The 121,896-nt window shown below is 42.1% G+C and overlaps 1 protein-coding gene across 7 annotated transcripts; it reads left to right on the top strand.

Annotated features, from left to right (window-relative positions):
- The first annotated feature begins 8,640 nt into the window (after nucleotides 1-8,640).
- Nucleotides 8,641-99,883, top strand: KLF7 (KLF transcription factor 7). 7 transcript variants are annotated; one of them, XM_078071240.1, is made up of 5 exons: nucleotides 8,641-8,712; nucleotides 10,183-10,422; nucleotides 51,870-52,503; nucleotides 86,162-86,285; nucleotides 93,603-99,883. In XM_078071240.1, exons 2-5 carry the CDS (start codon nucleotides 10,321-10,323, stop codon nucleotides 93,652-93,654), a joined length of 912 nt encoding a protein of 303 aa, XP_077927366.1. In that variant the 5' UTR covers nucleotides 8,641-8,712; nucleotides 10,183-10,320; the 3' UTR covers nucleotides 93,655-99,883. The 7 variants fall into 7 exon arrangements, 6 of the variants coding, with proteins under 6 accessions (XP_077927366.1, XP_077927370.1, XP_077927367.1 ...); XR_013447332.1 differs by lacking the exon at nucleotides 8,641-8,712 and having other exon boundaries at nucleotides 9,857-10,422; nucleotides 93,603-94,077; nucleotides 95,807-99,883; XM_078071244.1 differs by lacking the exon at nucleotides 8,641-8,712 and having other exon boundaries at nucleotides 9,857-10,422; nucleotides 51,870-52,298.
- The last annotated feature ends 22,013 nt before the right edge of the window (nucleotides 99,884-121,896 follow it).

Genomic DNA, 121,896 nt, shown 5'->3' with positions numbered 1-121,896 from the left:
TAAAACCATGCTGATTTGGGGGCTTATCTCTTTGGCTTCCTTTCTTTTCAGGATTTAGGCTTGGTGAGTTCTTGCTCCATTGTTACTTCTCCAATACCTTCATCATGTAATTTTTGCTCCAATCTAGTTGCTCTTGGAGGTTGGGGGGGGTGGGGGTTGGCGTTTATCTAATACCAGCTAGTACACATTTGCTGGAAGCCATACCACTCAATGGTATTTTTCAAGCTCTTTCTAATATACAGCCAGGGCTGGGAATATTGAGCTTAAGAGTGCTCTGGCCAGAAGCAATGTTGAATCTCACTTTCATTTAGATTTTAGCCTAGTGATTCTTTATTTTTTTAAATTTTTAAAATTTTTTATTGCTATGTTAATCACCATACATTACATCATTAGTTTTTGATGTAGTGTTCCATGATTCATTGTTTGTGCATAACACCCAGTGCTCCATGCAGAACGTGCCCTCTTTAATACCCATCACCAGGCTAACCCATCCTCCCACCCCTCTCCCCTCTAGAACCCTCAGTTTGTTTTTCAGAGTCCATCGTCTCTCATGGTTCGTCTCCCGCTCTGATTTCCCCCCCTTCATTCTTCCCCTCCTACTATCTTCTTCTTCTTTTTTTTTTTTCTTAACATGTATTGCCTTATTTGTTTCAGAGGTACAGATGTGATTCAACAGTCTTGCACAATTCACAGCACTCACCATAGCACATACCCTCCCCAGTGTCTATCACCCAGCCACCCCATCCCTCCCACCCCACCCCCCACTCCAGCAACCCTCAGTTTGTTTCCTGAGATTAAGAATTCCTCATATCAGTGAGGTCATATGATACATGTCTTTCTCTGATTGACTTATTTCGCTCAGCATAACACCCTCCAGTTCCATCCACGTCGTTGCAAATGGCAAGATCTCATTCCTTTTGATTGCTGCATAATATTCCATTGTATATATATACCACATCTTCTTTATCCATCCTAATGATTCTTTATTATCTTGTCAGCTCATCAGTGCTTATGTCCTAGAATTTTGGTTATCTTTATGTAGAGGAAGTCTGTCCCAATAATCTAGTCTGCCATATTACCCATATTATTTTTATTTATATCTCTCTTCATTTAACATGTCAGTTCTAGAAGGGTAAGAATCATATCTCATTCATCCTTAGAGACCCAGCCCCCAGCACAGTGTTTGACAGAACAGGTGCTCAATAATTGTTGAGTAAATGAAATTATATGGCTTTAAATAAGACTACCTGGGCATTTTAGTGGAGTCACCAGAATTGAAAAATATGAAGCTCAGTTTTACCAGCTTATACACCAAATAGTTTACTTCACGGAGGTGAGACGCTGTGCTCTAGGGGTATGGGTTCACATGAGGCAAATTTACAAGGAAATAATTTATAAGTAAAAACATAGCTTGATCAGTGTTTAATAGCAGACACAACTGGAATGATAATGGATCCTTATTATGTTTCTTCTTCCCTCTTCCTTTAGTACTTTACTTCTGCCTTTTAGTTAATGCTAATAGTTTTCTGTATTATCATTCTCATGTTTCATTGTCTTTATTCATACTTCCGCTCTGAAAATAGAAACATAATAAAGTATGTAGATAAATAAAAATAGACACTACATGTTTACAAAAGGCAATCTCGTATAAGTAAGTCCACTCAGAAGACCAAATTACAGGTCAGAAGGTCACTATGGTAAAAACAAAACAGAAAGAGGAAATTCAGGGTTGCCAAATACTTACTTTCAAGTCGCTAACATAGATCTCTTTCTATTCTGTCTAGGTGATCTTTAAAGGCCATTTAGCATCAGGACATTCTTTATTCCAGGTTAGTGTGGAAGAAACTGAAATTTAACAAATTCTTGTTCTCCAGCTTTCCTTTGTTAAAGTTGTTACTAGTTCCCAGAAAAGTCTGTTATTACATCACTTTGTGAAATGTTACAATATTCAAGATTACAGTCTCTCTTAAATGTAATGAATGTAATAGCCACTGTTCCCTGATAGTACCTTATTTTAAAAAATATATTATCTCTGGGGCACCTGGGTGGCTCAGTTGGTTGAGCGTCTGACTCTTGGTTTCAGCTCAGGTCATGATCTCAGGGTTGTGGGATTGAGCCCTGTGTTGGGCTCTGCTCTCAGCATGGAGTTTGCTTGTCCTTCTCCCTCTGCTCTTCCCTCACCCCTCGTGTGCTCTCTCTCTCTCTCTGTCTCTTAAATAAATAAATACATCTTAAAAATATATATATATGTATATATATATATATATATATATACACACTATCTCCAAATCACTCTGTGAAGTGGGTTCTTTGACAATGTCTCTCATGTACTTCATGTAGATGTTGGTAATTTTAATTACAGACACTTTTTTGCTAAGTGCCTTAGATCTTCTATTTTCCTTTAACCACATTTGACATCATTTGAGGTAATGCTATTTCCTCCTATTTGGGCTAACCTAACAGAAGCCAGGACAAATAATACAATGTCCAAACAATACTGGAGAAAGAGTAATATTATTTTTAAATTTTACTAAAAACATTTATGTGATCTCTTTTAAGTTGGGCTTTAAAAAGTTTATGTGTACTATAACAGATACTAGATTCTCTGTAGGGTGATCAGACAAATATTCCCTGGAAATGTCTCATCTCAAAAGGGCACCAATGTACATGAACATGTGGAAAGGACAAATACACTCAGGATCAGTTTAACACAGACAAACTTCACCACTCAAGAATCGATATTGCAGAACAGCAAAGGACAGATTAATGTGTGGCACGAAGAGAGCTGGGTAGAATTTCACATTTGGACACGTTGGGTGGAGGGAGTGAACCTCTCAGACTTACATTGCCTTCATCGGTGGGATTGCCCCACCTTCCCCAGTAATGATCAAAAACTGAAGCAAAGCAGAAGAGCATGTCATATATGGGACCCAGCCTGGGAGAGGCCAAGATGAAATGACTCCTTGTAAAACATGACCACATTTGCTTAGAACGGTCTGTGAGTCTTGCAGAACAGTAGGGAGAGCTGAGAGTTGGCAGAGGGATGTGAAGCTGTGGGGGACACTGAAGCAAACCCCCCAACCCCCCATTTAGATCACCTAAATGGAAGGCCAGGCATTCGCCTTTCTCACTCCTGAGAAGAGCAGTAACCAGTATTAAACACTGTGACTCAGTGGACTCTTCTAACCATTCAAATGAGCAACCAGTCAGCAAAAAAACTGCTGCTGCTGACATTATTAATCTTCCCAACTACCCAGATCTATCATACACATAAAAACTCATCATTGGGCACTTGTGGAATAGGTATCTCTCACTTAAAGGAATGGTCACTGTCAGCAAAGTTTGTGGCACAGAGACTTTCTACCAAATCTATCCTATTTTCCCATTGATTTCCATTACAAAATTTGAGATGCATTCTGCTGTTAAATCCCATTAAGTGTGTACCAGACCCTTTGGAAATGGCATGTTTAAAAAAAAATGATAATATTCTGATAAAACATTGACAGTGATATATAATATATTAATAGCAAAGCTGGGCTAATTCAACATGTCCCAACAACAAAAAAGTACTCAAGATGAAATATCACACAATTCTACAAACTGTGCCTCACATGCTGTAAAGGGTAATAATCCCTAAAACATTAGCAACTTAATTTCTCACTAGCTTCACAACTGTCTTGGCATTTCTATCATTACATAGCCAAAGGAATTCTTTTTATTATTTAAAAATCTTTTCTCATCTTCTGCTGGCCTCTTTCCCAAAATCTTTGTCCAGAACCCCCTGAGTACCTTGTGAAGCTATTCTTAGATGAGGAAAATGAGCTAGGGTCGGTCACAGTGGTTTATCCCAGTACCTGCTGGGATTTCCCCATCATCGGAGCAATTGGGCATCTCCTGGAAGGAATGTTGCAGAAGGAAGCAGTGGGTCTGTGAAGGTTGGACTAGATATTTCCAATGCCTTTTCAAACTTCTGAGATATAATACTACTAACGTTGGTAATGTGTCTTTGTTTATACTTCTGTTTTCAATGTATGCACTCTGCATAATGTTAAATGACCAAATGTTTTGCATAATATATATGAATGAATGTTTTGCATAATATATGTTGAATAGCTGAAATTGATTTTGTTCTTCATTAGAGGATACTGACACTTTTTTTTAATAAAGATTTTATTTATTTATTTGACAGAGAGAGAGAGAGACAGTGAGAGAGGGGACACAAGCAGGGTGAGTGGGAGAGGGAGAAGCAGCCTTCCCTTTGAGCAGGGAGCCTGATATGGGGCTCAGTCCCAGGACCCTGGGATCATGACCTGAGCCAAAGGCAGACACTTAATGACTGAGCTACCCAGGCGCCCCGGATATTGACACTTCTAAGTGCTGGTAGCTCAAGCTGGGAAAGTGATTACAGATATTAATCTCCATAGGAATTATGTACTATAGGTCATAATAACATTAAATGTCCAATTCTAAACTCTGGGCAGGACATTCTTGACAGTAAACTTTTAAAGAAATTTTTGATTTCCTTACCTTTATCACTACGATAAGTCAATTTTTGTTAAGCAATGGACCACTTGAGTCAGAGCAACATGCCCACCACCAGCAATGCATCTTAGGTCCCCTCTTTACCCTGTTGGTATGACCCAATACGATGAAGAATTCAACATTCAGGGTTGGCTTTAACATTTCATTAAAAACAAACATTTTGTTTTTATTAAGCTATAATATACCTAAAGAATTCTGAAAAGCCAACACCAAGATTGGCATGTTTTCTGGAGATCAGTAAACTACCTGCCAAGAGTTTTTGGTTAATTCATTAAGACAAAGATCTCTTTCTCTTTCTTCCTTCCTTCCTTAGTTCCTTCCTTAGTTCCTTCCTTCCTTCCTTCTTTCCTTCCTTCCTTTTTCTCTTTTCTTTTCTTTTTTCTTTTCTTTTCTTTCTTTCTTTCCATCATGTCCAGAAACCTCAACATGTCAGAGTCTCCATATTGAACACATCCAGGGAGCCAGACCGATGCTAACTGTACTCACAAAAAATACAATTATAACTAAAATGTCTTTGTATTGACAAAACAACCAAAATTGTCACAATGAGCACCAGGCTCCTGTGGTGGTAGCCAGTACATTCTTTCCCTGCAGGCAGAACAAGTGGGAAACCAAATTATGAGCAGAAAGTGAGTACAGAATGAAAACAAAAGGAGATGTCTATCCTCGAGGAATATTTTATCCAGGACATGAGAGGCCTGATGAAGGTGCCTTTTTTTTTTTTTCAAGCATGAAACAACTCTCTGGTTATATGTACATACATATGTACATCATTCATTGAATGACACATATGGCCACATACTTTTTCTTCCAGATTCAAATTGTGTCTCTCAGTCTTGTTTACTAACCTCCACCTCTCTGACATGCTTGTTTTCTGTGATATCATCAAAGCATGCTCCCTAAGTTCACACTTCTTTCACTGTAGTGAGATTGTGAAGGGAAGCAAAAGTCATAAGTAGATGAAAATATTTATTAATGATATGACCACTTACAAATTAGTTACCGTTCAAACATCTTTTAAACATTAGACTCCCCTCCTCCACTCCCCATGGTGGTAAACATTTATAATCCAATGCAAATAAATTCAGTTCTATTGCAAAGTGAAATTGCAAATCTTGCAAAAGGTGTAAGGTTTCATGGTATCAATGAGAGTGAAGTTGGTAAAGCAACTGGCAAATGAGGGTCTATAGAGTTAAACAAACAAGTGAAAGTAAAATCAACAGGGATGAGGACTATATTGATGCTTCAGAAGAAGAGAAGAAAATACTTTGAAAATTAAAAAAACAAATGAGACCCCTGGGAAAACTGATGAAGCCCTCAAACATTTTTACCAAACAACCCTCTTTTTGATTATGGCATAAAAGTCAAATATGAAATAGAGCATGTTGTAAGGTGCTTCACATTTGTTAAAAAAAAAAAGCCAACAATAATCTTCTTAGTTTATTGTTTATTCATTCCATAATTAGCACACAGGTGGACTTACAACATAAATTTTGTTCCATAAAAGATAGACTAAATGTATTTTAATAACATTTTTATTTTCAAATAAAGTCCACTTTTCACCAATTGCTCTGAAATTTAGTCCCTGTTTTAAATAGATTTATTTTAAGGAGGCTTTAACAGTGCTAATCACACAGTGCTAATCAGGACTTCCTGTACTAATGAATCAGACTTTTCTAGTAGAAACAATCTGATGTCTTGGTTGTATCTATTTACATATTACATTTTTACTATGTTGTTCATAAAATAGTTCCATTTCTTAGTTTTGCCGGGGGAGGAGGTGTTAGCATTATTTACTCTTAGGTATTTCCTATGGGATAACTTCCAAAGGGTGATATTATTAAAAGTAATATTAGTGTCTTATAAGGTAACATATGCAGAGGACACAGACTTTGGAGTCATCTTGGATTCAGACTTATATTTGAATCTGCTTCTGCCACTTAACAGACTTACGGTAATGGGCAAATTGTGTGCCCTCTCTGAACTTTGATACCTTCATCTGTGAAAATGGAGCAATGATCACTCCGTCACAAGATTGTGGTGAAGACCAGATGAGAACATGTACAAAATGCCAGGTACAGAGAAGGCATTCAATATGTGGTACTTAAAGCCATGCTGTTTATTTTTGGTTTGTCTAACTGCCAAATTTCCCTTGTGATCTTAATTTGTTGATTATTTTGTACATTCAGATTCTTTGCATGTGTTTTGCAATGAGAACCTGGGGTCTTTCGGCTATAAAAAGTAGCTAAATATGACTGATATTGAAAATGTGACTTTAGGAGTGCCTCATTGCATAAATCTCTTAGAAAGAATTCTAAAATATTCTATAAAGCTTTGAAAAATGTCAAAATGAGGTCTTCAGGATTTATATTGTAAGATTTTGGTTGAGTTCTTCTTTAAGTTGGATGAATGACATTTACATGGAGAAAAACCTCAAAGGAAGCCCCCCTTTTCCACACCCAAGCATTTTTATAAACAAATCTTGACTTAAAACAAGAAACTTAAAGGCTTTCCCCACACAGAGATCCCCATGCAAAGCACAGTCTTGAAAGTCACATGCTTCTGGATTTGAACCCCTGCTCAGCTGCATCCTAGTTGTGTGACCTTGACCAACTTAATATTTCTAAGCCTGGGTATTCTCATCCATAAAGCTGGAGGTAACAAAAGTACCTATCTCAGGTTGTCATGAGGGTGAAACGAGACATTGAGTATAAAAAACGTTTATGTGCCCACACAGCCTGGCACACTGGAAGTGTTTAACTAGTTAACTATTATCTGTAAAATCTTCAAACTTACAAGTTAACAAGAATGTCATATTTTGTTCAAAAATGGTAATGGTGTAACACAAAAAACAGAAATTAAGTTCACTTGAGTTCAAACATCAAATTATATGCTTTGGCTTTGCCTTGCCTTCTGCCTCTTGAGTTCCCTGTTTAAGTTCCTTTCCTTTCCTATTCACTCAAGAACTTGTTTTCTACACCAGGGCTTTTCAATGGTCTCTTCCCCATCCCCCCCTTCTCTCCTCCCCCCACACAATAGGAACATTACATTTGTAATACTTATTACAAATTGGCAAAGGGCTTCTACCTCTCCTCTTTCTCTAAGACTCTGGTATGTCCCCCCGTGGGTCTGATTAGCTCAGATATATTATTTAGTTTACTTAGCTAAAACCAGGAGATAATGATGGCTAACATTTAGTCCCTACCTAATAGACCCATATACAATGCTAGGTGAGTTACAAATGTTACTTTGATTCTTCATAACAACCAGGCAAGGCAGATACCACTCTTTATATTTCTGAGATGGATAATTAGAGGGTCTGAGCCAATAAGCTCAAAGTCACATGGCGAGTAAGCATCAGCACCAATGACCATAAGGATCAAGTTAATGCATTAATTGGGATATGATGGTTCTAAGTGGTTTTCTACTTCTGGGAAAGGCCCATCTGGCCTTTCAAAGAGAGGCCTTCTCATACTGGTGCTAACACATATGTGTGCTAGCATGATATCACCTTGTTCATGTATGACGTTTAACCTTTTTATACCATTTATCCCCTAGCACCACAAATGCGCTTACATAATATTAAACGCACTAACATCTTTGCACATCCCATGCACATAAACTCCAGCAAATATGCCAGTTAGATTCCTACAATGGATGCTGTAGATCTGACCATCAGAATTCCAGACATCACAAAGTAAATAAACTAGACTTTCCTCAAACCCAGTAATTCCTTCTTAATTTCCCCTGGCAAGTACTGATTTCGAATTGTGCTCGTTCTATAAGGCAGAATTTTGCAAATATTATGATATGGAATCCCACATACTCAGAAGGAGGGAAAGCTGAGAAGGGCGATTAAGGTCGATGTGTTTCTTTCATTACGGGTAGAATTAAGTTTCTCATCTGAGTAAGTACCGAATTCTGCAGTCATTCCAAAAATGTAAGCTCAGCTCACAGAGCATTTTGGGGAAACTTGAATGACACTAACCACATAAGGTCAAGCACACAACTGGTCGACCCTAAAAAGGAAGAAAAAAAAAAGTGCGTTGTGCAAGGTTTTCATCTAAGAGATAAGAGTATCTGTCTATGTATTTCTCTATGCCAGCTCCAGAGTCCGATCCGGTTCCGCCCCTCACCACCGCAGCTCGGCAGCCACTTGGGGAGCCTCAGGTTTGAGCCCCCCTCCCTCCCCAATAAGCTGCCGGCTTCTGCCTGCGCCCCGCGTCTACCCGGGCGCCTTCCGTTCTCTCCGACTCGCACTCCAGCGAAACGTCCCTTTTCGAAACTCTAACTGGGAGACCGCCTCCCGGCGCGGCCGCCCGCGCGGGGTCCCAGCGCAGGGCTGGCGGGTGGTGGCGCGCACCCGGGCGCTGGCGGGGCGGGGACTGCGCGCCGCGCGCGTTGGGGGGGGGGGCGCAGGTCGCTCTCTCGGCGCCGCTCCCCTTTGTTCGGTTCCATTGTGTGCCACTTCCTCCTCGGGCGCTTCTTCCTGCGCCCTGGCAGCCTGTGGGCATTTTGTGAAGGGGCTTTTGGTGACTTTTTCTTTTTTTTCTCGGTTTATTTGTTAGTAAGTGAGGCCCTCCTTTGCCCGCCTCTCCCTCCCGGCTCTCCACCCCCGGGCCCCGGAGCGAGGCAGAGTGGGAAGTGTCAGTGCCTCCTCCCCCACCCCCGACGGCGGCTCCGCCGGGCTCCCGCCCCGCTCCTCCTCCAGGAGGCATCCTAACCCCGCAGTCTGGACTTTCACCTCCAGACCGGCCGCGTCCCCGCCAGGACGGCGACACGCGACCCCGCCCCTCCGAGGGACGCAAGCTCCGGGCGCCCGGGCCTCCACCAGGCATCGGAGCGAGGGTCGGAGGCCGGCGCTCGGCCCAAGCCCGGCCGCCTCGGCGTCCCAGGAGCCGGCGTGAGTGTCGCCGCGGCCCTCCCCGTCCCTCGCGCTCGCGCTCGCGCTCCCCGGCCGCCGCGCAGCCGCCTCAGCCCCCTTATATAGCCCTCTAAAAATAGCTCGCCTCGCGCCGCCTTGTAAGGCAGCAGGGAGATCCGCAGTCTGCCAATCCGCGCTCGCCGCCAGAGCCAAGCCCCGCCCCGGACCCCGCTCCGCGCTCCCCATTGGTCCTCAGTGACTTCATGAGCCCCCTGTTTACCTTACATGGTCACACGCGGCCTAATGGACGCCCTCCTCCGAGATCCCACGGCTGCGCGGAGAGCCGGGCGGAGGGGGGAGTTTGGGGAGGGGGAAGAGCAGGAGGAGGAGAAAAGGAGGGGGGGAGAGACTACAAACTAGCAAGGATGGGGTGGGGGGTGGGGAGGGAAGGGAAGGGGGGGAGAGAAGCGATCGCGAGAAAAAAAAAAAATGCAACCTCCCAAAATAAAGAGCAAAGATTGCATTAGGAGCGAACAGCGCTGCAGAAATAGATGGCAGCTTCGTGTCAGTGAGTTTGCATCCCCCTTCCTGATCCACGAGCTGGAGTGATTAGAGCCCTGGAAGGGAATTGTTACTCCCGTGGAGAAGTCCCCTTTTCCTGGCAGCCGTCTGCACTTGTACATGCTGGATGCCTCTCTCCATCCACCCCACTCACTCTCTCCTCTCTCACCTCCTCTCTTCCTCTCTCCTGCATTGATTTTTTTTTTCCTTTTTAGTTGACTGAAACAAAACAAAACAAAAGGGCCACTGGATGTCTGCCTTCTTGGGGGGTGAGCCAGACAGACTGACAAACAAACAGACCCAACTGTGTTCGGGGGAGGGTTTCTCCTCCCGTTTTGCCCGGCAGCAGCAGCATGGACGTGTTGGCTAGTTATAGTATATTCCAGGAGCTACAACTTGTCCACGACACCGGCTACTTCTCAGCTTTGCCATCCCTGGAGGAGACCTGGCAGCAGGTGAATGATTTAAATTACTTGTGTAAATCGTGTGGTGGCGGCGGAGACGCAGGGGCTGCGTTGGTGTGGGCTTGGGGTTGAATTTTTTGTTTGTTTGTTTTATCCCCCCCCCCTTTTTTTTGGCTGTTTGTTGTTTAAAATGTTTTCGGAAACAGTCATCTGCGCTTACCTCTCCACCCACCCTCTAACCCCTTAGTGTGCTGAGCTGAGCAGCCGGTCTGAGCTGCCTGCGTTTCAGTCACCAACACACATCCTTGCGCACACGTTGTCGGGCTCACTGTCCCCAGCACAGACCTGCGTAACTTCTGGGGTTCGGGGGAACCGGGTGGGAAGGTGGTTTGGGGCTTTATGAGCTACTGATGACAGGATACTGCGTCCCTACATGCCTGAGCTCTACCTACTTGGTACGTTAAATCAGGTTTAGTTCTTTCAACTGGTGCTGAAGACCGTCAGATGGGGGTCAGGAGGTAGGAGTGTTTTCCCAGTAATTAGCGCGTGACAATAAAAGATAGAAACTTGATTTTGAGATGAGAAGGTGGGCAGAAGGGAGAGGAGCCCAGTGACAAAAGATACTCAAGGATATCTAGGAGGAGGAAGGGAAGATATATCTATCTAACGCTGACCATGCATTGTAGATTTCCCCAGCGCAATGCCTCTATATGTGTCCTTGTTTCTCTTTTTTGTTTGGGGTCCCTCCCTGGTTAGAAGGCACACAGCCTCTGACAAAGGGTGGTGTGTGCGTCCATGCCTCTGACTTTGTCTTAGAGGACTAGTTAAGAAACTCCTCTGATGCTGAAGGGCACTGATGCCAAGTTGGCTAGGCGTCCCACTGAGGGCAAAGTGGGTCTGGTGACAAGTTCACTGGGCTTTATGAAGTCGAATAAAGAAAGTGCTGGTCAGTGGAAAGTGCTAGATCTGCTGCGGAAACAGTCATTTTCTCAGCAAGGATTAGGAACTGCTGAAGGGACACACCGCAGGAAAGATGGTGGGTGGGGGGCAGGGGGGTATGGGTATTCTTTAAAAATACTCCAGTGTGCACCATGGAACGTCCAAGAAGACAGTCTGGATTTGCACATCGGAAGTGTGAACTCGCACAGTCCGTCTTGAAGAAACCAGCCTGCCCTTGGGGAGGACTGCGAGAGGCTTGGTGTGTGGCTGCTCATGTAACTTCGCTCAGTGACAGCAGCTTGTTAAGGCTAATGAACGGCTGAATTTCTTCTGCCAGGATCCAAAGCGGGATTTGCCAGCTTGAGGCTGGGATGTAACAGTTGCTGCTTTAGCGAGTGAGGTTTGGCTTTGGGTATAGGGAGCAGAGTGGCAAAGCTGATCCTCTGACTGTACCTTTGTTACTAGTTGCTCTTCTCCCCTGATTAGAGGCGGTGAGTTTTCCTCCTGGTGCTGGCCTCTGCTGTCTGTGTGGCCACCATCCGTTGCTGCCCAAGGATGCTGGCAGAGACCCTCGACTTTGTCTCTGAGTGCACACACAGTTCACGCGTTCTTAGTGCAAGGCATTTCTTCAGTGCATCCTTTCCCCATCCCTAATGAGACTGTCTCATGAAGGGTCTCACTAGATCTTTTCCTCCTTTTATTTCACATGCTAATGAAGCCAAAATGTTGCTAGAATTTCATTTTCTGAAATAGCTTTCATTTCACATTGTCAGCCCACTGGTGTCAAACTGGTTGCGTATTAACAACTGTCTAGACAGGTTAGGGTAGGGAATCTGTTGATTTAGTCAGCCTGCCCAAGGCAGCCCTTGTTTGTGACTAACTGTTAAGCAGTGTTGGAGGGAAGAAAGTTGGCTTTATTTGTTACAGCGTTCCCTCCTGATGAATCACACAACTTTGTTTTGGTTCAAGTTTTCACAGTAGTAAAGCCTGCTTTTGGGGAAGGCCTCTCCAGAGGAAACCTGCTTTTCTAGATCTGGTTAGACCATCCAGGAGAGAGTCTGGATCTGTAAAGAAACATCACTGGTTTGATAATTAGGGATGTATTAGATCTATTGTTTCCTCCGAAGCCTCCTGTGCTTTTCCTTTCCCCTCCTCCTCTCTACTTGCCTCCATCAAGGAACCTCTAGCTTAGTTTCTATCTGCAGGCCAAGGAATCTCAGCCCCCACTTCCCCACACCTCCCTCCTTACTTCTTGCCTTCACCCTCCCCAACTGGCAACTACTCTTACCTTAAAACCCTTTGCCAAGCTATTTGAGAGGCATGCTCACAGTCACACTGAAACATAAGTTGTGGGGAAGCACTCCTAAATAAGACATCACTCCAAGGAGCTTTCTGCTCCGGGCTCTGTAGTCACAACCGCGCTCTTGAAAGGTGACTGAGACTCTAAGTTCAAGCTGATGACAAAACCTCCAACCTCCATCTCTTCCTTCCTCCCTCTCCCGCTCCCCCCCCCCCCCCCCCCCCCCCGCTTCTGAGTGTAAGGAGGGGGGATGGTTACATGCAACAGACAGGACCAAGTCAACCATCAGATGGTGAAATTTTGAGACTCCTTTGCTCAAAATGGCTTAAGAAGATTGCTACAAAGAACCCCCAGACAGGAGGAAGTTTCCTGATGCTCTGGGGTAATCAGATTTTAGAGGTCAGATGAGGAGCAATTATTAGATGTTCTCTGAAAGTGAACAGTGTACCTGGCCTTGAGGAGATGAGCAAAATACAGAGATTCCAATAATCTGATTTGGTTTGTAGAGAAAGAGTGGCTTGGTTGATAAACCCAAGAACATCTGTGCATTTGAAAATTAAGGATGGACTCTTTGGGGATTTTATTTTAAACTGTGGCCTGGGGTAATTGTCCTGCGTAACAGTCAGTGAGCTTGGGATGGTCCTCCTGTCACGGGGGTCGTCATTTTGACATTGGGCTTTCAGGCAGTGACGTCTTTCGCAACATACAGCTCCAACTCTGAAAACCATTGCCGATGTAATTTTAAAATCCAGATGGACATCTTACATTAACAGCTCTCCATTCCTGGGCTCTGACTGCATACTTAAGCACTTGGCCCAAGTAACATCATCTCTGCCTGTCATATAACTGTAAATTACACTGTGCTTATGTGGTCTATTATTTTATGGAATTCAGCTGACGCACAACTCTTAAGGCTACCAGCCTTAAGTTCTTCGGAACTTGCAGGAAATTTTCCAAGAGCTGTCTGAGCAAAAGTAGGAAAAAGTCAAACGTAGGACAAAAGCCGGAGTAGTTTATAGGGTGCCACTTGATGATGGATAAAGGGAAACACATTCATGAGTTTTGTTGCCAGTAGAAATTGTGATTTTTCTGGACCCACTGCTGACTTGGAAAATAAAAAGAATTTGATATGATACCCTTGGTTATTTTTCTCCAAGAAGCTACAAATTCTTAGAATTTGGATAGATTTTGTATACCTAGTCTGCTCTTTTCACGAGTGCAGGTCAAGTAATGAAGTTCTGAGTCTTACTTGCACGCAGCTTTGCTGCATGCCATTGAGGAGCATGGCATGGTTACTTGAAAACTCTTACGGAATTATGCTTGTTGTTAATGCTGATTCATAATTGGCAGATGGGGTCAGTTTCAGGCCTCCTTTTTGCTCAGAGAAAATTTTCCACTGCTACTGGAAACAAATAAATAAATCATAGAACATTCCTCCCTCCTCCCCCATTCCCCCATTGTTTTAAACTAATGGCATACTTGGCTACTGTACGAACTAAAGTGTCCCCATAACACTGCAATTTCATCTTGGTTTCAGGCACCCTGGAACGCTTTTTACAAGGCCTTTGATATGAGGCATCTCTAGGGGACAACCTACAAAAATGGTTGCCTTCCAAGAACAGCCTCATGATACAAGGGATGGGATTTGTTCTGTGAGCTACATCGCTTCTTCCTCTTTCTGGTGATCTTGCCTTTGCCCTGCCTTCTATAGGCCTGAGCAGCCAGGTGCTGTCTCAGCCAGAAAGACAAAGCAAACTGTAGGGTCCCTGCATCTGCAGGTTTGCCTCTGTCCCCAATTTGCAGAAAACCTTGTCATGAATTAGAATTTCTTGGCAACAGCACCACCCAGGGAAATTTGTAGACACAAAGGAGCCTTGCTAACCACACTGAAAGGATAAAATAGCTGGCTTTTTTTTTTTGTATGTTATTTGTGTGCTCTTCAGTTACCATAAATCTTTTTTTTTATTTGAAACAATGACTTGGTAGATGGAAAAAAAAAAAAAAAAAGAGAGAACTGTCCCGTTATTCAGATTTTCTATATGAGGATGCAATCACTAAATAAATGTAGCTTTACAAATGAGAGCACATGTGAGTGCAATCAATCACACACTTAGCCTTTCTTTAATAGACTCGTTTCCATGTTCTTTTTAATAGATACATCTTTTTGTAGATTTAGGGGCTCACAAACATTATCATTCCGTCTACCTGTTTGCAGTTCGGTATTTTAAAGTGAGTGAATGTTACTCTGCAGATATTTTTACTACATCTGTCTTTCATGGGGGGATAAAGGAAGTGGTGACTTCTTTGTTCTCCATGAAACTCCCACCCCCCCACTCCCTACCCTGAGGAGAATGTGATGTTGGGGTCCAATCCATTTAAAGGGCAGAGCAGAAGATGCACTGTGACAGCCTCACCCTGAAATGATTTATGTTATGGGTATGTCAGAGACCTTCAGTGCTCCGATGTGGGCTCTTCCTCTCTTCCAGCCCATTCTAAATATAAATACCAGTGGGGGCTATTTGCCTCTCCGCTTAAATGGGAAGAGTTTAGAGAGGGTCCTAATGGGGCTTTTAGTAGCCGCTCTTATAAATCTTCAGATTCTTCTCCCTTCAGAGGATTCCTGATTTTAACTTTTTGAGTACAAGAAGGCATTGCAGTCTTCTTGAATCACTCCATGCCCATTGAGCAAAGAAGGATACGATTTACTCTGGCCAGCCCCCACTGGCTCGTGTTGATGGAAAAGCTGATGCCCCCTATCTCTGCAGTTTGTAGTAGTGTGCAAGGGTTTTTTTTTTTTTTTTCTTTTCCTCCCCTATGCTGGACCCTGTGACTGGCCAGTGCAGAGAACGTCTCTGTGATTCTGGTTCACTCAGTATATCAGTGAGCATGTATGTTGGAATTGGGATTTGCTGAAAGTTTAGGACAGCTCCCCAATTTAACCTGAGTGGTGCCAGAAGAGTGAGGGGCAGAGAGTTAGTCTCTCTACAAATAAATCCCTTTGTTTTCCTGAATCATCTGAATGCTTACTTAGCATAAACAAGTAGAAATGTTTTAATCCAAACTGCTGAATCTTCCCAAATACAGTGATTAGGAAGTTCTACAACTACTAATGGTTTAAAGTCATTGGAACAGTTTACAGGGTCTCATCTGTAATGTTACATGTAACCTGGGCAAGCTCAGAGACACTCCTCCACCCCGTTCCGTTGTGTGCTCACCCTAGAGCATCCACCTGAAAAACCAGCCTTTTTCGATGTAGTGTAAGAGTTCCCAAAGTGCACGAAGCGTTGCCACTACCAGCACATGCTTTTACCTAAAAATGGTCATGATCTTGATTGTCTTTATCTGCAGCTGCTGATGTGGAGAATGATTTCTACTGCCTTGAGTCCTTTCTGTTTTCCTCACTTGGCATTTTGGTGTGACAGAGAACTTGCTAAGTGTCCTGCTAAGTGTATTGTGTCCATTTCTCCCTCCATTAGAGCGGCTTCTAGCAGCCCTCGCCACCACACGTGTGGCCGATTGATATTACAGCCAAGGGTCAGCAGCAGCCTTGGCATATGGACCTAGTGTCAGCCTGCTTAAGGCGTGAGTGACTTTTGATCTCATAGTGGTACCATACGTGATTGGGCTGGTGGGGGCCGTCGGTCACACCTTGTGAGATTTCCTTTGTTTATGTTGAAATATGGAAAGTACTTCACAGTAAATCCTTCATTCCTTAATTGTGGTTATGTGCAAAAATACTCTATGGGTGATGCAGGTGTAGATTCTGCCCTGGAAGCTTGACTCCAGTACGGGAGAGGAAGCACGTTCAAAATTAAGTGATACAGAATCAGAACATAATTGCCAAGAAAAGAAATTTTAAGTCCTGTGAGTTTTTGAACACTTACCTGTGCCTGTCTGTATTTACCCACTTGGCCACAACCTTGTTTATAAAACTTGCTTGAGATTTACTAAGTCCTGTTGCTCTTTTAGCTGATGGCATGTTGGGGCTGGTGGCCCTTTTAGGGCAGATGAATATACAGTGTGAATACACATGTCCGTAATGGCCAGGAAACAGCATCCATGTCATTCGGAAATGATTAGAAGTAATTAGAATAATGAATGTAGAGCCACATGCGATATCTATTTCTGAATATGGGTTTATGGACATTTCCTGAGGGTCATATTGAAAGTCAGGCCCCAGGCCTTGTACTAAACCTAAGAACATAGAATCTCGGAATTTCAAATCCTGAAAAGGATCTTGGTTTCTTCAGTTCTAAAACACTAGTGTTGGTCCAAGTGGTTGTTAAAGCAGATGAGACGTTGAACCTTCCAAGGTCATATAGCTGTTGTTAACACTGATGGTCCTTCCAGGACTCAGGACCCTTTTTGGATGCCCACATCAGTTTGCTTGCTGTTGGTTACACTCCTCTGAGTATACTTTGAGTCACTTCTCATTCTTACCTCCTCTCTCTTTCCCTCCCTCCCCTTAAAGGGAACAAGAAAATCCCCTTTTTTACTTAGAACACTACTAGTACATGGGATCTTGGAATTGTCTGGGGCTTAAACCAAGCTATTGAATATCTTGGTAAAGGCTTATGAGTATGATTGAATCCATTTCCCACTTTTATAATAATGTGTGGTAACCTGGAAAATGTACACTGTCCTGAAAAGAAAAAAACAAACAAAAGACCCCAATTACAACTTTAGTTTTATTTTAAAAAGATCTGTCACTTCAGTGATAACAGGTGGAGTGGGAGTAAGGAGGATACATGATGTATACGGTAGGGGGTTGGGATGGACAATATAACTGGGGATGAAGTGGGCCTAAGTCCACAGTGTACCTCCTAAGGAAGGGAAATGTGGGGTGCTCTTCACCCCTTTACCTGGTTATTTTTTGCCCGTCTCTACCCAATCTTGGGGAGCTACGATGGTGAGAATTCTCTGTGGGAACTCATCTCACTGATCTGTTTCATCTCTGCAATCTTAGAAACTGCAGTTTCCTCTCCAAGTGGAGACTTCTTTATTTCCTCAGAGCTGTAACCTACATCTCCAACTGCAGATATTTTCCTGACTTTCAGGCCCCCAAAGTGGGGATGGATTGAAAACATGGGACTGACGATAAAGGCTTTGGGATTGGCCCATGATCACCTCAGCTGACTGTGTCCCAAAGCTTGAACTCCGCAACGTCTTTCCTCTTTTCTTGGCTGCCTGGTTTCTTTTATTGAGATGACCTTTCTTCTTGTGATCTATGTTTGAAGCTCTAGTCATCTTTGGCTCCTCTCTTCCCTTGCATCCAATCAGGTGCAAATCCCACTGATTTGGGCCCTATACTACTTCACCGTGGCCTTCACCTTCCTGTTCCCTCTGCCATTCCCCAGGGCAGCCCCTGGCACCGCCCCTGGACTGACTTTCTACCTCCATCACCATGTTTTCAAGCCCTCGATGTCTCCCTGTTGCACATAGAATGAGGCCAAACTTCTGAGTCAGGATGTTCTAGGATGTTCCGCTCGGCCTGGGTAATTGTCACATTTCCCCCTTTTATGTGCAGTAAGTGCCATCCAAACTGGATCACTGTGTTTTTCCTGCTTTGGTCTTTATTTCTGTCATTTCCTTCAGCTTTTTCCTTCTTCCTCCATCTTCTTCTCTGATTCTGTTTGTCCAAATTCTACCCATCCTTTAACTTTCAGATGGTTGCCACATCTTCCAGGAAACTCCTTTCCTTTCTCTTGGCTGATAGTAATTGCTACTATTTCTACACTCTTGTGTAGAACTTTTTAATTTTTCATGATGCTTTTTAGTTTTGTAGTAGAGCTTCTCTTTCTTTCCTCTTTCTTTCATTCCTTCTTTCTTTCTTTCTTTCTTTCTTTCTTCTTTCTTTATTTTTCTCTCTCTCTCCCTCCCTTCCTCCTTCCTTCCTTCCTTCCTTCCTTTTTCTTGTCTTTTTTTCCTGTTGACTTGTTTTTCCAGTCAGGTTGTTTGATGTAGAGCAGAGTTGATGCTTTGGTTATAATTTTGATAATCCATACATTTTAGTACGTAACCCTTCAGGTTCGTAGAGAGTCTTGCACACAGTAGGCATTCAGTTGCTATGTAGGGATTATGATATGATGGTGAGTTAAGATTTGGCTAAGTCTGCAGCAATGGTTTTCAAGCATGGCTGCACCCAGACCAATCAAATCAGTATCCCTTTGGGTGGAATCCAGGCATCAGTGTTTCTTAAAGCTCCCAGGTGATTCCAATATGCAGCCAAGGCTTTGAGCCATGAAGCTATGGAGAGTTAATATCAGATATATCAGCATTGCAGATGCCTGCTGCTTATATGGAAATACCTGCTTTCTAGTGTGACTTGGAGTCTAAGTGTAACAGAGGTTTAGCATAAAGCAGGACGGTGCTGGTGGATGTACTTCCTCCAGCTCAGTGGTTAATAGCGATGGCCCAAGCGTTGTTTCATCCTTCTTGTTTTGCTTTCCCTCGCCTTAAAGTGTCAAATGCAGTCCCATTTGGCTCACATTCCTGTGACCCACTAGAGGTTTGCTTAACCTGGTCAAATTCCGTTTCTGGTACCTTTGTGGTGTTGGGCATTCAACTGCAGCCATGCCATGCTTCAAATAATTCATTCTCGGCAGGCCCTCGACCAGGATTTTCCACTTACCTCAGCCTCCTCTGTGGTTTTAAAGGGATGGATGCATGCATGAACATCTGTTGGGTGATGCCAGGTAGGCATTAGGTAGCAGCTCTCCATATTTCTTACTGACCTCACTGTTTGGAAGTAGACTCTGTTTATAAAGGATTTCAAAGGACCCATGTTTCTCGTAAGAGGAGCAAAAATAAACTGTGGAAGAATTGCCATTGAGGACATTCAGGCAAGGAGGCTGCCTCCTTGTCCGTAGAAGGCTTAGCTCTTGTGGTAATGACCGTGGCATGCAGCGATCTTCACAAAGAAGCCTTAGACATGCCTCGATTTCACACTGTGATGTTTGCAAAAATGTATGTACTGTAGCTACATCCTTTTATCTATAAACTGTCTTTGATGGGGGTATGGTTGGCAAGAAAGAACATCATGAGAAGAGCTCAGAGCTGAGGGTTGAAGGATGCCTTTTGGAAAGCTCAACCCAGCTGTGAAAACGGCAATTAGCTGTGGAGCAGTTGCTGCGCAAGGGAGTGCCTGCCTGCTCCTGACCCTGCTCGCAGGCTCACCTTCCGGAGCTCAGTTAGCAGTAATTCAATGGAGCGGTCATAGTGCTGGCTCTTATTTTTGGAGAGGCGGCAAATTTTGTCAGCGTACAAAGGAATGGAAATAGATTCTCCCTACCCCATACCTTTTGAGCTTTCGGTGTTTGTTCAGATGGCCACTATAGACCCTGTTCATAGAGCCCTGCCTCTGGTGGGAGAAGGGGTCTGCTGCGAGGCGACCCTATGGGGGGCTGATTCTCCTGTGAGCCACCCGACGCGCTGCTAAACGGCAAACTGAGTCACTGGCTTCACTTCTGTGTTCTAAGATTGTGCAGCCCTTACCTGTGCATTTGCCTCTCTACATCAAGGTTCTTGTTTTGTTTTGTTTTTTTTAGTATGGACCAAGAGATCATTTCCTCCATGATGGGGATTTTCCTGTTTGCTTGGGAGAGTCTAACAAGCATCTGTATTAAGCGTTCGTTCAGAAGGGCTCCAGGTGTCTTGCTCATGGTCTCTTGTCATTAGCACATTCTTTCTGTAACTAAGGAGCAGGCAGATATTACAGAATTTCCCATTCGGAGGTGAGAAAATTGAAGCAGAGGAAGATTAAGCAAGTTGTCTTTTCGTAGCTGCAAAGGAAATGAGTTGCAAGACCAGTGTTCATGGAACACACTTTCCTCTTCCCTCTTTCCACTTGATGACTCTTCCTGTCATCATCATAAGCATTATAATAATATCTAATATATATCAAATATGCCCTGAAGATGATTTCATTTGAATTCCTTATACGCAACATTTTATTTAATCCTCCCAACCCTGTGAGATACAGATTCTGCATTTCTCCATTTTACAGATGGAGACATTGAGGTTGGAGGTATTAAATGGCTCGCCTAAAGTCACACAACTTGGAAGTGGTTGAGCCAAGATCCAAACGCAGGCAGTCTGCCCAACACTCTGAAATTTTAACACTTATACTGATGCTTGGTGAGATAGGAGACACCAGGGCAGAAGCTAAAGGTCATGGCCTGGCAACCAATGGACCTGTATGGATTTGAACAGTTCCCTGGTCTGTCTTCTTCCTGGGACTTGGTTTTCTCATCTATAAAAGGACTGGACTATGCTATATCTCCTTCAGGCCACAGTGTTTGGTGTTAGTCAAATTACATGGAGGTTTTGGAATAAGGCAGAGCTGAGACCTTGAGACAGTATCTCTGGGCCTCATTCTATCATCTGTGGAATGGAGTTAGTAATGCTTACATAAGGGCAGGCATGTTGGCTCTCTGGCCCAATGTCTGGCATTTAGCATCCACTTAACAAATGCTCATTTCTTCTCCATTTTCAACTATTTTTCCTCTCCTCAGTGCAAAGTGGCACAATGCTCTTTTTCTAAATGGTATCACTGATCTAAGACAAGGTGAACGATGGAAAGCAGGGCAAGAGAGAGGTCTGGGCATTGGGCATGGTATTCTTTTATCCATTCCACAGGGGAAGCTCTTATGAAGTCACTTGTACTTAGACCTGGGGAAAGACTAGCAATACCCATTGTCCCCCGAAACTGGGCCTATGTGACATGTTGGAATTTGGCTGGCCTGTTCATACACATTTCCAACCCATTCCCCTTTCTTTCTCTCCAGTCTTACTTATGACTTACTTCTCTTAAGTTTTTCCAGCATGTGGTTATTTTTTTTTAAGAGCCAGAATTAAGCATATATAACATAATACAGTGCTGGTTACTACACCTGCCATTTCTGCCTTACCTGATGCCTGAGCTTACAGCAGCTTATGAGAGTGAATCAGGTTTTATGAGATCTATAAATATCTCAGATAGGATTTTTATTTCATTTTCCTCCTTCAAATAAGACATAATGGAAGCACTCACATACACAAGGAATATTCTTTCTGTGATAAAGTAGGGCGTTTTTGAATTGGCCTCTGAAAAGCAATAATTTGATGTGGTTGTTCGTGTTGGGAGTTTTATGGGGGAGGGGGGAGAATCATGCATATGCTGCTATAAAACTCAAAGATTATTTCCTCGTATTGAAGGTTTAGCCCAGCACCTATAGAGAGATTTATTTCAGAGATGCCAGCCCTGTGCACAGACTGCATTCCCTCCTTCTGAGGAGTGTATGTATTTGTGATTTCTTTGATACATAGAAACCAGGGAAGGAGGGTCCCATTGGCTGGCAGGAGGGGGGCTCCTGGAAAGAACATTTCCAGTTCTTTGTCTAGCCTGCTTCCAGCTATCCCAAGGGAGAATGTCCTCATCCTTCTCCCCACTTCATAGATTTCCTGGGAAGTCTTCACACCACTTAACATATCAATGAGATCTTTTTCCTGGAATTTCATTTAAAAAGAAGGTCCTAAACTTACTCAATTTTTTTTAACCATACATGAACCAATACCAGGAATGAAAAGGAATTTTCTTATCTTGCTCTTGAGAAGTATCTAGAAGGAAACTTGAACATGTAACTTTAAAAAATGTATTTTAAAAAAACAAGCTGTAAGGGTTCTAAGTACCCCACTTTTTCTGCCTGGAAAATGGAAGACAGGAGCTCCATTTGCCATATCTAATCCAGGGCCATTGTGACAAATTTAACTACAAATTTAACTATCTGACTTTCTGATTACTTAAGTGTTTTTTGTTTTGTTTTGTTTTTTGTACAACTTCTCTCTACATACATATTCCCCAGTTCTCAATAACTTTGTGTTTAACTAGATGGTAATTTGTTCTCATGTGAACTTAGTATATCTGAACCAAAGACATGCAGAGGATTTTTGCTTTAATATCATTTAATTTTTCTTCTATTTAACATCATCTCAGTGTGTAACATAATCCTACCATTTTGGCTCTGCCACATATGCCCACTATTTTGTCCTTATCATCAAATGATGTGATCTCTTTCCTTCTGGCTAGAGCTTACCTTAGGGTAGAACTAGGAAGAGTTAGATTATCAGGGACACAAACAGGAAACTCCTAGGCTGAACTGGCTTGAAGAGGTGTTTTATTTGGCCAGCATACATATTTCAATTTTCTTTTTAATTTGAATGTGAGGCAGATTATATACTCATCAATTAACCTTGTCCCCATTATTTCTACCTAACTTCATTTCTGATCTCTGACTTGGTGAGCATATATTTGGATTTGTGAGCCCTAGATTGGCGGCTCTCTGAGGCACCTTCCCCTCCAAAATGCTATGATTTGGGAACAGCCTTTATTTCTCCACCCCAGTCTCAAGCTGGATTGCTTTATACTCTCACCCAGAATTCATTTTCATTGTGTCTTAGATTTCTCTGCCTTGTTGAATGTCTTTGTTTGGGATTCTGTTTTATAGAGCAGCTTCCAAATTGCATCTGAATTTCTCCTAGTCATCCAGGTTCTGTTGTAGATCTTTGAAATCTGGGATGGAAAAGACCATCTGGTTTACCCCTCTCCCCGCCTGGGCTGAGCAGTTGCTCCAGAGCATGTTCATTCCTTATTGGTATTTGCAACATTTTCCAATTTGGAAACTGAGTTTCCTGAGCTTGTAGCCTCTTCTTGGTCTAAGTGAGAGCAAAATGGGACAATACCAAACAAAAAGTATTTTTTGGTCAGATAGCACTCATTACCAAATGGCTGCTATTGTCAGGGCTTCTTTTGTCACTCCTGGAGACCCAACTGGTCAGTGGTGGGAAAAACTCCTTTTTGAGGAAGAAAAACACGTAACAAGCTTCTTAGTCTGACATAGAGGTATGTTGTACAGAATCCCATTAATTGCTTTAACTGCTTTTTTTTTGTTGAGGTGGATTTTGTATGCTTGTTTCACGGAGGAAGTGATGCTTTTTGTATGAAGAAATCCAGGGCATTATAATAAAGTACTTTCCTGAGAATCAAGTAATTTGCTTTCTTCCTACCCCTGGCATGCAAATACTGCCAGCAAGGCACTTGGCCTTCATTTTCTAATGCTTTCAGGATGCTGTTCTACATTAGAGGTATTTAAAAAAATTTATTATTTTATATTGGCTCCCTTAGATTACTAAGTATATCACTTAGGTTGACCAGATGGTGAATTTCAGGGTCGTTCTTTTCCTGTTTAAAAAAGCCATTTCTTTGAAATACTTGATGCGGAGGGTTCCTCCTTCTTTTCTCCAATCTCCAATTCCTTTTCCCTTTTTTTTCTTTTTAAAAACTTGAGTGCTAAATAAAGGTCCGGGGTCATTATCTTGTTAACATACATATTAATTACTTTTTAAACTAATACCCATTTTACTGTATGAATTAGCTTACCATTAAAGTATTTCTGAAAAAATATTTCAAGGAAGGAAGGAAGAAAAAGAAAATAAATGAAAAGAGAAGAAAAGAAAAACAGACATGTGGACTTAAAATGTCCTTGCACAGTTTTCCTATGAAAGAGAAGCAGAATGCAAAAAAACCTTTTCTTCCTACCCAAGATGTGTCTGCCTACTTTTTCCTCCTGCTTTTGCTTCCATGCTCTCTTCTTTAAGCTCCCTCTTCGTAGAGACTAGAATTTTACAAATATTAGAATTTGAAGATCATGGGACACCTCATTACAATCCCTCTTCCCCCTCCTCAATTTGCAAGTAACCTGCCTGAGCCTTAGAGATCATTATTTCGGTCCAAGCCAGTATTGGACCTTTAAGAATTGTGAGCCCCTTTTCAATAGTTTAAAAACATTCTCATGTTAAAAAAAAAAAAAAAACATTCTCATGTTAATGCAATGCATGGTGCAGTATGGTTCAAGGCAATGCCTCTCAAAGGGTGGGCTGCACTTCTTAAGCTTCAAGAGCACGGTGTTAAATAACAACAAATTACCATGGGAGGCAATATTTTTCCCCTTTCAGATTTTTTTTTTCAATCCTTGTGACTATCTCAAGGAGAAAGACTCAGCTTTGTGATAGTATGTCTTTAACACCAAAGGCTTGATAATCTTTCCTTCTTTTCTTCCTCCTTCTCCATCTTCTCTTTTTGCTTTTTTGCTTTCTCACTTTCTCTCTCCCTTCCTCCTTCTCTTCCTTCTCCTCTTCCTCCTCCTCCTCCTCCTCCTTCTTCCTCCTCTTTCATCTTCCTCTTCTTCTCATAAAGAGAGAACAGATCTCAGACCCAGAGCTTCTGGCAGGCAAACATCCAGCTAAAAGTTAATAATATCATTTTGGTTTGTTGTCTTTAATTTTACAGTTATCTTTTATGGATAGACATTTACAGGAAAAGTATTTTAAGATATATGCAACCTTAATATATAATATCTTAGTGAGACAATTAAAAAAGAAAATGATAGGGAAATGATTGTACAGATGAAATGTTGACTTGGTAAAAATGCATAGAGGTGGAATGAAAATTAAGTTTGAGAAATACTGGTGTGGTAGAAAATTCAAGGGATTTGGAGTCAGAAAACCTGGAATTTTGTCCTGACTTTGTAAGTATAAACCAGGGCAAATTGCTAAACTGCATTTTCCCATCTGCAATGTGGGGATTATAATAATAGGATTGTTATAATCAAATGATATATGGATGTGAAAGTGACTTGTAAACTGTCACATGCTATACAATGGTATTGTTTTCTATTCTGTGGTAGGGAAGGCTTTTATCTCAAGCCTTAAACTAGCACTTCTTGTTGGCTTTCTTCCTCTTTATGATTTCTGTTCAGTTTTCTGAGCAGAAATATAGTAGCTTTTTATTTGTTCAAATAGGGCTATTACTTGTGACATACAGCACTTGGAGAAACTTTTCCTACTGGTTGTCTGAAAGTGGGGACATTCCTTGTGTGTGTGTGTTAGCTTTTACATAAATTTTGAAAAAGTAAATTTAGTTTATAGTCTATGGCATGCCCAAACTTCTGGATAAAGATAACATATTTGGCTTAATTTTTTAAGATACATTTTTAAAAATTAAAGTATTTTACCATGCATGAGACAGTTGTGTGCCTATGTATGTGTGTGTGTGTGTTAGTACCCAAGCATGAAGGAAGTTTGGGGTTTGTGTAGAAGTAAGAATTCTGGGGACAGTTTGCTTCTGAAAGTGGAAGTCTGCGTGGCTAAAATGACTCATTAACAATGTACTGTCACATGTTATTAGATGATAAGAAGATGGGGACTTACCTGGGTAGGAAGTCCTAGACTTACCATGACCTCTTAGCTTGACTTCCAGGGAAACCCAGCTTATGTCACATAGGGATTGGCATGACAGAGCACCACATGTGCTCTCTGGAATATGAACTCTTATCCCAGCCTAGGGCAACCCTAGTAGGAGGTAACTACAGATAAGAAGGGAGGTTGATTTCTCTGATGAGGACCACACCGACTCCACTAAGGATGCTGAGATCTCCATGCTACTTAAGACAGGCGCCGTATTGATGAGGACTTGGAAGCCAGAGTGTCAGGTCCAAAGGTCTGCTTGCATACTGCCTCACCTGGAGTGCTGGTGGAAATGTGGGCACATCTGGATCTCTGTCTGTGAGGGACCACCAGAGTTTAGTCCATCTCTCTTTTGGGGTGGAGTGGCTCTGTCTTTCTATATCCACTAGAAGTAGAAGTTTGCACCTGGGATGGCCCTGGGGAACAGCCTGTGTGGTGGCTTGGCATGGGCCTCTCTTGCTGTGCCTGCTGGGTAAGATCGCAGACACAGTTCTCCCCTCACAGTAGGTAGAGTGGGGTGAGGTCCCTGAAGCTCACAGCTTCCAGTTTGCTCTAGCTCCAGACCTTCAGGGAAAAGTGGAGATGAAGAGGGATAGGAATGTCAGCCTTTCAACCCACTTCTATAGGGATTTGTCAGGACATCCCTTTGGCTCAACCTGCCACGTGAGAAATTTGTTTCTGGGGTCAGGAATGTGACAAAACACTTGAGTATGCAGCTGGATTTTTGCCATCAGTGTGATTTGCAGGGAAGTGTGGCCATAAAATGCTTGAGGTCATGAATTGGACGGACTCCCCATCTGGAGAGCCATACCTTTCTCTGCAAAATTAAATATTTATGTACTTTTAAGGTTTAGTTTTGATTTTTTAAAAGAGTGTAGAAACACACTTAACTATTAAGAAAAAAAGAACATAAAATGCTTTGGATCTAGTGGTAACATTTTTTTTTTTTTTTTTTTTTTTTTTAAAGATTTTATTTATTTATTTGAGAGAGAGAGAATGAGAGAGAGCACATGAGAGCGGGGAGGGTCAGAGGGAGAAGCAGACTCCCTGCCGAGCAGGGAGCCCGATGCGGGACTCGATCCAAGGACTCCAGGATCATGACCTGAGCCGAAGGCAGTCGCTTAACCAACTGAGCCACCCAGGCGCCCCATAGTGGTAACATTTTCAAGTTCATAACAAATAGCTTTATTGGAAAACAGTGTTTTGTTCTTTAAAGAAAATCAAACCAGTCCTAAGACATTTCAAGAGCCAACTGATCTGCAGCCCTGGCCGAGGACACGGTGCAGGCAGCAGGGGCCAGGGGCTGAGGTTGGCCTTCAGCACATTATGTTATCAGAGAGCTTGGTCATTGTCACTTGCTCCTCCTCCTCCCGATTTAGGGTCCCTCTGCTGTGGCTTTCTCCATCAAGCACTGACTTCTTTTCCCTTTTTAAAAACACTTTTTATTTTGAAATAATTATAGACTCAACAGCGAGTTGCAAAAATAATACAGAGTCCCATTCACCTTCCACCCAGCTTCCCCCAGTGGCGACATGTTATTATATAGTTATCCAATGATGGCTTGATTCCTTCTGAGGCACCTGCTCTGAGGGAACAGGGTGGGGTGTGGGAGGAGGAAACACCTAGAAAAGGGGAGGGGAGGGAGCTCTGGGTGGGGGTAGAGTGGCAAGCTAGAAGGAATCCAGGCCTCCCCCACCCCAGCCTCTTTGCAACTGGGGTCTCTTGGCTATTAAAATGAAAAGCCAATTATCTTCTGTGTAAAAGAGAAAAAAGAGAATAAAAATGTCTATTATACATGCTGATATGCTTAGCATTTCAAATAAAAGGATATATATAAGTACTTGTTGACAGTTTGGAGGAGAAGGAGGAGAGGGTGCTGGGGGGTGAGGAAAGGGAAATTTTTACTTTTTATACCCTTTCTGTTCCATTTAAGTGTTTTTGCTTTCACATATGTTCATTACTTTCAGTTTTTTTTAAGAGCAATCCAGGTGATGGAATAATAGGCCACTTATGTTTTCCTCATTATATGGGTTTTTTTTTAAGTCTTATATGTTAGTTTAGAAATTACCAAGCTTCTTGGGAGGATCAATAATTTGGACTGTTAACAATTGTATATAATTATAGTACAATCGCTGTTCTTTTAGTGCAGACAGTAAATGAAGCCCGCTTCTCCCCTCCCTAACCTATTTGAAAAAATAGATACAAGAACCAGAGAGGTAAAGGTTAAATATCAGGTTTATCATTGATAAAACTGGCTTTAGACTCAGTTGGGAAGGGCCATTTCATTCTGGCTTCCCAGTATTTACCCTATCCCCACCTCCTGCTAGCTTAGGGGCGGCCACATCCAGGAAAGTATATGATCCACCAAACAGCAGTTCACCAGGATTCCCCAGGCCTACCTGTCCCCAAGGTGCTTCTCACATGGCAGGGGATAGAGTCAAGCCCTCCAGGGAGGAGTCAGGGTGAAGAGAGATGAGTGAACACAGCACTGTTTTTCCTTTCTTTTCTCTTTTTTCTTTTCTTTGCCTTTCTTTGCTTTTCCTTTTCCTTTTCCCCTCCCTTCCCTTTCCTTTCTTTTCCTTCCCTTCCTTTTCTTTTCTTTTCCTTTCCTTTTGTTTTCTTTTCCTTTCCTTTTCTTTTCTTTCCTTTCCTTTCCTATTCTTTTCTTTTCTTTTTCCTTCCATTATCACCAATTACTTTCTTTCCTGAGCAGGAGTGAATAAAGGAAATAAAAGGAATTTGGAAGTTTTGCTTCCAGAATATTCTGGGAGATATTTATTTCTGGGGGCCCTCAGGGAAACAAAGTACAAGGGAAAGGCTTCCCTCTACCCAGAATGTAGTCTGATGAAGAGGGAGCAGCATGCCTCCAGAGGAGGGGAGGAAGGAGCCCCACAAAACAAGGGGGAGGGCTCAGGGTGCAGGAAAGAAGACAGGAGGCATCAGGGATGGTTTTACATTGGTCTGTGACTCAGGGGAAGGGGTCAAGGGTTCCCTATCCTTGGCTCTGGTACTTAAGGAACCCCTGCCAGAGAGAGACTGGGAGTGGTCAGGGAAGGGGAGTGACCCGAGGTGTGTTTGGTTCTAGAGGGTTTTAAATTCTACCAACCTCACCTGTAAGTAAAAATGGGAAGAATTTGAGGACTATAGACCAGCAGCCTTAATGGAAGAGTGGTATAGGTGGAGAGAATAGAACAGAAGAATCCCCATCTCTAAAACACTCTGACTATGGGGACTACGTTGTCCTTTACCTGTCCACCTGTCCACCTACCTCTTCTTGGCTACTTCACATCAGAACAGAACTCACTCCTAGTCCCTGAAGTCAACTGGCCTTGCTGATCAGAGTATGTCATCCATCAATAAGGGATGAAGACATTAGGATAATCATACTGGTACATAATAAACTATTGAGATTATTGAGAAGGAAGTAGAGAGTGCTTAATTTTGTAGCTGTGCTTCATTTCTCTTTGATTTTTTGGAGGGGGGAGGGTTTTCTTTCTTTAGGAGTTTCTTAGTGGTGCCTTGTTTATGAATAGTTGTTAGTTGCTCATCTTATGAGAGGAAGTAAAGTCAAGAACAACCCTTGTCGCCATCTTGATTGTAAAAATTCCCATTTTTACTTATAGGTGAGATTGGTGGAATTTAAAACCCACTAGAACCAAACACACCTCGGGTACTCCCCTTCCCTCATCACTCTCCTGGTTCTCTTTAATTCATACATTCAATTCCTCCCTCTCTTTCTCCTTCCCTTCCTTTTCTCTGAGGGCTTTCTATATGCTAAGCACTGAGCTAGGTGCTGAGGATGCAGTAGTGACCCAGGTAGACATTGTCCCTGCTCTTGTGGAGTTTAGAGTCTAGCAGTGGATCCAGAAGATAAATACACCCAGAAGTATGCATCGTGACGGGGATATAAAGAAAAGAACAGGATGCCAAGAGAGAATATTTCCTTAGTGATTTTCCTAGTCACATCTGAAATAGTCAAGGAATTTTCCTGTTCATCTCACAGCTATTTTCCCCCCAAATGTTCTCAAAATGTTTTCCTGGAAGTTTACAGTTACCACTCAAAAGGAATCTAAAATGGAACAGACATTTGGGGTTGACAAAACTTAGAACCTTTAGATACTTTTATTTCATTTACTACTAGTCTCTTGGGTTTGTAACTTCCCTGCTATGTTTGTGGCTGGAGTTTTAGTCTTGCTAAGTAAAGAAGTCATCACATTCCATATTCTATAGATATTGTTGGCATTGAGTAAATGTATTACTTGTTAAAGATTTTGTTTGTAACCTTAACTTCTTTTCTAATATATTTATGTTATTCCTTACACAGAAAAGAAAATGAGGGAAGGAAAGGAAAGGAAGTTAAGAGTCTTTACGTGTCACAAAGCAAATCATGGCAGGCAAGAGATTTTGACTATGCGTGTCAGTGGAGGCCTTTATGATATCTTACTGCACGTCATTGTAATGAAGTCTGTATATGTATACCCAGGAGGTGGTTTATGGTCATCAGTTGGTGCCAGTTTTTAAAAATATAGATATGATGAGCATTTCTTTCCTTAAGTTCTGCCCCAGGAGTGATTGGCAAGTTGCCATTGTCACCTGTTGAGTGATATGAATAGTATCAACAAATGTATCAAGCTGTATTTGTCTGATTTTGGCTTGGTATGTGGTTAAAGGGAAAAAACCTTTCTGACAAGTGTGATACTTCTTTAACAGCAAATGGATTGAATTGATGTAGGTATGATTTGCAACAGGGGATGCTTAATCTACTATCTAGAATTGGAGAAGCTGAAGACAATAATGACTTTACAAAGATAAGACATTTGCTTGATCTTCATGATTGGAGGAAGGACTTTGGGATGAAGATGTATCTGAAAATTTAGTTTACTTTTAATGTCTGCCAGTTTGCAGCCTTGCAATGCGTGTTACTGTCACTGTTGAGGGATGGTGGCAGGATAAAGGAGAGACCAAGGCAGATATCATATGAAGGGAAAGATGAAAGGAACCCCTCCCTGGTCATTGGGTGTGCACAAGATTTGTTGGTGATGCTGACTTGGTGCTAGAGGCAGTGGGATTGGGTCATTTGACCTGTGAGTGGGCAGTGGTGACCCAGTTGGGTGGGAGTCCTGAGCAAATCAGAGGGGACACAAGGATAGAGTTGGTGACTTCATTTCCATTCAGGTATAACAATAGCTCTGTATTTTCTTTTGGTGGAAACACTTTAACATGTTTATTTTGGTACTTATAGGTAACCCAGGAAAACTGAGTGAAAAATTAGCAACAATAGGATGGTTTAAAATTCAAGACTGCAGATGAAAGACTGTCACATCTGAAGGATGTATTTACAATTTTGTCTTAGGTTAGCCCCCTGGCATGACCTTTTGGAAGTCTATACCATACAGAAACTCTTTGCCATGCAGACCTTGCTCCGTCCAGCTGTACTTTCTTTCACTCTAACTCCTCGACCAAGGGCAACATTTCTATGGGAGGCTGTCAACACCATGTTCATCTGTTGAGCTTACATGGCAGCTGCCTCCCCAGAGTTAAGACTTTAATGAAGCATCCTTTCCTTTGGAGCCAGCCTGCTTCTCCCTGTCTTCTCTCTCCACCCAGGCAGAGAGCAAAGCCTTCTCTTATGATATTGCAAAGTTAATAATGCTGCTCTATTGATTTTGTAAGCCTCTCAGTCCCTGGGGAATGTGTGGGGGATGGGCCCAGCACTCACAGCGTGCTTCCTCCAACTCTTTTTCCAGCCCTGGAGCTTTTGTTTTGAATCTGGAAGCTTCCAACCAGTGCTGGATTTCCAAAGGTCAAATGTGCCTGCACATTTTGTACTTAATGAGTTAGCTCTGCCCTGAAGCCCTTACTGAACTCACCAGTGTTCAACCTGAGCAGTAGGAGAAGTAGCTTCAGAACCAGATCCAGTTGCTGACACTCCACCCTTGAAAAGTGCCTCAAGGAGCCACGGAGGGTTATTGGCCAGGAGAATGTGGTCATAAATGCATGTCTACAGGAATGGGTGAGGTTTCCTCTTTGCTTAGAAAGCCAGAAAAACATCAACAGAGAGAGGCTACAAAGGAGAAAAACATATCCAGGCACTGAACCTTTGGTCCCCTCACTGCCAAAACATTTGATGGTTTTTAATGAGGGAATTTTACCTTTTTTTTTTTTTTTAAAGAGGGGGAGATATGTTTTTAAATCATCTCCTTTCTTCCTTTGTTCTTTCTTCTCTTCCACATTTTCTTGTCCTCTTCTGTTGCTTTAAACCTGGTGTGCACAGATCAACTGATCTCTGAGGAACTGATGTTTCATTTATTTGATGATGAGAAGTTCTTAACTCGTTGTTGATCTTTTTGCCTTGGCTACCAGGATACTCAGGGCTGAATTTAAATCTGTGCTTGATTCAGTAGCTTTTTTTTTTAAGCTAAGATTTGTTTGGGGTGGGCGTAATATTTATTTGTCTTCTTTTGTTCTCATTTTAAGGAGTGTTATATGTGTGCTTTAAATTAGGAATATAAATCTGAAAAGGAAAATGCCTGAGATGATTGTTTAGAACATTTAGGTTCAGGAATATTATTTGGCAACATTGATATGACCACTGGGCCTCACTGTTGTCTTTTGAGCTCTTAATCTTTCCCTGAACTATTGCTGAGCATCTAGAGAAACAGCCGCTGCTGTTCGTAAGTATAAAGGCTGAGGCCAGAGCCAATGGGGGTGGAGGGGGAGGGGGAAGATCCTGAGGCCAGAGCGTTATCAGCCAGAAATATTTAGCATTTTCTAGGCCCTGGAGATGCATTTCTTGCTGCCCTATCACATGTACCCCATGCATCAGAACCCCTAGACTGCTCATCCTTTTCCAAATACACAGGGGTGCTTTTATGTGTCTGCACTATTGTTCATGTCATATGCACTTTCTAGAATGCCATTGCTCCCTTTCTCTACTTGACAAAAGCTCACTCATTTTGCAAGGTCTAGCTCAAATGTGATTTCTTCGCATGGCCTTCACTGACCTCTCTAGGAGAGTGAATTGTTCCTTCTTTATGTTGCCATAACATTTTGTTCACTTTATTTATTAGTCACACATATACCTTGTTATCTTTAATTGTGTGCATTTCTATCCCTCTTTCCCTACTATTCCGTGGGCACCTTGTAGACAGATATTGAACCCTAGGAATTCCCTGAAGTCTCTAGCAAAGCATCTGGTATAAAGTAGAAGCTCAGTAAATAATTGTTAAATTAATTTAAAAGAGATACAAGATAGAGTAGTACCCCTTGAAAGGCCAGCAAAGTTCAAGTGGGTGTAACCTGCTTATCCTAGAAGAGTTTTTTCTCCCTGGTCATTATCCTATTGGACAATCTACCTGTCTGATTCAGTCACTCCAGAGAAGAGCATGCAGTGAGAGATAATAGTGGCTCTTAATTAAGATTTAAAAAAAATCATTTAAGAAGTATTTGAGCAGCTGATTATGCCAAACATTGTGCTTTAGCCCAAGGGAAGTTTAAAACTTGGTGCCAGACCTCTAGGCTCTTGGAGATTTGTCATAGTTCTTACTGTCTCCTGCATGACATTTCATGGTGCCGCCTCTGCAGATTTCCATTCTTGTGACAAGATTCTTGTCTCTAGGCTGAGTGGTGCTGGGCAAGAGTAGCTGAGCAGAAGACTACTGAAAGCTGGGTTTCTCCTTAAATAAGGGATTGCATGGAAAACTGTGGGAAGTGTTCATCATAGTGCCCACCAGTCCCTACAGTCATATTCCTTGACTATTTTACTAATGGATGTGATCCTCTGGGTCCCTATAGGTATTTGAGTTTGTGAATCCTGACCTAGATTTATCAGGAAGGGCATTGTTAACTTCTGGAGTAAAGCATCTGTAGAAACAACACTTTTCTACTTCAGCACCTCAAGGACAACCATGTGGCCTTGTATCATGGGACCTTATCTAGGAGACTGGGCAGAAACTGCAGTCCAGAGTCTGAAATTGAGATACTTGAGACATGGCATTCCAATGGACAGAGAGATCAGAGTAGTATATCCCGTCTTCCTCATGCCTTGCTTCCCTTAGGCAAGCAAGATTTGATCATGAGAAGCCAAAGACCAAAGAGGAGCTGTCTTGAGGAAGGCCAAAGCTAATTACAGAGGACGAGCTGGTAAAAGTCCTCTTGACTTTGGTCTATATCGTCTCCATGACACTGCATTGCTTTTGACCTTATATATCTATAAAAAATCCCGAAGTTGAAGGATTTTGATATCCAATATTGATTAGCTATGGAATCCCAATATAAAACTAATTAACCTTACCCAATATAAAACTAATTAACCTTATTTTTTAACAAAGATGGTCTTCTACCACCACACATTTCTGAATCACAATAATGTTCTTCACCCACTGACCATCTTCTTTTCTGGTTTGTTGCTACCAGATGATTATAAACAAAACCACTTTAAAATTAATGTTTAGATTTCATGTAAGGAACAGGGCCAAGTGTCAGTTTTGCCCTTGAGCTGATCTGCTGCCCAAAGTTTGATGGATTCCCTTGGTTAGAGGTGTGTAACCTGATAAGAGCTATTGGCATCCAGGATTTTTACACAGGAATGAGATGCTTGCTGTTCATCTCTTTTCCATTGCTGCTATTTTTTCCCCTCTTCTTCTTGCTGCTTCTATTCCTTCCATGTCTTTATAAAGCTGCATTTTCTATTTGACTCTTGAACAAAAGAGAAGAGTGATTGATAATACTGGTGTTGAAAATGGGCCAAGAATCACTATTCTGAAGGGCACTGGGTGGGACAAATGTTGAATCTGGTTTACCTAAATTTGTATTTTTATATTTATTACAATTAGGAAATTTTTTTTTTTTAATGTTGGATAGCAGGTTCAAATTCCCCTTTAAAAAATGTATGACTTCTAGTTTTCATTTATTTGACATTATCCAATAAACAAATAAAATTAGGTCCTCAGTAAACAATTATGATGTTTTCTCAATTCGGATCTCAAAAAAAATGAGACTAGTTTCATTTCTTTCTTTCTCAACAATGACACTTGATATGGACAGGTTGGAATGACTGAAATCCTATTTACTTTTAACAATCCAAGCAAGATATGAAGCAGTCAGAGAAACCTCAGGAATCTCTTAATAAAGGGTGGTGTCAAAACCAAGTCTCTTCTTCCAGTCTCACTGGGAGAAATTACACAGAGATATGTAGTTGAAAAGATTGTGATAAAGTGTTGTGTTTCCAGTTTGGGAAGATCCTGAACTTTTGTCAGGAATCCTAGTCCTTCAAGGTTACTGAGGGATGATAGTTTGTCGAATTTCTAGAATGTTTTGAGGTCCTGGTAGAAGATTTAGAGTTGGACCAGAAAAAGCCAAAAAGTAGCTAAGAAACTTCTGGCTCTGTTTCTGGCCTTATTGATAATATGGCTACAGAACTGTGGAAAACCCCGTTTTCTTTACTAGGTTGGGCTCCCCATAAATAGGATGAGGATTTGAATCCTTGCTGCCTGGATGGTCTCACAGGGGGACTCTGAGGTTACATGATCAATGTTGATAAGCATTTTCAGAAGCTGTTCATATAGGAATTCTCTGTAAAATATATATATATATCATTTCATGTGGATTGGATTGGAAAAGTCCCTGTTTCATCTGGCTGCTGTAGTTATGACTCTGTTCCTGATTCTGTCAGCCTGTTTTCTAGAGAAAATGGAAGGTTTCTATAGATCTCTGATTCAGTGGATCGTGGGTTGAGAGCTCACTGTGTTTTTAAGAACAGCACAGATAAAGCACCCCTACCTTATCGAAAGCGATCCTTTCATTCACATAGTTGTTTGCACATCCTGAGAGTGTGGATGTCATTTTCATTTTCTTTTTCCAAAAAGCACATTCAAGAACTCAAGTTATTGAAGATCCAGCCAAATATGACCAAATTTCAGGGCAATCGCAGATAGAGAAGCAACATCAAAATATCTTCTTAATTAAGGCAGTGGCTCTGCTGGGGCCCACATTCCAGGATTCTCAGTAGAAAAAACATGTTTTCTTTATAGGGGAGTTTTATTAGCAGCAATGTTCCGGTATGTGGTTCAGGTTAATTAATGATGTAGTCACACTGGTGTCTTGCCATGCGTTTTATTCCAGCAAGTAGGGTACTAGGAAATTGTATTGGCATAGCCTGTCATGCCAAAAAGGACTCCTTAATTTGGACCATCTCAGTGTTTAGAATATGTTTCGGTGAGTTCTGTCAACAAGGTAGTTTAAGAATTCTTAATGTGGGTACTGCCTTGACTGAGAATTCATTTACCATAATCTATTAAGTAGCAAGTCCATTGGTTTCAATGAATATATGCTGTCCAAAAATATTTTGTTGGCTGGGATGATTGAGACCTCAAAGACACAGACCACCCACAAGCTCTGGGTAGAGTTGACCCACATTGTGTAAGGAGATTTGTACCAAAAACTACCTTTTCCCCATGAGAGTTTTTATTAATTTTGAATCACAGTGGTGTTTTAAAACTTAATTTATGTTGTGCATATGTAAGAACCTTCCTTAGAGGTTGAAACAACAAAGCAACCGGATTGGAAATTAGATTTTCCCCCTTATGCTGCTAATGTAGTTCTTGTTCCTTTGGGATTTCCCCTTTGCATGGGCTGATGATTTCTTTGAAACTGTATGGAAATTGGTTCAGACAGGAACAAAGGGGAGAGGGGATGGCAGTGATGATTCAAATTAGTGTCTCTTCTTCAATGAGGATCTGGTGTGCCTGAAAGTGCGTGTCATCCGATATCAGCTGAGCCACCTGAGGTTAAGCGAGGGACCCGAGCTACTGGAATCCAAACTTCAGGGCCCCAGCACTTGATTCTTCCCTGTCAAGTGGGTTGAATTGTTAATTTGAAATCTGCAGCATCGTAATATGGCTCCAAAATGGGCCAAGCACAATTTTACTTTTCTTTCCATGATAGAAAACCTTCTCTTCATTTCCCCCTCATCTTTGTCCAGCCAGCATGTGAAAGATTCCTATTGCCTAACATAATGAATAAGAAAGGGAACAGCTTTGTGGCTCTGGGAACAACGATAGGTTTAGAGAAAGGCATTCGGAAATACATGAAAAAGAATCTACATTTCATTGTCAGTGACACACGCGTGCGCGCACACACACAAACCCTGTACAGCTATATTCAACATTTTCACCTTTAGCTCTTGCCTAGTTCAAACGCCATACCCTCTTAATTGGATTTTGGCTCACTTCCAGGTTCAGTGAGGGCTCTGTATCTGTGAAATAATGATCCTGAAATAAATAGCACCTCTCAGTAGAGCTATCTTTTTATGTAAAATTCTTAAAGGGAATGGAGAGGAATGAAATCCTTCTGTGTTTAGGAATTTATGGGAAAGTCACCAGAATGAGCCCAAATAGGAATTTCTGGGGACCTCACCTATGTAAGTGGCATGTGGCACTATTTAGGGTGACAGAAAACACAAGTTCTTGATGACTGCTAGATTTGAATGAACTTCTTCATTTAAGGACTGATGATAGTAAGGATGCCAACGTTGGGGACAAAACTGATGTGACCCTCATGAGCTTTGGAGACCAGTGGCCAGAGGTCCTTTTAGGTGATAGAAATGGGAATACATGATATAAAGTGGATTGAGCCTCTACTTTTAATCTATTCCCTCAAGGCACCAGTTAATAAGCACCTAGTGTGGAGGCCAGGTGAGAGGTGGGTTTTGTTCATCCGAGCGAGAGCAACACTCGTAGCACACGATGCAACCCAGACTACTGGGAAGAAATGTCCTTTTGGCATCTGTTTGAAATAGGCAGATTTAAGGACCCAAGACTGACCTCTTTGTCTTGAGAGGAGGCTCCATTTTACTCCTGTTTGATGAATGCACATCAGCGAGTGCCTTCTCAGTGCTAAAAGTTGAACTGAGGAGGGGAAATGATGATGAAGCCTTAGTCCTAATAAAGTAGACATTTAGGGTAGATTTAGGGTAGACCAGCTAGTCTTCCCTGGAATTCCAAGATTGATTAATGGCTTTGTTGGTTCATTTGTTCATTCATTTAGCTGGTATGTTTTGGGTGTCTTTTCCAGGTATTGTATTAGATTCACTGATACATGAGACTAAGTCTCTACTCTCTTGGAACTTCCATCCCAATAGAGAAAGGTAGACAGTAGACATGCAGATAATTTGGATCTTTCCAGGACTTGGTAAATACTAAAAAGCAAATAAAACAAGGTAGTATGATGGAGAACAAATGGGATGTTTGGGCTACTTTATCTAGGCAGATCAAGAAAGGACACCGAATAGGTGACAATTAAGCCCAAACATAATAGATTTAAAAGGAAGCAGGTATGCAGTGACCTGGGGAGTCTGCATCTGGGGTATAAGAACAGTGGCACTGCAGCTCTGAGAAAGGTATGAGCCTGGTGTGTTTGTGTGAATGGAGAGGGGTCAGAGATGAGGAGAACAAGGTCAGATCCTGTAGGAGCCGATGTGCCACGGCAAGGAAGTATGCGTGATGGCAGGCCACAGAAGGATTGTCAGCAAGTAGTTTGAGCTGGAAGGGGTCTGTGAGAGTATGGTTCACTCACTTTGCGGAGAAGGAAGTGAACGCCCTGTTCGGGTTCAGTAGTTCAGTTAGTGGGGAGGGTAGAGACAGTGTGGGCAAAGTGGGGATGGAACCTGATTCCTAGGTCAGGTTCTTTTCATCAATAAAGAATGAGAGTTGAAAATCGCATCTTATCTACTTGTCTTTATTGCTTCTCTTCCTGGTGTTTTCTGGAGGTTAGAGGAGAAAAAAAGGAAGTAGCAGAAGAGAGGGAGACACTCTCTTAGGTGAGGAAATGGTTCTTACTTCCTACCCAGGTACATATTCCCAGGGTTGCCTTATAGCCTTTTATGAACCTAAATGTGCCTCTCAGTTGAGAATACTGGATGTATCCCAGACAGTAAACATTTAAAGATTTCTTTTCTCAAATGAAAAACACTGAGGAGACAAGTAAATATCACCTTTAGCTAGATCTTAAAATACTGATGTATCCTACAAGAAATGTTGGTAGTAAATGCATACACATTGTTTCTGATGTTCTTTGTTCTAAGAAGGAAGAATTTTTGGCTTTCATCTTACTCTTGTACTCCTGCCTGCCCAGGATTATGATCACTATTGACTTTTGACTGGCTTGTTTGGAAGTTGCTCCATTCATTCATTCATTCATTCATTCGATAAATGCTTGAGACAGGCCGTGATTCAGGGTCTAGTCCATGTGTCTGAGGAGCCTCCATTCTAGTGAAGTTTATGTTTAGATGCTGGTGAGGCTGATACCATGGGGAACCAGAGAATTGTTTCCACAGTGTCCTGGCCAAGGACCACCTTCTTCTAGAGTCTCCAACCTTCTTCCTCTCACCACGCGACTGGGCAGCAGAGCCACGCATTCGTTCCTTTGAGCCTGTGCTGAGTGAGTCATTCTCACATTTGGTCTCTACTCTTCCACTGTGATTTCACAGCAGCATAGAACTCCAGACTAGTAGGTTCCTTAGAAGTCCAGCCCATTCGCCTGGGAGAAGAGAAAACTGAACCCTCAGTGAGGCATGTCATCCAGCCAGAGTCCCCTGTTATATGCAATAGGTTTATTTTACTTTGGTAATTATTTGGTATTTTTTATTTTCCCTTTCTATGTCATTGTTACATTTGATTATATTTACTGTCTTCTTGAAAGTGCAGTGAAATAACACTAGCTAGGTAACAGCCACAACAGACATAGTGTGGGTTTCAGGTGCTGTTATAAGCACTTGACATATATCAAGTGATGGGACTCTCACACACTCCTGTATGGCAGGTGAGGAAACTGAGGCACGGAGGGCTTAAGTAACGTGCCCAACAGCGATGCAAGCTAGTAAGTAGTGTCACCTAATTCTGGACCCAAGCAGTCTGGCTCCAGGGCCAACACTCTTAACCCCCTGTCTTCTGCCTCTCTGTGTGCACAGGACGCTCTGTTTCCTTACCTGGGGTGAGCATCACAGTGGCACCTACACAGTCACCTTAAATATTTTGGGAAGTTGATTCTAAGTACCTCAAATTAAATAAATGTACAACCATCCATGACAGGAAAAGTGGTTTAGGGCTTGGTTTCATTATATTTTTGGCAGCCATTTTACACAGTCTGGGGAGTAGAGCAAATACCCCTCCTAGTGCTCCCACATCATCTTTACCATTCCACGGTGGAAGTTCCTGAAAACTCTCTTGGATTTGAAAATATCCTCCATGATCACCAGCCACTGAATTGCATCTGCCACAAGGACCCCCATGGGATTTGAACCTGTTGTTTTGGGGAAATTCACACTTGCAGTGTGTGTGTGTGTGTGAGAGAGAGAAAGAGTATGTGTGAAAGAGTGTGTGTGGGAGAGTACACGCACACGCACGTCTGTACATTGTCCATGTGTGCAACTGTGCTTTGGGGTAAAAGAAGCAGTCATATATATATTTTTATGGGGGATGGGGGTTAGGGGGAAAGTATATTTAATTAATCCAACTGAGAAGAAGGATATAGCAATGTTCCAGAAGGGAGTCAATGAAATGAGTTTTGCTTTAAAAAAAAACCTCCCAGTAGCCTGAGTCAGCCTGTGCGAGTGATTTGGGAGAGGCAGGGGAGATGATGTAATGGGTTCGGCATGTTCCCATCTTGGCCACTCAGTGCAAAGGGGCCCGGGGAGTTTGGGGAGGGTGTGTGCATATGTGTGCAAAGTTAACGGAGCGGGTGGGGGTTGAGTAAGAGTGGGTTGTAAAACAGGATTAATAACCCCTTGTCAGACCTTTCCCTGTTACTGTGTTTTTCAGTAATTTTGGTTTGAATGAAGGCTCTCTAGCCAATTAATGTTTATTTGTTTCCTTTGGCAAGACCCGTTGGGGGAAGGGATGAGATTGTGAGTTTAAAATTTTTGTTTTGTTTTTGCGTTTTGGAAGAAGAGGCAAGTAATGTGAGTTTGGGTTTTCAATGAAGGCTCCCCTACCCCCCCCCCCCTTAAGAGGCAGGAGGCAAGACATGACCAGCTGGTGCCTTGAACTGACACAGGTGCAGAGGCTGTGGGGGGTGGGAGCCAAGAATAATTACAGGTTTCTGAAGCATCAGGCCCTGCCTGACACAAGCGCTCATCGAGAAAACTGCTCTTTATGGAAAATTAATGGTGAAGCTGAAAAACTGTCAGGGCCATTGTTGTTCCTGGGAAGCCATCACTTCTCAGAGGGGAGGCCTTCTCCCAAGGCCTTGGGCTCTCAGGATTTGCGGGGATAGCGGGCCTCCCTTCCCGAGCAAGGACTGGTTGGCACTCTCATGTATGATGATGGGTTTTTCCTTTAGGAGCGCCTCTTCTGTATTTTTCTTTCTCAAACCTCATTGGCAGCCCACATCTAGGGCTTTGCTCCAGTGTAGGATGATTTTTTCATTGATTCTTAAGGCATGAATTTCATTTCGTCCATGGAAGCGTAATGACCAAAGCAGGGGCATCTCATGAAACTTATTTTCAAGCTATAAAGTAAAAAATGGGGTTTCCTCCAGTGTGTGTCAAACCAAGTAGAGGCTCGGTGTGATAGCAGACCAAAGCATCTCACGTAATCCAGCTGTACAGGGGCAGTGGTGTCTTTTGACCACTCACAAGTTTGAATTTAGTTCTAGTCCAGTGGCCAAGTAATAGCGAGCTTAAGAAGAGCTGATGGAGGGTAGGTGCAGCAATTGTGGGTAGAGGCCAGTGTGACAGACTTGGAATTGGTATGCTGTAACAGGTAACATCTGGAGAAACAACCCTTAACCAAGGTAGGAAGCCATCTCAGGGCACGGGCCATCCTGTCCCTGTAGGACACTTAATTTTGAGGATCACAGATATTCTGAAGGAGGAAATGCTTTTCCAAGTTGTTGGAGGTGTGGGGCACCCCAATGCCTTCCTTCAAAGAGCGTGAGACGTGGGACCCAGCTCTGCGAGGGTTCCATGACTGTAGAACTCACCTTAACATTTAATTTGGATTGGGGTTGTTTTGGGGATTTCTTTTATGCGCTGCAAGTAAGGAACCCTTGGAAGATGAAAGAGGTATATGAGGCTGATTATTTCAAAGACAGCACCCACTCCCAGGCCTTTCATCTTCTCTCCTTCCTCCCCTCCACCGCCTCCCCAAGGAAAAATATAAAAACAAATATTTTCTTTGAATGTTAAAAATAGTTCAGAGAGGAGAGATGCTGAAGAGGTTTTGGTAGAAATTTCCCAACTTTCATGTTTGTTTAGAATTCAGTTAATTTGCACAGCATTGTCTCTCAGAATTTACAAAGTACGAGAGGGAAATATTTAATTTGGCTTCATCTCCAGCAACCAGTTGATGTGAGAAACAGAGGGAAGGAATGCGATCTGACGTCGTTTACAGTCCCGTGGTTATTTTGTGGAGTTCAGCAGTCCTGGCAGTGATGTGTAATGCTGTTGCACCTCTGGGGTGTGCTATTGATGTGGGTTTGGGGTGGTTTTTTTTTTTTTTAGTCTGATAGCTAAAACATGTAGGAAGAGGTTCTCACTTATCTTATATAATTACGTACCTGTATTTTCTAGACAAATTCTCTCCTAATCTTCCACCCTAATATTTCTTGGCAATGAAAGCCAAGAACAAGTGAGTATTTGTTTAAAAGGAATCATTTTTTGAGTCTTACACAATTGATTCTTGTCACTGGCTCTACACAGTCTCTGCCATGAGTTAGTATTATATTCTTCTCCTCAAACCCACTTTGAAATGTTGAAACCCAGGAAGGTGGGTAATAAAGTTCAACTATTTGGTATCTGAGGTTCTCCCATGGGCTTAACTGAACTTATTAATCATAACCTTGGTGCTTCTTACCTCTCCTCTCATTCCTGAGAAAAATGGCACCAGAACTCTCTGACCGTGCTGTCTGCTTCCTTTCCCATCTTTCAACTCTGACCTAATTTTAAAAGAGTAGAAATGTGTCAGAGCCATTGCATCATATCATCTTTAAAGGGAAAAAAAAATCCCCAAATTCCCATAAATACCAATCTTTGCAATCCTACAGAGTTGGTTTCAGGAGTCAGAGAAATAAAGATTTTGCTAAAAAGTGTGTGATACACATATCTAATAAGGAGTTAGAAAAAAATTGAGTATTTTAGATCATTTTTAAAAGGAAGCTCAGATTTCCCTACTATCAGTAGTTTGTTTTGTGTCATTTTGTATTTCCATTCTGGGATGTATGTGAAGATTTCAAAGTACAAAAAAATTATTAAGCTTTGGGCCAATCCCAGGAGAAAAGTAAGGGATTCATCTCCCTGTTTCTGTACTTCATGCTCTTTGGGGACGGTGGCACCATGGTTAATAGCATGTGACAAAACCAACCACACATAATAAGTGTCAGGAAGGAGCTCCCATGGGCAGCCAAGAGCAGTCACCTGCGTGTGCAGTCACCTGGGTGAGCATCCTTTCTGAGAACTAGAGTTCACCCCTTCCTTGCTAGAAGCATCATCATCATCACCATCATAGCCGTCATCTTTGTTGTCATCATCATCTTTATTAGGTCTAGGTCTGATCTCAGAAGAACATGACTGTGCAAGTTTCTATAATGTGGACAACTGTATTTCCTTTTATTTTTGCATTTATATTCTTTCCCCAATTTGCTTTATATCTTTACCATTTTAACTCTTGGATCTTTTAGGTGAATGAAATAGGTAGAATGATTGGGATTATGGGTAGCTGGCTAAAGGGACCACAGATGACTGATAATTGATTATAAACATAGGTAGTAGTAGGTGGCATTTTATTTCATTGACTCTGTATTATTCCAGAAAAAAAATCAATCACAAAATGCAGTTTCTTTTCTCTTTATTGTTTTTGATTCACAAACTTGAGTATTCGTGGATCTAAAGACGCCAAGTAATTCATCATAATGACACAGTAATGAGTGATGGCAAAAATATTGGACCAATGGCTTTGTCTTATGTTCAAATTAAAAGACACAGAAATGAAAACAAGAACTTTTTATGTTCTAAACACTTGGTTTATAAAGGGATGGCATCGTGGAGACTGGACTAGAGTGTGCCCAACTGAACGTGGATGTAGTTATGATGGTGGTTATGGATGGGGGTTGTGAAGCAATTGTAGCTCATTCTTTCGGAAAGTTCTAACTCTTGAAACTTTACACCACTTTAAACACTGAGGTATCTTTGCCATCTGAGATAATAGAGGTAGAAGTTTTGTCCTAAAAGATTATTTTTATTGTTTGAGTACCCATGTGGCATAAGGAATATGATCATTGCTTTTAAGGAGATTGTAATTTTTAAAAATTAATTTATTATATTTTTTCTTCTTATTGAGAAATAATTAGCATATATCACTGTGTAAGTTTAAGGCATACAGCATGATGGTTTGACTTACATATATTGTGAAATGATTACCACAATAGGTTCACCCAACATCCATCTTCTCATATAGATAAAATAAAAAGAAAGAAAAAAAAAGGAAAGAAAGTCCTTATGATGAGAATCTTTAGGATGTACTCTCTTAACAACTTTTCTATTATCACACAGCAGTGTTAGCTGTAGTCATCATGTTGTACATTACATCCCTAGTTCTTATGTATCTTATAACTGGAAGTTTGTACCTTTTAACCACCTTTTCCAATATCCCCTCCCTGCACCCCCTCCCCCACCTCTGGTAACAAGTTTGATCACTTTTTCTATGAGTTTTGTTTTTGTTTTTGTTTGTTTTTATATTCCACATATAAGTGAGATCATACAGTATATTTCTTCCTCTGACTTATTTCACTAAGCATAATTCTTTCATGGTCCACCCATGTTGTCACAAATGGTAGGATTTCCTTGTTTTTTAATGGCTAAATAATATTCCATTGTATATATATTCTACAACTTCTTTATCCATTCATCCAGTAATGGATACTTAGGTTGTTTCCATATCTCAGCTATTGTAAATAATGCTGCTATGAACATGGGGGTGCAGATATCTTTTTGACTTAGTGTTTTTGTTTCCTTTGGATATATTCCCAGAAATGGAATTGTTGGATCATATGGTAGTTCTATTTTTAATTTTTTGAGGCTCCTCCATACTGTTTTTTTATAGTGGCTGTACCAATTTACAATCCACCAACAGTGCACAAGGGTTCCCTTTTCTCTGCATCCATGCCAGCATTTGTTATCTCTTGTCTTTTTGATGATGGCCATTCTAGAAGGAAACATAGGAATAAAACTCCTTGACATGGGTCTTGGTAGTGATTTTTTTGGATAGGACACCTAAAGCAGAAACAACAAAATTAAAAATAAACAACTGGGACTACATCAAACTAAAAAGCAAGAGAAACCATCAACAAAGTGAAGAGAAAACTGGCGGAGTGGGGAAAATATATTTGCAAACCATGTATCTGATAAGGAGTTAATACCCCAGATACATAAAGAACTTCTATAACTCAATAGCAAGGAAACAAATGACCCAGTTAAAAAATGGGCAAAGGACCTGAATAGGTGAACAGGTACATGAAAAGATGCTCAACATCACTAGTCACTAGGAAAATGCAACTAAAACCACAAGGAGATTATAATCTTAATAAACCAGGCATACCACCAATCTATGGATTCATAGATTCATTTTGGAGATACTGTTTAATTGTCCAGGATTGAGGAGGTGTGTCTTTCAACACTTAGCAGTCAGTATATTTTCTTAACTCCATTTTTTTTCTAGACCAAGCTTCCTGAAGCAGATAGACTTTATGTTGAACTCTGAATGAAACAATGATTAGTGGGAGGGAAGATGAAAGATTATGTGAAGCATACGAACACAAGGAAAAGTAAAGAGCAGAAAAATGGGTAAAGGAAACCCTTAGGGGAGGGTTGTGGGGGAAATGGCAAAAGTGACTAGAGATGTTTGCAGTCCTGAATGGCAAATTTCATCTAATTTATGAAGAGAGAAGGACAGGTTTAATGAAAACCGTTTGGTAACCTTGGCATCATCATGCCCATATATGGCCAAATTTCTTACGTATTTCTTGATCCCATGAAAGTAACTACCTCTTGTCAACATTGGGGAGATTTGGGTGATCTTAATTTGTGCTACAAGACTTGGGTTATCCTGTTCTCTGTCAGTTTCTGCCTCTGGAGCCTGTCACAGCAGTAGTAGGCATGGCAGTAATAGGTTTGAGTTTTTTTCTTTTTTAACTAGGTCTTGGATTGTCACTTTTATTTTTTAAATTTTTTTTATTTTTTTAGAAAGATTTTATTTATTTGTCAGAGAGGGAGACAGAGAGAGCACAAGAAGGGAGAGCAGCAGGCAGAGGGAGAAGCAGGCTCCCTGCTGAGCAAGGAGCCAAATGTGGGACTCGATCCCAGGACTCTGGGATCATGACCTGAGCCAAAGGCAAACGCTTAACCAACTGAGCCACCCAGGCATCCCAGATTATCACCTTTAATAAGAATGTTTCAACAAGTAATATGAACAAAATGGAGAGAGTATTAAAAAAGATTGCAGGATGATCATTTCAAAACCAATTTCAGGTGATATTTCTTAGGTAACTAGGAGAAGAAGCCACACTTTTCAAAGTTGAAATGTTGAAGAGTCTTCACAAAGCTCATTTGTACCCCATAAATAGTAAGAAAATCACTTTGCACTTGGGCACATTTCCTTCCCATTGCTAACTGTAATGGATTTATGAGGGGGTGGAGGTTGATCCAGTGGCTCGTCTTAAATTGTATTGTTAGGTCAGGTTGAGGGAAGCCTCATATGTCCAAGGTGAAGTATTGGCAAGGCATAATTTATGTAATTAAATTGACATCTGTGGACTCTGAGTTGGAGTTTGCTGGCTAGAGTGTCATTGGGACAGAGTAAATCTCTGGTTCTGGTAGATAAACAAATATTTGAACTTTATATGCAAATCTACAATCTGGAGACACTCCTAGTTTGCTAATGGTTTTTCTTCTTCTCTCTCTCTCTCTTAAAATTATTTGGACTTACAGAAAAGTTGCAAAAATTGTAGATAGAGTTCCTGTATACACTTTGCCCAGTTTCCCCTAACATTACGTGACCATAGTACAATGATCAGAACCAGGAAATTAATATTGATACAGTGCCATTAACTAATCTGTACACTTTATTTGAATTAAATTATTTTTCCCATCAATGTCTTTTTTCTCTTCAAAATCCATTGCATTTAATTATCATATCTCCTTAGTCTCTTCCGATGTGGGACAGCTTCTCAGTCTCCTTTGTTCTTCCTGATCTTGATATATTTTTAAAAGATTTATTTATTTTTAGAGAGAGAGAGAGTGCACAAGTAGAGGGGCAGAGGGAGAAGGAGAGAGAATCTCAAGCAGACTCCACACTGAGCATGGAGCCCAACGCAGGGCTCGATCGCATGACCCTGAGATCACGACTTGAGCTGAAACCAAGAGTGAGATGCTTAATTGACTGCACCACCCAGGCACCCCCATGATCTTGATATTTTTAAAGAACACTAGCCAGTTATTTTGTAGAATGGCTCTCCATTTGGATTGTTCTGGTGTTTTCTCATGATTACATTGAGGTTATGTATTTTGGGCAGGATTGGTGTAGAATAATTTTGTGCCCTTTTCAGCCTTCATACCAGGGTACATGATATTAGTATGTCTTATTATGGGTACTGCTAACTTTGATCATATATTTAAAGTGGTGCATGCTAGGCTTCACCACTATAAAATTATTGTTTTTGTCTTTGTAGTTAACTAATATCTTATTGAGAGGGATACTTTGAGACTAGGCAAATATCTTGTTTTTCATTATACTTTCATGTACTAATTTTAGCATCCACTGGTGATTCTTGTCAATGTCATTATTACTTTTTTGTTTGCCTAATGGTGATTTTCTATTTCCATCATCCCTTCTATGCTTATTAATTATAATTTTACTGTAAGGAGAAGCTAATCTTCTCCATTTGTTTATTGATTCAACTATTTATTTATATCACTATGGATTTATAGATATTAATTTTATTCCATGTATTAAAATCCATCATCACTATTCATTTCTGTTGCTCATATTATCCAGATTTGGTCATTAAAAGCTCCTTCAAATTGCCCGTGAGGTTTTTTTGACATAGCTCTATCACTTTATGAACACTTCTTACCTTCTAGTACCACAAGATATTCTAGACTCATCTTTTATTTTCTTTGCCCCAGACTTTGAATCAACTATTTCTCCAAGGTGCCTTGGTTTCCCTTTATTGGATAATGATATTTAGAAACCACGATCTATATACTAGGTGTGCTCAGTGCTATTGGGGTGTCTTTCTTGTAGACTCTCCCTAAAGACAGATCTAGGAAATATATGTATACTCATAGACACATATACACATTTATTTCTATATATACTTCTCTGTGTGTATGTATTAATATCTATGAGTAAATACCTCAAATTTTAATTAAACATCATAGGCATTTCTTAAGGGAGTCCTTGTAATCATTAAAGAAAAACATTGGAGATAAGCTTTCTCTTTGGCTTAGAAATAATCTAACATTAAAATTCTCTTCATTCTTGACATTTTAATTGCCAGCACTCCTGATGAGTTTCTGATTCACAAAATCTCTCCTCTAAGTAGAATACTACAAGAAGTGGATTTCTCAAGACAAAAACCATTCCAAAATGATTTCGTAGGGCTATCCAGCGCATCCTGATGGGTACTCATGCCTCTCTAATTCTCAGATGGAATAAGAATGCCCTGTATTAGGGTTGCAAGTGGTAGCTGCTCTTAAGTGGTCCAGCATTTTAGTAAATGTGTCTCTATCTTTAGATCATTAGTCTGACCTGTGTGCTCCTGGGATTTAAACTAGGGCATACTGGGTAGGTTATTTTTTAACCTTCCCAGAAAAGTATATAAATGTGTTTAGAATCTCTCTGTTTCCCAGAACTCTGAATATGAAGAGACCTGAGCTTCCTAACAATCACAACAATTTCTCAGTGGCTTTCAAATCTTTGAGCTAGAAAGTATATAAGAAGACATGACATACAAAAACTCTGTCAAAAGACAGCGGTGACTAGGTTTGAAATAATCTTTGCGTGTGAGGCAGGGAACTGCCTCAAGGACAACTTATAACCTATGATTCAGCTGTTTTTTATCTGAAACATATCCGTGTTTCAAAGATCTGGTTCTGCCCTTTGGGCCAAAGCTAAAGAAGGATTATAGTTGTGTTCCAGAAGACATGTATTAGTGGTCATTTCTAAGATTGCTAGCCTCAGCATCATCCAGGATAAGGGGTCAGGAAATGGCTTTTGTGGAATGGAGGAGTTAAAATAATCAAAGTAGTAGTATAAAGTTGATTTTGTCTTTGTTTGATAGACATTATGTACCTGGTGGGTGCCAGGCACTGTGCTTGGTAGGTGAGAGTTTTAGAAGGGAAGGGGAGCTTTAAGGGAGGTTTTAGGAGTAGGATCTCATAATTCAGAAGTGAAGTGACTGGAGCTAAGCCTGAGGGTTTCAATATCGGAGAGAAGTAAATGACAATTTCTAGCAATGAGATGGAAAAAGGAAAGGGAAAATTTTTGAGACAAGGAATTCAGAAAGGGGCAACTGAGGATAATGTAAATTTCTGACCTGAGAAGGTGGTAGTGTTGGTTTCAAACATAAAATGGTGGGAAGCTACTCAGCCAGAGCTATTATTTAATCAATACATAAAATAGAATCAAAACTGACTTTCCCAATAAGCTTCCCTTGATGAATGCCTTCATATTATAGAGTGTAGACTTCATTTTCCGCTCATCCCCTAAGAACTTATCAACACACTTTATTGTATGTTATTTGGTATCACTTTGCTTTGTAAATTCATGTCATTTTTAGCTTGTAATTATTTATTCTGCACCTACATCACATGGATCTATTAATATCTTCTTCCAACACACAGAAAACCTTGCACCTTGCTGTGAACACAGTAGTTGAACAAAAACATGTGATATGAATGTTGAATGAAGATTAGAATAATTCATTAGTTTATGCTATTAAAAGTCAAAAGTGAAACCAAAAGTTGATTCATAGTTAAAAATCTGGTTTTCTTATTCATGAGTGTAGAGTTTTACCATAAGGCTGATTAAAAATCAATCTTCTGGTAGCTAGACTTACTGTGGTGATCCTTTTGCAGTGTATACAAATATGGAATCATGTTGTATGCCTGAAATGAATATAATGTTGTATGTCAATTATACCTCAATAAAAATAATAACAAAAAATAAACAGAAGACACAAGACAAATAAATATATAACCAGTGGGAGAATATAAATAATTTAAAGATTTTGAAGGTCCAGGTATATAAGGTGGTGTTGAATACTTTGGCAAATAGGAAAGAAAACTTTGCAGGTAGCGTTTGAGTTATTCAGAGAGCAGGAGTAGAGTGAGACAAGCAAGGTAGGAGGAGTTGGGCCCTTGGTATCATAAGGATACAGATGGGGTTTGGCAGCCATGAAGGGCAGGCTGGCCGAGAATACCAAAGGCAGTGACCGTTGGTGGATTCTGATAGAGAGGTTAAGTGCTAACCCTGGTAGGCAGCTAGAACCTTGTCAAAATAGTGAGCATGGAATGGCTATCACATGCAGTCTAAGAAAAACAGGTAAAATGCTGACATATGAACATGTTAGAGAAGCACAATGTACATAAAATCTAGACAAACATCTCTGAAACTCCATGGTTCTATGATTCTGTATCTGGGAAAATGTAAACCCCATCGACAGTGCATCTCCTAATAGAGAAATTTATGGGAGAATAAATGGGATAAGAAAGAGAAACAAAAACAATCTTTTGAAATGTCACCAAACTAAAATCCTTAACAGATACAACACAATGAGGTATATCATTAAAATATATTCTTAACAGAATAAAAGCCTAGGATCCAAACATTGGTTGAAATGAAAAATGCTCTACTAGGGAGGCAGTGAATTAGGAGCTAGTCTCATCTTAAATTTGCCATCAGTGTTTCTTTGTTGAAGCCCAGAAGCCAGAGCAAATTGAGCTGATGGTGCAAGTTAGCACCATGGTTTTACACAAGATTCTGGAAAAGTAGGATTCTTAAGTGAGGAAAGCTTTTTGAGTATAAACTTAAATATCCACTTTTGCCATAAGAGTGTTTCCAACATGTTACAAAGAGCACCATGGATGAAGATGTGTTGCAGCTCTGAACTTTTCCATTCTTTTTCTCTATTTCTTTACCAGGTGAAAGCTTTATGTTGAAATATATTGGGTCCTATCTTTAGCAAGTCAAATAGCTGTGTTTGAACTTATTTTTATCACACAGAGATGCTAAACCATTGTAATCAGACTTATGCCCCTTGCCACAAAATAGGTAGCAATTGTATTTTGAATAACTTGCTGTAAACAAGGGGAGTTTTGTCTTGTATATCAAAGGTTTTGTGAGAGGCATTCTTCAGAACAGTATCCATTCCCGCTGGTTAGGGAATCCAAGGCAGGGCTTGCTGTTGGCTGATTGTGGCTGAGGTCACCTCGTAGTTGGCGGGCATGGTTTGTTCTTCCGAGCAAGTCAGAAAATTGACTGATTTTTGCAACTTGCTCAAGTCTATTTGAAAAATGAAATCGGACTATGGGAAGTCTTGTTTTGGTATGAAAACTTTGTCTGATTCTATTTACTTCTTGCTTACATGGGAACTCCTAGCAATGCTTGGAGCATCTCACCTGCTGACTTGGATTGTGGGGCAGGAGACCATTTTAATGTGGAATGTTCTCTGGGATCTTAATGGTGTGAGATAGCCCTTCTGGGCCTCTAGTTTCACTTCATTAAACTTGCATGATGTGACCCTTATGAGCCCTTCAGAAGTATTCAGGGACTAAATAACAGGGTCAGACCTTTCACCAAGAGAATTTCAGATTCTAGCCACAAAACCATTCCGTGTGTCTCTTCCTGCTCTGCCTGTCGACATGTGGACTCATGGTGTTCTTTGCCTCTGATGGCTGTTTCTCTCCCTCCCTCCTTCCCCTCTGCAGACATGCCTTGAATTGGAACGCTACCTACAGACGGAGCCTAGGAGGATCTCGGAGACCTTCGGTGAGGACTTGGACTGTTTCCTCCATGCTTCTCCTCCCCCGTGCATTGAGGAGAGCTTCCGGCGCTTGGACCCGCTGCTGCTCCCTGTGGAAGCCACCATCTGCGAGAAGAGCTCGGCAGTGGACATTCTTCTCTCTCGGGACAAGTTGCTATCTGAGACCTGCCTCAGCCTCCAGCCAACCAGCTCTTCTCTAGACAGCTACACAGCCGTCAACCAGGCCCAGCTCAACGCAGTGACCTCATTAACGCCCCCATCGTCCCCTGAGCTCAGCCGCCATCTGGTCAAAACCTCACAGACTCTCTCAGCCGTGGATGGCACGGTGACGTTGAAACTGGTGGCCAAGAAGGCTGCACTCGGCTCGGTCAAGGTGGGAGGGGTGGCCACGGCAGCGGCGGCCGTGGCGGCAGCTGGGACAGTTAAGAGCGGACAGAGCGACAGTGAGCAAGGAGGGGTGGGGGCCGAAGCATGCCCCGAAAACAAGAAGAGGGTTCACCGCTGTCAGTTTAACGGGTGCCGGAAAGTTTATACAAAAAGCTCCCACCTAAAGGCCCACCAGAGGACTCACACAGGTAGTGGTACAAGTTGGCCGCACGTGGTTTCTTCTTCTTCTCCTTCCTCCCTTAGGCTCGCGGTGGGAAGGGCTCCCGTGTCCCCAGGAGTGGCATCGTGCTGACTCGGAGGTGGCAGCCAGACGGGAGGGCCGGGGCGGGGCAGCAGAGTGCCGCACGTGTGACCTTGAGCTCTGCGGATGTCCTCGGCACAGGCCGTGGGCTTGTCTCTCGCTGGCTGTGCGATCCTTTCGGAGGCAAGGCCAACCACAGGCTAGAATCACACAGTTCCAAGGAGGTCTGAATGGGGCTCTGGTAGTGTGACTCACAGCCGTACACTGTACACGCGCTTGTCACCTCCCTGACACTTTTCATTGTTTTACGAGTGTAGCTCTGCGGTTTTGAGCAACACTGGAATCCGAGGAGGCACATTTGAAAGAACTCACAGTTAAACAAGGTAGTCGGGGTGTCCCTATTCACTCTTTTCCCAGCATCCCTGATTTTTCATCAAAGTCACCAACAGCAGGAGGGTTTCAGAGTTCATTAGATGTGATCATTCTATAATTAATTGGCATCTCCTCTTTTGCATTGTTCTCTGGCGCGTGCTTTATGGAGAGATGGCAGAATTGCTTTTTAATGAGCTTGTTACTGAGAAGTTGCTAAAGTGATTACATTGCTATGTGTGTGGGAAGGGCGAGTGGTAACCGATGGGGACTGTATATTTTACTCAAGACTTCTGTGGTGATTCCCAGGAATCATATTGATCTTTGGAGCAATGGGATTATTTGGAAGAGTGGCGTTTATAGAGAAAAGAGTGAGATTGGCATTTTCCTTGAAACTGGTCTTTGTTCTGTGCTTTGAGGTACAAGCTTAGGGCTGGTGTTTCTTCTTGGTGTTAGCATCCTAGGAGCAATTACTGTCATTGGTGGTTTTTAAATGAGTCCTGGCTATGTCGCCTGAACGGTTTTGCATACTGCTTGCACAGTACAGCTGAATTAGGGAAAACTCTGAAAGTATAAGCAGCAGAGTAGGAGTGCAGTCCGGGAGAAATGGGTGATTGGATTTGAGCCAGGAGAAGTGGCTGGTGGGAGTTGGTTTTGGTCTTGAGGCTCATCTTCCTGGTGCTCTGTGGTGAGTTTCTGTCTGGGCTAACCAAGGAAGTGTGCAGTGCAAAACTCATTGGCTGGAAAATCAGAACAACCCGGGTTCTGGTTCTAACTCTGCCACTGACTAGCTCTGTGACCTTGAGAGTGTCCCTTTACCTTACTGGGCCTCATTTTCCATATCCGTCAAACAGACTGACTTAAGGTCCCTTTCAGCTCTAATGCTCTGTGGTGTGGGAGCATGAAATACTTTGTGCGATACAGAAGCACTTTCCTAAATAAGATGCGTAATATGTGTCTAGACAAAATCACCATTTTGAACCTCAGAGTCAGTCCCATGCATGGGAGGACGAGAACACACTGCTTTCCTGCTACACAGGACTTAGGCAGGTACTCCAGTTCTGCACTTAACTTCCTATGTAGCTCTTGCTTGGTTCATGGGAAGGTCTCCTAACATGACTTTTGAACCCTGTGGCTCAAGTGCAGAGTCCCAGTGAGGGTTTCCCAAGAGTCTGAGTGCCCCACCCCACAGACACCAAGGCTAACAGTTCCTGCTCAAGTCAGCTTTTGTTTTTTTCCTTTCTGATATTGTCCTGAAGGTCATTTTTTATTTATATTTCTTTCTTTCTCAAGTCAATGAGTAAAGTCATGACAAGACATTGCAGTGCTCCCAGGCTTTGATGGTGACTCACTTCCCGTTCTCCCCAGGAAACCAGAGAAAGCGGAATGGAGCAAGAATGTTGAGCTTTGTTGGGGGCGTGGAAGGCATGATTATGGACACATTTCTGAATTACTGACATGAAGACAGGCTACATCCTGTCTAGTAGGAAGACTGGACAGCTCTGGGGAAGCAAGATTCTTTTTTTTTTAAGGGGGAGTCCAGAGCATTTTTCTTCTTTTTCCTATCCCCTTCTCCCAAGAGATGTGTCAGAAGGAGACCTCTTTAGGAGTGATGCCTTATTTGGTGCTTTGTTTTTTGGGCACGGTCTACTCAGAGTGATTATCAAGGTGGAGCTCATTATGTTCCCCAGCACCTACAACCACTTGCCTTATGGTGGACTGATGTAGAAAGACTCCTCCCCATGGGGAATTTACTCAAGGAGGCGCCCTGCAGTATTGGAAGGCAGTGTTGCAGAGTGGTTGAGAGTGGGGGCTTTGTAGTAGGTGGACTTGGGTCTGAGTTCTGGCTCTGCTCCTTCTTAGATTTGTGACCTGGTTAAGTGATTTATCTTCCCTGAGTCTCAGCTTAGTCATTTGTAAAATATAGGGATAATTTTATCTATATCCTAGATTGTTTTGAAGACTAAATGGATCAATATATGTAAAATCCTTGGCAGATTGTAAGAGCTCATCGAAGATAGTAGTGGAGTTGGTTTGTAGTTATTACAATAGATATTGATATTGATTAATGACGATTGTGTGAAAAAACAGCTCTATGTAAGCTAGAAATAAGGCAAAGTTAAATACCGTCAAAAAGCGAGAAGCTTTTTCCTCACTCTTTGTGGGGGTTGTGATGCTCAGGGACACCGGTTGTAGAGAGTGCATCTGGACGTGCAGGCATTGGCTTATTGAAGGTGGCAGCGCTGGAGAGCTTGGCTTTCCTAAGACAATACAGAAAGCAATCACCTTGCATCCTCCAGAAGCATTTTGCCTGTAAAACCTTGCTCAGACATAAGCATGGAAGGAAAATTTGGTGCTATAAGAAAGAGAAACAGGAGGGGAGCTAGAGGTGAGGATGGAGGATGGGGAGAGGGAATATGAATTAATTTGGATTAAATGGATGAGAATCAGAAGTATTTATTTGGAATTGGTGTGAATGGGGCACATGGGGAACTGAAAACAAAGGTGATAATTTATGTGGTGTGGATGAACTAAGAATAATGAAAAAAGCATGAAAGATGGAATCAAATTAAGTGTAAACATATAAAGGCAATGGACTAGTAAAAGCTTGAGGGCAAAGGTGTATGGCGATGGGAATTCTGGTTGCAGGAGTGGCTAATATAAGTGAGTGGTGGGGCAGGGCTGCCCACCAAATGTTGAAATGGAGTTTAAAAAAATGGGCTCTGGTTGGATCCAGGCAAGTTATTTTAACACCGGGCTCACTTTAATTCAGTGGAAATATTTCTTTATCTTTCAATTGGGGGAGTGTTTGGGGACAGGAAAAAAAAAAAGAAGAAGAAGAAGAAGATGAGAAAACCATCAGGTAAAAGGAGGGAAAATATTGGCATTCTTTTCTCTAGAGTCATATATATGCTCTATCTCTTCTATATGGTAATATGTTGAAAAGGAGACACAGTTGCAAAAATGAAATAAAATAAAATGTGTGGGTCTCCCTCTATGCATAAGAAAGACAATACATTCTTGGTAACATGGATTTGCTTGCACTGAAGAATTTTTAAAATGTTATTCATTTAATCTTTATATAGACAGAATTTACTGAGCCGGAAAAGATAGGCCTTTTTTTTTCTTTTTTTTTTCTCCTTCTGTGGCTGTTCTTTTGAGGATGCTGAATCCTTCAAACTTTTTGCCCTGGAGGATGTTAGGCAGTGAGGTGATTTTTTTTTTTTTTTTTAAGGTAGCAGATGTTCAAGTTGGTAGCTAGGGCACCAATACTGTTTGCCCAAGGAGGTGAAGTTGGGGATGGGGGAACCGAGGGAGGGGGGAGATGAGGCAGGGACTGGGACAAAGGGAATATTGTGAAGTCGCAGGATCTTAGTGAAAGGAAGCATAGAAAAATGGACATATGGTTTATTCATTGCGAAGAGCACTTAGTGCTGGCATGTGCGTAAAAATGTCCTTTAGCAGCCAAACCATTACAGACCTTTCTCTCCCACTCTGTTTTCTGGTCTTTGTGTAACATTATTTTTCTTGCCCAGTAATTCAATCATTATGATCACAGGTTTATTCATCTTCTTGGAATCAGCTAAATAATCCTTATATGTTGATACAAAGGAAATCTTCACTTTCAATTAAAAAAAATCACTTTACTATGCTTGTGTTCAGCAAAAGTCAATTTATTGAAATGTTAGTAGTTTCTACACAAAAAGAGAAAGAAAGAAGTGTTTTCTACATTTCTTCTTGATCACTTCTAAGGAAGAAAAAAGCATGTGACTGAAATGGCATTTTGTGTTAATTGAGCCGACTTTTCTAATATGGAAACTCATATAAAAGCATGTCTACATTTATACTTTTCAGAGTGAGTCATGTTGATAAAGTCAGGACAAAGGCCAGCAATGAAATCTTTGGTAGTTGGTCACTGAGGAGGGAGAAAAGAGGCCATGTTCTCACATGTCTTACTTGGAGGAGTCTTTCTATGGACGGGGGTTGCTTTAGCGTAATCCATGGGTGTGTGGATAAGGACATTCTGGATTTTGCATCAACGAATGTAAAGGGATGCTTTTTAGGTGGAAAGATAACACAAGTGTGCAATTTACTTAACAGTTTATGTCTGCTGTGGGGCAGGTCTTGAGGTGGCACCATTTTTAAGTTTAACTCAGATTTAGGGAAATAGTTTGTTTTCAAATGAAAAGGTAGCTAAAAATATTATAAATAAAAGATGAGTGTCATGTTTAAAAGGCAAATAGAAGTGTTTATTTTATACATATAATGAAAGTTCTTTAAAGTTTGAAATGTAATTTATTTATTCAACAAAGATAAAACAATTGCTACATGCTAGGCATTGTTCTAAGTCTTTTACAAATATTAACCTTTTTAATCTAATGACGTAGGTACTATTCTTATTTTATAGTTATGAAGGAATGAGGCCCAGAGAGGTCAATAACTTGCCCAATGTCACACAGCTCCTAGGTGGCTGGGCCAGGATTCAAACCAAACAGTATTGCTCAAGTCTGAGCTCTTAACTTCTATGCTAACAAACAAGGGGAAAATAAATCAAGTAGATATTCTCTTAATAACTCATTATTAAGAGGAAATGAGAAACATAGTTTAAATACAAATGGACAATGAAAACCACTTTGAGTGTCTTCTAAATAGAATAAAGTTGGGAGGGTCCTTAAACATACTGCCTCATCAAGTGACTAACAGCCAGAACAAGGAAATTACAAAGGGATGGTCTTCCGTTTCTAGGCCCATTATTGTTACGGTTATAGTTATTGTTATTATGGTCATTACTATTAAACCATTTTTTACCTTAGGATTAAAGAGAGACTTTCTTGTAACAGTCCCAATTCACTCATTAAAATGACAAATGCTAATACTCCATCCCTATGAAATTAGGGCAAGCATTATCACATATGGGGAAACTGAGAACCAGCAGTGTAAAAATGCCTTAGCCCAAGTTCTATGACCTGCCGTGGCAGAATGAAAATTTGACCCAGGACTCCTGTCCCTTGGGCTTGCATCCTATTCGATAGGTGATCATCTTACTCACTTTGTTTGTTCTATCAGTCATTCCCCAAAGTACGCACAGATGTCAGGTGCTGTGCCACTGAGTAAGCAGTCCCTGGGAAAGGGACAGCCCTTCCAAGAAAGAGTGCAAAGGGAGACAGAGTGCTGAATGAGAGTAGGGGCGCCTATCAGAGGTCAGAAGCAGCAGTGAGGACGATTTAGAAAAAGTTGCTTTTCTCTTTTTTGGACAGGGTGTTTATTCATGCCATTCATCGTTTCAAATGATGCCGATGTGATAATACACTAATTTATATAAATAGAAGACCTAATTCAAGGTCAGGCATATCAACAGGATAAAATTAAATACCTCAGTCTGGAACTGTAGGGGGCCCACCGACCACTTTCAACCTCCTCAGCCCCATAGATAAGAATTCTTTGAATTTATACAATAGCAACTGAAATAGGGCAATTTTAAGGCATTAAAGGGCCTTTAATATGCTGAGACACATGGCTGCTAATGAAGTTTATCCATGTGTTGAGGCAGAAACTCATTAAAGCCCTATTATGGGATGGAAACTAGAATAAGGGTTAACTGTTCAGTTCACAAGGTGGAGAGAGTTTAATAGAAGGGTGTGATAGTTTGGATTTAGCATATTCAAGAGCTTAAGAGAAAGAGTTTGAAAAGAACGGGTGTGAATGAGATGATGGAAAACAATTGACGGGATAATTTTATGATTCAAGAAATTCTTAGAGCTTTACCACATGATAATTTAGCAATATGCTAGCTCTTAACATTTATGAAGATAAATTTCAGTAAACATATATTGGATGGAATGGTGTAAACTCAGCATATACACAGCAAGCACATTTATTTTATTATTATAATATGGTAATAAATGTAGGCTTCATGGGATGCCTATTCCAGATGTCCTTTTAATGGATAATTGGTAGTCATGAAGTAAATAAACATGTTAAAATGAGAATGGAAGAGAAAGAAAAAAGCATGAAATTAATAAGTATTTCATCATAAACAATATTTCTCGAACCCCCATTACACTACACACTGTTCCTTCCCCCATCTCCGAGGACCTTGCTTTTTGATGCAAAAACCTGAAAATGGTTTTATAAAGTCACTATATTTGGAATCTGGTCTGAAGAGAGAAGAGAGCATGGATTGGGGTGGGAAGTAGGAATGAGGGAAGAGAAAAGAGGAATCTCATTTCAGAAAAGGCAGCGGAAGTAATAGAATTTTATAAATTCTAAGATTTAAAGGTTAGGTCAGCTTTGTTTGATGGAGAGGAGAAAAAGAAGGTCATGAGTAGTCTGTGCAAATGAACGAGTGACATTGGGAAGGCCAAGTGTGGACTTAAAATAACTGTTCTCTTTAATAAATAGATAATGTACAGAAGCTGTTTCTATTATAATAAGAATGTTAATGACCGTGATGATCATGGTTATCCTGTACATATTATACTGGGGAGATTAAGTGGAGCTTTGTAAAGAGTATCTAAGTGATATTATAAGAATTAGCTGGGGGTAGACAATACTTATGTCTTATGTCTCTTGAAGTTAAAACAATAATGAAGTGATTCCGTTTGAATCAGACAACAAAGGAATTTAAGAAGGTCGTGTGTAATAAAAAAACAAAACAAAACAGTTTTTAAACTGGAATAATCCTTTTAAAAAGCTTAGTTAAAATATAAGGAGAGATGAAAATATATTTGTAAAATGAGTGTCTTTCTTTGAAAAATAGCCAGTTTGAGTTTCACAGAAATTATAGTTGAAATCTTGAAAATGGATCAAGAGAATGCAGACATTTCATATAAAGAGGTTAGTTCCGATAAGAAAATGGAAGTTTTTGGGAATCCAGCCTACTGTGGGCATATGTGTAGTGGGACGCAAAGCTCTGTCAGGTGACTCAGGTATTCAATGGTGAGAGGCTGGCTCTTTCCAACCAGGCAATTTCTCTTTGTCCCCACCCTGATGGAGGTGAACTGGATGGCCCTGGGCAAACCTGTTTCCCAAAATCTCAGTTCCTTCTTCATGCCCCACCTAAGAATCTTACACCTGATGCTTGCCTGCACTGAGTCACTTCCTGCCTTTGAAGCCTTCCTTTATTACCTTTCCTTACGTCAGAATGAAATTCCTTATTGTTATTATGTTTTTAATCTTTGATTATGGGAGGCTGTGAGTGGAATTTCAGGAATCTTCCAGCAAGTAGGGAGGGAAGGTGGGGTGGGTTGGAAGCTGGGGCAGCATTTCCCACCTTGACTTCCTCCCCTTCCTTCTCTGCTACTGGATCTTCTACATTTTCTAAGAGTAACTTCTTTTCAACCATTTTTAAAAGTCATATGTTGATATGACAGTTATTAAGCTAAATGTTAGTATAAGGAAGACCGTTCAAAGTAATCAAGAGTTAGTGACATTTTATTGTGCTGGTTATTTGGCCAACCAGTGACAGAGTTCTTTGCCAGTCCTGCGGCATCTCCATGTTTGGTTGCCAATGTTAGAATCTGACTAGCTTATGTAATGGAGGTCAACCCACTTAAATTATTTAAGAGTGTCTGCAGTGAGAATAAGCTTTTCATGGTTTGTCCCATATTTCTGTTCACCTTTCCTTCTCCTTCACCATCTGTGCTTATTGAAGTAAGAGAGTCAGGGACTGACCAGGACTGGACCCCAGAAGCTTTTAGGGATGGAAGACCCGGGCACCCCATTGCTAGTTCCTTACAGAGCGTAGGTCCAGCTTTGTCCTGAACTAGGCCTAGTTGGCAGATCCCGCCCACCGCTGCCCCGGCCCTGGCCACCGCCTTTTTTCTTTTTTTTTTTGGACCCTCCATCTTTTCCTTTCTTCCCTTCAAAAGTTACCTGCATTCAGGTTAGACCCCCTTTATTTTGTTTGCAAAATAAAATGCATTTATAATTTAAAACTCATTTTATATTGTAAACCACTCATCTGGAGTCATAAAACATAGAGTTAGGCTTCTTTTGTTATTTCTGCCTTCAGAATGCATCCTCTTTTCATTACTATAGTTGACATTTAATTTATGGAATTCAGTAAAGTAAAACTGTTATGCATATTGTTTTCAGTCAAACAAGGTACGGTTTTTTTAAAATCCCAACTTTGTTGGGCTAGGATAGTTTCAACTGTTTCACTAGGTTAGCTAAAGTTGGTAGAAGCCATCAATCCTTTTGTTTTAGGGAAGGAAGCCAGAAACCCTTCAGTTGAGAAAGTCCTCTCCCTTCATGGTAGATTATTGCTCAGTTAAGTGTGTTATGGTATATAATGTCTTCCTCTGGAGCCCTTGCTATTTTCATATCAGGGAATATTTTGTAAGAAGGACTATAAATTGTTCCACAATTGAAGGCACTTTTAAGTGAGAGAAGTTCTAGGAGTCTAATGGATGCCTTAAAAAAAAAAAGTAGAATTATATAATCTATGCCCTGATGAATAGAACCCATGAAAAGACTTGACTGGTACATATTCTAGTATCCAAGAGCAGCAAGATGCAGTAGGATTATCTGAGAATAGCTGTGCAGTAGTCGTTTTTAAAAGTTTTCTGTCTTCATTTTGTGTGTTCATGTGGGTTAATGTCACCTCACTGGAATTCATTACTGGGATTATGAATTTACCATGTTTGAATCCCCTTACTGTGGGCCACACACACTCTTTACCTGTACTCAAGTTCTCTTGTAGAAAGGAAATAATGATTGCTCATACTGAATTCTCAATTGGTCATGAACTTGTTGAAACTAGTATTGGTATTTTTAAAAGAACAACAAAAGATACATCTCCCTTCTCTGATGTAGGTAATAAGACATTTTATGTTCCTAGCATTCAGGAGAGAGTGTCAGAAAATCAATATGAATAAATTCAAGTACACAGAGGATTCAGCCTCTTCGGAAATGTAGCGTATGGCGAAATGACAGTATGCATTATTAAATATTTTTTTGCTTCACCCACATGTAAATATTAGCATATAGAAAAGGTACCATAGGCTACTTACAAATTTAGGCAGAAGGCGATTTGCTGGCTTTTTTGTTTTTTTCATTCTTTGTTGTTGTTGTTGTTTAGTGTCTCAAGGCTTACAGCTAATCTAAATTTGAAACTAAATACTGTCATTATGGAAGATTTTTTTCTGAGTTCTTCCAATTTCTCTGGGGACAAAATAATGGCCGCTCGAAGCAGTGGAGAAACAGTAATTAGGGCAAATAGTAATACTGTGCATGATTGAGGAAAATGTGAGGAAGGGAGGGAGAAAACGCAACAGACAGACTTGTACAGCCTGTTACTAGGAAACCACATCAGCATTAAATACAGTGTGCTAATTGGCTATCCTGTTTCTGCCTGGGTACCAGCCTGGGCCTGCTACACAGCTGTTTCTGCTCTTTCTGGTTGCTAGGTAACTGCATCATTTTTTTTTCCCCCCTCTTTGTATTCTGGAGGCTAATTGGCTACTTCTGCTCCTGGTGTTGCTGCTGGGTACCAGTCTGGGCCTGCTGCTCTGCTGTTTTCCAAAGGGATTTAAAGGGGGGAGGGGAGGAAAAAGGAAAAGGAAGATATGCTGGCAATTAATGGAGCATAAGTGCAAATTCTACACAATGTCTCGCACCTGCGTCCCCTCATCCTGCTTTCTCAACGAAATCCTTTAGCTATGAAAACACATTCGAATCTTGGAGTCTTTCTTTTCTCTGCATACCTTTTGAATGTAACTTAAAAGAAATAAGACATTTGAAGACTACTTAAATGATGGATTTAGTCTTCTTAAGAAAGAACTGGCAAATTGTTACACATTTATATTTGCTACAGGCACTAATAGTATTTGCACAAACATTAAAACTACTAACTTAATAACAAAGCAGCATCTTTAACATCTTAAAGGCAGTGCCGCTTTATCTCTTAAGTGGAACAGGTTCTTTTGTAGCCATTCTTCTTGATATCATACAGAGTATAAAGTAAGAAATAAAATGGACTAAAAGCAATTATTGGGTTTTCCAACTGTTTTGTTCATTAAGAAGGAGTAAAAGGAGACTTCTAGATCCATGACTTTTCATTATGGATGTCATTCCTTTGATATGCACAAGAAATGTCTCAGATGCTTTTGGTGGTACATGGCTTTACCCAGAAGTAATGCATGTTTTTGCACACCTTATTTTCTTTCCTTATAGCAAATGAACAAATGTGGTACAAAATAAACCTAAAATCAGTTTTGTGATTTTAAAAAAAGTGTAATTGCTTTCTATCTATTGTATCTCCTATTTAAGTAGAGGTTTCCATTTCTCACTGGAAGTGTGGGGAGGAGGATTCTTCAGAAGTGAAGTGATGCTTCACGGAGGTTTCACTTTAAATGGTTGAAAAGGGGTATGCAAATTGAGGCCCCTTGAAGAGGCAACTTCATTGCCCTGCAGAGGAGCTATTTTATTGAGAAAACTCTGAGCACGTTGTGTGACTGTGTTCAGAAATAGTTAGCAAAGGCAACTCTTATTTGACGCTAATGGCTGGTACTGGTTCTCCATACTAATGAGATCTACCACCCCCTATCGAAAGTGAAGCTTGGAGAGTTCTATTCAGAGCAACAAGCCCTGCCACTATCAGACCAGATCAGGCTCCATGGAATCATTTCTGCATAAAGTATCCTTAAAATAGGTAGGAGACCTCAAACTAGGCTAGGATGATGGAGAGAATATTGTAGTGTCCCAGAGACCTTAAACCAGCTAACCAGTAGTAGCTTTCCAAATGCAAAAGAAAACCTTATCAGAGGATAATGACAGAGCCAGCAAAATATTATTTCTGCTACCAGTTATTAATTACTCAGAAGTACTTCCTAAGTACTTACTTACTAATCAAGTCCTAAGAAGGACTTAGCCATTTGATTATGGGAGCCATCAGATGTCAGAACATTCCTTCATCGCTTGACAGGTTTTATATTCTGACTTTGGGAGGGGGTGGTTTTGATTTTTTGAGCCTTTAGTCTTTGTTGATGGTGGATTGTCAGAATGACTTTCCATGTGTGTGTATTATGGATTGTCCCTAGTCGACCGAAGCAGGATCTGGAGTGAAAAGTCCAGAGATGTCCGGGTGTCTTTTCCACCACTCTTCACCCATCCATTGGGTGTGGTTACATATCTGCACTCGCTCTGGTAAGACCTGAGAAACAGGGGTTTTCAAAGGCTAAAGTAGTCATGGATAGCCCCAGCCATGAACGAACGCCAGTACCCACTTCTGAACCTCCTCTCTTCCTGCTCCTCTGGGTGGGCTATCTTTATTCTTTGGATGAAAGCAATCGTGGGAATGCAGGCATGAGGAAAGGAGGCATCCCACCTAGCTGCTTCAACCTTTCGATTCGCCTCTGTCACATTCTTGGCTAATTCTCATCCCCACGAAATACTACTGCCTCTTACATGAGGTAAATCAGTTGACATACCTGGAAGAGAGGAATCTGATGGCTGCTGTCTGCCCAGCAGGGCTGTTGCTAACCCACATCATGCCTTTGTGTGAATCAGAAGCAGGTGCCCCTCCTGTGGGGCAGGTGCACCCCTGTGCTCGAGGGGTGGAGCTGGAGTCAGCCCTCAGCCCTTCAGCTGGACACCCCGTGCTCACACCCTCCCGGGGTGCCTGCTCACCACGGGAGCTGAGCCACTCCAGCGGGCCTTCCCTGACCCTTCAAGAACTTGTGAGGCTAATGAGGTGCCAGCAGGGACATGAAAGTTGCGTGCCTGTTTAAGGGAGGTCCTGGGGCCTCCTCTCAATGACTAAAGGGCCATTATATGTGAGAGCAAACCTTTTAGCCCAGCCATTCTCCCCAATGTGAGATCATTAGTTGCCTAATGCAGTGATTCTCAGCTCGGGCTGATTTTGCCCCTCAGGGGATGTTTGGCAATGTCTGGGGACAGTTTTGGTTGTCCATCTTGGAGGGGGATGTTGCTGCTGGCATCTGGTAAATGGAGGTCAGGGATGCTGCTGAATATCCTCTAGTGCATAGGACAGCCCCCCCCCCCCGACCCCCCACTCAAAGAATCATCACACCCTGAATGTCAGTGGTGCCAAGGTTGGGAAACTCTGGCTTCACACAACCTTAGCTGTCCTTTGCTTCTTCTCTTTGTGTTACTCTGCACCACGTGCAAAATACTTCCTCATCCTTTTAAGAGCACCCACCAGGTCTTGGTCCCCTTTTATGATCTTTTAAACATTGACTAAGTATAAATATTGTATAATTTATTATTTTCGTCAGGACTTAGATGTGCTGGTCTCCCCCCTTAGGACATCAGGGAAGTCTCTCTACCTCTGCTAGATGCTTAGCTTTCTAGATTCCACGTTTGTGATTGGAACTCTTGACAAGCGACATCCCCCTTACCCCCCCACCTTGCTGAAGGCTCCTGACCTGTAATAATTTGAGATTTTGCTGAGGCAGGGATTTGAATCACATGAGCTGCCAGGCTGGTGTGTGGGAGGGAGGCTTTTCGCCAAGTGGGCTTAGCTGACCGGGCACTAACGATCATATTCTACCTGTCCTCTGACGTACAGCAGCTTCACTGAATCACAACAGTTGTTTCCTCGTTATCAAAAAGAAGGGTGACTGTTGGTGCAGAAGTAAGTGTTTTCAGTCAGAAAAGAGAACTTTTCTTAGGAAAACCGCATGGCATTCGGATGCGCTCCTGCCGCACCTTTCCTATCGTTCGTGCTTCCGGTTCACACCAACACCATGTGGAAAGTACTGTGAAGCAGTCTGAGTTCTCGGGGAGAAAGGTGCTATCGGAGGTAAAGACATTTAAATGGCATTATCTAATGGACACATACTTTATGCTTACATTTTGTCAGGAGATGTGAATTATGCATTGGCCCCTTCAGCTACATTCACATGCATAGAAAATAATATTGTCAGACATGTCATCCCCAGATACAGTGGACAATATGCTATTATAATTGTATGGCATTGTCCTTGCTGTTTGGAGATAATACTGCTGACGTTATTCCTCTCATCCATGTGAATGTGGCTGTAGGGAGTACGTGACATCTGTGTCTTTCACATGGATTAGCTTATCCCTTGCCTCTTGGAGGGATTGCGCTTAGCGAGCCGGTCTCCTGGGGTCATGGTAAGTGCCATGTTTTGGATCACAGTTGTTATCGGACCTTAGTTTTAGGCCCAGTGGGCAATTAGGAATATTTAGCTTGATGACCTGAAGACACAATGGTTATGGAGACCACTCCCCAGAGCAGATGGGCTAAAGAAAGGGTAGGCTGAGGCCTTCCTACTCAGATTGGCTTTGGGAACGAGCAGGCAGTTGGGGACCCAGCCTGGGAATGGCTGCCTCCATAGTATTGCTTTGTCCAAGTAAATATGCAATAATATCACTTGCACTCACCTTTAGAGTTTACTAAGTGCTTTCACGTACCTCATGTCATTTCACCTTCACTCACTTGTGGGGTAAATATTCTCATTGCTCCCATTTTATAGATGAGGAAGTGGAGGCTCGGAGGATGATCTTTCACAGGTTTCTCTGCTGAGCTGTAGAGCCAACCTTACGCTGTTTTCCCTTTAGAAACTGTTTTTTTTTTTTTTTTTTTTTTTTTTTTTTTGCGAGGGTGCCTAAGTTAAAATAGGATATAAATGAATTTAGGTATATTGTTATAGCTCAGCAAAATAAATGGCCTAATGTTTGCCATTCTACTTATTTCACACATATGCTAAGTAACATATGAGTTATTATCTTACTTGTTTAATGTGACAGCAAATTCAGAAGAGCTAAGAAAATGGAATGATATAATGCAGAGGAGTATAGTATATTCCTATATCCTGTATGTTTTGATTGAACTTAAAAATCCTTGATCTTAGTTGGTTTTTTTTCCATTTTAAGAAAGAAAGCTGGTTTCGAAGATGCGAGGTATTGATTCTCGAAGTGATATCTCAATACCAGTGTGTTTGCATATTGTAGGAAATTTGTGGAGAGAAGTCGTAAACAGAAACTTCTCCCTGACTCCTTAAAAGAATGCACCTTAGCAGTCCTCGTTTATTCCTAAACTGAAAAATCCAAATGGAGGTGCCTTCGGGAAGTTGGAAGAAGCTATGAATGGATGGATCTTGGTGTACAAGTTGCCCATTGCTGTCTTAGGGGAGTGTGAACAAACAGTTTGTGCTTTTATTTTTATTTGTATGATAAATGTGGAGTTAGAGATAATCGTGTTTTATCCCTGTTTTGCCCCACTTTTTGGAGGATATTGACCGATGTATTAAATGTGTTATGGAGAAAAATACTTGCTCCATACAGGAATTATGAATCCCCTAATGGGCAAAGACCCCAAACTCAGGTTTAGATTTGCTGCTGTGTGCAGCAGTCTGTCCTCTGTATTCACAAAAGCACGTGGTGAGGGAGAAGAGCTGGTTTCTAACATTCTGCCACAAGGATCTACAGGAACCTCCAAGCAACGGGCACTTGCATTGTCCTCCAGAGGTCTGCAGAAAGAAAAGGTTTTAACACCAAAAGACAAATCCCTGGAAGGTGGAAGGAACGGCACACATGACCCCTGTGGGCTTTACTTTTTGAGGATTGTTTGCCTATATTTATTTATTTATTTTTTGTCTGATCCTGTGTTCCTTTATATCTTTGTATTTCCAAATTTACTTTCCTCTTTTATTTATTCTACCTGCCAAAGAAATAACCTTCATAAATCATTAGAGTTGGCAGGGCCCCCATCCTGCCTTTGATATTTGCCTTTTGCTTGCGAAGTTTGCTGCTGGGCATATAGAAGGTTTCCCGAACCCACCTGTGTGCTTTCCTCTGCCCACACTCAGGTCTCCAAGTTTTTCTGTGGTCTTTTCTGTGGTCTTCTTTGGTGTCCATCTTCTCCACAAAGAATGTTTAATAAGGAAAGGCAGGGACTGGAAAGAATCCTTTCAGCTAAGGAAACCTTTCGTACTTCCTTCCCACTACTGTCATTGCTCAAGCTGGAAGGACCATAGGCACAAAGCTTACGGGATCAATTACCACCAGCTCACTGTTAACCATTTTTTTTTTTTTTACTCTGTTGTGGGAAGAATAAAGCAATAATTAAAATTAACTGAACAGCTTTTGCTCTATTGAGGCGTTAAATCTTTGTGTAAACACAATCACATTGTGCAAACATAGGTCTTTTCAGCTGGCTGATTTAGACAGTGAGGCCACTGAAGTTTTGAGGTCTCTGGGTCAAGGGCCCGTTTTGACACGGTTTGAAAGGTCACCTGCTCGTTTGTGTCTCTGCTGCGCTGCACAGAGTGCCCTGAGCGGGTATGATCCCTTGCCCACCGCCGCACAAAGAGGAGCCGGCTGGCGTTTGGCAGATAGCGGGCTGAGCCGAGGGGGCAGGAAACCTGCGCACAAAGCGAGACTGTGGCGCACAGGGCGGGCGGGGAGTGCTTGCGAGCCCCCGGGGCCCCGGCAGTAACACAGCTCGAATGTGGAGAAAACAGCAGTTATAAAATATAAATGTGTTTGTTATTACACTGGGCCCATGCTATATAATTTTACACGCACTCATATTTGTGATTTACGGCCGCAGCTCCATACGGAAGAGAAGCGTGCTAATTTACCCAAATTGATAGGGAGGCCTCTGAAGATGATCAAATTAGAAGCAGCGGTAACTGAGAAAAAAGGGCCTCCTAAAACAACAAGAACAACAACAACAAAAAGTGGCTGCTGTGTCAGAGGCATCCTTTGTTCATTTCGTTTGATAAGCAGAGCTTCACTTTAATTATTCATGATAAGGCTTGCCCTGGAAGGAGCGTGCCTCCCACATCCCTGCCGTGCGGCATGGTGTTCGGTTCTCCATGCAGGGGACACCGAACCAGCCTGCCTGGCTCTTCCGGAGCTTTGTTGTGCTTTTGCCTCCGAGAGGTGAGCCGGCTCAAGGCTGGAAGGTCCTGACGCACCTGTCGCCCCTTTCTGGGCGGCGGGTGTCCAGGGCGCTGCAGCGAAGGAGGAGGAAGGCCTCCTGGTCCCAGCCCCGGTTTGGGGCACTCCCTCTATTTCTCAGATGCTGTACCTGTCTTCTTGTCCTGCATCCTCCCAAGGTAGGTGGGGCTTTTCCCCAGGAGGGAGGAGGAGATGTAAACCTGAAAGAGGCCAGGGGTACCCAGCTAGTAAGGCGCTGACCTGGCTTTTGAGTCTGGTCTGCCTCCAACGCCCGTTCCCCTGCCGGTCCCGACTCCTGGAATTTCCTAGGAAAGAAGCCAGGAAGAGGCCTGGGAGCAAAGACCCCACCCTGCTTCCACTGCCGCCCATCCCAGTTGTTGTGCCTTCAGCTCATTTCCTGGTCCCAGCAGCAGTTACCCTCAGCGTTCCCAACAGCTTTCCAAAGTTTTTTTTGTCTGGGTAGAATCTTGAGTTACTTGTTCTGGGAGCTTTTCAGAAGGAAAGCACTTTGGAACAACATGCACTGGTTCCAGAGCCTCCCGGAGCATCCGTGATTCGTGCCCCTTGCAGGGGAACTTCATGCAGACAGCCTGCTGCCATCCCAGGATAACTTGATGGGCCATTTTTACGCGATGCGTACTTACTAGGGTGTGGAAGCTGAATGGCCACCCAGTCTTCATAGCAGAACCTCGGGAGGCATCCCTGATCCGTACCCTTTCCTTTCTCCCTTATTCATCAATATCCGTATCTTGTTGGCACTACTTCCTAAGGATGGTTTCTCTTTGTCCACTTCTCTCCATCTCTGCTGCTAGGGACAATGCCATCCGTGTTTCGGCCACTATCTTCTGTCTCCCAGTCTGTGTAGCGCCTCCTCAAGCGCCCTCCCACATCAGCTCATTTCCCTCTGAAGCCCATTCTCCATTTTGTAGCCAGAGTTTTGAGAATTCATGTCTGATCGTGTTATGCCTCGGCTTAAAGGTTCACAATGGCCACCATTGTTCTTAGGATAAAGTCCAAATTCTTAAATGTGGCCTATACGATCACTATCCAATAGAAATATATAATGCGAGCCATGTGTATACTTACATATAAATTTTCTAGCAGCTTTATTTTCATTAGTTTATTCATTAATTACTTCATTAGTTAGCTGTACTAATTAATTACTTTAATACTAGACTTTAACTCAGTATATCCAAACTTACCATTTCAACATGCAATCAATACAAACAATTGTTAATGGCCAATTTTGCATCCTTTTTTTTCATACTAAGTCTTTGAAATTCAGTGTGTATTTTACATTTAAAGCACATGTCAATTCACATTGCTCACATTTCAAGTGCTCAGGAGCCACCTTCAGCTGGTGGCCACCAGATTAGACCATTAGCATCTTTTTTTTTTTTTTTTTGAGAAAGAGCGAGCACACAAGAGCAGGGTGGGGAGATGCAGAGGGAGAGGGAGAGAGAGAATCCCAAGCAAGCTCCATGCCCAGCACAGAGCCTGACATGGGGCTTAGTCTCACGACCCTGAGATCATGACCTGAGCGGAAATTAAGAGTTGGACGCTTAGCCAACTGAGCCACCCAGGCACTCCTGGACCGAGCACATCTTTAAGCCTTGTGGTCTTTAAGCACATCTTTAAGCCCTGCTTGATTCTCCAGCCCTATTGTGACTTCTATCCCTTCAGGACACACACTGCAGATCCTCTGTGCCAGGCATCTGGGCTAGGTGTGGGAGAGGATGAGGCAGAGGGGTAGAGAAACTCACCCCTGCTAAGGGGTTGGAGGAAATAGCCCAACAGTGGGCCGTCTTCATTTTACACTTCTACTCTGCAGGGCTCTCAGGCACTCAGGGGTATGGGTTAAGAATGAAGCCTTTGTTTAGCTATTGGCCTTGGGGGGTTTCCATTTTTGGTTTATCTAGGGCTGTGTCAGGCTAAACAGATGTTCTTTGAGAAAGTAAAGGGATTTAAATGGAGAAAACACAGGTAAAGTTGATATGTGGTATTCTCTTCTGAGGGAAATGGACTGCCTGTCCCATGCCGAGGTCCCGTAGCGAGCAGCACTGTTCTGTGAGTGGCAGATGGGCCTGGGGGAGTGGGTGTGAGTTGTAGTTCACACCCCTGGCTTCTCGTCGCAATAAATTACTTCTTCACTTTCAAAAAGTTGGAACAGCTACTGTAGGGGTGCATCTAAATATTTCTGACATTCTTTCCAGTTGAAAGATTGGCTTCATCAGAAAGTATTTCCAAAGGGAATGTAAACATTTATTCTATTTTAATTGCTGGCATTCCAGTAAGAGTCAGAGTAAGGTAGGGGTTAAGCCTGTGGACAGAAGGTAAAGCTGCCTGAGTTTAAATCCTGACTGTGTACCACTTACGAGCTGGAGAACTTGGTGAGTGGCTTTACTTCTCTGACCCTCCATTTTCTCATCTGTAAAATGGGGAAGATACTAGCATGTGTCTCACAGGGCTGTTGAGAGGATTCAAGGAAAGAAAGTTCATGAAGCCTTTAGTTTCCTGTAGTGCCCGGCACATAAGGAGAGCTCACTGAATATTGCCCCAGGATTTGTAAACCACTACCATTAATTGAGGATGGCTGGATGGGGCCACAGTCTTTGGCTCAGGATGGTCATTCAAGGTGCTTTCTCTGAAAAGATAACGTTTATTGTCCAAGTTGTGTATAACGTTTTGTGTCTTTCTCTCACACTGAGTTTTGTATTCTATGTGTATCTCTGTGAGGAAGAAAAATATGGACATCTCATCATGGTTTGATTCTGCCATCTCTGTCTCCAGTAGGAAAAGCCAAACATAGGTCAGTGCATGACGTATGAAGCATGGTGAGATATACCATATTTTATTGGTACGCAAACTTTGGGCTTCCTTTCTAAATATAGTGTTGGGTTTGTGCTGTTTGGTCTAAACTCTTTGGCTTTCTAATCAATGACATGTTGCCGGTTGAAGCACTGGGGCTTGGGGTATTGAGTTAAATGAAAGGAGGTCTGCTCCTAAGACCATAACACTGATCTCTAACCACTTTAGCTAACAACAGGGACTGCAGGCCCTTTATTCACAAGGAAAGTATGTCCAGGGACTAGGTTTTGATATGAGCCACCTTGCATGAAGGAGGATTTTTGTTTGGAATATTTTAATAACCATCTTGCCTGTAAGTGCTTTATACTATACAAAGCCCTTGCACAGATAATCCTCTCTCTTCAGACTTCAAAATAGTCCTGAAAGGCCAACATCAAAGAAGGGGTTAGCCCCACTTTGCAGAGGAGGAAAGTGAGTCTCAAAGAGTATGTAACTTTCCTAAGATCACATAGTTAGTAGGAAGAACTGGGACTCGAACCCAGCTGTCCTGATTGTGAGTTGTGTGTGTGTGTTCCACTAAACTGTACTTGCACACTCGGGACACCATTTACAGGAGCTCTGGTAACCTTTCTGAGTAAAAGAAGTGTGACTGAGATGTGAAATAATGTTTATACTGTAAGTTGGGGCCATTTAGGCACGTATCGTTTTCATTCATCAGTTTCTGTTACCCTTTGAATTATTAAGAACATAGATGAAACTATTTGTAACAGAGACGCAAGCTAGCAGAGGCTCTAAAAAGATATGATTTTTTTTTCTATTTCACATAAAAATCCAGAATCTCAGACAGCTGTGCTCTGAGAAGTTGTTGGAAGCTCAGACTCCTGTCCTGTTTGTCCCCTGTCCTTAGGGTTTCTGTCCTTTAGGAATTGGTTGTGTTTGTGGGGTTTGAGATGGCTGCCACCAGGCCTGCTTTCCAGGAACCTACTTTTCATGCAGCTATTTTAAAAGTGGGAAGGGGAGAGGATGTCCCAACCTTTTAAAGTACAGCTTGAAATTGCACTTGTCACTTCCACTCACATCTCATCAGCCAGAACTTAGTCATATGTCAACATGCTGCAGCAAAGGAGCTGGGAAATAGTCTTAATTTTGGGTGGCAATGAGCCCAACTAAAATTTGGGGGTTCTCTTACAGAAAAAGGGAGAATGGGTATAGAAAGTCAACTGGCAGTTGCACTATGCTCTTCTCTTAAGAATAGTTTCTTTTTAGCCTGTAATGCAGACATTTGAACATGAAACACATGAGTTCTGAAATTCTAAATGTATAACATGGTAAGGGAAAAATTTTAGTATATTCTAGTTTGTGGTGCATTGCAAAATCAAAATAACTGCACGAAAACTAGGTTCCTCTGGCATGCCAGGAGTTCTGAATGGAAACTTAATTTACATTTTGCATTTTATGAGAACAGTGCATTACTGGAATAATATGAAGTGAATGGGAAATTAATAACTTGAGAGAGCAAGCTTATAGGATCAAAAGAACCATATCTTAATATTTCTTGCACGTTTCCCCCCCTCAAAGTAAAAAGTCACATTGCCTTGACACTTTTTCCCAGGATGAAAATTAAGTAGAAGAATAAAGAGAAAGTATTTTGTAGCTGTGGGTTTAGAACAGACAAAATTGAGGCTGTTTAAGGTTACAGGTGTATAGGCTGACAGATTGTGGGGGGGTGTTTCTATGTATGTGGGTGTCAGTAGGTTTGTGCTGAATTGTTTGCAGATTTGGTGGGGGGATGTCTTGTGTGTGTGTGTGTGTGTGTGTGTGTGTGTGTGTGTGTGTTAATGTACATTCCATGGGTGGCTTCAGTCATTGTGTTTTCTTCCTAATTATTCATATTCTGGAGCAGCAGAAAGAGGATGTAGGAGGATCTAGATTACAGTGTTTAAAGAAGGTTTGAAGGACTTGTAACATATGTGCGTGTTCATTCAGTCAAGTTCATCAAGGGTCTTTGGCATGTCTTTGGCATCCTGAGTCTTGGAAATACTAAAATGAATAAACCTGGTCTCTGCCCTTGAAGGAACCATTGGGTTTTGTGAGGCTACATCATGTAAAAAAAAATGACTCAAGCAATATGATAAGACTCTTCTAAAGGAAGTTATAGGAACAGAGAGGAAGCAGCACCCAACTCTACTGGAGTTGGTCTAGAATCACTTCCCAGAGGATATGCTTTTTAAAGTAGTAGTGCCACACATTGGGCCAGGCTCTGAGGATACAAATATGCAGAGGCATGGGTTCTGACCTCACGGCAGTTAGTCTTCTGGGGGGAATAGCTTGTCATCAAGGTACCACAGGGTCTGGCTCTTACCACTTCTCCAGCCATTCTTGAAATTCCTCCTTATACACTCATCCTTTACCCCAGCTCTAACAAACCACTGTCTCTCATATCTGGGTCTTTGCACATGCTGTGGCCTCATGCTGTTTGTATGCACCCATGGGGCTTCCCCACCTGGGAACTCCTCTAATGCACAGACCCTTTGCTTTTAGCTTTAATCTCCAGCACTGTCGTTGCTCAGTACAGATTAGACTGATAATTAATGTAGATTGACTCCAACTTGTCACATTAAAGAGGCTGTATTTTTACCATGAATGAATGAGACCAGAAGTCTAGACATTTGACTTTGCCTGCTCACCCATGGACAGAGATGAGGTATTTCAGATAATGCATGTTAGGGCTTTTGAATCTGGAAGGCAAGGTGGTAACAAAGCTTTCTGTACTGTTAATTTTTGATTGGTCCCCAATCTGTTAATTAGCAAGCATCACATGGAGTATGTATGATGTGCCTGAGCCTGTGCTAGACATTGTGGGTGATGACAAAGAAGCAAATGAGAATCATCTAGCCCTGTGCCTGGACACATTGGGTTCTTAATCACATTTGTTGAGTTGGCAGGGTTAGGCATGCCGTATTAAAAGCACTTTCTGTGTCATGGGTGGGGCAAGCAGGGCGATGGATCAAGGCATAAGAAATTAAACATCTCCCAGAACATAGTCAATAAGTAGCCAACGACTGCAAATTCTGACAAGACTGTAGATTTCTGAGCAGGAGAAACACTTCAGACTGGGGTGATATGTGGAAGATGGATTCATTCTAGTAGACGACATTCTAGTAAGTGGGACAGCATGGGGAGGGCTGCTTGAGGGTGCTGGAGAGTGAGGGCTTTATGTAAGGAGCAGTGGGTAGATTAGGGTAGAAAAATACGTGAGATGATTTTGTGGACATCTGTTTTTAAGTACATAGGTAGTGGTACATGAAGAGCATCTGTCTTAGGTTATTATTTGTCAAAATAAGACACTTAAATTTCCCTTCTGAGTTACCCTTTTCTTATACTTCATAGTCGGGTAAGGTACATATTTGGGTTGCTTTAGCTAATGAGGAAATTCAGTCTCTGAAAAACAGTGTTTGATCATCTTGGAAGAGAGTTATACAGACAAATTGATGTTTTAAAGCTTGGGTGATTTAATATTTACCTCTAAAAATCTCTAGAGAATTAGATCCATATCTATTCAACTGGAATAGTAGCTGGTCCAGGGGAGGGCCCATCTCTTTATCATTTCTATGTAAATTATCCAATTTGGGCTTCTTGAAGATTGATAAAGTTACCTTTTTTTTGCTTTTTAATTTTAGGGCAAATTGCTTATAAAATAATCATATGCTTGGGTCACTTTTTCTCCATGATCTGCATTTATATAATCAGGAATAACAATTAATATTAGCTTTAGCTTAATCAGAACAAATTCAGATGCTGAAGCCAATCATTTGATAGCTTCCAAAATCATATCTGCGATGGTTTTTGGATTATCCACTCCCATGGGTTTTCTATACCACTGATGCATCTCTTTTCATATTTATCAAACATGTAGCAGAAAGTTAACTTTCATCCTAATAGTAAATGATTCGGGCTTATATTTTCTCATTTTTAGTTAGTGAAAAGTTCAGTATGCCTAGGACAATAGATTAGGCATCATCAACTACTGTGGTATGTACCAGTTGATGACATGCATAGGTGCTGGGTCTCATGAGGTTTGTTTCAGCCTCCCCCCCGCCCCCCCGCCTCCCACATATCCTGGACCTCCATGCACCCTCTGTTTCCATGACTCTCAGGTACCAGCCCTCTCACACTGCCCTCAAGCCCCCTCCAATCCTCTCCAGGAGGTAGCAGGTAAGCCTACCTTACCTCAAAGCTGCGTGCTCCACATTTGTTCTTTTCCTTACTACTACCCTCCATGCAGAAGAATCTGTTTCTTGAGATACACACTTGAAGTCGTACACCTGAGTTTCCAACCTCTGCAATAAATTGGCTCTTTGGGGGAAGGGTTCATGTTCTGGGTTGGTTTACTACTGAAGGGTGCCTGTCTGCGTCAGAGATGTCACTTTCTGAGTGGCTCTGATATTAACTAAGCTTGGAACGTGTGGGGAGCTAAAGTAACCTTTCTTTTTTTGTTTTTTTTAAGGATTTTATTTATTTATTTGACAGAGAGGTAGTGAGAGCAGGAACACAAGCAGGGGGAGTTGGAGAGGGAGAAGCAGGCTTCCTGCTGAGCAGGGAGCCCGATGCGGGGCTCGATCCCAGGACCCTGGGATCATGACCTGAGCCGAAGGCAGCCGCTTAATGACTGAGCCACCCAGGTGCCCCTAAAGTAACATTTCTTTCTCTTCATTCTTAAAATTGAATTTTTAAAAGTGATTGAAAAATTTGGTCATTGTGGTTGTCATAGGCTGTGCCTGCGTACCTCCTTTGCAATATGGCTGTCTTTATATTTGAATGCAAAAAACCAAAGACTGGCCATGAGTTTAAAATTCATATTTTGAAATAATCAAGTTCCTATCTAAATACATCAAAGTGAATTATGGAAAATTGGCTTACAGAATAGTACCTTTACTACTAAGTGGAAGAAATGTCCTATAAATTCGTATTCAACAAATTCGCATGGTGTCATCATCGTCGTCATCTTGACAGGAAAAAAGATGAATGTTTTAACAACTTTTTTCTTCAAATTCAGTTTATATCTAGCTTTTGACTTTATCGTAACCCTGGTAATCACCAAAATATGCTGAAATTTCCAAATTGACATTAAACTTTCTTTGGATTTATCTCTGAAAAAGCTGATAAAAATAATTTTAAAAAATTAATCTTGAGGGGCGCTTGGGTGGCTCAGTTGGTTGAATGTCCAACTTTTGGTTTTGGTTCAGGTCATGATACCAGGGTTATGGGATTAAGCCCCAAGTTGGGCTCTGTGCTCGGCGAGGAGCCTGCTTGAGATTCTCTCTCTCCCTCCCCCTCTGCCCCTCCCCTGGTACATGCATGCACACACTGGTGCTCTCTTTCTTGCTAAATAAATAAATAAAATATTTTTTAAAAATTCAAAAAAATATTAATCATGAATAGCAACAACAAAGACAAAAAGGATAAAACCAAAATAAGAAAAAAATGCAAAAAAAAAAAAAAGGAAAAGAAAAGAAAAGAAAAAAGAAAAAGAAATTAACCTCAGTGCCAGAAAAGTATGTAGTTTCCCTACCTGGTCATGCTTACCTATTTCACAACATGAGAACATATAACTTTAGGTATGAGTGTTGAAGTCTACATTTTTAAGTGAGTTTATAGTCTTTTGAGAATTACAATAATACCTATCCTAAAACTTGTGGTATTTTAGTTTGTTTTTTGGGGGGAGGGTATGAGTTACACCTCACTCAACCCACTAAAAATATTAGAACACTGTATACATTTTTAATGAAATAAAGATTCAGTTTGACTTTGAGAATATTATGAGACCCCTTGGTCTAGGAGAAACATGCTGTGGTTTCTGAAACAAGCATTGGGATCACAGGCTGCATGCTGAAAGAACTCCATTTGCCAACAGCTATACTTAATTCCAGCATCTGGGGTAGTTGCCAGTTTTCATGACCAACCCAGTCTTCCTCCAACATTTCATACACATTCACCAGGAATCTAACACCTCACTTCCAAAGACTTTTTGGTAGAAGTTAACAGTCATTAAAAATGGAAGCTGGTGCCCAAAGATTTGTTTAATCTTGTGTATTTCCTGGCTGTGCTTCACAAGGTAAGGTAGATCTGAGAAGTGATGCTTGGGCTCTTTAAGTCTCGTGGAGAAGCCCATGCGCCCTTGCCCTGCACACAGAGCTGACACAGCCTCTGTGCTGTTAGCCTTCTCTGGCCTCCGCACGCCTGCACCCCTCTTCTGATATCCCCATCATCATGATAACACCTTTCGTGCATTTGGGACTTTGTAATTGACCAGTAACTTCCATATACTAGATTCCATTGAATCATCATAACTAGGAGGGAAGTAGGACAGATTTTTTTCTATTCCTTCCCCCCACAGTTAAGAAAAAGAAGTCTCAAGAAGAAATTTACTGACTCTGCAAGGCCACATTGCTATTAGGCAGCAAAGGCAGAATGAGAAGAATCTGGCTTTCTATGGCGAGTCCTTTTTTGATAACGAGTCCATTTTTCTCCAATAGAGCAATGATTCAAGTTTCATCGAAGCATCAAGGGATGGCTACCCTAATGCTCCTACAGAGTCCTAGAGATTTCCTCTCCCACATGTCATGCACATTCCTTTATCAAACACGTGGGCCTTGTATAGTTCGTATGCAAGCGTGGGACTTCCCCACCTGGGAACTCCTCTACTACAGAGACCCTTTGCTTTTAGCTTGAATCTCCAGCAGTGTCATTGCGTGGTAGAGATTTGAGCCAACAATTAATGTAGATTGAATCCAACTTGCCACATTGAAGAGACTGTATTTTCATCATCAGTGAATGAGACCAGAAGTCTAGGTATTTGACTTTGCCTGCTCAGCCGGAGACCCAGATAAGGTGTTTTGGAGAGATGCATATCTGGAAGGCAAGGTGGTAACAAGCTTTTTGGGCTAGGCATGGGAGAAAGTTTATGCTCGAGGTGATGGTGGGGTTTCCATATAGAAAATATATTTTAAAACAATGCTGTCTAAAATAGAAAGCAAGTTGCATATGTAATTTAAAATTTTCTAGTAGCCACATTTTTTAAAAAGTGAAAAGGAATAGGTAAAATTAATTTTAATAATAATATTTTACCTAAACCAATATATCCAGGCTATGATCACTTCAACATAAAGTCAATATGAAAAAAGTTAATGAGCTCTATCTCACATTCTTTTTTTAAACTAAGTCTTTGAAATCCAGAGTGTATTATGTACTTACAGCATATTTAAATTCATATGCTGAATTTTCAATAGTTAAAGTTAAATGTTCCTACCATAACAAGAGTATAAAATATTCTTTATAATGTTTCAGTTTTAATTTTAATTAAACTTAGATTAGAAGTTCAGTTCTTTGGTCACCTTAGCCACGTTTCAAGTGCTCATAGCCGCATACGGCGGGTGGTTACTGTCCTAGACACCACGGTTGTCAGTAGTTGTGGGATTATGTCAGAATTCTTTCCCACGCCCCTCCCCATATTCTGAAGTAGGAGCTACCCTTATTGAGGGCATGGTTTAACTTTTAGGTTATACATTTTATTTTATTTTATTTTATATTTTATTTATTTATTTGACAGGAGAGACACAGCAAGAAAGGGAACACAAGCAGGGGGAGTGGGAGAGGGAGAAGCAGGCTTCCCGCTGAGCAGGGAGCCCGATGCGGGGCTCGATCCCAGGACCCTGGGATCATGACCTGAGCCAAAGGCAGACTCTTAACGACTGAGCCACCCAGGCGCCCCTTAGGTTATACATTTTAAACAGCCATTTTAAGGTGGTGATCCAGGCTGTAAGGATGTAACCTGACTGAGGCCGGTCATCATTTCATTCGTTGTTTTCTGAATGCCAGAAAAGAGAGGAAGCTTGTGTGCTCAGGGCAGTGACGGCTTCTTTATGCAAATTCAACTGCTCAGGCGTCCCAGCACCTTGGAGGCTGTTGGGTGAGCAAGTAATGGATGAATGAAAAAATCAACCTGGAACGTAAATAAATGAGAACACATTTTGTTTTATGTAGTTGTTGTAAATGCTCTTGAAGTTCTAGAAAAGAAAGCCTTTGTCTCGTTTTTCAACAATCACCTAATCTAAAATACCTTGAAAAAAGAGAATCTTGCAGATTCAGCTGGAATCCAAGAGGAACTCTGAGCCAGTTTTCCAAAGCAGAGTTAATAATTTGGGGTGTTTGGGCGCCTGGGTGGCTCAGATGGTTAAGCATCTGCCTTCGGCTCAGGTCATGATCCCGAGGTCCTGGGATCGAGTCCCGCATCAAGTTCCCTGCTCAGCAGGGAGCCTGCTTCTCCCTCTGCCTCTGCCTCTCTCTCTCTCTCTCCATATCTCTCATGAATAAATAAATAAAATCTTAAAAAAAAAAATAATTTGGGGTGTTTTTTACTTGTAGCTCCTATACCCTGAGAAGGGATTGCCAAGCTGTGGAGTGATGTTTACTGCTTACTCTTTTTCCATCGTTAAGAGAGCTTAGTGACATTTTCTCTCTCTCAGTGTCTTTATTCCCCAGGTGGCTTAAATTCTCTAGTGCTGCTGAATGTAATGTGGAAGCAATTGCCTGGTTTTTGCTGATTTCCTCTAGATGTACTCGGTGGCAGTGCAAACCCATTACAAAGTATTCTTCCTCCTTTCCATTTTACTTTTCATTTCCTGATCTCTAAAATTTCAGGTTCCTCATCCAAGTCCTAAGGAGATCAGGACCTTGACATGCCCAGATAACAGAAATTTAGTAACATTTTTTAAAAAGTAAAAAGCAATAGATAAAATTAGTTTTAACAGAAATCTGGACATGTCAAGGTCCTAGTCTCTCTAGGAATTGGATTAAGAACTTGAAAATTTGCAGATCAGGAAATGAATGCAGAAGATTTGCATTAACGATGTTTATTTTCAAGGGGTTTTTAAACCTGGAATGCATGATTCTGACATGTTCATATTTTATTCCACAATCTATATCTTAAAGGCCAATTTATGGTGCAGTACATTTGACGTATCATTCATGCTCTCCCAAACACATATTCAGTGAGAACCTTTACAAATGAGTTGCATAAAATGACGCACTTGGCTTCCCAGAGGGGATGTTGCTCAGGAGACTGTGGTCCCAGATGTGAGCTGAATATTACAGGAAGATTTTCAGGATATGCCTTTCTTTAGGCTCGGGCAGATCGAGAAGAAGTGGAAGTGACCTATGATGGTGAAGGAATATTTAATCCATCGTAGTTCCATATTTCATTCCCTGGAGTAGAGGATTGGCCAGCAAATAAACATTTTCTACTCTTAAGCCAGTTCAATACGTAGAAAGCCAGGGGCTGAAATCACATAGGCTGCCCTGCCCTCTGTGTCACTTGGTTCTTCGTTGCAAACCAGGGTGCTTTATTCATTCGCTGTATCCTACGGGACTGAGCCAGGCCCTACTTTAGTGCTCTTGGTACCACAGCAAACAAAACAGATGCCTGCACAAAACTTACGTTCTGGCAGGGGAAGCAGACAATAATACAAACGACATGCAGTCTAATTTCAAAGTGATTGAGTGCTATGGAGCAGGTGACAGAATCTGCTGTTTTATGGAGGATGGTTGAGGGTAAGGGCTCCCTGAGGAGGAGACGCTCTCGAGCAGGGACCTGACTCAGGTGAGGGAGCAAGTATGCCAGGCAGAGGGGTTAGTAAGTGCAAAGGCCCTGAGACGGGGGTAGGAGATGGGATTAGAAAGGGGCCAGATCATATAGACTCTATACCACAGGGCTGCCCAGGCTTTTGACTTGAATTCTGAGAATGACAGCAAGCCACTGCAACATTCACACTGTAATTTCTTCTTAACCTCGTTTGGGTCATGAACTTCTTCGGCAGTCTGGTGAGGTCTGTAGAATGCTTCATAGAGTGTTTTCAAATGCACAAAATATAATCCAGGGGGATGTCAGAGAAACCAATTATATGGAAATATAGACACTAAAATCCCCTAGAAGGACCCCCCCTGTGCTGATTATATTTTCAAAGGATTCCTCGGACTGCTGTAGGGAGAATGGACTGTGGGATCCAAGTCTGGAAGCACTGAGACCAGCAGGCTTGGAGCCAAGCTGTTTCCATTTATCCTATGGAGCAGCGGTCTCTAAAGTAGGGCGTACAATGCAGTCTTTTTGAGTGCAGGAAGAAAAATGTAAACCTTCTATTTGTATTTAATTTAGTCCCATTCTTTTTAATTTCTGTATTGAAAGCATATTTTATAATATCCTAACATACTAAGACATCAGTACATTTATACAATTCATGAATAAATCTACTTGTATTGGAGGTACATGTTCAAAGGTATTTATGTGCATTTTGACCAATCAAATTTGATGATCATGATGTAGAGAGAGTTACTCTGTAAGAAACTAAAAAAAAAAATGCCATACTGGTTTAGCCCACATTCCATTTCAGAGGCCATTCTGTGGGAGAGCATGAATTCTTGCCATGATTCAACCTTGCTAAATGTCAAGTCCTGTTTCTCAAGCATCCTTAGCTCTCCTTAAGAGCCCTCATACGGCTATAAATGTATTTACACCTGATTAGACCTACTATCACCTCTGAGGGAAACACGTCTCCTGGGGTTAATTTCTAGATAGGAAAAGTAGATCTTGATATTCCACCTGCAATTCAGGGGGGTTCTGACCGTGTCTCCGCTTCTGGCCCCGTGAACTGTGCACGCACTACCATGCCCCCTCGCCCATCCGATCTGTGCTGTGCCCGCCTTCATCCACACACGCCTTCCAGCCTTAGTCCTAATGTTTTAAGTTTCTCTCCCATCTGCCTGTCTCCTACAGACCTCTCCTGAACATTTTTGATCATTATTGAGTTGCTGTGAGCTGAAAGGCAGGCATTGTCCCAGGTGCCATACAGTATAGCGTTGTGCAAGGGTGTGCTGTTTTCTGTGTTCTACCCAGGAATAGTGCCTGGAGTGGAGCAAGGAGAGAAGGAGGGTGGAAGAGAGGGCAGGATGAAGGAGATAAGCTGATTTTGCATGAAGTCCGCTCCAGTTACAACTGACTGCCCCTTTCTCTTTTTTCCTCCCTCCTTGCTTTCTTCTTCCTTCCCTCCCTCCCTCTGTCCCCTTTCTCTTCCTTTCTTCCTTTCTTTTAGAAAGAAAGCCATTCTTCTATAAAGAAAAAAACCCAAGATTTTTATGAAATACACAGAAATCTTTATGTAGGGTGTTCAGATGGAAACTAATGCATCGTGGATATAGGTGGTTCTGCCCCCGACATCAAGCAGTGGGTGCTGGTGTCTAGGGAGGTCTGATCTTGGCCAAGCAAAGTACTGACAGAGGACTTTCACTGATGCCTCTCAAGTAGGCACTGGGTTACAGAAGCCGATATGGGACCTAGGAATAAGGCCAGCCTAAGCCCACCATTTCTGAGCCCTAAATATGAAGTCATATTCCCAATTCTTTATATATATTTTCTGCTCCTCTGATTTCTGTACTCTGCCTCTATCAGGCACTGCTCCTTCACTTGGTCGAGGTCTTTCTTGGTTATTTTAAAGTTCACATTAGTGAGCATTTGCTGAAATGGCAACTTACAGGTAAATGAATCAGACACTGGAAAAATAGATTGATGAGGCACCATAATATATCTTGACTAAACCATAAGGACACAAAAGAGCTTCTTCTGCTAGCAGGAAACAATGTTAGGTGATACAACTCAAAGCCAAGTCAAACTATCTGTAGTTTCTGTCTATACACTGGCAAAAGGGATACTGAAATAGCCACTGGATAGGATCATTGGCTTGTGCCAGAACTAATTGAGTCTGTATTATTTTCTGGGAAGTATCTAAATCCTTAATATTAATTGTCAAAACAAAACTATTTAAAAAATTCACCAAGGGGAAAAACCAAATGATTTGAAAGAACAATTTTTCAAAAATATCTGAAGACATCCACTTGAACCTCCATTTTCTCTCTGTCCTTCCTCTGTCCTTCAAAATGTGGTTGCCTATGATGGATGGGTTAGTTCAATTGTGGGATTGATTTTGGGGACAGATGTCTCTGCTTGTGGCTATAGAATGTCGTGGGATTTCCAGATGCCTTGTTGCATTTGGGGTGTGTTGGGCCCCCCAGGCTCCAGGAACCTGCAGTGTTACTTGCCTTTGAAGGCCTTGGGTGGGTGGAGGGCATTGTGAATTTCTAAAGTCGCTGACGTGCCTCATTCTCCTTTTTTATTTGTTTGTTTGTTTGTGCCAGATTTCCTTGAATAATGGAGCCTGGTGGGCAATCAATCACATTAAGTAAAGGATGCCAACACGCCCCTCAGGGAGGGCCCACCTCTCTCCAGCTGGGGTCTCTTCTTTCCCCTCAGCATCCCATTCCTTCATAGTAGATCGCAAGAGCACTCAGTTTTTCTGGAGCATTCTCATCAGTACACTGAGAAAATATTTAAAACTTAAAAACACGGTTTTTCCAATATTAGGTTGCCCAGAGTGATTCCAGACTCAGCTGTCTGGAGCCTGAGCTTCGAAAGTTTTGGGTGACAACCTTTAGACAGCTTCTGAGAACACAGGTGTATATGGGAGGAAGAGAAGTTGAAATTGATAGAATATTTGCCTTGTGTCTGGCTCAGGATGTGTGTCCTCTATATGACAACATATTTAAACCTCACAACAAACATGGGAAGCTCAGCCCCATTTGACAGAGAAGGACACTGAGGCATATTCTGTAATGAACTCTGTAATGAATGCCGATCCCAGGTGTGTTAACTCCAAAGTTGATTTGACAACCCCCCCCTTCTGCTATTTTCTTTTCAGCAGGTGCAATTTTCTAAAATTTTGGCTTTAAGGATCCAGAAGGTGAACTTTTAACACTGCTCAGTGATTCTTTTTTTTTTTTTTTTTCCTGATTTCCAAAACTGAATGGGTTTCCTCCTGTGCTTCTAGCCCTCCTTCATGTCCTCTTGGTTCCCTTTAAAAGAAATGCCTGTGTTTCTCATTCCTCTTCTCTATGGGCCTTACAGAGCAGTAGCTCACTAGGGCATCGATTTAATGAAATGAAATTTTCAATCATGTTTGGTTCAATTCTAGGTGATACAAATAAAGAATTGTGAGCACTTTGTAGTCAGGTTTAAAGGGAAGGAAAAAGGTGGGAAGAAGAAAGTGGGTCAAGTATAGTACCTGGGCAATGTCTCCTTAAGCGCTGCCTCGTGAAGGTCTGGCTATTAAAAATAGAGCAATAATGGGGCAACCATAGTACTACTTTGGCACCTGTGTATCCTGAAATTTGGGGTTTGGCAATTTATAACATTTACCAGTAATGTGAATCTTAAGTGAGCCAGACAGTGTTCTAATGAATATATAATACCTGTGTATATTAAGTTATGCTCTCCGAACACTTTGAGTTACGTACTGTTATTATCTCTAGAAGAGCAGAGGCACAGACAGGTTTGTTAACTTGCCCGGGGTTAGACAGTTAGGGGCAGCACCGAAAGCTGGGCCCGGGAAGGTCGTCTTCGGGGCTCATGACCACTGCGCAACCTGCCTCTCAGTTACCAGGGCTCAGTAACTCTCATGACTTCATGGGGTTTTGAAGATTATTTTTCTTCTTAATCGGAACCAGGCACCATACAGTGGGAAGGGTAAATATTTGCCATGTTGGGTGACAGCCGTTGATGGGTTAAAGAAAAAGGTCTACGGAAAAATCATGTACTTTCTCTTACATATCCCTCCGTCTGTATTTACCATGCAAAAAGGTCACTTGAGCGCAAGAGCTCTAATTTCGTACTTACAAGTAGCCTCACTGTGGCTAAAACCTTGCTCTACAAATTGGCTTTAAAAATATTTTGTAGTACTCTATCTCTCTCTAATATGAATGCTCTGGAGCCATTAAGTTAGGGGCTTCTTAAATAGGACTTTGTGACTGCATTTTACATAAATGCCAGGAATCGTCAGGTGATTTTTGTTTTACTCTCAAATCATAGCCCTTTCTCCTGACTGTCCATCCATTCCCATTTACTGGAAGGAACAGTGGTTCTGGGAGACCTGAGCTGTTTGCCTTGTCAGTCAGCATCCTGGCTCCAGTTTGTGGTAGGAGGGAGAAGGCTAAAAAGGCTGAAATGGTAAATTACTGTAGGTTCTGGAGAAAAATAGAATTAGAAGCATTTGTGGTTCAGACGAAAATAGCACATTTCCTTTCTGCTTGGACAGTGGGGGGTCAAAGTGCTCCAGGGAATAGAAAATAAATAAAAATTGATCCTGCACCAGTTGAAGGAAATGCTCTGACTCTGGGAACCGAAATGACAGCTCCAGATTAGAGGATCCTGTGAAACTACTTTTGAAGGTTAAAACAACAACAACAACAACAACAACAACAACAACAAAATACCAGGAGCCTAAAGAAAATGTGACCAACTGTATTAGGAAATGCAGTCTTTCAAGAATAATTTATACAGCCCTTTTCCAAGATGATGGACAGGTAGCAGAACCTGATCAGGCGTGTGGCCATTTTGTTCCTGTTGTTGACCATGGTCGTTCCATCTCTTCTTGCAGGTGAGAAGCCTTATAAGTGCTCATGGGAAGGGTGTGAATGGCGTTTTGCACGAAGCGATGAGCTCACGAGGCACTACAGGAAACACACAGGTGCAAAGCCCTTTAAATGCAACCACTGCGACAGGTAAAGAAACACAGAAGCTGCTGGGATGGGGAGGGGAGAAGGCGAGGTGGGTCCGGGTGGGGGGGGTGGGCTGTCCGTGTGCTTCTGGGGTTATCCCAAGCCTCTACCTCGGACACTCAGGCCTTCTCCACTGAGAAAACCCAATGCGATAAGGGTGCCTTCTTGCGTATAATCCAGAGATGATGTAAATTCTTGGTTCAGTCACACAAGTATTTACTGAACACCAGCTTTGGGCCAGGAACCATGTGAGCCACTGAGTGGCAATAAGACACAGTTCCTCCCCTCAAGGAGATGATGTGACAGATGATTTTACTATAATATGAAAAGTAATAGGATAGAGAATGGTCACCTGTAGCTGTCTCTTCTGATCTTTTTATTAACATCAATACCATTTTTCCTGATTCTTAATAACATGAAAGAGTAGAAAGCCTGCTCAATGGAAAGAAGGTTACTCATAAGGCTTCCCTCCGAAGCGTTATTAGAAATGAATTTATGAATTTACTGGTGAGAGTCCCCATTCTTTGGGGGCCTGAATCACTCTTTCTCCTTTGAAAATAGGTACAAAGGTCTAAAAGATGGCGAGGCTTTGAGAACTTATCCTATAATTCAATTTCCAACCTTCAGCATTTGATAGTGGAAGAAAGAGCACGTAGCAACAGATACTACACAAGTAATAGTATCTGACAGCCCTGGCATTATCAACCAATAAACCCCAAAATGGAGACTCTGCAGGCCAAGGTGAAGGCAGGATTAGGTTTAGACATAATCAAATAATGGGCTTGCATCTGAGCATGTTATCCTTCTAATCCTATTTCTGTGTTTAAAAGGAAGCTTAAGAAAATTAACCATCTTTTTAATGCAATACTAAAGGTCTCAGTTATGATGAGAAAAATGCTTCTAATACGATAAAAGCCCTGAAAGCCTCAGGGTTCCCCAGCTCGCAGGATGTCCGTAGAGGCCTGGCTCTCCGTGGGAGGAAATGAGATCGCTTTCCCATCCTGCCTCCCAGTCCCTGTGCCGGCCCCTCCCCACACCACCTTCCTCTGTTGGAGTGTGTGTGTGTGTGTGTGTGTGTGTGAGAGTGTATGAGTTTGGAGAACAGAGCAGTAGTGGCCAAATCTCATGGGTGGCCAGTTGGCTTGGTGCTCCCTTAAGATGCTTATAAAGGAGCATTCATGTTTTTCCTCCTTTTTTCCCCTTCTTCCTGAAGAGGCTATTTTCCTCTTATCTTCATTCTTTAAGAACTAAATAAAGCCCCCATGCCTCCTGGAGTCCAGAGATAACCTCCCACCCCAGAGCTGAGGAAGTCCACGCTGCGAAGCTATTGTCTCTCATTCCCTTGGAGCTATCTCCTCTGCTCCCCAAGAACACAACCTGTTTTTTCATTTCTATCCCATTACGTGCAAGGCCCCCTGAATTGATGTGAATCAGTGGCTGTTCTGCTACAGGAGTATATTTGGGTAATGTTTCTCCTTATTTGACGTCTTTCCTCAACCTCCATCTCAAGTTCATTTCTCTTTAGCCCTGGCCACTAATAAAGAAGCTGCATAGAGGGTGACTCTTTGCCCATACTCCTTTGAGGAAGAGCATTATATCAACTGGGATGAAGAGGAATCCCCTGTGAGTTGTCAAAGTCTGGTGGTAGTAGGCATACACAGAAGTCGCCCATCCCTGAAGGGTGATAAGACTACTACGTGGAGATTGTGCGTTATAGATTACATTCATCCTTTAGAAATGGACAAAGAATTCTTATTGGGAAATTGCCAGGCAGTTAGTATTCCTCTCTGCAGATCAACTGACTTATTGAGGAATTTACAACTGTCCAGCAGTTGATATACTAGGATTAAATCTGACCATTTGTATGATTTATGTGGAGAAATATTTCAAGCCAGCTGGGTATTTCAGGGAAGGAGGTGTCAGAGACGGGTAATTTGGTTAGCCTTTTGTTTTATTTTTCTCACCCAAATCTACAGTTCCTGGAGCTAGAAATTTGATGAGCAGATGGTATAAATTCTTTGAGAAGGTATCTGGGGGAGATTGTGATTTGGGGGAGATCTGGGTCAAAGTCCTGTGATATTGGCCAAGAGTCACGGCATTTTCAACAATGTCAGAAATAAGGGGTTGGATTCTCATTAGTGTCTCACGACCGGCAGCACCTTACATTTCAATTGCAGCGACGGTGCTAAGAATAGAGCAGGTCCGGGAGGTGGCGTGGGGAACTGGAGTGGTCCCAAAGCAGATGAAAGGAAAGCCTGGCGTGACTGGGAGCTGGCATTCCTTAGAGGACTTTTACCTTCCGAAAAGAGGGCATCTGTAGCCCTTAGGACTCTGAATCCTGTAGGTGACACCGTGTGTATAAGCGTAAGAAACCTCCCTCTTCCTTCTTAGAATTTGAGAAATCAGACCACTCTAGAGGCTAAGCTGGGTTTGGGGCTTCCTGTCTTTAAAGCACGTACCAAGTCTAATTTATACTTTTATTTTGCCTATTGGGTAGATTGAAAAAAAATAAATGAGTTTTTCTTTATTTATTTGCTTTACTTACATTTAAAATTACTAGATGCCACAAAAATGTCTGCATCTCTGGCTTTGTCTGGAAAAATCAGAAGATCCGGTAACACTGGGCTCACACATTCCCATGTGGCCATAATTTTCTGAAGCTAAATAGTAATCACTCCCCATTTGTGATGGCCATGTGATCACTAATTTCTTACTGTTCCCACCACTCCCTGCGGTCTCCCCAACATGAAGCCAGACCTTCCAATGCCATATACCATCGCCCTTGTCCTCTTACAGAAGAGCGGTATTTCTTCATATCCAAGCCTTATCAAAAGTAGAATCTGATAGTCCTTGACCTATTGCACTCATTTACTTTATCTGCCAGGCCCCTGAAGACATTGGGTTTTGTGACCTCAGGCTTCAGGTTTGGGTTGGGGGAGAAAGCAGTGAGGCTCTGCCACTTCCTCGCTGTCAGACTGAACCGTATAGCCCATGGCCAGACCAGCTGCTAGAAGGGTGAGGCTTGTTTCTCAGCCCATACAGCCCGGGGCTGCTGGTGGGGGTAAACAGGGTGGTGATACCTGGGCCATTGTTCTGCCAACTCAACGCAGTTGTCATTCAGGGAAACTGCTATCAGGGTAGTACCTTCAAGATCTTGGGCAGTTGAGAGGACACGTTTGGATCTCTGAGTCAACCCACTTATAGGTGGTAACAAATACCAACCCATATCTAGCCCCTTTGGTGCCCTGGAGCATTGCTGTTGGCTTAATGCCCACATGACTTAACTGTGCCTTTTTCAGAAGCCAAGGGAAATGACAACAGTGGTTTGACTAGTTCTCTGTAATGAACAAATTTCAATCATTAAGGACATTCTTATTTAAGGTCGTCTGACTACTGTATAGTTATAAATACTCTCTGGGGGTATATTACCCTTAGAATTATTTGATTCCACATTTCTAGATGGTGAGTTTATCTATTACCTTTTACTATTCCTGTGTGGAGCTCAGTAAGTGTAAATTAATAAATATAAATTAATCATGACTAAGTATCTTGCTGGTATATTGAATTTAAATAAAACCCCAATGGTGAGGGACCTAGTCTAAATTCTAAGCAGCGTATACTTCCGAGAATTTGAAGAAATAACAATGCTGGTTCAATTCAGGAGTGCAATTAGATTTCATACCATGTTAAAGACTTGGTTTGGGTTTTTTTTTTTTTTTACTTTTCTTTTTCCCTGCAAGATCTCGAAGAATAAATACAGATGCTTGTACATATATTGCTAGATACCCAGCACACAGTAGGCAGTTGGGAAAGGCAGAATAAAAATTTGGAACACATACATCACTGAATGGTGTCTGCAGATGAAATTCTGTATCAAGAATGCTATTTTCCCTTAGGTTCCCAGGATATAGAAAGGAAAGGAAAGAGGTTTTGTCCCCAGGCCAAGGCCTGTCCTTCCGTGCTGCTGTCTCCAGTCCCTCTGTTCCTCCCTCTCCAATCCCTCTGTTCCTCCCTCTCCAATCCCTCTGTTCCTCCCTCTCCAATCCCTCTGTTCCTCCCTCAGACAGGCAGGCTTCCTGGTGCCTACTTTTTTGGTTTCACACAGGTGCTCACTACTCAGGCCTGACCAGACTGACTTCTGGATTCATTTTCTAGTTGCTACCATTACCAATTGCCACAAATTTAGTATCATCTTTATTTAACGTTACAAATGTTTTATCTTATAGGTACCTTCTTATAGGTAACCTTCTGTAGGTTAGAAGATCCACTGGGCTACAGTTAAGGAATCGACAGGGCTGTGTTTTTTTCCTAGAAGCTCTAGGGAAAAACCCATTTCTTTGTCTTTTCCAGCTTCCAGAGGTGGCCCACATTTCTTGCCTGCTCACCCCATCTCTCCATCATCCAAGCTTTCCATGCTGCTCTCTGTGTTCTCTTTTAATTCCCTCTTCCACTTTTGAAGATACTCTAAATAACATTGGCCCTACCCAGATAATCCAGAATAATCTCCTGATTAGCAGGTTAATTTCATCCACAGCCCTGATTCTCCTTTGCCACATAACCTAACATATTTACAGTTTCCAGGGATTAGGTACAGACATTTGGTTGGGGGGACACCCATTATTCTACCTGCTACAGACTCCTGAAATTGACAGTTCAGCTCTCCCTTCTTCTCGGTCTAAAGAGCAGGTGTGGCTAGAACATGGGTTCCGGGGTCACACTACTTGGGTTCAGATTTTGGCTTTGCCTCTTTTTAATGACTATCTCAGCTGGTAGAGGGATAAGAATGGCATCTTCTTTATAGAGTTCTTGTTAAGGATGTTAACTTTAAAAAGGAAATGCCTACAAAAAGAACTTCCCAACTTAGATCTTCTTTCTCTAGGCTGTTGGGATGAAGGAAGGAAGGAGGGAAGGCAGAAAGGAGGCAGGGAGGGAGGGAGGGAAGAAAGAGAACAGGCAGTGGGCAATACTGAGTGTGCCCTCAGAACAGGACGAGGTCCTGGGAGTTAACTGCTGAATTCCCTATAGGCTGTATTGCTATTCTGTATACGAGTGACATCAAGCACTTACTTTTAAAGAATATTTACCACTGTTTTGTGGTAAATGAAATCCCCTTTGGATGGCACTCTGAGGGATTATCCAAATATCTTGCTCATATTAAATTAGGGCCTAAAATAAGTGCGTATAATTAGAATTATTATTATTCGGGGTGCCTGAGTGGCTTAATCAGTTAAGCGTCTGCCTTCGGCTCAGGTCATGATCCCAGGGTCCTGGGATCGAGTCCCGCATCGGGCTCCTTGCTCAGCGGGGAGCCTGCTTCTCCCTCTCTTTCTCCTGCTCCCCCTGCTTGTGCTTTCTCTCTCTCTCTCTCTCTGTCAAATCAATAAATAAAATCTTTAAAAAATTTTTTTAAAAAGAATTATTGTTATTCAATATGTTATTGGATTATATTATTTTCTACTGTACCTTCCCATTCTTATGTGTTTCTCATTTGCCTTGGTTCTGTTTTGCTTCATTTCCATGGGGTTCTATCCTGCGTATGTGCCTATTTAAAAAATCAACACACACAGAGTGGGTGGAGAATGTTGGGGTCAGGAGATAGGGTGGGTTTTTTGTTTGTTTGTTTTAAGAATGAACAAACACGGGGAAATCCTGCATGGAACAGGAAATCTTGCTAACCTGAAACAGGGCAGCTTGCTAACATCCTAACAAGAATCTTAGACTGTGAGCATGGCTTGGGCCTTGGGAGAGCCTGGGAATATCCTCACAGGTAAGAGATGGCCAGTTTCAAGAGAAGAATCCGGAGGGAGAGCACACACTCAGAGCTATGCTGTCTCGTGTGCTGACTTTACTGGGATTCTAGCCAGAGCCTTAGATTGTAGGCTGCGGGGATATGGAAATGCCCACTCTATTAGTTATACGATACAGAAACCCGACTCAGGCTGGTGTTAGCTTCGAAGGGTATTTATTAGCTCAGCTGACTAAGGAGACCAAAATTAGATTGGTCTTTAGGTTTGGCTGGATCCAGGGTCTCAGATGTTGTCATCAGGCCTCTTTTTTTCTCTTTCTATCCTCCTGCCCATTTTTCTCTGTTGACTTTGTTCTCAAGGAGGCTCTTTCCCACATGGCTGTAGGGATACCAGCAGCTCCGGCTTCAGTCTTGATAGCACAGTAGCCCCAGTGGGAAAAGAGCTTCTCTCTTTGAGTAGTTTCAGCAAGTGTTCAGGACTGGCTCTCATGAACCTTGATGGGTCATGCGACTGTCGCTTAGTGGACCACCATGGCCATAGCTTTAGCCTTAGGAGGAGGGTCAGTCAGCCCCATACAACTGGAGCGCAGAAGCAGCTACCCAAGAGAAGATCAAGTTGCTGATGCCAAAGGAAAGGGGGAGGAGTGAAGATGACCGCTGCCTTTGCTCTGAGGCTGAGGAAGGCACTCAGTGGTGGCCCTCAGGCACCAAGAAAACTGGACGTTCGAAAGGGTGGGCATTCGAAAGAGGGGGCTTGCAGATCTGCCTGAGTTTTAATCCCAAATCTGCCACTAACTAGCTACATGACCCTCACCTCAGTTTCCTTAACACACACACACACACACACACAGACACACACACACACACAAGAGGTGTGAACACTCAGCATGGAAGGTTGCCGAGAATGGTACTGGGTCATGTTGGGGAAATGCCTAGCACATGCCTGCGTGTTAGCTCATTCTCAATAAGCATGAGCTTACTTCTCCATTCTTTTTCTTGACTTGGTATAATAGAGACCTTGTAGGTATCACAGGCAGCATTTCTGGGTCTTCATTGACTCAACTCTGGGTGTTGAAATGTTAAGAGTTCCACCGTTGGATGATACGAGCTAATCATTTTCTGCCGTACTTCTGGTATACGGGCATGTCATGTGTTTCCGAAGCACCTTCCTGTTAGTTTCTTCTTTAATAATGACAACTATGATAATAGTTAACGTTCACAGACATCTTCCTTCCTATGTGCCAGGCAAATATTCTAAGTACTTTATGTAGATCATCTCATTAATCCTCAAAACCAGTCTATGAGGTGAGTGCTGTGATTACCCCCATTCTCCCGAGGAGAAATGAAGGCACAGAGAGTTTAACATGCTCAGAGTCACACAAGGATTGGAAGAGCTGGGGTTAGAACCCGCACAGTCTGACCCTGAGCTCACCTTCCCCACACAGCGCCTTGTTTCTCAGTACATATGTACTGCCACTTTTTGAGGTAGGGTTAATCATTTTCTAAGGGGTGCTGGAAGTTGAGTTTATTGCCTGGACCCCTCTTATATCCTTGTTGTTGTTTATATTTCCTAGGTGTTTTTCCAGGTCTGACCATCTTGCCCTCCATATGAAGAGACATATCTAAAACCCCTAAAGGCCAGAGTTGTCATGGCGTCGGCCGTTGTCTGAAGGAAATGCCGTGAGGCAGGGGGCTGGACTTCAGGCGGGGTTCCATTACCTCGCAGAAGAAAGTTCTCACTCATAAACCTCTGTGTACACACACACACACACACACACACACACACAGACACACACACAGACACACACACACACATGCACTCACATAGACCCACACACACGCACTGTCATGCACTCAGCTATATTTAAAATATATACGTCTATTCTTTATGCCTTGCCCTTGCCAGATGGTAGAAGACGAAGAAGAAGGAAACCAGGTGAACTCAGCAAGGCAGACTGGCTGCTTACTTCAGCACTATTGGAATTATTTCCCGCTGTTGCCAATGGAAATCAAAGAAAATGGATGTGACGTCTCCGCAGGTGGACGGCAGTAAGAGGGGCTTATTTACCTTGCTTCTCAGTGCAACTTGATAGGAGAATACAACGTCGTAAAGTTGCATATGTGTAGCACTAATGTTTCTTTTTAAATAGTTGGGGGAAAATGACCTAGACAACCAAATTGCAGTTTGGTAGCCAAAATTAACTCTTGGTTTATTTGTCCTTTGTGTGTGAAAAGTCCTACTATTCCGTGCGTCCGACTTCCTCACAGAACTGTTGATCGGTTTTGGTTCTTCTTAGTACTATTGAGATCTTTCGAGTCGATACCGACGGCCTTAGCGACGGCAGACTCTGGAATAACACCTTACACCTTTCTGGCCTGCATTTCTCTAGACTTCACTCTCAAGGGAGGAGTTTTCTTTTCTTACTTTTTGACTCTTGCACACCATATGCACTAGGGATTCTGGAAACTTCTAGCATGACTGCAAAGTGGCCAAGAGAATAAAGTCCTTGATGATAAATCACAGTATATCCCTTGAGCCTCACCTTATTGCCAGTGCTAGATTTTTTCTTTTTAATCTCTCTGTTTTTGCTAACGAAAACTTGAAAAGCTTATTTGGAAGCTTAAATGTTTTATCTTTTCTCCATGGACTAAATAAACCTCTCCAGGACTCTCTCGGCACCTGGATGTCCAGCTCTCGAAGCAGCCAATCAGATGGGACATCACAGTTCTCTCATCCCCCTTGAGGCACCATGACCTCAGCGCATAGTGACCAACCCCGTGCTGTGTGTCGTTGCTACCCTATAACCAGTTTATAGATGTCGCTAGTCTCAAAGGGCAGCTGCATGTTTAACCTAACTCTGGGGTATGACCTGACAAAAAGCCAAAAATATCACTCTTTCCAGGAGTGGGGAAAACTGAGGATGCCTCCCGAGTCTAGTGGCTTCAGAAAACATCATCCTATCTTCCTCTCTCATACCCACTGAGCTCATACTCCCCCACTTGTTAAAACACAATTCAAAATGCCATTGTGGGAATGAAGGGTGGACGTTTAAGGAAAGGGTTGAGAAGTTTCTCTCATGGTCTGTCTAAAAGGAGAGACACGTTTCTAAATCTTTTTGGCTAGACCCACCATGACTTGTGACCTAGAGCACCCAGGATCAAGAGGCCTCACATTTACTCTGCAAGCTGACTCCAAGGGGGTTCACATTCCTCACTTTTCATCCCACACACATCCCCTGTCGGTCTCTTATCTACCCGCATTCTTAGCTAGCTGGCACCGGCCCCAACTCCAAAGACTGCCTTTAGGACCGTTCAATGGCCTATGCAAGCAAGCGGGGTGGTTATTAGGACAGATTGTATATTTTGTATATTCTGGGACCATCCCTTCAAGACACGTCTAAAAAACAAAAATGGCATTTGGTCCGCACATGGTTGCTGCTCCTTCATACCAGCTGGCTCCCCTTCTGCCCTCCTTTGACTGTTTGACTCATTGACTGTTAAAATGCCGCCCCATACCTATTTGGGATGCAAAACTGAAGTCTTTAAAAGGAAATAATAATATAAGAAACACAAATACACGTATGACAGCAACCTTCAAGATCCTTGGCATTTGGTTTCTCAGCTTTCTGCAACCTTTGATTTCCCTGAAATGTTGAAAAGTGCCCATCAAAGGGTAAAGGAGCCTCCTGATCACAAACGCGGTAGCTTACCGATGGGACACCTGGGCATTCTGAGGTCTGGCCCTTAAAGTTTTCTTTCTCTTTTCCCCTTTTGCAAGGTAGACCAAAAACCAAAACAACAGCAACAACAACAACAACAACAACAGCAACAACAAGAACAAAAACCAACAACAGCAACAACAACAGCAAACAAAAACAAAAAGAAAAACCACCCTAAAACACACACACCTAAAAATCTGCCCATTTGCCGGAGGCAATTCTGTATATGTTAGTTGGAGGGTATTTAAAAAAAAAAAAAAATCAGTTTTATTCCAAAGATTTAAAACTAGACATGACTTAGAAACATTTTCTGGAGCACTGCTTGCTGACAATCTCATAGTTCTCTACTGCATTTGAGTGCATTTTGGGGCCAGTCCATCAGGGCGTCTCATGGGATTATATTTGAATGTGTGGTGCATCCTTTCTGGGTGAAGGATGTGTGAGGGACCTTAAACCTCAGCTGTATTCAACTGTAGCGCCTCCAGTCAGTGCACTAGATGAAACTTTAGACACCCCAGATTCTGTTGGTTCGTTGATTTCCCTTTCTATAGCAGCCTCCAGCATGAACGCACGCACATATCAGTGAGGCATTAGAGCCGTGGCTGCCACCCGTTACAAATGTTCTCTCCCCAGCTGGAGCTGCTCTTGCCTCTCGAAATGCTATTATTAAGGGTTTATAATACTGAATTTAATTTTTGAACTGACCAATGCAAGGCTCTATTAAAAAGAAAGTTTAAAAAAAAAAAAAGAATGCAAAAGAGTAATCATTGCTTGTTTGCTCCCTGTTGTCATCTGTGGTCTTGAAAAGTTCTCATTTGAATGTGGCGGAACAAAGGCCCTTTGGTCCTCATTAGTGTCTGAAATGTTCAGTGATTCCTCTCTCTTGTATCAGTGAGGTCCTTTGTACTGTGTTCCTGACCTTTCTCAGAGCAGGGTGCGCTGAACCACGATGGTGGGGCTGGCTTGCTTCAGAGTCTTTTGTGGACTGTGAGAATTGGCCTGAAATTTGGTGGGTGCTAAGTGTATGGCTTTGAAACTGTTCTTCTCTAGCCCAAGTGACACCTGCGAACGATAACCTATCCCTAAAAGCGAGGGTAGCACCAGTCATTTTGGAAGTGGATTTGTGAGAACATGTCCATCATTTCTGAAATGGTTAGAGATGGTCGGTAAGAGTCTGCGGAGAGTGAACAGGCTCTCCAAGAAATCACCGTCTGAAGATACTTGGCTCCCAGAAGGACAGGTTATTTAAAACAGTGCTTTACTGGACATTTGAGACACATTAAACCGTTGCTTTCTCATTTACCTCCTGACATTCCCGGGGATCCCAAATTTGGAAGGAAAAACCTGGCACGGTGTTTCTTGTGGTTGTCCCCTCAAGCACATCTGATCCAGGGTTCCGACTTTGATGTATAGAGAAAGCGTGTTTCTAAGCCATTGACAATTTTCTTTATTTCAAGTTGTGCTTCTTTCTCCTACCACATGGCTGTAAGTCAAAGATGTGGAAACAATGAAATTATAATGCTTCTCCTAGCTACTGGCCTCCTGCCCCACTGATGGTTAATTGGCCCAGCTTAAAGCCTGGTGGTGATGAGTACTGTGTCCAGAAAAAGAAATGTTCAGATTCCATGACAAAGCTGCATTTTATAAAAATATCGGAAACCCCAAAATGAACTTCATGCTGACCATTTCCTTCTCCTCTCTATGTGCTTTCCCTTGCAAAGCCCTTCAAACCCCCCATCTCCTCCCCTCCTGCACCTCTTGTGCCCTTTTTACATCTTAGATTGCCTGATTATAACAGGGTAAAAAAGACAGCCAACCTCACGCACGATTAGCAGAACTGATTCCTATTTTTAAAAAATCTTCTTTGAATCTAGAAGCCAGAGAAGATTTTTTAAGGACTTTAGTTGGGGATAAGCTTCCAGAGTAGCCATGTCTATTTGCATCAAAGGGGAACTAAATGGGACTTTCAGGGCAGCTCACCTAGTGCATTCAGAATATTCCGCCCATAGCCCCCGTGCCTGAATGCGATGGCAAAGTCAAAAGAAATGAACTCCACCGGCAAGAACGGCAACATCTAGTGATCGGTTTCATTGGTTCAAAATGATTTCCTCGATGGAAGTCGCTCTGTAAGATATAAAATCCAGTGCAAAGTGCTTTTGTCTTCTCTTTTGCATGAGTTGGTTTTAGGGTAAGGAAGAAGGTAGGGAAAGTCGGAGAGATGCAACGTATTTAACTGCAAAAATCAGGTTCATTGTTTCTTTCTTTTTCAAAGATCTTACGAGGGCCGGCATTTCTGGCCATAATTTTGCACCTGGATCTTTGCCAAAGTGAAAATTCACTAAGTAGAACCTGTTTGAAATGTACTTGTGGAAACTTTCCCTGGCCTCTTCCGGAAGTGGCCACCTGCCAAGCGTGGGGTGGGGGGCAGGAGGAGAGAGTTCGAATTCCGGGTCTGGGTTGCATTTCGGTAAACATGGTGAGATCTCAGTTTGGAAACGAGAGGGGCTGGCCTGAGCGTACATCGATGCCTCTTTGACGGCCTACTTGCCTCAGTGAGGATCTTTGGGAATACGTGAGATGGAACAACAAAAATGTGTCCAAGGAAACAAAAACTGCTGGTCAGTGTGAGATCCCGTGACTAATGGCCTGAGGCTTCAGGGTTTTCTCTTGCTTGTAACACTCTTAAATCCCCTCGGCTGGTTCCTCATAGATCCTGGAAAAGGGGGAAAAATAAAGCTGCAATTCACTTTCTTCTGCGCGCCCTTCCAATAGAGTACTGTATTCTTCAGGTGTTTTGCATTTGCGTTTGTAAGTCCTCGGGAAACAGGTATCAAAAATGGCAGAGCGAAATCCTAGGCCGTCACTTCACTAATATCCCAAACCAGATACTCTTTTCAAACAGGGCTCCCTCTCAGCGGTCACGAGGGAAGGGTGATACGTTCTTTGTTGGGGACTGTTTATACAATTTTTTTCAACTGTAAGCTTTGGAATCGTAAATTGCTTTGACTCCAGCTTCTGTCTACTGCCATAAAATGGACCCCACGTCAGAATAATGAGGGTGGTATGTGTGCCCACGCCTAGACACGTGGCCACGTGTACCTAGTGTACCTTCGCAGAAGGAAAACAGGCTACTGACGTTTAAGAGGAGTAGCCACCAGTGCCTAATATCTTTTGGGGGGGATGGATGCTTATAATGCCAGTATATTGAAACCACACTGGGAGCTCCACATGGAGGGGAGGGGCGGAGGGTGGGGAGAGGGGACATTTTAATCCTAGGCCTTGGGACTGGAGGCAGAATGATTTCTGCAAATCTAGGCCCTGAAAGGCTTTGGGGCTCATTGGCTGGTTCTCAACCTTTTTATTTTAGTTTTCTTTTCCAGCATGCATTTCCTATCTAAACCCAGACTTGGTTTAATTTCCTTATCTTTCACTTCTGCTTCATTCCAGGGAGGAAAAATACACCTCTTATGGCCAAGATCTCCTTGCTAACACAGAGGCAAAAATAAATGTTTCATGTTTTTGCAGCCTCCCCTTCCTTTCTGTAAATCCCCACCCCCACCAAAACCCTTCCTCTCTCATCACCCTGTCCCCATTCCCGCCACACGACTCCCCAGCCACCACCACTTTGCTTTCCAGTCTCTGTTATCCTCTTAACAATTGCTTGAAGAAATTTATTTTTGCACTATACATTTTTTTTTTGCCAGATGTGTAACAAGTGTGTTCGGAGAGACCTCCTCCCAGCCCCCTCCCCTCCCCCTCCTCCCCTCGGTCACATTCTCTCAGGCCTTCTCTGGTATTTATAATATATCACAGAAGTACCCAGTCTTATAGCCCTCGGTTATGCCTTTTTTTGACATTTTATTTTTTTTAAGCTTTTTATATATATATATAAATATATTACTTTGTCAAGTTTTTTTGCTGTACAAAAGTCTTAAGATTTAAAACTATTATTTGTATTATATGATGGTGGTATGTTAATGTTACAAAATTATTAATGAAGAAAAAATTTATTTTTGTTACTGGTCTGTTTCATAATTCTTTTTTAAATTGGTATATTGTAAGATATCTATGCAAAAAATGTTATGTGACGCATTTTTATTTAAGAATGTAATATGTGTAATAAACAGTAGAATGTGTTTGGCCTTGGAATGCCTTACTGTATTTCTCCTTAGCTCATTTCGTCGGGAAGAAGAAAATCCTCAAAGAGACACAAATTGGTCCTTATATACCTCACGAGAGTTTTCTTTCTCAGAGAGAGAGGGGGAAGTCGGGATTATATTAGGTCATTTTTCTTGGTTCGGGAGGTTGTTGGTTGTGTGTGTGTGTGTGTTTGTGTACATGTGTTTTATGGTTTCACTGAGGTAACTCAGTTCCGAAATAAGAAGGAACTCTGAAGATAGTTTGTTTCTTTGAGGGGAGGGGAGTAAATGGTTGGAGGTTATGAAAAGCAATATTTTAGAACGAGGTGGATTATGGGATGTTTGTTTCAGGGGTTAGGAGAGGCTTATTGAAAGCAGTTTATTTGGTGAGAGACGGGGCAAGTTTGTTCTGGGACAGTGTTCAATAGGAGCATATTTGGAAAGGATAACTGGAAGCGGTTTGTGGAGGAGGGAAGAAGGGCCAAGGCTGGAGGGAATACGTGAGGTGAGGGGAGGGGAGGGGAGGGGAGTCCGCGTACAAGAGATGGTTGGGAACAAAGTGAGGAAGAGACGGCTGACCGGAGGTGGAGAACTTCCGGTAGCGCCAGGAGGGCAGGAAGGTGGATGCAAATATGAGCAGCCGCAAACAGGAGAAGAGGCAGATGAAAGCCCTAGGAAAACTCTCAGACCCCAAAAAGAACACTCACGAAAATCTCTTCCACGCATGACCTCCAGGCAAGAACATCCAAGTGAGGAGGAAGGTAGAGAACCTAACTGGTGTTATTATCCCAGCATTCCTTGCAGGGCGAGTCCCCAAGAGAAGTGGTGTCATTAACTGGAAACAACAGTAAACACCTCTCTCACTTCCCAGGGACACGGCGCTCCTCAAGCTTTCTTTTCATGCTTTGGATTTGGAAACGGATACAATGGTGAGTAACTTCAGTCCCTCATCAAATGAATCTGACAAGAAATTCTTCCATAAATTTTCACACAAAAAAACTGTGGCTGCAGCCACCGAACTCAGTACATTGGCGCAGACACATCCCAGTCTCTGAACAGGAAAGCAGGTGTAAGGATGGTGGCGGTGGGTTTAGAAGGGGAACCGAGTGATTGTGTCCTCACCCTAATAAAACTTAAGCTACGAGGAACAGTAGGCACTGCAGGGCCAGGAAAATGTTTTTGAAAATTGTAAATATCAGCTGCCACATCTCCCGAGCAGACAGTGAGCTGGGCAACAGGGCAACCCGAGGTTGACTGAGGAGAAACTATGGGATCCAGGGTAAATGCGCTGGTCCAGAGTCTACACACCAGTCTCCTGGTGCCCGGTCATTCAGATGCTCCATAACTAGATGAGTAACTTAATTCTCATAGCCAAAGTCATTAGCCTAGAATTTCTTTGCAGGAGGAAGGATAAGATAGCTTTGCAGTATTAGAACAAGGATTATGGGGCGCCTGGGTGGCTCAGTTTGGTTTGAGTGACTGGCTCTCGATTTTGGCTCAGGTCATGATCACAGCGTCCTGGAATCGAGCCCCATGTCAGGCTCCGTGCTCAGGGAGGTGTCTGCTTAAGGATTCTCCCTCTCCCTTTGCCCCTCCCTGCGCTCGTGCTTGCTCTCTCTCTCTCAAATAAATAAATCTTTAAAAAAAAAAAAAGAACAAGGGTTATTATTCTGTAATAATAAGCTGACTTATAAAAGGATAGCAAATTGGACATTTTAGGTGGAGGACGACCAGCACTGTGCTGGAATGAGGAGAGGGTAGTAAGTCCAATCATTTCACATAAGGAAACGAGATGGTTTACATAAGGGGTTATTCTAGACAACTGAAGCTTCCACATTTAGAGACTTAACTTTCGCTTAAAATATGTCTAAAAATACACTACCCACTTTACAACCTCTTCGAGCATCCATTTTTGCAATACAGTATAAGCTCAGGGATGACTTCAGACTTTGGGATTACTGACCTCACACACTTTACACTCAGTGACTCTACCTTCTCTCCTGTGTCCTCCCTATTAGAAGTTGCGTGCTCTTTGTGTCAACTTCTAGCAATATTTACCTCCTCATCAACTAGCAGATCAGAGAAGCAAGCTTGGTAACTTAGTAAGGGCAAAAATAACTATAACCCCAATTCAACAGGCTGTTGTCTGAAAGTGTAACCTGGCTATCCTAGGGGTGTGATGTGCATAAACCCCGTGACTGTTGTAATCTGAAGTTGCATATCCAGTTGGGGGTACTCGGTGGTAATGAAGAGGAAACTCATAAAAAGCAGAGCTCAGTGCAATTGATAAATAACTGAGTATATCTAGCTCATCTTCCACTCTGATTATAGGTTTAGAAGAAGAGAAGCAAGATTTTGAGGTGACTGCTAGGTGATGGTTTTCTGGGGTATCCATGATGAGCCAATTCATGATTCCTTCTCCAACGTTAAACATTTTATCTGAGCTATTAAAAATGATCGATATTGACTGCCTTGAACTTAACCTATTACTTTTTTTTTTTTTTTTTAACGTAGCCTGACACGGGGCTTGAACTCACAACCCTGAGATCCACACCTGAGCTGAGATCAAGAGTCGGATGCTTAACTGACTGAGCCACCCGGGCTCCCCTTAACCTTTTACTTTTTAAACAATTCTGTCTGATCACAGTATGGTTGTACATACCACCATACTATTTTAAAATAGTGAAATGACAATGACATTTACAAAAAGGTGGTAGAACAAGGTTTAGGTTTGTATAGAATTTTCACTTCACATGCAGTGCATTTGAGCTGTCCAACAAGACTGCGTAGTCATGGAATAGGTATCATTCACCACCGTGACCCTTTGACCTCACAGATACAGAACTCGGGGCTCAAAGAGGGCACATGACTTTGTGAAGGCCCACGGGGCAGAGTAAATGGCAAAGCTGGCTTCTAGGTCCCCTGACTCTCAATCCAGTGGACTGAGTATAAGTGAGTATATTTACCTCACTGCTTTTAGGTAATCCAGGAGCTAACATGATGCTTACGTGTGTCTAGCCATGACTTCACCATTGGCCACACTGACTTTATTTCCCCATTTCCTCCCCAGCAGTTTCAGAAGGTAACCTTTAATATGGATAAATCCTCACACACGAGAATTGGATGGGAAGTTAGGGATCTCTTTCAAGGCTACTATTGTACTTCAGTATACTGTGGCTCAGAAAGTTTGCAACTTGCCCAAGGCGGTCTAGCACATCCTTTGCCGAACAAGAGTCAACACAGTGTTGTTTGTCGATATTCAATAATACTCTACCAATATTGGCAGCATTTCTCAAAATTTCTCAAATTTTAGTCACTTGAGTACGACATTCAGGATTCTTGGGATATCCTTGCACTATTATTTCCTTAATATATATTTTTTAAATCAACCCACTGTTTGAAACCTTAAATATCTGTTTTAGCTTCTCCTAAGCAAAAATGTATCTGAAACCACTGATTCAACTGTTTTTCCTTTCAATACAAATGAAAATAAATGTATAACTCAAGATAAAAATGTTCCTTGTTGTGTCACATTAAAAGACAATGACTACTGGTGGTAGTAGAGAGACACTGTTCTGTGCCATAGTCTAAAATCTATTCTGTTCCATTTCTTCTTAGCTAATTATTTAGTCCATATGATGCTCCTTGGAGCACATTTCAAATTGAATCTTAAACTAAGTGCTTGTGAAAATTTAATAAAGACTGATTTGATGACTGGGAAGTTACTTAAGGACCCAGAGGTCTCTTAGGAGAAAGCAGATAATGTGACCGTGAGTGAAGTGAGCATGCATTCTCTGCCATGTTTCCCCATCCTTGGAACACCCATCTTCCCTCAGGGAAAAGCACTCTCAGTGGATGGGCTCATGGCCAGGTCACGCCATTATCCTGGGAACGGAGCCCTGGACGTTAGGCATTGATTGCCCCAAGAAAATCACGTTTTCCTGCTGCCCCCCCTCCCCCAGATCGATAGTCAGTGCCTAGAAACAAATGTATGTACTATAAAATATGACTTCAAAAATGTACACAACTTCATGGTATGTTTCCTGGAATACCCAGGCCACCGTCTGTACGTGTGTGTGTGTGTGTGTGTGTGTGTGTGTGTATGTATATATATATATGTACACGATGCAACCCTCAAAATATTTTTCCAACCTTCTTCCAGGCACTTGATAGTCTACTCCTAAATATTTATTTTTTTGCCTAATGGCTTTCCTGCTTTTAAACTACAAGTAGGCAGAAAGAAGTAACTCTTTATGTCTTATCCATCGTGTGTACCTTAATGTGCATGAGTTTCTTCTCTCCTTTCACTAGAAAAGGCTTCAAGTGCAAGGCGGATGAGAGATAGGGGGATTATGGATAGGAAAGAAAACCACAGAAGCAGGTGGCTGACTCTGGGGCTCGGGAGGTGGAGAGGAGTAAACAGCCTGGTGGGCAGCTCTTCGCCCATCTCCACAGAACACCACAGGAGAGTCAGATGACCTCATAAAGGGTCTGAAGCAATATTTTGTTGCTGGCACAGTCTGCTGCACGATCAAAATAAGAGTTTGCGGGAAACTGGTCTGCAGAGCTTATCACAGGAAACAGCTACCAGCAAATAGGTGGCTTCTGGTTCGATAATGACAATGACAGAACCCCGGTTGCTGGGCTGGGTTCTGTTCCTTGAAGCACCAACTTCCTGGGTGCTGGTCTTGTGAAAGTCCAGTTCCCTTCAGAAAAATGGGAATGCACTTGAGTCTCTGGGGGAATGTTTAAAGGATCATCACTGATGGACTCCAAATAATATGAAAGACAAAGCAAGCCGATGTATTTTCTGCAGTTCCACAACACACTGTCTTCTTGGGGTTAAATTTGCAGACAGTTCTGAGAAGCACATGACCTGGGATTATGGGATCGCCAGTCAAAGGATCCAGGCTATAAGAAATAAACACCCTGATCTTATTTACATGCTCCGGAGAACTCACAGAAACAAAGACACAGATTTGCCACTTGAAACCTTACAGGAGTCACTCAGTGTCAAATCTGTTACAAAATCATTTTCCATCCCTGCTTAGAAGTAGCTAATCACACCACACCCTAATATATATCATATATGATGACAATATTAATGACTGACTATAATCTGAATCTTGTCTTTGGCTCGGGGAACTTTTAACACCTTTCTGTTCCCAATCTTATTTTTTTTTTCATTTTTGTTCCCGTTTATTCTCTTTTCCTCTTTTCTTTCTCCCTCCTCTCTCCCTCCTGGTGTCTTCAGAAAATCCTATATTGGGCCTCCCTCTCTGGCATTGTCCCAGTGACCTGGCCTCATCTTCCCAGGTGCCCCTTCTTCCTCCTCCCTGCTTCCTCTTTATAGCATCACTGTGTCCCAGTTGAAGGGTGTACAGTTTTCAGCATAACTTAAAATGGTGCTACTAAGAGAATGGTTTGGGTCGTTCTCCTGGCTCCTCTAGGTACAGTTAGAAAACTGCAGGATGACACGGAGGATTCCAACATGTCTTCATTTGCTAAACACTGTGATCTCCACACAGTGGGTCAGTCACTCAGGATATGTGTGCTCTCCAAGCTGTGTCGGCCACATGCATACCCGTTTGCATGTTTCTTAACAAAGACACATGAGCAATCATAAAATAATAATAAAATGAATCTTAGAGAGTCAGCATTGTAAAATACCAAATGTAAATTTTCTCTCTTAGCTCACAGTCCTGTCCATTACAACATGGGGGGGGGGGGCGGAAATTGTTTTATGCAACATCATTGTCCCCCAAATAGAAATTGACCTCTGTTTAAATGCATATGGAAGCCAACTGTGTGCAGTGTTTTTCAGAGTGTGAACCAATGACTACCCACATCAGAATCATCAAAGGTTCTTTTCAAAAGTGCAATTTTCTGAGTCTCATCCCAAACCTGAATTGGATTCCTTGGGGCGTAGGACCTAGACATCCACATTTTAACATGTTCTCTTGGGGTCCTTTTCAGAGCACCTCAGAGTCTGAGAAACAATCATATGTAAGGCAAAGCAACATTTTATAATTTCATGTAAGTGTTTTCTGGTTTTAATTCTCTAAAAATATGGATTTTCATATGTACTTATGATTTGCTCAGAGTATGGTATGTTTTTCATCAGACTTCATTTGTTTAGGATCTGACACGATGAGAATTGCCCTCCCACCAGTTACTACTGGGGGACCTCCAACAGTGTAGCTGGTCAGGTAAAGTCCCAGGGACTCTCTCCTGATCGTGTGCTGAAACAGACCTTCTCTGGGTCTTAGAAAAGAACTCTGGCGGTAACTCTTTGGGGATAGCAAGGTTCCTCTTCGTTGGTTTTGATTCGATCTTCTTATCTGGCCTTGGCAGCTCATGCCCTGTGCTGACATGATCTCTTGGAGAGTCCTAACCTGAGCATAGGAACGCCAGCCTATTACCGGGTCTGGATGACTCACCCTCTCTGGGCACGAGACCAAAGCCTGGGCCCCGTCCTTGGCTTCTGAGATGCCAATGGCACCCACTCTGTGTCAAGCCCTATTTGTCTTGTAAAACTTTGCCTCCTTCATCACTGCCCCTTGATGCCACTGAAGCTCATCTTTTAAGCAGAAGTCACCTGGGACTAAGAGCTTGAGGACCCCAGAGGAGTCTGCTATCTCAAAGCCCTTGAGCTAAGCCCAGTTTTACATCCAGGTTTTATCAGCTGAACTAGAAGAAGAAATCCATGTCACAGTTGGAGAATATGGGTTTTTCTATATTCTGAGAAAGTTATTCTAAAAATAGGCCCGTGGAAGACCTAACAGGGAAAACTAGGAGGAAAAGGGAATTTTCAAAATGATTGCAAAAGCTCTCCTTGAAAATATGCATACAGCTGCCTGCTTATCTCCTTCCTCTGACCCATAGCACCCCAGAGAGGAGGTGGTTGGCTTGGGGAACAGGAAGGGAATTGCCATAAATCTGAGCTCATTTGGAAAGGGAAGGATGAAGCAAATACTCAGCAATCAATAGAGCGTCGTCTTGTTTTGTGGTAAATGTTTACGGCTCTGTTGCTGGAATGTAATCCCGCTGCATCAGAACAAGGGCCATTAGAGGTGAAATGAGTTCACCTAATGCCCCCCTGTGTAATTGGTATGCATCAGTCTTCAATGTACAGCATCCAAAGTCCCTTGCTTCCAACTAGAGAAAAGGTTTTAGATGATTCTCCGCATCCTTTTTGCCTTTTATTACTTCATGATTCCCAAGAAAGAGAAAAAAATGACTCATTTCTCTCTCTTAGTTCCTCATGTTCTCAGGATGGGATGTACAAACACCACTTAAAGTTTCCTTCCACTCCTGAAAGTGCTGTTGGGGGAGCAAGCAAGGACCCGAAAACCACAAGAGAACAGGGACTAGATTGTTCCCTCTCTGAGTAAGCTCAAGGAGTGATGTATTGCTCAGCCACCAAAGCATGTGTTTCCTTGTCATGGAAAGGAGAGGGTATAAAAAATGCTTTGACTGAAAAGCAAGTTCACTAATTGGTTGTTAATGACTATGCAGCCCTAAATGTCTGGAATTTGGTTTAGATTCAATGTAATTTGACATTTGCCAACCATTATTAAATCCCTTTGATTCTCTCCCTGCGCAGCGGCGATGAGCAGCTGATTGGCTCTTGGGGATGGAAAATGAGGCTGGCTGGGCATGGAGTCAATGGGGGATCTGGAAGGCGGCCATCGGCACCCAACTCCCCACGGCTCCACCAGGCATTGGTCTTCCCTGGTCCCCTTCCTGTTTCTGGAGGCTCTTCTCTTTTGCTTCCCCTCATTCTCAAAGTGCTCTTCCCTTTCCAGCACCAGTTCACCTGCCCCTTTGCTCTCCCGGTTCTTTTAACTCAGAAGTCAACATCTCTTTGCAAAGAACAAAATTTACTACAATTGTATCAAGATAAAAAGATTCGTAAAAAGCTGCAGGGGAATTTCATGACAACTCATTGTGGGTCAATTGTCTCTGAGGGAATCTGAGAGTCATCGGGCTTCCCACTCCCACTGCCATATTTTATTTCTGTTCTGCTCTGCCCTTCCTTCCACGAACCAACTTCTTTGCTTCCTCAACCATCATATGTGGTCCTGCATACCTTCCCCCCAGCTGCCCCCAATAACTCCCTTCATCCCAGCCTCTACAGGACCTGTCACCTGGCTACCCCCAGGAACAGACGGTCTCTAGGCCCCAATTCTATTTTCCCATGAGGAAAAATGTAATTGGCCAAGTTCGGGTCTAGGGCTCATCACTGGCTGTCAGCTATTGCTAGGGGAAGTGGGGGTGCAGAGACAAGGCAGGTAGTGTCTATCTTTCCAGAGCTGTGAGTGGCCGCAGGCAAGAAGGAAAAGACAGGCACTTTTCGCGTACTTCTTCAGGGCATTGTACAAGGGTCTACCTCTTCACTTGTCAAGTGTCTCAGAATATCCAACACAGCCTTGCAAATAGTCCTATTTTTCATGTTCCTAATTTATAATATACTCCCACACTTGCATTGACCCACTCACTTTACCAGAAGCACCAGTTCCTCCTCATTCACATTTCTGCTACATTTCTTTTCAAAAGATTGAGGAACTAAGAGAAAACAAATCAGAGCACCAGGAGAACCAAAAGAAAAGCTGCAGCAATGGGGAAAAACACAGAATTCTATGAAAGACAAAGATGAGTTTCCCTATTAATTCACGTGTGAGGCTGTGCGGGCAGAAAGAACAAAGGATGAGGAGTCAGGAAACATTGTCCTAGCTCTAACTAGGCCTCTCGTGGGCTGTGTGACCTGAGGCAAATCATTTAGCCTTTCTGGACCTCGTTTTCTTTTCCTAAAAAATCAAGAGAATAGATTAGATGAATGTGTAAGTCCTTTCTTATTCTTAAATTCTGTGATAACTTCAAGAAACATTTGATACAGAAATTATAGAACAGCAACGTAGAATGGCCCCAGAGAATGGTTCCTCTTTTCATTCATTCTCTTCATTCCTTAAACAAAAATTTATCAAGACTGCTTTAATGCTAGCTAATCTCAGCGTGAGGCTCTGGATATGCAAATGGCAACAAACAGATATGATCCCTACACTCACAAAAGGCAGTTTAGCACATTAAGGAAAAACTTTATCATCTACATTGCCGAATTTCTGAGACAAAACTTCCTTTTAGGTTTAATGCAATGTTGTGCGATACAGCTCTGCACACACGGATGATGCATGGCTTCGTTCTCTTTGCCGCACGGGGAATGCAGCCTTCACTCTCTTGCTGAAACACTTGGAAACCCTAACATTTAGGCACTGCAGAAAAACATGGACATGGCTGCATAGAGAAAATTGGCCCGCTTTTCCATCTCCTTCTGTGTCAAGTCTAACAGAGCTTCCTTTTTGGGTTTGGGATAAGTTCTAAGAAGATCGGAAGCTTTTATGTCCAAAGATAAATGTAAAAGCATCATGAGATGCAATCAGACATCAATTATGAATGGTCCCCCATGTTGACGGTCTGATCCTCTATTAGCAACTGGAAGATGGTTTTAAGAATGATGTGAGTTAATGCATGGACCTGATGGGACTGGCACCTGTTACATGCTCAGCAAGTCCTGACCTGCTGCATGCTACATGTTAACATATTAACAACAAGGAAACAATGCGACTGGCAAATGCTAAATGCCCAGTACGTGCTATAGTATAGGCTCAGTTAAGTGCTGGCTTTCATCATCATTACTAATGGCAAGCTTAAACATTTCAGGGGAGAGTTTCCCGGATCTGAATCTAATCATGGTCTTTGAGAAATCGGACACACTGCTCACACTCACCCCAAGTCTTGGACCAGCAGCCTCTGCTTTGGGCTCAGAGAAAGAAAGACCATGAGAGGAGCCCCATTCACAGCACACAGCCTCTCTCCTGCCACCCCAAGGACTGTGCCCCCTCACTCCTCGCCCTGGCTCAGATTCTCCTTAACTTTGAAATCGCCAGAGAGGCTAGGGGGGTGTCAGGCGGGCTGAGTGTTTTCCAAGTTCAGTCCTCGTCTTTCTCCAGAGACTTCAGCCCCGAAAAGCCAATCAGCGTGTTCTCAGAAAACACTACCCTGGTGGAAATGTTTGCCATTTTCTTTGCTAAGTGTTATTTTTTCCATATTAGAGGTCTGATTTCCTGCAATTCTTGGAGAGTACCATGAGGAAGAAGGGTCAGGAAATGTGGCACAGAGGAGAGCAGTGATTAAGTGCCCACTCATTTCCATCACGACGGCAGGAAAGGGTTTTGAGATGTTCCTGCTTTGGTTATTTTTGTACAGAATGAACAGGGCCTTTGTTAATGGACCCCGGATAATGTGACAGAAGATTCAGCATTTTCCCTTCGGTTTTGTCACTTACCAGAGGTGGCTTTCCAAGAGCCTCTTCTCCTCAGACTAGCTTCTTCAGCCCCTAAATGGAGACAATATTTGCTTGACAAATGATTCCGATTTCCTTCAAAATAAGATGTCAGGCAAGTCTAACTTACTATTATTATTGTAAAAGGCTTCTGTCTTGGGAAGGAGCACTCAGTGAGTGGTGAGGAAAAGAGAGGAAACTTTCAAAAGGGAGAAGCACCAAAGAGAGTTACAGAAAAATATTCTCCACATGCCCCACCTCACTTTAAAAGGAACTTTATGGTGGTTTTCACCAGCCAATTACAGGTTGCAGTGCTCAGAGTAGTAAAACTGTGATAGGCTTGTAGGACCAGTTGACTTGACTTGATTACTTAGATTTTTAATGGCAGCTCTCCATAGGTACAAAATGAAGAAACACAACTTATCCAAGTATTTGCTAGTGACATAATAGGATAATAACAGAAGTTATACCTTCTTTGGTTATTGTTTTAATAGCTTGTCCATAACTTTAATATACTATCTCATTTAATATTCATAATACACTTGTGCAGTCAACAAGATAGATACTATGTAAGCCTAACTCCCTACCCCTTCTTTGTCTTTTGAATGAGGAGACCAAAACCCAGGGAGGTTGGGTGACTTGCCCAGAGTCACGAATGTGCTAAGCAATAGAGCTGAGGTGATCACATCACTCTTAATTCTCTTTCCTGTCTACCATGGGCCAATCAGCGCTTCCTGAAGCCGATATTACCCTACTGTGATGCAATGCCCAGAGGTTCGGTTCGTTTAATAGATATGTATGTTTATAATTGAGTTATTCTAGTATTTTGGAAGTTGGTTCAAAACAATCAGTTTTGCTATATTTTTATGAAAGTAAGTAGTCCTTATTTAAAAGTTAAAGCTGCAACTGCATTATTGGTTCAGTCATTTATAAGATCAGGCATTTTTATTTAGTATTGTGAAAAGTGTATGACACAAGAATTTGGATAAGGAATAATTAATTTACTAAATTATTTGATGACTACAATAAGCTAAAGATGGTGTTCTATGTTGAGGATTCAAAGATTCCTAGGCAAATATATTAATTAAAATTGTATTTTTCTGTTTACTTATTTATCTTTGCTGGTGACAGAAATTCAACTTGAAGTCATCTATGCACAAAGGGGATTCATTAAAAGGAATTCTTTGTAAGGGGAGAATTCATTATAAGGATTTATATAAGTATAATTCACAATAGGGATCTTAGAGTATATTTGTGAAAGCCCTAGATGTGGGACATGACTTTTAAAACAACTAGGAATGGGGATTCCAGAGCTCAGGACCCTCCATCTCAGCTCTATTCCTCTAAGCTCATTTATTTCATTCTTCTCTTTCTAAACATTTCCACTTCTTTTGTGCTGCCAATAACTCTGGAGCTTATTGCTTTAAAACCAAGAGAGACTAGGTTCTTTTTCTCAGTCCAATTTCCAACTTGGACCAGGAGCTTACCCTAGGCCAAATGACTCTGCCCTTTGGGGTGGGATACTCTGCTTTGGTCAATCACTCGCTCACAACCAGTCAGCGGGGTAAGGGCTGATATTACACCAGACCAGCATGGTGGGTCCAATGATCACCATGTGGGTGACGGTGGACATGAGCTGCTAATAGAAGAGGGGTGTGGAAAAAACAATCCTGTGAAAGATGGACAGTCCCATATCTCATGAGACTCCCAATGTCATGATCTATAAACATGAGCTCAATAAAAGAAATATATCAGATCACTCTAAAAACACAGAAGGAGCAATGACCCTACCTAAGAGGACATCAGGAACAGAGAAAGCAAGGTTCCAGCTGAGTCTTTAAATATGACCAAAAAAAAAAAAATCGTCAGTGGGGAAAGGCCATTCCAGGCAGAAGGAACTACATGTCTAAAGGCTCAACAGCATGGAACCATGACATGGAGGAACAAGAAAGATGAGGCTGCAGAGGGGAATAGCACTCTGTGTCCCCTTGTACCTATGACCCATCCACCTTCCCCATCCTCTAAGGAGCAAGGGACATCCTGAAATGAGAAGAAGCACATTGAATAGCACTTTTGGCTTCTTAGAACACTTTTTTAAAAAACAGATATATTTATTTATTTTATAGAGAGAAAAAGAGAGAGGACGCAGTGGGGTGGGGCAGGGGAGAGGGAGAAAGAGAGTCCCAGGCAGACTCTGTGTTTAGCACCGAGCCTGACTTGGGGCTCGATCACACGACCCTGAGATCATGACCTGTGCTGAAGCCCACAGTTGGCTGCTTCACTGACTGTGCCCCCCAGGCTCCCTTCTTAGAGCACTATTACATAAACTCTTTCACTGGATTCACACAATTTTGGTATGAGGTAGACAGGACATATATTTTCCCCCATTTTATTGATGAAGAGAAATTTTTAGAGGACTGTGACTTGGCTAAGGTTAGTTCAGGGGAAGAATTGTGCCTAGAACTTGGTTTTCAGTTCCCAACTCAGTGTTCCTTCTGCCCCTTCTTGCATTTTCCTTGAATGTCAGCATAAGGGATCACATCTGTGTCACTAATAATTCAGTCTATTGTGACAGCCACTTGGATGATACCAAATAAGCTATGTATACTTGGTTTTGGTCAGTTATTAAAATATCTTGCAAAACCTTCATTCCAGAAAATTATCCAAAAGAAAAGATTCTTCTCACCTGGAGGGGGAGGGGTGAGGGACAAAGAAATTACCTCTCAAGAACTGGTTTATTCCTATGATTCTTTTATTATAATCAGTACATACAGATGTAAGCAAATCAGATCAATATGTAAAATGAACTGGTGAACATTTTTCACCTCACCAAAGAATTGCCTGCTAGATTTTAAGCTACATGAAGACCCACTTTTGAAGAGCCAGTATTTGCTCGGAGTGGCCTGTTGCACCTGGCACTTACTTTGCAAACGCTCAATAAATGTTTGATGAATGAATAAATGAACCAACCAACATAGGGGACTTTAAAAAACAAGGACACAGCATAGATCTATGATTAAGAGCCTTAGTGGCAGATGTAATTGGGATCCGTTTGGGGCTGTACCACTTACTGAATGGGAAACAATCAGTAAATGATTGTCTAAGCCTCCACCTTCTTAGTTGTAAAATGGAAATAATAATGGAAGTCACTCCCAAGGTTGTTTATCTATTGAATAAAAATTTGTTAGGACCTACTAGGAGCTAGGCACTGCTCAAGGTTCAGGGAGGTATTTCAGAAAACACAGGTGACTGGGTCCCTAGGCAATCAACATGAAAAGAAAGAAGTAAATGAAATAATTAAAAATGTGATGCAGCGCTACGAAAGAAGTAAAGGGTGATGTGGATTCCACTGTGGCCATGCGGGTGACTTTAGATGGAGTAGTAAGAAGAGGCTTCTCTAAGGAGGTGACATTTGAACTAAGACCTGGGGAGAGGAGAGTGAGCATCCACGGGTAGAGCTAAGGAAGAGCTTTCTGGGCAGAGGAGGGAATGGCCAAGCCGAGGGAGAGGACAGGATTGCAGAGCTGGAGAAACAGAGAGGAGACCCTGGGGCCAGAGCTTAGGAAGCAAATGAGGTAGGAGGCAGGAGAGAGGTTGGAAATTGGTCAGGTCACAAAGGGCTCTGTGGGGCAAGCTCAGAGACTGGGGCCTTGCTCTAAGAGCCATGGGGATTCACTGAGGAATTTAAACAGAGGGGTACATTACCTGATTTACATTGTTAAACAAGCACTCTGCCTCCCTAAAGAGCACCGACAGCCATCTCATTGCTCCTGTGAAAAACCTGAGTCCTTGACTCCTCAGTTTCCCTCCCCCTTTCTATAATGAATCCAATGAACTTGCTCTCTAAAATATACTGCTAAATAAATAAATAAATAAATATACCGCAAGCATCTTGCTTTCTCTCCACCTCCACTAAAACCACCTTCAGCTCAACCCTTCTCTCTTGTCTAGGCCATTGCCATGCCACTTTTGACCCTGTAATTTTGGGAACTTAGCAGATTTTCAAGGGGGGAGGTCAAAGAGGCGCTTGGACATTTAAGACTAAAGGTCAGGCTGGGGTTACATGAGATAATGCGCATAAACACTTGGCACAGCACCTGGCTTCTAGAATGTTCTTAATACACATGATCTTTTTTTTTTTTTTTAATAACATCCATCCTCCTTGTGCTTTTCAGCACGATGAAAAGATCAAGGGATTTGGAGCAGGAGACTTGGGTTTACATCCTAGTTTCAAAGAAGCGTGGCTTTGGACAAGTCCTCATTTCTCTGAACTGCTGTTTCCCCTTCTGGGAAATGAAGATGTAAACACCTGTCTTTTCTATCACACAGGACTGTTGTGAGCTTCAAATGTGATGATGGATGTGAAAATGCTTTGTAAGCTGAAAAGCATCTCTTCATGAGCGATCAACTATATGAAATTATATTTAATTCAGTTTCCCTTTGTACGTGACCTCTCGGGGTCCTACACTGTAAGGCAGCATTACAAAATAAATTTTATTATAGGGCACGGGGTCTTCAGCTTCAAAGAAGACCGAGTCCCAGATTCTTAAACCTCTGCCTCGTATAGTCTAAACCGACAGATGTTGCTGCTGACATGGAAATGTGTATCTGTGCTGTCCCCTATGATGACCCGTGGCCACAGCAGCGAGCAAGCCCTTGAAATGTGGCTGGTATGATAAAGGAATGCTACATTTAATTTCTCTGATTTGAGTTAATTTAAGTTTAAATAGGCATATGTGCTAGTGGGTATCCAACCGTCCAAATCCAAAAGCTCTTCTTTCTCAGGGCCCTCACCTATCAAGCAAGGTCTTTTTTAGTTCTCTCTGTGCTTCTACTACACAATTCAGAAATAGATAAGCCAATTTGAATAAAATAAGGGCTGAATTCCGAGTCACTTTTCTTATTCTTCAGTCGAAGACAATCCTTGGTCTATTTTTTAAAGTTCATAGCTGGTTTATTTACCAACAAGAGGCGATGACAATACGGTCTCAAGGAAAAGGCAATTCTGGAAGAGGAGCTATGTCAGAAACACATTCTCCTGGTAGTTTTATCCTGGTATCAAGTAGACTATTTGTTCCAGAGTTAGCGCTCCCCTTTTCTCATTAGGAAAACATCGCCAGGGAGGAAATATTTGGAATCGATAAAGTACACGGATGGCTGCAATGGGGTTGTTTCTGTGATGTGGGCAGTCGCGAGGTCATCAGGGGTTTCCGTGTTGAAGCTGGTACTAGTTCTGTCTCTTCGTGTAAGGGCGGTGTTTCCATTCCTGGGTATTTAGAACATAAAGTGAAATATGGAGAGAAAGGGACATGAAAGGCAGGTAACATGATTGAATTGTTTCCAGCAAAAATGAGAGCTCAGCAGAAAAGAAACCCAAGACCACAGGAAAGGACCCGAGATAGGGTATGGCAGGGAGTGAGAAAAGCTTTTGAAGCAGAGAAATGAATATGGAACTGAAATCAAGAAGACAGAGAGGGAACAGATGGGGGTAGGCGGGGTGAGGATCAGAGAAGAAATTCCAGATCCATTTGTGAACGACACCAGGAGCTGTCTGTGGGGGGAGAAAAATAAGGAGCAAAAATGAGGAAGACAAGAAAAAAAATTACTTTGGAAAGAAAGAGAGTGACAAGGTAGTGAGGACAAAGAGGGACAGCTGTCATCTCATTTAATTAAGAAATTATTAATGGAACAGACGGGACAGCCACAATGAGCCTTTACTGATGAGATGCTACTAAAATTCCAGATAATAGCAGCTGAAAGTTACTGAGAGCAAAAGTGGTGAGGATGCTAATTTCGTTGATAATAACATACTTAGCACAATGCTTAAGAATTTAAAAATCACACATCAAATAAATTTAAATGATTCTGGTTATCATCTAATTACGGTTGTTTAAATGATGTAATACAATTAAACGTTAAAAAAAATGAAAAAAAGCCCTGATAATTTTAAGTGATCACTCTCGTGTTCTGAGTCCTCCTTATGAGCAGCTTCTGTTCAAAATCCTGCAGTCCTAGTGGAGGTATTACGGGGATGGCCACACTTCTGCCAAATGTAGATAGTTGGCGGGTCGGAAGAAGACAAATGGCTAACAGGTTCTAAATGCCTTATTTTTTTCCTCCTCTGTCCCTTATTTTTCCATTATCAGGATAGGCAGCTCCTCTCCTCAAACAACCACTTTTTCTTTCTCCTTCCTCCCCTCGCCAAACAGGTTCCCTGACAGTACCTTCCCCTTCCTTCATCATTAGAAACTACAGCATCAGTACTAGTGCACTAAATGTAATACTGGCCATGTAGGAGCTCGGCCATGCAAGGTCGTTCCACAGGAAACTATCTGGATGGCGTCATCGAGAGCCAAGAGCCATGGACTTGTGGCCATGACCATGGAGAGAAAGGCCGCATTTGCTCACCTGGCTCCTTTATGGGAACGAGTCCTGAGCTTCTCAATTAGAGTCATGGCCTCATAGTGGGTAGAAAGGAAAAAACAAAGCAACTGGTTCATTTGAAAATATCTTTATTTTTATAATTTGTATTTTTGTAAATTATTCCAAAAAAAAATACAGAGAAAGTTAAAGCCTATCCAGATAATCTTATAACCCTATCCAGATATCACTATCAGGAATGTGATGCATGTTTCCAGAAATCAACATATATATAACATAATAGGATCCTCTCTATGCAGTGTTCTGTAGGATCCTTTTTTAACTTCATGTATGATGACTATATTTCCATGTCAATATGCCATGCTTCCACAAATGAAAGACACTTGCGATTGTAAGGTTATGTACCTGTAAAAAAAAAAAAAATGCTGCAGATTATAATCGGCAGGCTCTGTAGACAATAAGACATACCCTAATTTCAGAGATGTTAAAATATTAAAAAGGCAGCTTATAAATGATGAAATAGAGTATTAAAAAATTACATTACCTTTTGATGGCTCCAGAATATTGCATTGTACAGACAATATCATAAATTACTCAACAAATCCTTCATGAGTAGACGTTTGTGTTGTTACCAATATTTTCAAATTTTTATGAACTTCTTTAATGTATATCTCTACACACTTGTCATATTACTTTCTCAAGGTGATTCCTAGAAGCAGAATTGGTGGGTTAAGTAAGAGTGTGAATCCTGTTTACACCAGGTGATACTGATTTACACTCTTAGCGGTTGTGTCTCCAAGTGCTCACTTCCTCAGTAATTGATATATCATCTACTGAAACCTAGCCTGGACCTCAACTAAGAAAAATCCAAACTGTACACCTCATTTGCCATCTGCTGTCACTCTTATATTTCTTCTTGGTGTTCCCAATATTTTAAAAACTTCAGGAACTCGAAATGATGATGTTCATAGATGATTCCCCAGTAACGGACAAAGGCCAGATCTACTTAGCTGCAGAGAGCCACCCTCAACAACAGGGGTATATTCAATGATCAGCTTGATTGCTTTTCATCTTTCTGCCAATTAGGGACAAGGCCTAAGGATCACAAATATGGATGTGACTTCGTATTAATAGCACCGGGAACCAGGAGTTATACAAGGGCTACTTTCCTGAGCTCTTCTGTTCATTTGATCTGAAATCAGTGAACCCACACTGTGCCCTAGGCTGTGGGGACACAAACATGAACCGCTTACAGTTTCCTGCCCAAAGAACATACAATCTAATGGGGGAGATGAGATACATTCATATAAAGTTATAGAACAACAGAAGACAAGATAATCGATTTCATGAGATTGGGATATGATTTAGTGTCAAATGTGCAGACATTAAGTCCAGAATTCGAATGAAATCTGGAGACAGAATGCTCTGTCCCTCTGCGAGGCACCAAGACCAATGCTAATGTGCCGTGACCCTCTGGAAGCACCAAGATGACACATGGTCGAGCCTTATGTAGGCAGCATCTGTGTCCTGTATCGTCCCCTGTATGTCCCCCAGGAGTCTAAGGCGCATCGACAAATGCTCAGCCTTTTCCCGGAGCACCAGAGGCCAGCTGTCCCAGTGTCCTCTATGTCCTGGAGGGGAGGAGCCGCACCATTTGACTTCAGCCCCTCTTCAGGAGGAGTGCCCCAAGGGCAAGACACCGAGTTCCAGGATCCGAAGAGCATGGGACGCAGGCTGCTATGCTAGGAAAGTGAAAATGCACCGATCACATTTCCATGCCCAGTGGCATAGGGACTGAAGTCCCATTCATACAGCAAGCTTCTTAGTTAATCAGTAATTCAAGTTTAGGGACATATGTCTCCCAAACCAAATTTCATGAGAGTAAAAGGGGGAGGGAACTCTTTTCTTTCATTGTTTCTGAAGCCAGATACGCATGGCTTTTAAGAGGCACCACATTGTGTCCTGCTTCAGGGCGCTGATTTAATAAGAATTGCAAGAAACAAACCACTCACTTGCTAATATTGAAAGAGGGCAAACGCACCTGCCCCAGGCCCCCCAGGTCAGGACATGTGTTTATAAATGACATGCAGGCTATGAACCCATGGGAGGAGCCCTGGATGGGGAGTCAAGAGAGACAACTGGGCTCCATCAGTGGATCTTAATCAGAACTGTAGGTCAGAATACCAGAGAGTTTCAGAATAGATGCAAGTCTGGACACATCCGGACCCACCTGAAGCAGACTCTTGGGGTGGGTGGGGCATTGTTTTTCAAGAAATACCATCAGTGACTCAGATGTGCTCCTCTGGTTAAAAATCATTAAGTTAGGGAATCTCTAGCCAGGAATTATCAGACTCATATTTGACTTTTGGAGGCTTCTCTGTAATAGAAAAATCAAATGAAGCTTAAAAATTATTTAAATAGCATGTTTTGGACCTGTAATTTGTGTTTACATTTAACCTAATAACACTTAATATAAGATTGCAATGCAATTTAATCTCACAAGATAATTAAAGATTTATGAAAAATAGTTATTCTTAGGGAACTGTAGGCAGTCTGATCCAAAAATGGAACACAAGTTTGAGGTTGTATGATGAATAGCTTCTTTCAGTCCTGTCAGAGTAACTCTGCGACTGAAGATACCACCTCATTTGGTGAAATGATTAAAGTGTAAATTTGACCCTCTTCATTAGTGGGGAGCCCAGGCCCACAGTTGTCCTGCCTCTGCTTCCTCCCTCCCCCACCAATGAAAGTCCTGCCATGAAAATCCTGGGCTTCAGCTGTAATGATCAACGACCCCTCGGTCGAATGTTGGTCATAACGCTCTAGGCTATTTTACCCCCCAGGGGAGAGTGGTTAATGATGATATTAATAAGAGTAGCTAACATCTGCTAAGCTCTTACTATGTTTTGGGCTCTATGCAAGGGGCAGAAAACGGATTTTCCTTTCTATCCCAGGAATCCAGTTCCCCGAGAGTTTACAATTCAAGAGAAGCAGACTGTTTTCCAGAATAGCCTCCTTAATCATATTACAATTACAAGCGTGAAATACGGTTCTTTCCTACACTTCCAGCCAGTGTATTGGCTTTCACATAATTATCATCTCTCTTTAGGATGCTCGAGGACCATTGAGGGTCCAAGTCCATGACATTGGACACAATCTTATGATTTAGTGATTAAGAAATACACAGAGCCAATGAGGCAAGACTAGATACACAAACAGGAACCTCTGAATGAAATGAGAATAAGAGAGTGATGGCAGAGAGCTCACAGCTACGTAGCCCGAAGAGTCAGTCTGGTCCTCCTGGGGTCAAATCTCTTTCCAACATCCTTTGAGACGTCTTCAACTGAATACCTTTCTGAAACTTGACACTCCACATTCCTAAAATCAAATTTATCCATATTCTTCACACCAAACCCAACCCATCTTTTTCTTCTAACTTACATATTTCTATTCATTTCTTGTTCTAATTCCATTTCTTGAACTAGCAAGAGCTCAAGGTAGAAACATCCCCCCCACCCCAAGATGGGCAGAGAGTGAAGAAGAGTGGGCTCTGTTCAGTCATTCAGGACTCAGGCAGATAGAGGTTCTTCCACCTTCAGTGCATGGCTTCCAAGGAAGTCTCAGGGGCTGACACCCAGATGGCAAGAGGAGAAAGGCCACTGAAAAGATCTCTATGGGAAGTATACATTGGCCAACTCCGGAAGTGGCATGCATCATTTTGTATACATTTCCTTGGCTAGAGCTTGGTCATGTAGCCTAGTTGTGAAGGAGGCTGGGTAATATTATCTATCCCAGAAGGAGATGGGTTTGAGTGAGTAGTTAGCTGTCTCTATTCTTCCTATAACCTGAGTCCAAAGCCTTGAAGGAGGTATCCCTTATGTTTCTTCTTCTGACTGCCTCTCCTCGTCCAGTTAGTCCCCAGGTCCTGTTAATATTTCCTCTACAACGCCGCTGAGCATATCCAGCCTCTCTTTTTTCTCCTCAGTACCATCATCTTACCTCACGCTTTCATAAACTAACTGGGCAACTCTAATAATCTAACTCAAGTCTTTCCCCTTCTAATCTCTCATGTATTCAACAAATATTTATTACACACCATGTTAAGTAATTAGGAGGAAATAAGGAAATGAACAGGCCTTGCCCTGCATTTACAATCTTGTAGGCAATATAGATGAATAAATGGCTCTTCCCACATTGGGCTGTTAGTACCTGTGATGGGGAAGTGTAAGGTACAAGGAAAATGGTTGGAGGGGCCCCAACTCCCCTGACCACTCCACTGAAGCAGGACACACTGTGCCCTACACACTGACTCCCCCATTGCTCTTATTGGTCTCTGGCCCGACATCTTGTTTTATTTCATCATGGTCCTTAACACCATCTGAAATGATCATGTATATTTATGAGTTTATTTTTCGGTTTTGTGTCTTCTCCCACCAGAATGGGTGTTCCACCAAGAACAGAGGTCATGGCTAATTTGTCATCAGCATAGAGACAGGATCCAGAAAAGTGCTGACATGTAGTGCAGTTAGAAGGGACCAAGTTGGGGGCAGGGGGGCAGGGAAAAGGTCAGATTGGGTTTCCCAAAGAAATGATCTTTAGGTTGAGGCCTAGAGAATGTGTAGGAGTTAACCAGGTTTCCTGGGGGTAGGGAGGAAGGTGGAGTAGAAGTTATTGTTCTAAACTGAGAGGAGAGAGAACATGACTAGAATTCAATGCTGGAAAGGGGAGCGCTAAGGATGGAGGTGTGAGCATGACCTTGTAAACTGTGTGTGTGGGTTTGGATTTTCTCCTAAAACCAATGAGGAGCCATGAAGATTTTTTCACTGGTGGAGCCACATTAAGATCCAATTAGAGTTTTAGATCCCTGTGCTTCTCTTTGTAGAATAGACAGGAGGAGGGCAGCAAGAAGGCAGGATGACCTGTGAGAACCTAAGGGCAGACCCCGGTAGCATGAGCCAAAAGAGCACCAGTGCATTTCATGTTAATTTTTCAAAAGTCTTAGTTCTAGAGGGGAGGGGGTGGGGGGATGGGTTAGCCTGGTGATGGGTATTAAAGAGGGCACATACTGAATGGAGCACTGGGTGTTATACGCAAACAATGAATCATGGAACACTACATCAAAAACTAATGATGTAATGTATGGTGATTAACATAACATAATAAAATAAAAAAAAAGTCTTAGTTCAGTCGATACCATTCTCTCTAAGAAAGTTCTCTAAATGGTGAACATTGTGAAAAGTAGGATGATGACTACATTTTTCCACTTCTGTTTTATCTGCCCTTCCAG

The sequence above is a fragment of the Halichoerus grypus genome, chromosome 4 (assembly GCF_964656455.1).
Source record: "Halichoerus grypus chromosome 4, mHalGry1.hap1.1, whole genome shotgun sequence".
Classification (NCBI taxonomy): domain Eukaryota; kingdom Metazoa; phylum Chordata; class Mammalia; order Carnivora; family Phocidae; genus Halichoerus; species Halichoerus grypus.
The sequence above is the reverse complement of the archived record's forward strand: the minus strand, read 5'-3'. Positions and strand labels throughout refer to the sequence as shown.

What these genes read in the sequence shown, in the direction of transcription:
- KLF7 (XM_078071240.1), top strand. Translation starts at nt 10,321, where the DNA reads ATGGACGTGTTGGCTAGTTATAGTATATTCCAGGAGCTACAACTTGTC. An exon ending in CCAGAGGACTCACACAGGTA is followed by an intron (nt 52,504 to 86,161) that starts GTGGTACAAGTT and finishes CTCTTCTTGCAG; the next exon opens with GTGAGAAGCCTTATAAGTGC. An exon ending in AAATGCAACCACTGCGACAG is followed by an intron (nt 86,286 to 93,602) that starts GTAAAGAAACAC and finishes TATATTTCCTAG; the next exon opens with GTGTTTTTCCAGGTCTGACC.